The following is a 144179-nucleotide window of genomic DNA, read 5'->3' on the forward strand; positions in this document are numbered from 1 at the left end:
AGAACTAAGAAAACATATTACTCCAGTTTTGGCTTCACTGCACTGGCTTCCGGTTGTTTTTAGGATTTATTTTAAAATTATTTTACTTGTGTATAAAGCTCTCAATGGTCTCGCACCTTCCTACCTACATGACTGCCTTGCCTAAATATGTCCCAAACTGCCCCCTAAGGTTCCACTGCTGGCCTGCTCGCTTTGCCTAAAAAAATGGCAACTAAAAAAATACGGGGAAGCAGCTTTTTGCGTCTACGGGCCGTCTGCATGGAACAAGCTCCCACTGTACCTTCGACAGGCAGCCTCTGTAGACATTTTTAAAGCACAGCTCAAGACCCACTTCTACAACATTGCTTTTAATTGATCTTTTATTTTTTGTTATTCATGTCCTCACTGTACTGCTTGTTTTTTAATGTCGTTGCCTTCCTTTTCTTTTCTCCATTGCTCTGTAAAGCACATTGAGCTGCATTTCATGTCATGATAGGTGCGATACAAATAAAGTTTTATTATTATTATTATTTATGATGGACAGGCAAAGTGCACCATCTTTTGTCTGTCACATCACATGCAAAAGTAGCGGTCTACTCTGTGGCAACCAAGGTGCACTTTTTACCTGCCCACATGTGCGTTCCTCGGCAATGTTAGATTAATTAATTAGGGGGGGGGGGGGGGGCACTGGGAACTATCTGTCCTCATTCGTATTATAGTGCAGTACTCAGCAAGGCTCTCTAGTGCCTGCCTGCCTGCCTGCCTTCCTTCCGTCCTTCACATTGCAGTATACTCACCAGGGCTCTCTCTTAAGTGAGAGCTATACAGTCCAGGGACAGCTCTCTGCATTATTGATGGCTCTTCTTCTGTTGCTTGATCATCAGCGTCAAGACGTCATCCACCCATCATCGTCTGCACCAGCGCTGGAGAGTATAGAGCGTCGCAGTCCCGCCCCCTTTCATGACGGCACCAGGCCCAGGAAATAATTCCCAATGCATTTTTCCTAAAGACATTTCAGAAAGTAGGGGCACGGTGGCACAGTTGGTAGTGCTGTAGCCTCACAGCTAGAAGGTCCTGGGTTCGATTCCCACTCGGGGCACTGTGGGTGCTGGCGGCGTGTTTCCTCCTCCGCGTCATCAGTGCCCATACCCGAAGGCGGGGTTGGCGAAGGGGCCTTTCTGTGTGGAGTTTGCATGTTCTCCCCGTGTCCCCTAGGGTAGGTACCCTCACAAAAACATGCAGTAATCCTAGTCTCTAAACTGCCTCCCCCTGGCCGGCCGGGGCGCCTGATGGAGGGGAAACTCCCCCCTGTCGGGTGTAAAGGAGCAACTTGGACACTCAAGCATGAGTTAAGTCCGTTGCTCTCCCCAGGTTGGCGGAGGGTGTGTAGAGCCCAGGATCACAGTAGATGATTGACACAGGGGTGAAAAATGGGTTACAAAATCGTGGGATAAAAAATAAATATAAAAAATAAAATAAAAGTATTTATTTAAAGACCGTACAAAGCCAACTCAAGTTGTGACAAATCATGACAATATTTTGGACCAAACAAATAATTACAAAGAACAAAAACAAGGTTGGTCAGGTTGTCTATGTTGCAGTGCATTCTGGTTAGTGTAGTGCCGTGTGTCTATGTTGCAATGCATTCTGGTCAGTGTAGTGCAGTGTGTCTCTGTTGCAATGCATTCTGGTTAGTGTAGTGCCGTGTTGGTGCAGTGCATTCTGGTTAGTGTAGTGCCGTGTCTCTATGTTGCAATGCATTCTGGTCATTGTAATGCCGTGTGTCTCTGAATACCATACTAAGCTCCTTGCAGCCAGACCAAACTGCTAGTTCACAAGCTGCTAATGATCTTAATCGGTGTCCAATCCAAAGTTGTACTTTAATATCGTTATACTGTCTTATGTAAAGTTACAACTCTGACTGGTTCAGCTTATATCACGAGTTAAATGAATTAACTCTGACTGGTTCAGCTTATATCATGAGTTAAATTAATGAACTCTGACTGGTTCAGCTTATATCATGAGTTAAATTAATTAACTCTGATTGGTTCAGCTTATATCATGAGTTAATGTATGTTACATTCATTACAATGTACTTCTGAAATAAACTATTATAACAAGTTGTTTCCTCTATTTGTTTCAAATGCCTTAAAAGGATAATTCAGATTTTTTTTAACTCAAGCTGTATGAAAAACTCTGCTCTGGTTTTGGTGAAATATTAAGTTGTTCCGGTCATTTTGTGGGGGGCACATGGGGCCACGCATTAAAAGTAAATTACCGGTAATCCACAAAACTAACGTAATTTGTATTGTTGACCTATTTCTAAAATATTAGTGCAACTTCAGTTCATTTTTTACCCCTCTATCACACGGAACTATATTTTTTGTGTCCATATCACTACGCCCGAAAAATAGTTCCATGTGATAGAGGGGTCAAAGTTGAACGAAAGTTGCAACCACTATATTAATGGCAAGTATTTCATACAGCTTAAGTTAAAAAAAATCTGAAACCCCCTCCCCCCCTCATGTGTTGCCTAGAACTGGAGCGTTGATTGTTGAGGACAAGGTCATGTGATCAGTGACTAACTGTGACATAGTTAAAGGACCACTTCACCATTTTCAACTTCTCTTCATTATAATCTGTCCTCCCTAACGATCATGATCAAAATCTAGGAGGGCTGTGCGGGCAGTTCAGAAACCTGTTCACCAGTGACATTATTGTTATGCAGATTTTTATTTATTATTATTTTTAAACAAGATTTGTTTTTAAATATATTTACCGTTTCCGCACAGCAACTTTTCAGGAATAGAAAGCCTGCCGTTTCTATTAGCTTGGATTCCCCATCGACGATGTCACTGGAGGGCGGGTTTCTGAACTGCCCACACAGCCCTCCTATGAGACACAGACAGAGTAGGTACATTGAAAAGTGGTGAAGTGGTCCTTTTAAAATGCCTTTAAACGCCTAGCTGCAGCTGGTGAGTGACTTCAATGTGTTGCATTGCTGCCACCCAGTGGTTCAATGACAGGACATCAGTGTTTGGTAGTTCACTTAATTCACTTTAGACATATGGTAAATGGTGCATTTATATAGCACCTTTATCAAAGTTGGCGAAGGCGCTTTACAGAAAATGCGCATTACTGTACATTCATACACCTTTACATAGATTGTGAATCTTTTCGTTTTAGTCATAGTCTCTTGAATAGTTAGGGTGTGAATGGAGTTTCTAGGTGAAAGTGATTTTTTGTGCCAAAATCTGCCATTGAGCCCCATTATAAAAGTCTCAAATTTGAAAGCACTATATTTCTAAAACTATGACACCTTTCAAAGATTCCTTTTCATGCAAACAACATGTCCACCCTAAGATGAACCTTGATGCCGCAAGGGGAGTTATTTTAAAAGTTGACCCCAGGAGTGACCCCCAGCTATTCAAGGACCTCGATCACCCCCCCCCCCCCCCCCCCCTCTAAGCCTTCCAGGATCTGTGACATTCTCTTTTGGAAGTGCTCGGGCGCTGATGAGATTCCAAAGCACAGCCGATTAAAGCAGAACCTGCCAAATGGTGTTATAAATGTCGTGACTCGTGAGCAGTGCAGACTCCTTAGCTAAGGGAATTTGCCAAAACCCAGAATTTGCGTCGAGTTTGGAAAATACTTTTGCCCCCTCCAACTGTCCCAGTGTGTGTTCAACTGCGGGAAGCATATGTCTCTCCCTCTTCACTGAGTCATTCAGTTTTGTCAAGTCGACACAGATATGCACCTCCTGCTGGTTAGGTTTAGGAACGGTGACCATACCAGCACACCAATCAGTAGGTTGTTCGATCCTGGTGATCACCCCCATCTCTTCCATCCGTGCTAGCTCTTGCTTCACTTTGGGCATGAGTGGTAATGGGACTCTCCTTGGTGTTGTCAGAGCAAACGGTTTAGCATCAGGCTTGAGCTCGATTTTATACTCTCCCTCTATTTTGCCTAAACCTGTAAAAGCTTAGGGAACTGTTCTTTCACTGTTTTGGTGGAGTCCAGTGATATGGTGTCCACCCTGGCCACCAGTCCAAGCGCCACACTTGCTGTGCGCCCCAGTAGGCCAGACTTCAGGGTTGTGACCACGTAGATATCTTGTACAGAGCTCTTGCTATGTATTTTCAGCGTAGCTGTGAACTTCCCTCTCACAGGTAGATGGTTCCTCCCAGCTCCATAAAGGGCCCTGTCTGATTTAATCAGCTCTGGAAACTGTCCATGTGCTTGGTACACAGATTCTGGTATAGCGGCTACATCAGCATCGATTCTGAATTCTGACTCATGGTCATTTACCTTCACTTTCACTCTCCATGCTTCCTCCGTGTCCTGTGCACTGACCGATCTCAAGAAAGCAATCTCTGTGTAATCTTCATCTTCACTGCAGGTGGCATGGACCTCTCTGACTGCCCCAGACCAACACATTTCTGCGGACTACAAAGTGTGAATCCAGTTTTTCTCTCACTGTTTTGTACTCATTTATCTCCGCATCTGTCATGTGAAGTGAAATTATCACGTCCTCTGCGTCGTCACCCATTGTATAGATGACAGTATTCACCTGATTTCCCTGTGATTGTAGCTCCAAACCAGATGAAATCCTGAACCTCTCAAATCTTCTTATCCTGTGACTTGTACTTTGCTGATACTGTGTATTGTCTTTTGTGTATTGTCTGTCTGTTTTAAAAAGCGTTGATGTACTCCGTATCTTGACATGAACACAGAGAGAGAATACATGTATTCATAGACCAAGTGTAACCATATGGAACGGAAAAGTAGCAGTAATTTAATCAGATTGATGGAATACTTTATTAACACTTTGTAGAGAAAAGCACAGTAAAGTCCAGTTCAATACAAGGTCTGTTAATAGGATTTATAAATAAAGCACCATGGCTTGTTGTTTCCATTGTGGTACATCATAATATTCAATTCAACAGAACATTTTAACGCCATACAAATGTAGTGCTAGTATTTGGATGCACTTCTCGTTGTGTCCAGCAGATGGAGTCAGTGAGTTGTGAACATAGTTATAATATTGTCCCGTGGTTCAGGAGGCTTAATTTAGACCAAACATCTGAACTACAACAATATCAATTAGTTTTTGTTGACTACTACAATACTAATAGTAAAATACTAATAGTAAAGACTAAAAGACTAGATATTTAGTCGTCTTAGACTAGACTAAGACTAAACATTTTCAGAAGACGACGTAGGACTATAAGACTAAATGGTTTGTTATTAAAAAGACTAAAACTAAATCTGAACAAAAATCTGCTGAAAAAATCACACCCATGTGAAGTGAGGGGCGCTCTTATGATCTTACAACATCGAGGAAGGAATTCGGTATAGCTTATGATGTAATGATGACGATATAAAACAAACAGTGTCAAAACAAACATTAAATTATCTTTATTGTCAATTGACTAAAAACAAACATTAAACCTGTATATAGAAATGTAACACTGGGTCTGATAAGAGATTGAGTTTTGATTGATTGATATATTTATTAACAGTTTGCAGAATTACAGTACATTTCAAGCACAACTCAATACAAAGACTGTTAACTGTGAGTGGACGTCACCATTAAGCATTACACTGGTTTACAAGAGGGTCCACCATGTTCAATTCATCATAACATTTAGAACTTTCTATATAGTAAAAGAACAGAACAGGAATTCATCATAAAGGAGGTAAAAATGTAAAAGAAACATATAGTAAGGGGGGGGGGGGGGCTGTGGGGGGGATTCAGGGGGAATTGCAGCCGTCCATATGGTGCCCTTTGCGAGCGGTTTTGAAGGAGTCAAGGGATTCACATGGTCACATGGTCACAACTAACTTAACTCTGTCTTCCTCTTTGGCCCTGGGCTAAGGAGTGGTCACTCTGTGTGTGTGCGTGCGTGCGTGCGTGCGTGCGCGTGCGTGCGTGCGTCTTTACAGTGGGGATTCTGAGCGGGGGGGGGGGGGGTTGGCTTGAGGCTGTGCTGCGGTGGGATCCATAATAACGCACGTGCATGTATTTAAGTCATCAGGTCGTGCGCGCCACCTCTTGGTCACACCACCACCACACACAGTCACTGACACGCCCAAACAAGTACGCTGCTAGTGTTTGTTACAAGACGTTTGTTTTAATATTAAACACCTCGGAATGTAACTTTTATTGACATGAACATGGAGTTAAAGAGAGTCGACAGTGTTTTTTACCAGCTGGCGGAAAACTAAAACAAAGAAGCACTATATAGTCTACAAGAAGCTGATCAAAGACGTAGGCCTTCATATCATCCCATCTCCTCAACAGGTGCAGTGTTTGTTGCAGGTGTTAGCCTACTGTTATAGCTTTAAGATCAGTGCTGCCTTTACTTTACTTTTACACATCGGGCCGTTGTTTATTTATTCAGCATTTGAGCCACGGACCACCGTTTGATGACATTTAGACTCTCAGACCCAAAACTAGATAAGAGTTTGTCGTCCACACTCCCATGCTGTGTTGATGTTGGTACCATTAGGAGAGATAACAGGCAAACGTTGATCAAAATGCTATCTAGACTTATGGTAAATTAATTAGCCTAATGCAGGCATTAAACATTATTTTTTTTTTAACTGTTGACTGTTCCATTTGGTTTCATTCTATCTCAAGAGTTAATGATCTAATAAGGGTCCATTTGGTTAAATCTGCATGCGGACCACCTGGAACCACCCTCAAGGACCACTGGTGGACTGGCTTATTTTAGCTGCTTAATTACCTTTAAAGGAGTTGATAATTTCACTTTGATGCAAATAGTAAATAGTTAGTTAAGTGGTTCCCAAACTTTGTCATGTCAAGGACCCCCAAATTGACACTATATAATTAGCCCGCGGACCCCCATTTGAAGAGATATGCCAGGGACCCCCATAAGAGAAGATTTATAAGGCTCTCTAGCAGTGACTCTCAACCAGTTTATAATTTCAAGGACCCCCAGTTTGACATGCATATAGTCTACAGACCTCCATTTAATGGCATCTCTATCTCTGAGACCCCCAATTTATATTGTAAAATCAATGTTTATTTAATTCTGAGAGTATATAAATGGGTCCATTTGGTTCCAAACTATCATTTAGCTGGGGACCCCCTGGAACTCCCTCGAGGACCCCTGGGGGTCCCCGCACCCCACTTTGGGAACCACTGAGTTATAGAAGTATTGTTGTTTTGTGTGATGCTATTTTTTGGTGTGTGTGTGTGTGTGTGTGTGTGTGTGTGTGTGTGTGTGTGTGTGTGTGTGTGTGTGTGTGTGTGTGTGTGTGTGTGTGTGTGTGTGTGTGTGTGTGTGCGCGCGCGCGCTTCGCTGTTTGGACATGTTGTGAGCTTGTAGATCTGCTATTTGTATACATTTCATACAAATCGTCCCCCTGGGTCCACAGTTGATATAGCTTAATGTGCAACATTGTGATTTGGATTGCACACGCACACACACACCCCTCTGAGTCAAGTGACTATAATTGACATCACCAGCTGGATTGGTAGTGACTGTTCAGTCGTGTTGTGTTGCCTATCTGTATGGTGTTTTGTCTTTTTAAGTACTATAGACCGATTCACAGAGGGTTTCCTGGGTGAGGCCATTACTGAGGTGTAGGCCTACCATTAAGCGCAACAGCACTGATTAGCTACACCTGGCCTACGGAGCACCTGCTCCATGGATTACACCTCAGTAATGGGCCCAGGGCACCCCTCTGTGAATCACGGAAATACATAGCGTTTGTTCACCACCAGGTGTCACTGTTGCCCAGCCTAACACACAGACACAGACAGACCAGGGAGGAGGGCTATAGTACAGTACAGTACAGTACAGTACAGTACAGTACAGTACAGTACAGTACAGTACAGTACAGTACAGTACAGTACAGTACAGTACAGTACAGTACAGTACAGTACAGTACCACTCACTTCAGACGGGTCTGATGTTTTGAAGCACTCGTTGTTGTTAACTGGCCGTCCTGCTGCCTCCTGCATTATGTGCAAATTCAACCAGGTGGTGTGCTGGGGCCGTTCAGTGACTTCAACGAGCGCTTCCAACACTTTAGGAAAAATAATAATACCTGCACAAAAAGAAATTATGACGCTGGCTTTACCCATTCTGTACGGGAACCCCTTTTGGTGTTTTAAGCATTAGGTTATATGCTTTAGCTATATTGAAAAAAGAGCAGATCTACAAGCTCATAGCGCGGCACCGAGTGCCGCACTACGAGCTTGCTATGTTTGAAAGATCTTGAAAATGTGGTGCAAATTTGGAATATATTTTCTTTCCGAGCGAACGTTTTTAACTCAAATCTTTGCTTCTGGAGGAGGGGGTCCCTGGAACGACATATTCTCAGATGGGGGTCGGCAGCCAGTTACATGATTTTTGGGGGTCCTTGACATGAAATGGTTAGAGAACCACGGCTATAGAAACATAGGGTTATCCAGAAAACTGTCAGGATTTAGAAGGCATTTGTAGAATCGTCGTCGGGTCTAAATGGCTTAATTCTCAGGGCTTCTGGGTAATGGAGTCCCAATGCAATGCCCATATATGGCTTTTGTTTGGTTGAGCACATGCCACTGTTGGCCATATTGTTCATTTGTGCACTTTAGTCTGTTTCCATGTTGTCTTGTTTGACCTTAATAATCAAATGTTCCCTAGGAGAGCTTTATTATCTTAGTATCTTGCCTCACTGATTATTGCCCTAATGTTTTATTTATAAAATATATATTTACAATATATTTACTTTACTATGTGAATTTGGTTTGGCATATTTATCTTATTTTGATTTGTTTATTTGCTGTGTGCTGGCTGGGGGCAAACTATCTCAAAATCTAAATCTAATGGCCTAATGTGCAATGATTGGGCTGAGGACATGGGTGCATACTGGGCCATTATTAATATTGATTGATGTGGTTTAGATGTTGCTGCTATATGTACTTTATTTGCTTTTGGTATGGTGTATTTAACCCTAACCCTAACCCTAACCCTTATTTTGATGTTTAATCTGCTGTGTACGGTTAGTTTAGAGGCCACAGTAGGCGCGTGGGAACACACTGGAAAGACTTGTGGACAAGCTATGCCTCATCTGTGAGACCTGACACTTGCATTTATTGTTTTCATGATACATTTTATTTATTGGCTCAATGTCTCCATTTGATGTTTAGCTGTAACCCTAATCCTTCTGTTGGGAATGATAGTCCCTTGTATAGATAGCAGGTAAAAGCGGTAGTGACTGAGTCAATTCACATTTCCGTCTTCTGCGGATCAGCTTCCACCACCTCCTCTACCATTTCCTTCTACCACCACCTCCTAATACCACCTCCTTACACCACCTCCTTCTAACATCACCTCCTAACACCACCTCCTTCCATGATGTGGTGGAAGCTGATCTGCAGAAGACATGTGAAATTTAGAAAATATAGGGATGTGCCGATGAGACATTTTGGCCGATATCGAGATCCGATATAATTAATTGCTGTTATGGCCGATAACCGATATTACCGATGTCGATATGATCTCATTCTGTATTGAAAAATTATAATAATTTTGTCCATTCTGAAAAATACATGTAACGGGGTAACTGCACTGCAGGCTTAGGCAAGTCAGATTTAACTTAAATACTTTTATAATTAATATTGTAGCATTTTTTTTGTCATGGTATATAAATTATGTCAGATAATATTTGTATTCACAATTATATCATTATATTGTAATGTATTTGCCTGTAAAATTGCTTGCTCTGGCTAGTATCTGTCGGTCCTTTTAGCTACATGTAAAGTGTCTTGGGGACTGATCGGTATGATGCTGGTTGTGTTTCCCATCAGTGTGGCTGTTATTAACACAGTACAGACTCACGGTCCAGTAAGGCCTGCCACTAACTCATCGTCCGGGGAGACACTCCCCGGAGTTTATGTCTCCCCCTCTGCAGGTCCATGGACTTCTATTATGGACCCCCAGCTGCCTCAAGAGTGTGACCGTGGACCAGGCCTCTTCATGGAGCCAGCAACAGAGTGTCTGCCTGCCTGGGAATAGTCATCAAGTATCATATGTAAGTGAAGAACCTAACCGTTAAAATTTCTATATAATAAACTATGCATCGATACTATAGTGCTACTGGAGCAGTATCTCTCCATTTAATGATGTTAGCTGTAACCCGGAATGATAGTCCCTTGTATAGATAGAACGTGCAGGTAAAAGCGGTAGTGAGTGAATTCACATTTCCGTGTCTTCTGCAGATCAGCTGCCACCACCTCCTCTACAATTTCCTTCTAACACCACCTCCTAATACCACCTTACACCACCTCCTTCTAACACTACCTCCTAACACCACCTCCTTCCATGATGTGGTGGAAGCTGATCTGCAGAAGACATGTGAAATTTAGAAAATATATGTAAAAGTAATTAGGGATGTGCCGATGAGACATTTTGGCCGATATCCGATATAATTAATTGCTGTTATGGCCGATAACCGATATTACCGATGTTGATATGTCATTCTGTATTGAAATGTTTTAATGATTTTGTCCATTTTGAAAAATACATGTAACAGGGTAACTGCACTACAGGCTTAGGCAAGTCAGATTTAACTTAAATACCTTTATATTTAATATTGTGAGCTTGTAGATCTGTTCAAGCTGTTATTTTGGGCTTGTTTATCTGTGAAGACAGACCGATTAATCGGACAGATGAATTATTCGGTCTAATTGATTAATCGAACCGATGCCGATTGATCTAAAAACAACAAAAATTGGACGATACCGATGTGTTTGCCGATTAATCTCCCATCACTAAAAACATGGAAAAGAAAGACACCTTCAAACCATATAAGTGTCAAATAAACTTTATCATGAAAACCTTTTGTTATGGTATATCAATGTCAGATATTATTGTGAATATAATAATTATATAATATTATATTGTAATGTATTTTCCTGTAAAATTGCTTGCTCTGGCTAGTATCTCTGTCGGTCCTTTGCTCTACATGTAAAGTGTCGGTATGATGCAGAATAGGGAGGTTATTAAAGTTTATTTTTAGCCTGGGGGCGGCATTTTATATTCCCTGCCCCCTCCTCCCTTTCCTCCCCCCCCTGTGTTTCCCATCAGTGTGGCTGTTATTAACACAGTACAGACTCATGGTCCAGTAAGGCCTGCCACTAACTTATCGCCCGGGGAGACACTCCCCGGAGTTTTTCGTCTCCCACTCTGCAGGTCGATGGACTTCTACTATGGACCCCCAGCTGCCTCAAGAGTGTGACCGTGGACCAGGCCTCTTCATGGAGCCAGCAACAGAGTGTCTGCCTGCCTGGGAATAGTCATCAAGTATCATATGTAAGTGAAGAACCTAACCGTTAAAACATTTCTATATAATAAACTATGCATCGATACTATAGTGCTACTGTATGTCTAGACTCACACAGATGATACAGTACCTGAGGAAAGGAGCTGGTCATTTGTGTGCAGGCCAAGGCACACTGGAAAGACCTGTGGACAAGTTATGCCTCATCTGTCAGACGGAAACTAACATTTAATGTTTTCATGAAAAAGTTTATTTATTGGATCAGTGTCTCTCCATTTGATGTTTAGCTGTAACAGCTAATCCTTGTGTTGGGAATTATATTTGAGTGTTGTATAGATAGCACGTGCAGGTAAAAGCGGTAGTGAGTGAATTCACATTTTCTTGTCCAGATCAGCTTCCACCACCTCCTCTACTATTTCCTTCTAATACCAACTCCTAACACCACCTCCTTCTAACACCACCTAACACCACCTCCTTGAATTATGTGGTGGAAGCTGATCTGCAGAAGTCATGTGAAATTTAGAAAATATGTAGTAAAGCAGACACGTTCATCGTTAACCCATACCCTGTACCATTTATTTTCATTTTTATTGTTTCAAATAAACTTTACCATGACAACCTCTTGTTATGGTATATCAATGTGGTCAGATAATATATAATTGTATTCACAAATATATCATTATATTGTAATGTATTTGCCTGTAAAATTGCTTGCTCTGGGTAGTATCTCCTTTGCTCTATATACAGTTCATGTAAAAAAAAATATTTTTCCCCCTAACTTTTCTCCTCTCCTAAGTCCTAACCCCTTGGTTGTGTGGGATAATTTCCAATAAGTTAACACTTGTTTGTTTAACACTTATTGTATGTGTTTTTGTATGGATAGTTTTATCATCGTTTTTAAGAGCCTACTTAGGGACTACAGATGTAAACTAGCTTTTGGCTAACTCTGGCCCATTTACATGGATGTGAAAACTGACATGTTGATTAATGAGCATTTTCCCTGTCAAATAAATAAATAAACATTGTACAGACTCACTGTCCAGTAAGGCCTGCCACTAACTCATCATCCGGGGAGCCACTCCCTGGTGTTTATTTTTGTCTCACACTCTGCAGTTCCATGGACTTGTAATATGGACCCCCAGCTGCCTATCAAGAGTGTGACTGTGGACCAGGCTTCTTCACAGAGCCTTCACTCAGCCTATGAAGAGTGTGACTGTGGACCCGGCCTCCTCACAGAGCACGACCATGGACTGCTACCATATCATAGTACATCACAACGCTGCATTTTATCTTAAAAGTAATACTTCATATGATCTGACATCATTGTGGCAAAAATGATGTCAGAAATCATGTCAAAAAGGGCGAAAAAAAAGGACAGTCGCTTGTAGCAGGCATTATGTGGGAACAAGTGGGTGAATGTTATTGCTTGTAGTGGCTTAGGTATGCGACTCTTCCCTTTGCATCAGGTATCATCTGCTTGACTCTTCCCGACACACCCACAACCTCTCTGGCACTGAATCGTCTATAATCATAACGTCTGCCATTGCCATGTTCTTCTTAATCCGAGTGCATTTTTGTGGCTCTTGAAGCAGAGACAGGTATTCGCCCATCCCTTCCAAAACAAGTCAACAAGCTCAAGTGGCATGACTGAGGTGCTGATAATTATATTTCCATTGCTGACCCACGAGAAAGAAGCTTGGGGGCTCTTTTTGGTCAAACAGTAGTGTGTTAGAGGCCCATTAGCTCTGTGTATCTTCATTTGATGTTTGACTGTAACCCCAAACCTTGTGTTGGGAATTGAAGTCCCCTGTATACTGTATATGGCAGGTGCAAGTAGATCAGCTTCCACCAACTTCTAACACCACCTCCTTCTAACACATCCTAACACCACCTAACACCACCTCCTTCCATATTGGTGGAAGCTGATCTGCAGAAGATATATGATGTGAATTCACTCACTCCCACTGGTAGCAACCCAGACCTGGCAATTGCCGTGTGTCGGCAATGGAAATGCATCAGTACCTCAGTCATGCCACTTGAACTGTTCACAAAAGACTTGTAAAGACTTTGCTGAAGGGTGAAAAAGTGCAGTATCTCGTTGACTTGTTTTGGAAGAGATGGGTGAGTACCTCTCTCTGCTTCAACTGCCACAAAAGTGGACTCAGATAAAGAAGGGCTTCTTTATCTGAGTCCACTTTTGTGTTGTCCCCATCCTGGGCCTATCACTTATTTATGTTGCCAGATTAACCCCCTGGTCTCTGTCCCTACTATATTAAGTTGTAAAACTGTGGAATAATGTTGTGATTCAGTCATGGAATAACGCTATGTCAAGCCTGGATCTGTAACATCATTTCACTGAGAATCAATTTATATAAATTCCCCTAAACTTTATAATTCGGTGTGGTCTGAATTCCTTCGTCTTCCAATTACTTTTTAAAGGTCTTTTAACAAGGTGTTTTATCCATTGCCTGGATTGTGTTCAAAGGGTTTTTCTAGGATTGGTTAAGGTGACGAAAGGATTTTATTCAAAGGGTATTTCACTCATTTGCAAAAGGTAATGTATACCGATTAATTTGGTTCCATTCAAAGTTCTCTCAAAGGTTTATCCATTGTGCTATCTTAAATTGACAGCGCACTATATAAGGTTTTTGAAAATGTTTCTTACTGTCTTAAACTGACAGTCCTATATTCCTATATTAGGATAATTTATTTGGGGTTTTTCCATTACATTTTTATGGTGGTCTGGACATATTTTAATTTAAGGTCCTGGTTCAGACTTACATTATTCACTTATAAATATAAAATAAAAACATTCTCATCATAATGGTAAAATTAGAACCATCACTGTCTCTCCATTTGATGTTTTGCTGTAACCCTCTTCACAGAGCCTATGTGACTATGGACTCTGCCTCCTCACAGATCACAACCATGCACTGCTACCATGTTATATTACACCACTACACTGTACACTACACTTAACATTATTATTCCACTATATACTGTATTTCTCTCCCCCGACATAGTCGGGTTCTGCTTGATGTTTCTTCTAAATTCCAATACCCCAAATCTCGGCCACTTGCTCACTCACACTCGGTCAGTCCAGCATGGTGGTGTTACGGTGATATTGGTGACCTGCTGACATATGTGACCATCAATCTCACACAACTTTATGGAGATCTTTAAATACAAGGCCTAAATACCACTAGGTTTTTTACTCAATGCAAATTGTTACGTTTCATTTATCAGCAGACACTGACATTGTGATTGTCTACACGATTTTCACATATTTCAGCAGGTCACCAACCACCATGCTGGAGTGACCGAGTGTGAGTGAGGGAGTGGCCGAGATTTTGAGGTATTGGAATACAGGTTTTTATATGTGAAATGTGGACAATTTTGTGAGCGTATTGGACTATGTTCAAAAGGACATTTGAGGTTTTGGTGGTATGGGATAATAAAGTTGTTTTTATTTTTGTTGCTTCCTCTTGCCTCATGTAAAGCATCTTTGGGTACTCAGAAAGGCGCTATATAAGTGTGAGATATTGTTGCTACCATAGGCTGCATTTACTATGAAAACCTGCATCTCCCGTCCGTCCGTCCCACGCCTCCATACTGTACTGTATATGCATGTCGGGAGCGACGGTGTTGTCGGGCTAATGCTTGTCGGACTGATAGTATGTCTAACAAATGTATGCACCCCATATATCACACTCGCATTGCACAATTTGGAGATGTTTTGCTTACAGTGTAAGCACCTGTCCACAGGAGACTTTTCTATTGAGGATGGGTTTGAGGGGAAAAAAAAAACTGGAGCAGCATTCAATGTGTTGGAGGGTGAGGTTGGGTGAGGTTGAGCTCTGTCCAGCACAGGAGCGGCCGGGACAGAAACCAGCTTGGTCTTTAGTCAGCTTGGTGTCTGAGTGGCAACGAGGCATTGGAGTAGCAGCCTCTCATAGAGCCTTCCTTCTGTTATTTGTCATGTTGGTGTTCTCTATATCTTTTCGTCCTGGGCATGACGTTAAACTGTTCCGTTCGAGAGGACCGACGACCCTCGAATGTAAACAGCCACGAAAGGAAACTATGTGTGTGTGAGGTGTTCTCTATCATTTAATTCCAGACTTTCCTTCGTTCATCCCCAACTTCACTGTCTATCTTCTGTGTTCTCCATTCATCTTGAGCGATACACAGTCGTCTGATGTGCGAGGGGAGGTGCCGGCTAGCGCATAAAGGCACGGGACAGGTGTTGTCTTGATGCATCCCGTGATGATGCGACAGGTGTCATTTAGGGCTGTGTCGACCAATTTGGTGTGACATGATCGTCTCCAGCTTGAGCAGGCATACTCTGCTGTAGAGAAAGACAGGGCCATGGCAGTTGCACGGATTGTTTGTGGGTCTGCGCCCCACTTGGAGTTCACAAGTTTTCACAGGAGGTTATTGTGGGTGTTGACCGTGGCTTTTGTGTTCTCCAGGTGTTTTTTGAAGGAGAGTGTCCTGTCCAGTGTAACTCCAAGATACATGGGGTGGGTATGGTTGGAGAGTTTGTGACCATCCCAAGTGACGCTCAGTTATATTTTTGCGTCTCGGTTCCTCAGGTGGAAGCTGCATAGTTGGGTTTGTGTGTGTCTTTCTTTTTCTGTCTTTCTTTATTAGGACGGAGATCAAGGTAGACGCCGTTGGAAGGCTCAACACAAGCCGATGCCCCTAGAGATCCATCCCAAAGCTTCCCTCAGGGAGCCCAGCAAGCCAGCTAGCCAGCAAGCCTGCCCAGTCAGCTCCGCCAGTCAGCCAGTGTAGAAAGTCAGGCTGCCAAGCCAGAGCACATCAGCCCTTGCAGTCAGCCATTGCAGTCAGCCATTCCAGCCTTGCTCAGTCAGCTCAGCCAGGCCTCTCTCGAGGCCTGGCTCTCTGTCAACCTGGCCCGGTCTGCTCTGCCTTGCAGCAACAGAACCAGCCGGATTTGAAAAAAATGATAAAATGAAAAAAACGATGGGTTATAGCCCATGTTTTTTGAAATTTTGAAAAAAAAGGTTATCCTCGTTTCTCATCATTTTGGACCATGGGCTATAGCCCATATCGTATGGCATACTATAGCACGCCGTTTTTCATCATTTTTGAGGATTTGAAAAAAATGAAAAAATGAAAAAAACGATGGGTTATAGCCCATGTTTTTTGAAATTTTGGAAAAAAAAGTTATCCTCGTTTCTCATCATTTTGGACCATGGGCTATAGCCCATATCGTACGGCATACTATAGCACACCATTTTTCATCATTTTTGAGGATTTTGAAAAAATGAAAAAAACGTTGGGTTATAACCCATGTTTTTTGAAATTTTGAAAAAAAAAGTTATCCTCTTTTTTCATAATTTTGGACCATGGGCTATAGCCCATATCGTACGGCATACTATAGCACGCCGTTTTTCATCATTTTTGAGGATTTGAAAAAAAAAAAAAATTGAAAAAAATGATGGGTTATAGCCCATGTTTTTGAAATTTTGAAAAAAAAAGTTATCCTCGTTTCTCATCATTTTGGACCATGGGCTATAGCCCATATCGTATGGCATACTATAGCACGCCGTTTTTATCATTTTTGAGGATTTGAAAAAAAAAAAAAATTGAAAAAAATGATGGGTTATAGCCCATGTTTTTTGAAATTTTGAAAAATAAAGTTATCCTCGTTTCTCATCATTTTGGACCATGGGCTATAGCCCATATCGTACAGCATACTATAGCACGCCGTTTTTCATCATTTTTGAGCATTTGAAAAAAATGAAAAAAAACGATGGGTTATAGCCCATGTTTTTAGAAATTTTGAAAAAAGAAGTTATCCTCTTTTCTCATCATTTTGAACCATGGGCTATAGCCCATATCGTACGGCATACTATAGCACGCCGTTTTTCATCATTTTTGAGCATTTGAAAAAAATGAAAAAATGAAAAAAACGATGGGTTATAGCCCATGTTTTTTGAAATTTTGGAAAAAAAAGTTATCCTCGTTTCTCATCATTTTGGACCATGGGCTATAGCCCATATCGTACGGCATACTATAGCACACCATTTTTCATCATTTTTGAGGATTTGAAAAAAATGAAAAAAACGATGGGTTATAGCCCATGTTTTTTTAAATTTTGAAAAAAAAAAGTTATCCTCTTTTTTTCATCATTTTGGACCATGGGCTATAGCCCATATCGTACGGCATACTATAGCACGCCGTTTTTCATCATTTTTGACGATTTGACAAAAATGAAAAAAAACGATGGGTTATAGCCCATGTTTAAAAAAAAAGAAAAAAAAAAAGTTATCCTCATTTCTCATCATTTTGGACCATGGGCTATAGCCTATATCGTACGGCATACTATAGCACGCAGTTTTTCATCTTTTTTGACGATTTGACAAAAAAGAAAAAAACGTTGGGTTATAGCCCATGTTTTTTGAAATTTTGAAAAAAAAAGTTATCCTCGTTTCTCATCATTTTCGACCATGGGCTATAGCCCATATCGTACGGCATACTATAGCACGCCGTTTTTCATCATTTTTGAGGATTTGAAAAAAATGGAAAAAACGATGGGTTATAGCCCATGTTTTTTGAAATTTTGAAAAAAAAAAGTTATCCTCGTTTCTCATCAGTTTGGACCATGGGCTATAGCCCATATCGTATCTTTACGTTCAAGACCGATTTCAGAAGAAGAAAACAAACAAAAAAGCTTTGTAGTAGTATCCAGAAGTTAGCTCACTGTGATGAGAGGCTGTGTTTGAGAGCCACAGGTCCAGGGTTCAAATCCTGGTCAAAACTGTGACACTTTGCTTTACACACTGATTTCCAGAAGGACAACTTTAAAGCAGCCCAGAAATTCACCATGTTTGTGTGCCTCAATGGCCCAGTGGATAAGTCAAATGATATCCGTAGTATACCTAGTAGAAGTGTGCCGGTTCAAACCTGACTCATATCTTTACGTTCAAGACCGATTTCAGAAGAAGAAAACAAACAAAAAAGCTTTGTAGTAGTATCCAGCAGTTAGCTCACTGTGATGAGAGGCTGTGTTTGAGAGCCACAGGTCCAGGGTTCAAATCCTGGTCAAAACTGTGACACTTTGCTTTACACACTGATTTCCAGAAGGACAACTTTAAAGCAGCCCAGAAATTCACCATGTTTGTGTGCCTCAATGGCCCAGTGGATAAGTCAAATGTATACCAAAAGTATACCTAGTAGAAGTGTGCCGGTTCGAACCTGACTCATATCTTTACGTTCAAGACCGATTTCAGAAGAAGAAAACAAACAAAAAAGATTTGTATTAGTATCCAGCAGTTAGCTCACTGTGATGAGAGGCTGTCATTGAGAGCCACAGGTCCAGGGTTCAAATCCTGGTCAAAACTGTGACACTTTGCTTTACACACTGATTTCCAGAAGGACAACTTTAAAGCAGCCCAGAAATTCACCATGTTTGTGTGCCTCAATGGCCCAGTGGATAAGTCAAATGTATACCAAAAGTATACCTAGTAGAAGTGTGCCGGTTCGAACCTGACTCATATCTTTACGTTCAAGACCGATTTAAGAAGAAGAAAACAAACAAAAAAGCTTTGTATTAGTATCCAGCAGTTAGCTCACTGTGATGAGAGGCTGTCATTGAGAGCCACAGGTCCAGGGTTCAAATCCTGGTCAAAACTGTGACACTTTGCTTTACACACTGATTTCCAGAAGGACAACTTTAAAGCAGCTCAGAAATTCACCATGTTTGTGTGCCTCAATGGCCCAGTGGATAAGTCAAATGTATACCAAAAGTATACCTAGTAGAAGTGTGCCGGTTCGAACCTGACTCATATCTTTACGTTCAAGACCGATTTCAGAAGAAGAAAACAAACAAAAAAGCTTTGTATTAGTATCCAGCAGTTAGCTCACTGTGATGAGAGGCTGTCATTGAGAGCCACAGGTCCAGGGTTCAAATCCTGGTCAAAACTGTGACACTTTGCTTTACACACTGATTTCCAGAAGGACAACTTTAAAGCAGCCCAGAAATTCACCATGTTTGTGTGCCTCAATGGCCCAGTGGATAAGTCAAATGTATACCAAAAGTATACCTAGTAGAAGTGTGCCGGTTCGAACCTGACTCATCTTTACGTTCAAGACCGATTTCAGAAGAAGAAAACAAACAAAAAAGCTTTGTATTAGTATCCAGCAGTTAGCTCACTGTGATGAGAGGCTGTCATTGAGAGCCACAGGTCCAGGGTTCAAATCCTGGTCAAAACTGTGACACTTTGCTTTACACACTGATTTCCAGAAGGACAACTTTAAAGCAGCCCAGAAATTCACCATGTTTGTGTGCCTCAATGGCCCAGTGGATAAGTCAAATGTATACCAAAAGTATACCTAGTAGAAGTGTGCCGGTTCGAACCTGACTCATATCTTTACGTTCAAGACCGATTTCAGAAGAAGAAAACAAACAAAAAAGCTTTGTATTAGTATCCAGCAGTTAGCTCACTGTGATGAGAGGCTGTCATTGAGAGCCACAGGTCCAGGGTTCAAATCCTGGTCAAAACTGTGACACTTTGCTTTACACACTGATTTCCAGAAGGACAACTTTAAAGCAGCCCAGAAATTCACCATGTTTGTGTGCCTCAATGGCCCAGTGGATAAGTCAAATGTATACCAAAAGTATACCTATTAGAAGTGTGCCGGTTCGAACCTGACTCATATCTTTACGTTCAAGACCGATTTCAGAAGAAGAAAACAAACAAAAAAGCTTTGTATTAGTATCCAGCAGTTAGCTCACTGTGATGAGAGGCTGTCATTGAGAGCCACAGGTCCAGGGTTCAAATCCTGGTCAAAACTGTGACACTTTGCTTTACACACTGATTTCCAGAAGGACAACTTTAAAGCAGCCCAGAAATTCACCATGTTTGTGTGCCTCAATGGCCCAGTGGATAAGTCAAATGTATACCAAAAGTATACCTAGTAGAAGTGTGCCGGTTCGAACCTGACTCATATCTTTACGTTCAAGACCGATTTCAGAAGAAGAAAACAAACAAAAAAGCTTTGTATTAGTATCCAGCAGTTAGCTCACTGTGATGAGAGGCTGTCATTGAGAGCCACAGGTCCAGGGTTCAAATCCTGGTCAAAACTGTGACACTTTGCTTTACACACTGATTTCCAGAAGGACAACTTTAAAGCAGCCCAGAAATTCACCATGTTTGTGTGCCTCAATGGCCCAGTGGATAAGTCAAATGTATACCAAAAGTATACCTAGTAGAAGTGTGCCGGTTCGAACCTGACTCATATCTTTACGTTCAAGACCGATTTCAGAAGAAGAAAACAAACAAAAAAGCTTTGTATTAGTATCCAGCAGTTAGCTCACTGTGATGAGAGGCTGTCATTGAGAGCCACAGGTCCAGGGTTCAAATCCTGGTCAAAACTGTGACACTTTGCTTTACACACTGATTTCCAGAAGGACAACTTTAAAGCAGCCCAGAAATTCACCATGTTTGTGTGCCTCAATGGCCCAGTGGATAACTCAAATGTATACCAAAAGTATACCTAGTAGAAGTGTGCCGGTTCGAACCTGACTCATATCTTTACGTTCAAGACCGATTTCAGAAGAAGAAAACAAACAAAAAAGCTTTGTATTAGTATCCAGCAGTTAGCTCACTGTGATGAGAGGCTGTCATTGAGAGCCACAGGTCCAGGGTTCAAATCCTGGTCAAAACTGTGACACTTTGCTTTACACACTGATTTCCAGAAGGACAACTTTAAAGCAGCCCAGAAATTCACCATGTTTGTGTGCCTCAATGGCCCAGTGGATAAGTCAAATGTATACCAAAAGTATACCTAGTAGAAGTGTGCCGGTTCGAACCTGACTCATATCTTTACGTTCAAGACCGATTCCAGAAGAAGAAAACAAACAAAAAAGCTTTGTATTAGTATCCAGCAGTTAGCTCACTGTGATGAGAGGCTGTCATTGAGAGCCACAGGTCCAGGGTTCAAATCCTGGTCAAAACTGTGACACTTTGCTTTACACACTGATTTCCAGAAGGACAACTTTAAAGCAGCCCAGAAATTCACCATGTTTGTGTGCCTCAATGGCCCAGTGGATAAGTCAAATGTATACCAAAAGTATACCTAGTAGAAGTGTGCCGGTTCGAACCTGACTCATATCTTTACGTTCAAGACCGATTTCAGAAGAAGAAAACAAACAAAAAAGCTTTGTATTAGTATCCAGCAGTTAGCTCACTGTGATGAGAGGCTGTCATTGAGAGCCACAGGTCCAGGGTTCAAATCCTGGTCAAAACTGTGACACTTTGCTTTACACACTGATTTCCAGAAGGACAACTTTAAAGCAGCCCAGAAATTCACCATGTTTGTGTGCCTCAATGGCCCAGTGGATAAGTCAAATGTATACCAAAAGTATACCTAGTAGAAGTGTGCCGGTTCAAACCTGACTCATATCTTTACGTTCAAGACCGATTTCAGAAGAAGAAAACAAACAAAAAAGATTTGTATTAGTATCCAGCAGTTAGCTCACTGTGATGAGAGGCTGTCATTGAGAGCCACAGGTCCAGGGTTCAAATCCTGGTCAAAACTGTGACACTTTGCTTTACACACTGATTTCCAGAAGGACAACTTTAAAGCAGCCCAGAAATTCACCATGTTTGTGTGCCTCAATGGCCCAGTGGATAAGTCAAATGTATACCAAAAGTATACCTAGTAGAAGTGTGCCGGTTCGAACCTGACTCATATCTTTACGTTCAAGACCGATTTCAGAAGAAGAAAACAAACAAAAAAGCTTTGTATTAGTATCCAGCAGTTAGCTCACTGTGATGAGAGGCTGTCATTGAGAGCCACAGGTCCAGGGTTCAAATCCTGGTCAAAACTGTGACACTTTGCTTTACACACTGATTTCCAGAAGGACAACTTTAAAGCAGCCCAGAAATTCACCATGTTTGTGTGCCTCAATGGCCCAGTGGATAAGTCAAATGTATACCAAAAGTATACCTAGTAGAAGTGTGCCGGTTCGAACCTGACTCATATCTTTACGTTCAAGACCGATTTCAGAAGAAGAAAACAAACAAAAAAGCTTTGTATTAGTATCCAGCAGTTAGCTCACTGTGATGAGAGGCTGTCATTGAGAGCCACAGGTCCAGGGTTCAAATCCTGGTCAAAACTGTGACACTTTGCTTTACACACTGATTTCCAGAAGGACAACTTTAAAGCAGCCCAGAAATTCACCATGTTTGTGTGCCTCAATGGCCCAGTGGATAAGTCAAATGTATACCAAAAGTATACCTAGTAGAAGTGTGCCGGTTCGAACCTGACTCATATCTTTACGTTCAAGACCGATTTCAGAAGAAGAAAACAAACAAAAAAGCTTTGTATTAGTATCCAGCAGTTAGCTCACTGTGATGAGAGGCTGTCATTGAGAGCCACAGGTCCAGGGTTCAAATCCTGGTCAAAACTGTGACACTTTGCTTTACACACTGATTTCCAGAAGGACAACTTTAAAGCAGCCCAGAAATTCACCATGTTTGTGTGCCTCAATGGCCCAGTGGATAAGTCAAATGTATACCAAAAGTATACCTAGTAGAAGTGTGCCGGTTCGAACCTGACTCATATCTTTACGTTCAAGACCGATTTCAGAAGAAGAAAACAAACAAAAAAGCTTTGTATTAGTATCCAGCAGTTAGCTCACTGTGATGAGAGGCTGTCATTGAGAGCCACAGGTCCAGGGTTCAAATCCTGGTCAAAACTGTGACACTTTGCTTTACACACTGATTTCCAGAAGGACAACTTTAAAGCAGCCCAGAAATTCACCATGTTTGTGTGCCTCAATGGCCCAGTGGATAAGTCAAATGTATACCAAAAGTATACCTAGTAGAAGTGTGCCGGTTCGAACCTGACTCATATCTTTACGTTCAAGACCGATTTCAGAAGAAGAAAACAAACAAAAAAGCTTTGTATTAGTATCCAGCAGTTAGCTCACTGTGATGAGAGGCTGTCATTGAGAGCCACAGGTCCAGGGTTCAAATCCTGGTCAAAACTGTGACACTTTGCTTTACACACTGATTTCCAGAAGGACAACTTTAAAGCAGCCCAGAAATTCACCATGTTTGTGTGCCTCAATGGCCCAGTGGATAAGTCAAATGTATACCAAAAGTATACCTAGTAGAAGTGTGCCGGTTCGAACCTGACTCATATCTTTACGTTCAAGACCGATTTCAGAAGAAGAAAACAAACAAAAAAGCTTTGTATTAGTATCCAGCAGTTAGCTCACTGTGATGAGAGGCTGTCATTGAGAGCCACAGGTCCAGGGTTCAAATCCTGGTCAAAACTGTGACACTTTGCTTTACACACTGATTTCCAGAAGGACAACTTTAAAGCAGCCCAGAAATTCACCATGTTTGTGTGCCTCAATGGCCCAATGGATAAGTCAAATGATATCCGTAGTATACCTAGTAGAAGTGTGCCGGTTCGAACCCGACTCACTCCTAGTAGGCGGTGATGGTTCAAATCACTGACACCTAGAGTTGGAGTGGCCCAGTGGATAAATCAGATGATATCCATAGAATACCTAGTACAAGTATGCTGGTTCAAATCACCAACACCTAGAGTAGGAGGAGAGTAGGGGGCAGGTAGGAGGAGAGTAGGGGTCAGGTAGGAGGAGAGTAGGGTTCCGTTAGGAGGAGAGCAGGGTGGTCAGGTAGGAGGAGAGTAGAGGTCAGGCAGGAGGAGAGTATGGGTGAGGTAGGAGGAGAGTAAGGTTCAGGTAGGAGGAGAGCAGGGTGGTCAGGTAGGAGGAGAGTAGGAAGACAGTAGGGGTCAGGTAGGAAGAGAGTAGGGGTCAGGTAGGAAGGGGAGGGGCCAGGCAGGGAGAGAGTAGGAAGGAGAGGGGTCAGGCAGGAGTAGAGTCGGAAGGGGAGGGGTCAGGCAGGAGGATAGTAGGAAGGGGAGGGGCCAGGCAGGAGGAGAGTATGAAGGGGAGGGGCCAGGCAGGGGAATAGTAGGAAGGGGAGGGGCCAGGCAGGAGGAGAGTAGGAAGGGGACGGGCCAGGCAGGGGGACAGTAGGAAGGGGAGGGGCCAGGCAGGAGGAGAGTAGGAAGGGGAGGGGCCAGGCAGGGGGAGAGTAGGAAGGGGAGGGGCCAGGCAGGGGGAGAGTGGGGAGGACCCAGGCAGGAGTATGGGGAGGGGCCAGGCAGGGGGAGAGTAGGAAGGGGACGGGCCAGGCAGGGGGAGAGTAGGAAGGGGACGGGCCAGGCAGGGGGACAGTAGGAAGGGGAGGGGCCAGGCAGGAGGAGAGTAGGAAGGGGAGGGGCCAGGCAGGAGGAGAGTAGGAAGGGGAGGGGCCAGGCAGGAGGAGAGTAGGAAGTGGAGGGGCCAGGCAGAGGGAGAGTAGGAAGTGGAGGGGCCAGGCAGGGGGAGAGTAGGAAGGGGAGGGGCCAGGCAGGGGGAGAGTGGGGAGGACCCAGGCAGGAGTATGGGGAGGGGCCAGGCAGGGGGAGAGTAGGAAGGGGAGGGGCCAGGCAGGGGGAGAGTAGGAAGGGGAGGGGCCAGGCGGGGGGAGAGTAGGAAGGGGAGGGGCCAGGCGGGGGGAGAGTAGGAAGGGGAGGGGCCAGGCGGGGGGAGAGTAGGAAGGGGAGGGGCCAGGCGGGGGGAGAGTAGGAAGGGGAGGGGCCAGGCAGGGGGAGAGTAGGAAGGGGAGGGGCCAGGCAGGGGGAGAGAAGCCAAAGGGGGTCTTCCTGATTTTTTTTATAATTTTTAAATTGTAAGTATTAGTAGTAGTAGTAGTAGTAGTGGGGAGAGTAGGAAAACTACTCTCCTACTACTACTACTACTATTTCTACTTGAAATTTGAAAATTATAAAAAAAATCAGGAAGACCCCTTTGGCTTCTCTCCCCCTGCCTGGCCCCTCCCCTTCCTACTCTCCCCCTGCCTGGCCCCTCCCCTTCCTACTCTCCCCCTGCCTGGCCCCTCCCCTTCCTACTCTCCCCCTGCCTGGCCCCTCCCCTTCCTACTCTCCCCCTACCTGGCCCCTCCCCTTCCTACTCTCCCCCTGCCTGGCCCCTCCCCTTCCTACTCTCCCCCTGCCTGGCCCCTCCCCTTCCTACTCTCCCCCTGCCTGGCCCCTCCCCTTCCTACTCTCCCCCTGCCTGGCCCCTCCCCATACTCCTGCCTGGGTCCTCCCCACTCTCCCCCTGCCTGGCCCCTCCCCTTCCTACTCTCCCCCTGCCTGGCCCCTCCACTTCCTACTCTCCCTCTGCCTGGCCCCTCCACTTCCTACTCTCCTCCTGCCTGGCCCCTCCCCTTCCTACTCTCCTCCTGCCTGGCCCCTCCCCTTCCTACTGTCCCCCTGCCTGGCCCGTCCCCTTCCTACTCTCCCCCTGCCTGGCCCCTCCCCTTCCTACTCTCCCCCTGCCTGGCCCCTCCCCATACTCCTGCCTGGGTCCTCCCCACTCTCCCCCTGCCTGGCCCCTCCCCTTCCTACTCTCCCCCTGCCTGGCCCCTCCACTTCCTACTCTCCCTCTGCCTGGCCCCTCCACTTCCTACTCTCCTCCTGCCTGGCCCCTCCCCTTCCTACTCTCCTCCTGCCTGGCCCCTCCCCTTCCTACTGTCCCCCTGCCTGGCCCGTCCCCTTCCTACTCTCCTCCTGCCTGGCCCCTCCCCTTCCTACTATTCCCCTGCCTGGCCCCTCCCCTTCATACTCTCCTCCTGCCTGGCCCCTCCCCTTCCTACTATCCTCCTGCCTGACCCCTCCCCTTCCGACTCTACTCCTGCCTGACCCCTCTCCTTCCTACTCTCTCCCTGCCTGGCCCCTCCCCTTCCTACCTGACCCCTACTCTCTTCCTACCTGACCCCTACTGTCTTCCTACTCTCCTCCTACCTGACCACCCTGCTCTCCTCCTACCTGAACCTTACTCTCCTCCTACCTCACCCATACTCTCCTCCTGCCTGACCTCTACTCTCCTCCTACCTGACCACCCTGCTCTCCTCCTAACGGAACCCTACTCTCCTCCTACCTGACCCCTACTCTCCTCCTACCTGCCCCCTACTCTCCTCCTACTCTAGGTGTTGGTGATTTAAACCAGCATACTTGTACTAGGTATTCTATGGATATCATCTGATTTATCCACTGGGCCACTCCAACTCTAGGTGTCAGTGATTTGAACCATCACCGCCTACTAGGAGTGAGTCGGGTTCGAACCGGCACACTTCTACTAGGTATACTACGGATATCATTTGACTTATCCATTGGGCCATTGAGGCACACAAACATGGTGAATTTCTGGGCTGCTTTAAAGTTGTCCTTCTGGAAATCAGTGTGTAAAGCAAAGTGTCACAGTTTTGACCAGGATTTGAACCCTGGACCTGTGGCTCTCAATGACAGCCTCTCATCACAGTGAGCTAACTGCTGGATACTAATACAAAGCTTTTTTGTTTGTTTTCTTCTTCTGAAATCGGTCTTGAACGTAAAGATATGAGTCAGGTTCGAACCGGCACACTTCTACTAGGTATACTTTTGGTATACATTTGACTTATCCACTGGGCCATTGAGGCACACAAACATGGTGAATTTCTGGGCTGCTTTAAAGTTGTCCTTCTGGAAATCAGTGTGTAAAGCAAAGTGTCACAGTTTTGACCAGGATTTGAACCCTGGACCTGTGGCTCTCAATGACAGCCTCTCATCACAGTGAGCTAACTGCTGGATACTAATACAAAGCTTTTTTGTTTGTTTTCTTCTTCTGAAATCGGTCTTGAACGTAAAGATATGAGTCAGGTTCGAACCGGCACACTTCTACTAGGTATACTTTTGGTATACATTTGACTTATCCACTGGGCCATTGAGGCACACAAACATGGTGAATTTCTGGGCTGCTTTAAAGTTGTCCTTCTGGAAATCAGTGTGTAAAGCAAAGTGTCACAGTTTTGACCAGGATTTGAACCCTGGACCTGTGGCTCTCAATGACAGCCTCTCATCACAGTGAGCTAACTGCTGGATACTAATACAAAGCTTTTTTGTTTGTTTTCTTCTTCTGAAATCGGTCTTGAACGTAAAGATATGAGTCAGGTTCGAACCGGCACACTTCTACTAGGTATACTTTTGGTATACATTTGACTTATCCACTGGGCCATTGAGGCACACAAACATGGTGAATTTCTGGGCTGCTTTAAAGTTGTCCTTCTGGAAATCAGTGTGTAAAGCAAAGTGTCACAGTTTTGACCAGGATTTGAACCCTGGACCTGTGGCTCTCAATGACAGCCTCTCATCACAGTGAGCTAACTGCTGGATACTAATACAAAGCTTTTTTGTTTGTTTTCTTCTTCTGAAATCGGTCTTGAACGTAAAGATATGAGTCAGGTTCGAACCGGCACACTTCTACTAGGTATACTTTTGGTATACATTTGACTTATCCACTGGGCCATTGAGGCACACAAACATGGTGAATTTCTGGGCTGCTTTAAAGTTGTCCTTCTGGAAATCAGTGTGTAAAGCAAAGTGTCACAGTTTTGACCAGGATTTGAACCCTGGACCTGTGGCTCTCAATGACAGCCTCTCATCACAGTGAGCTAACTGCTGGATACTAATACAAAGCTTTTTTGTTTGTTTTCTTCTTCTGAAATCGGTCTTGAACGTAAAGATATGAGTCAGGTTCGAACCGGCACACTTCTACTAGGTATACTTTTGGTATACATTTGACTTATCCACTGGGCCATTGAGGCACACAAACATGGTGAATTTCTGGGCTGCTTTAAAGTTGTCCTTCTGGAAATCAGTGTGTAAAGCAAAGTGTCACAGTTTTGACCAGGATTTGAACCCTGGACCTGTGGCTCTCAATGACAGCCTCTCATCACAGTGAGCTAACTGCTGGATACTAATACAAAGCTTTTTTGTTTGTTTTCTTCTTCTGAAATCGGTCTTGAACGTAAATATATGAGTCAGGTTCGAACCGGCACACTTCTACTAGGTATACTTTTGGTATACATTTGACTTATCCACTGGGCCATTGAGGCACACAAACATGGTGAATTTCTGGGCTGCTTTAAAGTTGTCCTTCTGGAAATCAGTGTGTAAAGCAAAGTGTCACAGTTTTGACCAGGATTTGAACCCTGGACCTGTGGCTCTCAATGACAGCCTCTCATCACAGTGAGCTAACTGCTGGATACTAATACAAAGCTTTTTTGTTTGTTTTCTTCTTCTGAAATCGGTCTTGAACGTAAAGATATGAGTCAGGTTCGAACCGGCACACTTCTACTAGGTATACTTTTGGTATACATTTGACTTATCCACTGGGCCATTGAGGCACACGAACATGGTGAATTTCTGGGCTGCTTTAAAGTTGTCCTTCTGGAAATCAGTGTGTAAAGCAAAGTGTCACAGTTTTGACCAGGATTTGAACCCTGGACCTGTGGCTCTCAATGACAGCCTCTCATCACAGTGAGCTAACTGCTGGATACTAATACAAAGCTTTTTTGTTTGTTTTCTTCTTCTGAAATCGGTCTTGAACGTAAAGATATGAGTCAGGTTCGAACCGGCACACTTCTACTAGGTATACTTTTGGTATACATTTGACTTATCCACTGGGCCATTGAGGCACACAAACATGGTGAATTTCTGGGCTGCTTTAAAGTTGTCCTTCTGGAAATCAGTGTGTAAAGCAAAGTGTCACAGTTTTGACCAGGATTTGAACCCTGGACCTGTGGCTCTCAATGACAGCCTCTCATCACAGTGAGCTAACTGCTGGATACTAATACAAAGCTTTTTTGTTTGTTTTCTTCTTCTGGAATCGGTCTTGAACGTAAAGATATGAGTCAGGTTCGAACCTGCACACTTCTACTAGGTATACTTTTGGTATACATTTGACTTATCCACTGGGCCATTGAGGCACACAAACATGGTGAATTTCTGGGCTGCTTTAAAGTTGTCCTTCTGGAAATCAGTGTGTAAAGCAAAGTGTCACAGTTTTGACCAGGATTTGAACCCTGGACCTGTGGCTCTCAATGACAGCCTCTCATCACAGTGAGCTAACTGCTGGATACTAATACAAAGCTTTTTTGTTTGTTTTCTTCTTCTGAAATCGGTCCCTGAACGTAAAGATATGAGTCAGGTTCGAACCGGCACACTTCTACTAGGTATACTTTTGGTATACATTTGACTTATCCACTGGGCCATTGAGGCACACAAACATGGTGAATTTCTGGGCTGCTTTAAAGTTGTCCTTCTGGAAATCAGTGTGTAAAGCAAAGTGTCACAGTTTTGACCAGGATTTGAACCCTGGACCTGTGGCTCTCAATGACAGCCTCTCATCACAGTGAGCTAACTGCTGGATACTAATACAAAGCTTTTTTGTTTGTTTTCTTCTTCTGAAATCGGTCTTGAACGTAAAGATATGAGTCAGGTTCGAACCGGCACACTTCTACTAGGTATACTTTTGGTATACATTTGACTTATCCACTGGGCCATTGAGGCACACAAACATGGTGAATTTCTGGGCTGCTTTAAAGTTGTCCTTCTGGAAATCAGTGTGTAAAGCAAAGTGTCACAGTTTTGACCAGGATTTGAACCCTGGACCTGTGGATCACAAGCACTGCCACTCATCACACTGAGCTAACTGCTGGTTACTACAACACAGCTTTTCTGTGCTAGTTGATGTTAGTGTGGAATGCAAAGTGTCAGTAAAGAATGGGGTGGGATTGGCCCCTTTATTTTTTTGTTTGAACCTGAGTGGGCTTTGAACCCACCATCTCCCGATCATGTGGCAGCATTCTAACACACTGAGCCACTGGCTCCAGACAATTCACACAAATTTTTTGTTTCTTTTGTTCTTCTGTAAACTCATAAAGTTTTTCACTCCGTGAGATCAGCCAAATAGTCGAAGGGTTTTCTGTACCTCATTTGAACTGCCTAAATCCAGGATTGAAACAGGGACCGACCTTTAAATCTTCAGCAGGTTCGAACTTGATGCAGTTGAGAATGTCTGACTTAACCCACCTTTCAGAATATAGAGGTTCTTTAGGAGGTTAAAAAACAATGCACACTTTCGACACAGTAAAATGTGGGTGTTATGGCAAAATAAACTAGAACTGCACCCTATCGAGTGCCTACTTGCTTGTTGCACACAAGTAGGCCTACTAGTACGGACATTTATACAATATTTAGCTCACTCTTACATCAAGGATGTTTTTCCAAGTTTGTATGTGTATTACAAAGAGCAGGGCCTTTAGTTATTCTTTTTTCATTTTGCATCTTTGCAAGGTTGTACCTTTGTAGGTTTGTCTCTAATGTATAAGCAAAGTTGTAGCAGCGGTTAAGACACAGGCTTCGCAAACAGAAGGTTCTAGGTTCAAGCCCAGCAAGGGGCTTTTTACAACCGTTATCTTAGTCTTACCCAATATGTCACTCCTAATGAAGAGTGTGATTTGTTGTTTCAGTTTTTATATTGACTCATTTTTTAACCTACAACATTCGGTTTATACATCCTTGTCTTTATGTTTATGCCACAAAGGCATGTGAGATGCATGGTGCAGAGTTCTGTCTCCATGCGACGATGGGTTATAGCCCATGTTTTTTTAATTTTTGAGACATTTAACATGGGGAAAGTCATGAAAGTCAGCGTGCAAAGCAAAGTTTCACAGAGCCACATGACTAATGTGGGATTTGAACCATGGACCTGTGGATCACTAGCACAGCCACTCATCACACTGAGCTACCTGCTGGTTACTACAACACAGCTTTTCTGTGCTAGTTGATGTTAGTGTGGAATGCAAAGTGTCCACACTGGCATGTACAAACACTGGATTTTACTCATGAGCCACACAGGCATCTACCCCGCAGCCAGTGTAAAATACCCAGTAAGCTGGGGCCTTGAGTGGCTTATTGCTTTTCTAAAACGGTTACAAACATTATAGCAATATTAACCTAATAAAACTATTACATTCACAAAAGTATCTACGCTTTGCGCCACCAGAGCGAGCAAGCCAGAGCCACAACACTTCCTTGTTTTGCTCCGCAAGTAGCTATATGTGACGGGAGAATAGCGCTTGATGTATTTACGGGGCTGCCTGGAGCCACACATTCACAGTCATATGAGCCGGGCGGTGCTTAGACCCCCGCACGGCATGTGTTTGTAAGGCAATGAAGCGCTCCCCTTCCCCAGTTCAGCTACAAGGCTGCAGTTTGATACAAAGTGATTGAAGGAGTGGGTTATCGGTGAAATTACACCGGTCACGTGACGGTAACCAGCCAATCAGAATTTTTTTCAAATCCTCAAAAATGATGAAAAACTACATGCTATAGTATGCCGTACGATATGGGCTATAGCCCATGGTCCAAAATGATGAGAAACGAGGATAACTTTTTTTTTTCAAAATTAAAAAAAAACATGGGCTATAACCCATCGTTTTTTTATTTTTTTTTCAAATCCTCAAAAATGATGAAAAATGGCGTGCTATAGTACGCCGTACGATATGGGCTATAGCCCATGGTCTAAAATGATGAGAAACGAGGATAACTTTTTTTTCAAAATAAAAAAAAACATGGGCTATAACCCATCGTTTTTTCATTTTCTCATTTTTTTCAAATCCTCAAAAATGATGAAAAACGGCGTGCTATAGTATGCCGTATGATATGGGCTATAGCCTGTGACGGCGGACGCCGTCACTATACCTAATGCAGAGGCTAACACAATTCTATGTATAATGTATAATGTAAATAAGGACACAAATTGTAACAAATGCATTTATTGAAGTTAAGGGGGGACACTGAGTTGTCGGTGATTCTCTGAAGTGGTGGATCTCCTCATACACCTACAAATGAGCAGAGATAAGGCACATTAGTTTAGGAATAAATAGGACAGCATACTTTCTAATTGACCAGTATAAGGAGAAGACTTGTAAAGAAGGAATGTAAATCTCTGTCTAAACTTACCTCTGTTTATTCTCATTCTCCTCTCAGGGTGGTGTTCGGGCAAATGAGTTCCCTCTGGGTATAGGCACCCCTCTTATAGTTCCGGGAGGGACCAAGTGGGAAATGGAGCAGGGGGGACTGGGATGGACTATAGTCTATAATGAATGTAATCCTGTATGTGTTGTATATATATTCTATGCTAACTACTAATTGTAAATAGGTATGGAGGGTGCATAATAGGGGGAGTAAGTTTATATAAAATTGCATTGTGTGATTCTAAGAATGGGGAATATGGTTATGGTTACCCATGGGGAATGGTATGGGCTAACCAGGGAATGGACTGCACTATAAAAAGCAGTCAGTTGTATTGAACCCGAGATATGACAGGTTGTTATGCATAGGCCTGTCAAAGTGATGGAGAAATAAAGCCTTATTGAAGGTGCCCTGGACTGGTCTCTATTCATTTGTTGCCTTGGCCGCTCGACACTCTCACATAGCCCATGGTCCAAAATGATGAGAAACAAGGATAACTTTTTTTTTCAAAATTTCAAAAAACATGGGCTATAACCCATCGTTTTTTTCATTTTTTCATTTTTTTCAAATCCTCAAAAATGATGAAAAACTACGTGCTATAGTATACCGTACGATATGGGCTATAGCCCATGGTCCAAAATGATGAGAAACGAGGATAACTTTTTTTTTCAAATTTAAAAAAAAAGTCCTCCGTATTCCTCCGCAACACTCCGCAATTTGCTAATGTTTCTCATCCTCCGCAACACTCCTCCGCAACTATCTTAATATAGAACAAGGTTGGATGGTCCTCCCTGACAAGAGAGACGAGAACTACATTGGCACCTGTTCTTGTATAAAGCCATGCTTGGAGATTGTCCTAAATAAATCTCATCTTTCCTGAAAAGGGACTCTGAACCCTACCACACCCGTTCAAGTAATTCCCCCAAATTCAAGTTATCAAAAGTTAACTCTGAACTTGGTAGATCTGCTTTTAGCTTCTATGGCCCTAATACATGGAATGACCTGCAAACAACATTAAAATTTACCACATTGGTACCCTTGAGTCGTTTTAAAACCTTGGTGAGCATACAAACCCCCACAATATGTAACTGTTTTATATCGTTTTGAATAGTTTTCAAATCGTGCAATGCGAGTGTGATATCTGGCGTGCATAGTGCATACATTTGTTAGACATACTATCAGTCCGACAAGCATTAGTCCGACAACACCGTCGCTCCCGACATGCATATACAGTACAGTATGGAGGCGTGGGACGGACGGACGGGAGATGCAGGTTTTCATAGTAAATGCGACCTATGGTCGCAACAATATCTCACACTTATATAGCACCTTTCTGAGTACCCAAAGATGCTTTACATGAGGCAAGAGGAAGCAACAAAAATAAAAACAACTTTATTATCCCATGCCACCAAAACCTCAACTGTCCTTTTGAACATAGTCCAATCCCCTCACACAATAGTCCACATTTCACATAAAAAAACCTGTATTCCAATACCTCAAAATCTCGGCCACTCCCTCACACTCGGTCACTCCAGCATGGTGGTGTTACGATGAAATTGGTGACCTGCTGAAATATGTGAAAATCGTGTAGACAATCACAATGTCAATGTCTGCTGATAAATGAAACGTAACAATTTACATTCAGAGTAAAAAAACCTAGTGATATTTAGGCCTTGTATTTAAAGATCTCCATAAAGTTGTGTGAAGTCCACAAGATCGATGGTCACATATTTCAGCAGGTCACCAATATCACCGTAACACCACCATGCTGGACTGACCGAGTGGGAGTGAGCAAGTGGCCGAGATTTGGGGTATTGGAATTTAGAAGAAACATCAAGCAGAACCCGACTATGTCGGGGGAGAGAAAGAGGCAATAGTAGTAGCAATAGAAATAAACATAATAGTGATATATAGTACAACAATGTCAGATAATACGTATATAGTGGAATAAGAATGTTAAGATAAAATACAGTGTAGTGGTGTGGTGTAATATAACATGGTAGCAGTGCATGGTTGTGCTCTGTGAGGAGGCAGAGTCCATAGTCACATAGGCTCTGTGAAGAGGGTTACAGCAAAACATCAAATGGAGATGGTGATGGTTCTAATTCTACCATTATGAGAATGTTTTTATTTTATATGTGAATAATGTAAGTCTGAACCAGGACCTTAAATTAAAATATGTCCAGACCACCATGAAAATGTAAATAAAACCCAAATAAATTATCCTAATATAGGAATATAGGACTGTCAGTTTAAGACAGTAAGAAACTTTTTCAAAAACCTTAGGCCTAGTTGTCAAATATAGTGCGCTGTCAATTTAAGATAGCACAATGGATAAACCTTTGAGAGAACTTTGAATGGAACCAAATGAATCGGTATACATTTTCTTTTGCAAATGAGTGAAATACCCTTTGAATAAAATCCTTTAGTCACCTTAACCAATCCTAGAAAAACCCTTTGAACACAATCCAGGCAATGGATAAAACACCTTGTTAAAAGACCTTTAAAAAGTAATTGGAAGACGAAGGAATTCAGACCACACCTAATTATAAAGTTTAGAGGAATTTATATAAATTGATTCTCAGTGAAATTATGTTACAGATCCAGGCTTGACATAGCGTTATTCCATGACTGAATCACAACATTATTCCACAGTTTTACAACTTAATATAGTAGGGACAGAGACCAGGGGGTTAATCTGGCAACATAAATATCGTAAGTGATAGGCCCTGAAATATTTGTTATGCATAACAGGATGGGGACAACACAAAAGTGGACTCAGATAAAGAAACCCTTCTTTATCTGAGTCCACTTTTGTGGCAGTTGAAGCAGAGAGAGGTACTCACCCATCTCTTCCAAAACAAGTCAACGAGATACTGCACTTTTTCACCCTTCAGCAAAGTCTTTACAAGTCTTTTGTGAACAGTTCAAGTGGCATGACTGAGGTACTGATGCATTTCCATTGCTGACACACGGCAAAGGCCAGGTCTGGGTTGCTACCAGTGGGAGTGAGTGAATTCACATCATATATCTTCTGCAGATCAGCTTCCACCAATATGGAAGGAGGTGGTGTTAGGTGGTGTTAGGATGTGTTAGAAGGAGGTGGTGTTAGAAGTTGGTGGAAGCTGATCTGCTGATCTACTTGCACCTGTCATATACACAGGGGACTTCAATTCCCAACACAAGGTTTGGGGTTACAGTCAAACATCAAATGAAGATACACAGAGCTAATGGGCCTCTAACACACTACTGTTTGACCAAAAAGAGCCCCCAAGCTTCTTTCTCGTGGGTCAGCAATGGAAATATAATTATCAGCACCTCAGTCATGCCACTTGAGCTTGTTGACTTGTTTTGGAAGAGATGGGCGAGTACCTGCCTCTGCTTCAAGAGCCACAAAAATGCACTCGGATTAAGAAGAACCTGGCAATGGCAGACGTTAAGATTATGGACGATTCAGTGCCAGAGAGCTTGTGGGTGTGTCGGGAAGAGTCAAGCAGATGATACCTGATGCAAAGGGAAGAGTCGCATACCTAAGCCACTACAAGCAATAACATTCACCCACTTGTTCCCACATACATAATGCCTGCTACAAGCGACTGTCCTTTTATTTCGCCCTTTTTGACATGATTTCTGACATCATTGTTGCCACAATGATGTCAGATCATATGAAGTATTACTTTTAAGATAAAATGCAGCGTTGTGATGTACTATGATATGGTAGCAGTCCATGGTCGTGCTCTGTGAGGAGGCCGGGTCCACAGTCACACTCTTCATAGGCTGAGTGAAGGCTCTGTGAAGAAGCCTGGTCCACAGTCACACTCTTGATAGGCAGCTGGGGGTCCATATTACAAGTCCATGGAACTGCAGAGTGTGAGACAAAAATAAACACCAGGGAGTGGCTCCCCGGATGATGAGTTAGTGGCAGGCCTTACTGGACAGTGAGTCTGTACAATGTTTATTTATTTATTTGACAGGGAAAATGCTCATTAATCAACATGTCAGTTTTCACATCCATGTACAGTAAATGGGCCAGAGTTAGCCAAAAGCTAGTTTACATCTGTAGTCCCTGAGTAGGCTCTTAAAAACGATGATAAAACTATCCATACAAAAACACATACAATAAGTGTTAAACAAACAAGTGTTAACTGATTGGAAATGATCCCACACAACCAAGGGGTTAGGAGAGGAGAAAAGTTAGGGGGGAAAATATATATTTGTAGCTTTACTACATATTTTCTAAATTTCACATGACTTCTGCAGATCAGCTTCCACCACATAATTCAAGGAGGTGGTGTTAGGTGGTGTTAGAAGGAGGTGGTGTTAGGAGTTGGTATTAGAAGGAAATAGTAGAGGAGGTGGTGGAAGCTGATCTGGACAAGAAAATGTGAATTCACTCACTACCGCTTTTACCTGCACGTGCTATCTATACAACACTCAAATATAATTCCCAACACAAGGATTAGCTGTTACAGCTAAACATCAAATGGAGAGACACTGATCCAATAAATAAACTTTTTCATGAAAACATTAAATGTTAGTTTCCGTCTGACAGATGAGGCATAACTTGTCCACAGGTCTTTCCAGTGTGCCTTGGCCTGCACACAAATGACCAGCTCCTTTCCTCAGGTACTGTATCATCTGTGTGAGTATAGACATACAGTAGCACTATAGTATCGATGCATAGTTTATTATATAGAATTTTTTTAACGGTTAGGTTCTTCACTTACATATGATACTTGATGACTATTCCCAGGCAGGCAGACACTCTGTTGCTGGCTCCATGAAGAGGCCTGGTCCACGGTCACACTCTTGAGGCAGCTGGGGGTCCATAGTAGAAGTCCATCGACCTGCAGAGTGGGAGACGAAAAACTCCGGGGAGTGTCTCCCCGGGCGATAAGTTAGTGGCAGGCCTTACTGGACCATGAGTCTGTACTGTGTTAATAACAGCCACACTGATGGGAAACACAGGGGGGGGAGGAAAGGGAGGAGGGGGCAGGGAATATAAAATGCCGCCCCCAGGCTAAAAATAAACTTTAATAACCTCCCTATTCTGCATCATACCGACACTTTACATGTAGAGCAAAGGACCGACAGAGATACTAGCCAGAGCAAGCAATTTTACAGGAAAATACATTACAATATAATATTATATAATTATTATATTCACAATAATATCATCTGACATTGATATACCATAACAAAAGGTTTTCATGATAAAGTTTATTTGACACTTATATGGTTTGAAGGTGTCTTTCTTTTCCATGTTTTTAGTGATGGGAGATTAATCGGCAAACACATCGGTATCGGCCAATTTTTGTTGTTTTTAGATCAATCGGCATCGGTTCGATTAATCAATTAGACCGAATAATTCATCTGTCCGATTAATCGGTCTGTCTTCACAGATAAACAATACCCAAAATAACAGCTTGAACAGATCTACAAGCTCACAATATTAAATATAAAGGTATTTAAGTTAAATCTGACTTGCCTAAGCCTGTAGTGCAGTTACCCTGTTACATGTATTTTTCAAAATGGACAAAATCATAAAAAAATGTCAATACAGAATGACATATCAACATCGGTAATATCGGTTATCGGCCATAACAGCAATTAATTATATCGGATATCGGCCAAAATGTCTCATCGGCACATCCCTAATTACTTTTACATATATTTTCTAAATTTCACATGTCTTCTGCAGATCAGCTTCCACCACATCATGGAAGGAGGTGGTGTTAGGAGGTAGTGTTAGAAGGAGGTGGTGTAAGGTGGTATTAGGAGGTGGTGTTAGAAGGAAATTGTAGAGGAGGTGGTGGCAGCTGATCTGCAGAAGACACGGAAATGTGAATTCACTCACTACCGCTTTTACCTGCACGTTCTATCTATACAAGGGACTATCATTCCGGGTTACAGCTAACATCATTAAATGGAGAGATACTGCTCCAGTAGCACTATAGTATCGATGCATAGTTTATTATATAGAAATTTTAACGGTTAGGTTCTTCACTTACATATGATACTTGATGACTATTCCCAGGCAGGCAGACACTCTGTTGCTGGCTCCATGAAGAGGCCTGGTCCACGGTCACACTCTTGAGGCAGCTGGGGGTCCATAATAGAAGTCCATGGACCTGCAGAGGGGGAGACATAAACTCCGGGGAGTGTCTCCCCGGACGATGAGTTAGTGGCAGGCCTTACTGGACCGTGAGTCTGTACTGTGTTAATAACAGCCACACTGATGGGAAACACAACCAGCATCATACCGATCAGTCCCCAAGACACTTTACATGTAGCTAAAAGGACCGACAGATACTAGCCAGAGCAAGCAATTTTACAGGCAAATACATTACAATATAATGATATAATTGTGAATACAAATATTATCTGACATAATTTATATACCATGACAAAAAAAATGCTACAATATTAAATATAAAAGTATTTAAGTTAAATCTGACTTGCCTAAGCCTGCAGTGCAGTTACCCCGTTACATGTATTTTTCAGAATGGACAAAATTATTATAATTTTTCAATACAGAATGAGATCATATCGACATCGGTAATATCGGTTATCGGCCATAACAGCAATTAATTATATCGGATCTCGATATCGGCCAAAATGTCTCATCGGCACATCCCTATATTTTCTAAATTTCACATGTCTTCTGCAGATCAGCTTCCACCACATCATGGAAGGAGGTGGTGTTAGGAGGTGATGTTAGAAGGAGGTGGTGTAAGGAGGTGGTATTAGGAGGTGGTGGTAGAAGGAAATGGTAGAGGAGGTGGTGGAAGCTGATCCGCAGAAGACGGAAATGTGAATTGACTCAGTCACTACCGCTTTTACCTGCTATCTATACAAGGGACTATCATTCCCAACAGAAGGATTAGGGTTACAGCTAAACATCAAATGGAGACATTGAGCCAATAAATAAAATGTATCATGAAAACAATAAATGCAAGTGTCAGGTCTCACAGATGAGGCATAGCTTGTCCACAAGTCTTTCCAGTGTGTTCCCACGCGCCTACTGTGGCCTCTAAACTAACCGTACACAGCAGATTAAACATCAAAATAAGGGTTAGGGTTAGGGTTAGGGTTAAATACACCATACCAAAAGCAAATAAAGTACATATAGCAGCAACATCTAAACCACATCAATCAATATTAATAATGGCCCAGTATGCACCCATGTCCTCAGCCCAATCATTGCACATTAGGCCATTAGATTTAGATTTTGAGATAGTTTGCCCCCAGCCAGCACACAGCAAATAAACAAATCAAAATAAGATAAATATGCCAAACCAAATTCACATAGTAAAGTAAATATATTGTAAATATATATTTTATAAATAAAACATTAGGGCAATAATCAGTGAGGCAAGATACTAAGATAATAAAGCTCTCCTAGGGAACATTTGATTATTAAGGTCAAACAAGACAACATGGAAACAGACTAAAGTGCACAAATGAACAATATGGCCAACAGTGGCATGTGCTCAACCAAACAAAAGCCATATATGGGCATTGCATTGGGACTCCATTACCCAGAAGCCCTGAGAATTAAGCCATTTAGACCCGACGACGATTCTACAAATGCCTTCTAAATCCTGACAGTTTTCTGGATAACCCTATGTTTCTATAGCCGTGGTTCTCTAACCATTTCATGTGAAGGACCCCCAAAAATTATGTAACTGGCTGCCGACCCCCATCTGAGAATATGTCGTTCCAGGGACCCCCTCCTCCAGAAGCAAAGATTTGAGTTAAAAACGTTCGCTCGGAAAGAAAATATATTCCAAATTTGCACCACATTTTCAAGATCTTTCAAACATAGCAAGCTCGTAGTGCGGCACTCGGTGCCGCGCTATGAGCTTGTAGATCTGCTCTTTTTTCAATATAGCTAAAGCATATAACCTAATGCTTAAAACACCAAAAGGGGTTCCCGTACAGAATGGGTAAAGCCAGCGTCATAATTTCTTTTTGTGCAGGTATTATTATTTTTCCTAAAGTGTTGGAAGCGCTCGTTGAAGTCACTGAACGGCCCCAGCACACCACCTGGTTGAATTTGCACATAATGCAGGAGGCAGCAGGACGGCCAGTTAACAACAACGAGTGCTTCAAAACATCAGACCCGTCTGAAGTGAGTGGTACTGTACTGTACTGTACTGTACTGTACTGTACTGTACTGTACTGTACTGTACTGTACTGTACTGTACTGTACTGTACTGTACTGTACTGTACTGTACTATAGCCCTCCTCCCTGGTCTGTCTGTGTCTGTGTGTTAGGCTGGGCAACAGTGACACCTGGTGGTGAACAAACGCTATGTATTTCCGTGATTCACAGAGGGGTGCCCTGGGCCCATTACTGAGGTGTAATCCATGGAGCAGGTGCTCCGTAGGCCAGGTGTAGCTAATCAGTGCTGTTGCGCTTAATGGTAGGCCTACACCTCAGTAATGGCCTCACCCAGGAAACCCTCTGTGAATCGGTCTATAGTACTTAAAAAGACAAAACACCATACAGATAGGCAACACAACACGACTGAACAGTCACTACCAATCCAGCTGGTGATGTCAATTATAGTCACTTGACTCAGAGGGGTGTGTGTGTGCGTGTGCAATCCAAATCACAATGTTGCACATTAAGCTATATCAACTGTGGACCCAGGGGGACGATTTGTATGAAATGTATACAAATAGCAGATCTACAAGCTCACAACATGTCCAAACAGCCAAGCACACACACACACACACACACACACACACACACACACAAACCAAAAAATAGCATCACACAAAACAACAATACTTCTATAACTCAGTGGTTCCCAAAGTGGGGTGCGGGGACCCCCAGGGGTCCTCGAGGGAGTTCCAGGGGGTCCCCAGCTAAATGATAGTTTGGAACCAAATGGACCCATTTATATACTCTCAGAATTAAATAAACATTGATTTTACAATATAAATTGGGGGTCTCAGAGATAGAGATGCCATTAAATGGAGGTCTGTAGACTATATGCATGTCAAACTGGGGGTCCTTGAAATTATAAACTGGTTGAGAGTCACTGCTAGAGAGCCTGAAGTCCACACCCACAACACCAGAGGGAGTGCAACAAACCATGTACAACCCAGATTCGGCACAAACAAGGGACTAAATTCTTTTCGCTCCTATGCGACCAAAATGTGGAACGCCCTACCAACAGTCATTAAGACATGTGAATCCCTTGGCTCCTTCAAAACTGCTCTCAAAGGGCACCTACGGATGGCTGCAATTCGAAACTGGCCTCTGTAAAAGCTGAATTTGTATCTGGATTGTACTATGTTTTTGTATGGACGTGGTGTTGGGTGCCTGCACATATGCACACATGGCATCAACGCATGGTGTTGTGTGCAGGCGCCCTACACTCTGTCTTTGTACTATGGATTGTACTATGTTTTTGTATGGACGTGGTGTTGGGTGCCTGCACATATGCACACATGGCATCAACGCATGGTGTTGTGTGCAGGCGCCCTACACTCTGTCTTTCGTTTTCTTTTCTTTTATCCCCCTGTTCCCCTCACTGTATATATACTTTTTTTCCCTTTTCGCTTCCTATATGATGAATTCCTGTTCTGTTCTTTAACTACATAGAAGTGTCTATTTGTTTGTCTCTAAATGTTTTGATGAATTGAACAATGTGGACCCTGTTGTAAACAAGTGTAAGGCTTAATTGGGTCGTCCACTCACAGTTAACAGTCTTTGTATTGAGTTTGTGCTTGAAATGTACTGTAATTCTGCAAACTGTTAATAAAGATTTCAATCAATCAATCAATCAAAGCCTTATAAATCTTCTCTTATGGGGGTCCCTGGCATATCTCTTCAAATGGGGGTCCGCGGGCTAATTATATAGTGTCAATTTGGGGGTCCTTGACATGACAAAGTTTGGGAACCACTTAACTAACTATTTACCATTTGCATCAAAGTGAAATTATCAACTCCTTTAAAGGTAATTAAGCAGCTAAAATAAGCCAGTCCACCAGTGGTCCTTGAGGGTGGTTCCAGGTGGTCCGCATGCAGATTTAACCAAATGGACCCTTATTAGATCATTAACTCTTGAGATAGAATGAAACCAAATGGAACCGTCAACAGTTAAAAAAAGAATAATGTTTAATGCCTGCATTAGGCAAATTAATTTACCATAAGTCTAGATAGCATTTTGATCAACGTTTGCCTGTTATCTCTCCTAATGGTACCAACATCAACACAGCATGGGAGTGTGGACGACAAACTCTTATCTAGTTTTGGGTCTGAGAGTCTAAATGTCATCAAACGGTGGTCCGACGTGGCTCAAATGCTGAATAAATAAACAACGGCCCGATGTGTAAAAGTAAAGTAAAGGCAGCACTGATCTTAAAGCTATAACAGTAGGCTAACACCTGCAACAAACACTGCACCTGTTGAGGAGATGGGATGATATGAAGGCCTACGTCTTTCATCAGCTTCTTGTAGACTATATAGTGCTTCTTTGTTTTAGTTTTCCGCCAGCTGGTAAAAAACACTGTCGACTCTCTTTAACTCCATGTTCATGTCAATAAAAGTTACATTCCGAGGTGTTTAATATTAAAACAAACGTCTTGTAACAAACACTAGCAGCGTGCTTGTTTGGGCGTGTCAGTGACTGTGTGTGGTGGTGGTGGTGGTGTGACCAAGAGGTGGCGCGCACGACCTGATCACTTAAATACATGCACGTGCGTTATTATGGATCCCACCGCAGCACAGCCTCAAGCCAACCCCCCCCCCCCCCCCCCCGCTCAGAATCCCCACTGTAAAGACGCACGCACGCACGCACACAGAGTGACCACTCCTTAGCCCAGGGCCAAAGAGGAAGACAGAGTTAAGTTAGTTGTGACCATGTGACCATGTGAATCCCTTGACTCCTTCAAAACCGCTTGCAAAGGGCACCTATATACGGACGGCTGCAATTCCCCCTGAATCCCCCCCACAGCCCCCCCCCCCCCTTACTATATGTTTCTTTTACATTTTTACCTCCTTTATGATGAATTCCTGTTCTGTTCTTTTACTATATAGAAAGTTCTAAATGTTATGATGAATTGAACATGGTGGACCCTCTTGTAAACCAGTGTAATGCTTAATGGTGACGTCCACTCACAGTTAACAGTCTTTGTATTGATTTGTGCTTGAAATGTACTGTAATTCTGCAAACTGTTAATAAATATATCAATCAATCAAAACTCAATCTCTTATCAGACCCAGTGTTACATTTCTATATACAGGTTTAATGTTTGTTTTTAGTCAATTGACAATAAAGATAATTTAATGTTTGTTTTGACACCGTTTGTTTTATATCGTCATCATTACATCATAAGCTATACCGAATTCCTTCCTCGATGTTGTAAGATCATAAGAGCGCCCCTCACTTCACATGGGTGTGATTTTTTCAGCAGATTTTTGTTCAGATTTAGTTTTAGTCTTTTTAATAACAAACCATTTAGTCTTATAGTCCTACGTCGTCTTCTGAAAATGTTTAGTCTTAGTCTAGTCTAAGACGACTAAATATCTAGTCTTTTAGTCTTTACTATTAGTATTTTACTATTAGTATTGTAGTAGTCAACAAAAACGAATTGATATTGTTGTAGTTCAGATGTTTGGTCTAAATTAAGCCTCCTGAACCACGGGACAATATTATAACTATGTTCACAACTCACTGACTCCATCTGTTGGACACAACGAGAAGTGCATCCAAATACTAGCACTACATTTGTATGGCGTTAAAATGTTCTGTTGAATTGAATATTATGATGTACCACAATGGAAACAACAAGCCATGGTGCTTTATTTATAAATCCTCTTAACAGACCTTGTATTGAACTGGACTTTACTGTGCTTTTCTCTACAAAGTGTTAATAAAGTATTCCATCAATCTGATTAAATTACTGCTACTTTTCCGTTCCATATGGTTACACTTGGTCTATGAATTCATGTATTCTCTCTCTGTGTTCATGTCAAGATACGGAGTACATCAACGCTTTTTAAAACAGACAGACAATACACAAAAGACAATACACAGTATCAGCAAAGTACAAGTCACAGGATAAGAAGATTTGAGAGGTTCAGGATTTCATCTGGTTTGGAGCTACAATCACAGGGAAATCAGGTGAATACTGTCATCTATACAATGGGTGACGACGCAGAGGACGTGATAATTTCACTTCACATGACAGATGCGGAGATAAATGAGTACAAAACAGTGAGAGAAAAACTGGATTCACACTTTGTAGTCCGCAGAAATGTGTTGGTCTGGGGCAGTCAGAGAGGTCCATGCCACCTGCAGTGAAGATGAAGATTACACAGAGATTGCTTTCTTGAGATCGGTCAGTGCACAGGACACGGAGGAAGCATGGAGAGTGAAAGTGAAGGTAAATGACCATGAGTCAGAATTCAGAATCGATGCTGATGTAGCCGCTATACCAGAATCTGTGTACCAAGCACATGGACAGTTTCCAGAGCTGATTAAATCAGACAGGGCCCTTTATGGAGCTGGGAGGAACCATCTACCTGTGAGAGGGAAGTTCACAGCTACGCTGAAAATACATAGCAAGAGCTCTGTACAAGATATCTACGTGGTCACAACCCTGAAGTCTGGCCTACTGGGGCGCACAGCAAGTGTGGCGCTTGGACTGGTGGCCAGGGTGGACACCATATCACTGGACTCCACCAAAACAGTGAAAGAACAGTTCCCTAAGCTTTTACAGGTTTAGGCAAAATAGAGGGAGAGTATAAAATCGAGCTCAAGCCTGATGCTAAACCGTTTGCTCTGACAACACCAAGGAGAGTCCCATTACCACTCATGCCCAAAGTGAAGCAAGAGCTAGCACGGATGGAAGAGATGGGGGTGATCACCAGGATCGAACAACCTACTGATTGGTGTGCTGGTATGGTCACCGTTCCTAAACCTAACCAGCAGGAGGTGCATATCTGTGTCGACTTGACAAAACTGAATGACTCAGTGAAGAGGGAGAGACATATGCTTCCCGCAGTTGAACACACACTGGGACAGTTGGAGGGGGCAAAAGTATTTTCCAAACTCGACGCAAATTCTGGGTTTTGGCAAATTCCCTTAGCTAAGGAGTCTGCACTGCTCACGAGTCACGACATTTATAACACCATTTGGCAGGTTCTGCTTTAATCGGCTGTGCTTTGGAATCTCATCAGCGCCCGAGCACTTCCAAAAGAGAATGTCACAGATCCTGGAAGGCTTAGAGGGGGGGGGGGGTGATCGAGGTCCTTGAATAGCTGGGGGTCACTCCTGGGGTCAACTTTTAAAATAACTCCCCTTGCGGCATCAAGGTTCATCTTAGGGTGGACATGTTTGCATGAAAAGGAATCTTTGAAAGGTGTCATAGTTTTAGAAATATAGTGCTTTCAAATTTGAGACTTTTATAATGGGGCTCAATGGCAGATTTTGGCACAAAAAATCACTTTCACCTAGAAACTCCATTCACACCCTAACTATTCAAGAGACTATGACTAAAACGAAAAGATTCACAATCTATGTAAAGGTGTATGAATGTACAGTAATGCGCATTTTCTGTAAAGCGCCTTCGCCAACTTTGATGAAGGTGCAATATAAATGCACCATTTACCATATGTCTAATGTGAATTAAGTGAACTACCAAACACTGATGTCCTGTCATTGAACCACTGGGTGGCAGCAATGCAACACATTGAAGTCACTCACCAGCTGCAGCTAGGCGTTTAAAGGCATTTTAAAAGGACCACTTCACCACTTTTCAATGTACCTACTCTGTCTGTGTCTCTTAGGAGGGCTGTGTGGGCAGTTCAGAAACCCGCCCTCCAGTGACATCGTCGATGGGGAATCCAAGCTAATAGAAACTGCAGGCTTTCTATTCCTGAAAAGTTGCTGTGCGAAAACGTAAATATATTTAAAAACAAATCTTGTTTAAAAATAATAATAAATAAAAATCTGCATAACAATGATGTCACTGGTGGACAGGTTTCTGAACTGCCCGCACAGCCCTCCTAGATTTTTTTTATCATGATCGTTAGGGAGGACAGATTATAATGAAGAGACGTTGAAAAATGGTGAAGTGGTCCTTTAACTATGTCACAGTTAGTCACTGATCACATGACCTTGTCCTCAACAATCAGCTCCAGTTCTAGGCAACACATAAGGAGGGGGGGGGGGGGGGGGTTCAGATTTGTTTTAACTTAAAGTGTATGAAATACTTGCATTAATATAGTGGTTGCAACTTTCGTTCAACTTTGACCCCTCTATCACTATTTTTCGGGCGTAGTGATATGGACACAAAAAATATAGTTCCGTGTGATAGAGGGGTAAAAAATGAACTGAAGTTGCACTAATATTTTAGAAATAGGTCAACAATACAAATTACGTTAGTTTTGTGGATTACCGGTAATTTACTTTTAATGCGTGGCCCCATGTGCCCCCCACAAAATGACCGGAACAACTTAATATTTCACCAAAACCAGAGCAGAGTTTTTCATACAGCTTGAGTTAAAAAAAATCTGAATTATCCTTTTAAGGCAATGGAAACAAATAGAGGAAACAACTTGTTATAATAGTTTATTTCAGAAGTACATTGTAATGAATGTAACATACATTAACTCATGATATAAGCTGAACCAATCAGAGTTAATTAATTTAACTCATGATATAAGCTGAACCAGTCGGAGTTAATTAATTTAACTCATGATATAAGCTGAACCAGTCAGAGTTAATTCATTTAACTCATGAAATAAGCTGAACCAGTCAGAGTTAATTAATTTAACTCGTGATATAAGCTGAACCAGTCAGAGTTGTAACTTTACATAAGACAGTATAACGATATTAAAGTACAACTTTGGATTGGACACCGATTAAGATCATTAGCAGCTTGTGAACTAGCAGTTTGGTCTGGCTGCAAGGAGCTTAGTATGGTATGCAGAGACACACGGCACTACAATGACCAGAATGCATTGCAACATAGAGAAACACGGCACTACAATGACCCATAATGCATTTCAAAATAGATACACACGGCACTACAATGACCAGAATGCATTGCAACATAGAGACACACGGCACTACACTAACCAGAATGCACTGCAACATAGATACACACGGCACTACACTAACCAGAATGCATTGCAACAGAGACACACTGCACTACACTGACCAGAATGCATTGCAACATAGACACACGGCACTACACTAACCAGAATGCACTGCAACATAGACACGGCACTACACTGACCAGAATGCTTTGCAACACAGAACATTTATTTTAGAAAGCAGTGTAAAATCCACGGAGACACGACACCATAAATGTGTATTCTAAAACAATAAATTATGACATCCATAACAACTTACATAATATAAATAATATTTGAGTTGATAGAATCATGTCTTTGCAATGTATTATACTCTATATTACAAAACTGCCGTCACTACATTATATGACAATCATCTTATTAAAGATGTGCCATGACCACCCAAAAAACAAAACAAAAACAAAACAAAAAAATATCATTATGATTATACGAGGAGGAAGATTGTTTTTCAAAAAGTACAGGCCTACATAGTGTTAAAATTATGTTTTATGTGGCCACGCCCACCAATTCATTAAAGGGATATTTTACTTTCAAAGTCCAGTTTTTATATAGAATAGAATAGAAAACACCTGTTCTTTTACTGAGATTGTCCTTCCGACACGTGAGGCGGCAGTGGTTTTTCATTTACTGATTTAGTTTATTTTACTGGAAAGGCTCCTCCTCCTTGACTCCACGCAGGAGAACAAAAAAAAATCTAAAATAATTATTAAATTGTTCCACCACTGATGTAGCATATATCTGAACAGTATACTATTTATGCTTATGTACTGTAGGCATATATATATGTTTATTAATAGTATATAGCTTATATATTTTATTGTCCTTTTCACCAGTTTTTCTATCTCACGTTGTCTGAAAACAAAGCGCTTCTTCACCTGTAAACCTGCTACGGGACAAGAATATAAAGTTGGTTCTGATTGTAATCACACACCGTGGTCAGGTGTATTAGATTAAAATCCTGACCACTGAATTTCGGTGTTGAAACGGGTCCTGCATTGGTTGCGGTAAGTCGTCCGGGAAGTACTGGGAGCTGATGGTAGGTGTGGCGCTCCACCTCAGCAATCCATCTTCCAGGAGTCTAGAGCCTTGTAACGGGGACAGTCTACTCCATCTCCCAGGGGTCTAGCGTATTGTAACGGGGACAGACTCCATCTCCCAGGGGTCTATAGCGCATTGTAACGGGGACAGACTCCATCTCCCAGGGGTCTAGCGTATTGTAACGGGGACAGACTCCATCTCCCAGGGGCCTAGCGCATTGTAACGGGAATAAGACTATGTATGTATGAATGAATGAACCATTGTAAAGCGCTTTGAGCACTTGGAAAAGCGCTATAAAAATGCAATTCATTATAAGACTAGATCTCCCAGGGGTCTAGCGCATTGTAACGGGGACAGACTCCATCTCCCAGGTGTCTATAGTGCATTGTAACGGGGACAGACTCCATCTCCCATGGGTCTAGCTTATTGTAACGAGGACAGACTCCATCTCCCATGGGTCTAGCGTATTGTAACGGGGACAGACTCCATCTCCCAGGGGTCTAGCGTATTGTAACGGGGACAGACTCCATCTCCCATGGGTCTAGCGCATTGTAACGGGGATAGACTCCATCTCCCAGAGGTCTATAGCTCATTGTAACGGGGATAGACTCCATCTCCCAGGGGTCTAGTTTATTGTAACAGGGACAGACTCCATCTCGGTAGATCTAATTTGGGGTGAAGGTAAAGCAGATGGGTGGTGGTGGGACGTCTCAGTAGGTTTTGAGTTTGAACACCTTGCTGAGCCTGGAGGTGGCGCTAGAATAGAGGAGGAAGGAGCCCTCGCTGGTGGTGAAGTGTTCCCAGTCTCTGCAGCCCAGCGTAGGGAGACTGTGGGCGGGGACAAAGCCCTCATAGCCCCTCCACCTGGGAGACACACGCGCACACACACAGACAACTAAATGTCAGGGAGGGACTAGTGGAGAAGAGATCCAGTAGAACTAAATGTTAGCGAGGGACTAGTGGAGAAGAAATCCAGTAGAACTAAATGTTAGGGAGGGACTAGTGGAGAAGAGATCCAGTAGAACTAAATGTTAGGGAGGAACTAGTGGAGAAGAGATCCAGTAGAACTATATATCATCATGACTGATCTCACATGTACACCACACTAATCATCTCACCTGTACACCACGCTGTTCAGAGAGTAGGATCGTCCGTCGTGAGAGTTCGCTACGACCAGGAACTTCTCCTCACCGACCGTGAAGAACTCCCAGTCCACAGCACTGTGCACACGCATCGGCACACACACACACACACACACACACACACACACACACACACACACGTTAAAAATGTCATATGAGTGACTTGAACTCAATTGGAAGGCACCCATGGGTGGAATGGAGCACTATTGGGTGATTCTTCAAAGGTTAGTGAAAATCACCAGCAGTCAAGGGGAGGTTAAAGATGAATTAATCACGCAGTCAATAGAGCACCGAAGTCCTGACGTCACTGTCAGTAGAGGGCGTCAGTCCACAGGTTTGTGTACTTTTTATTTGCATCTCCATGGTGGGATTTTAGATCGCCTCATATAAAAACTGTGTTTGAAAAATACACCGATCAGGAACGCAATGTGTTGACAGCTGGGCGTGACGTATATTAGCAGCGACATTGCCTTCATATGTAGTTTCAAGGCATTTGCGGCCACATTAATTCAATTTTTTCCAGAAACTGGCTGTATCAAATATGAATGGACATCATTAACAACGCACAGCCACTCCCCTGACATAAAGGCCGGGGTGGTCGATTTACTTTTCAAACACAGTTCTTATATGAAGCGACCTAAAATCGCCCTATGGAAATTTCACTGCAAATAGAAAAATGCATGAACCTGTGTATTGGCGCCCTTTACTGAAAGACTTCGGTGCTCTGTGTGTTCATTAATTAGTTAGTTAATTGTGTTAATGAAAAATGAAGTCCCATGCATTCAGTCCTGCACCATCGTTTAGTCCCGCTAAACGCGCAATATTTCTAGAGATTTCTAGAGATCGAAAAGCATTACCTTTACCCAAAGAGTCGCTGAGACTGAGCTGGATGTCTTTTATTTTTAATTAACTCACCTGTGTGTCAGAATGTCTGGTAGATGTAGTTTTAATTAACTCACCTGTATGTCAGAATGTCTGGTAGATGTAGTTTTACTTAACTCACCTGTGTGTCAGGATGTCTGGTAGATGTAGTTTTAATTAACTCACCTGTGCGTCAGGATGTCTAGTTGTAGTTGTAATTAACTCACCTGTGCGTCAGAATGTCTTGTAGTTGTAATTAACTCACCTGTGCGTCAGGATGTCTAGTTGTAGTTGTAATTAACTCACCTGTGCGTCAGGATGTCCTGGAAGCGTATGAAGTTCTGGGTGAGGGCGTTCAGCTCGTAGATGGTGGAGTTGATGGCGTAGACGCTGGGGCCTCGCTCCATGATCCGCTGGCTGTTGGCCACCACCAGGAAATACCTCTCTCCGATCTGGAACATCTCCCAGTCCGTGGCTCCCACCGTCTGCAAGGAGGGGGAGGTGGCCGGTAAGAACCGGAACCGAACACAGCGGAATGGAACGTTACGGCAGACAGAGTGGTCGGGTCACGATGGACACTCAGTCAATGACACACACACAGGTGTTGACTTAATATGCTTAGCGCGACCTCGAATTATTGTTTCATTAACCCATTTAGACCTGAGGCAGATTCTAAAAAAAAATTGCTTTTAAATCCTATAATTTTCGGAAAAACCTGTTTCTAGTATCAGTGGTGCTCAACCTTTTTCATGTCAAGGACCCCCAGAATTATCTGTATTTGCCCCATCTGAAAATATGTAGTTCCAGGGACCTCCCCAGAAGCAAAGATTTGAGTCAAAAACATTTGCTCTGAAATAATATATATTCAAAGATCTGCACCACATCTGCACCACTTTTCAAAAATAGCAGATCTACAAAGCTTGAGCTTGTAGATCTGCTATTTTTCAATAGCTAAAGTATAACACCAAAAGGGGTTCCCGTCCTTGTGTGCACCGAGGATTACATGTAGGGTGTTTCTACCATGTGAGTACTATGGTGGGGAAAAGGATTACATGTAGGGTGTTTCTACCATGTGAGTACTATGGGGGGGGAAAAGGATTACATGTAGGGTGTTTCTACCATGTGAGTACTATGGGGGGGGGAAAGGATTACATGTAGGGTGTTTCTACCATGTGAGTACTATGGGGGGGAAAAGGATTACATGTAGGGTGTTTCTACCATGTGAGTACTATGGGGGGGGGAAAGGATTACATGTAGGGTGTTTCTACCATGTGAGTACTATGGTGGGGAAAAGGATTACATGTAGGGTGTTTCTACCATGTGAGTACTATGGGGGGGAAAAGGATTACATGTAGGGTGTTTCTACCATGTGAGTACTATGGGGGGAAAAGTATACACAATACAAAATCCCTTTACAACAGGAGCTGCTTCAAAAGTGACAGGCAGGCTCAAATCAATGCTTCTCTAGTCAGTCAGTGTGTGTGCACACACACACACAAACACACACACACACACACACACACACACAGTGATCACATACGTGACCCCGCCCTAACTGACTTGTCAAAACAGCAAGAAAGGCAGAGGTAACATTTTACTAGCAGCCGCACTGGAATTCCCCTATAGCATGCGTGCACACACACACACACACTGCACACGAACACACACATATGCATGCACGCACGCACTCACGCACGCACACACGGACGCACGCACACACACGTGCATGTACTTACACACACGTGCACATGCAGTCATGCACGCACGCGCGCAGCACCTGTGTTGGCAGGTGGCGAGTGTACTTGAGGACACATGATTTGACAGCAGCTTAATGCTTAAGCACACTTTTCACCATCATACAGCCAGGGAGTGGTTGTGTGCTCTAATGTAATCCTTTACAAATATGTCATTAAGACCTAATGTAACAGTTTGTTATCTACCCAGCTCAAAGACATGTGTTGTGTCATACAGGGACCTCCAGCCCAAAGACATGTGTTGTGTCATACAGGGACCTCCAGCCCAAAGACATGTGTTGTGTCAGGGACCCCTATTTCAAAGACATGTGTTGTGCCAGGGACCCCTATTTCAAAGACATGTGTTGTGCCAGGGACCCCTATTTCAAATAAATGTTTTTCTCCAGGGACCCCCAGCTCAAAGAAATGATTTGTGTCGTTTGACTTTGTGTTGTATTTTGCAATGGATGTAACGAACATGCTTTCTCAGAGTACCTAAAAGAGACATATTATTGCTCATTATATTACGCAATAAAAATAAGTTTTATCCATTCATGAGTTGTCCATCCAGATGTTGTATAGATCTACAGATCTACTCACCGGTATATGTTGGAAAACAGTAAAGCGTCCATCCAGATGTTTTGTAGATCTATACTCACCGGTATATTTTGGAACACAGTAAAGTGTCCATCCATCCAGATGTTTTGTAGATCTATACTCACCGGTATATTTTGGAACACGGTAAATTGCCCGTCCATCCAGATGTTTTGTAGATCTATACTCACCGGTATATTTTGGAACACAGTAAGGTGTCCATCCATCCAGATGTTTTGTAGATCTATACTCACCGGTATATGTTGGAACACAGTAAAGTGTCCGTCCATCCAGATGTTTTGTAGATCTATACTCACCAGTATATTTTGGAACACGGTAAATTGCCCGTCCATCCAGATGTTTTGTAGATCTATACTCACCGGTATATTTTGGAACACAGTAAAGTGTCCGTCCATCCAGATGTTTTGTAGATCTACTCACCAGTATATTTTGGAACACAGTAAAGTGTCCATCCATCCAGATGTTTTGTAGATCTATACTCACCGGTATATTTTGGAACACGGTAAATTGCCCGTCCATCCAGATGTTTTGTAGATCTATACTCACCGGTATATTTTGGAACACAGTAAGGTGTCCATCCATCCAGATGTTTTGTAGATCTATACTCACCGGTATATGTTGGAACACAGTAAAGTGTCCGTCCATCCAGATGTTTTGTAGATCTATACTCACCAGTATATTTTGGAACACGGTAAATTGCCCGTCCATCCAGATGTTTTGTAGATCTATACTCACCGGTATATTTTGGAACACAGTAAAGTGTCCGTCCATCCAGATGTTTTGTAGATCTACTCACCAGTATATTTTGGAACACAGTAAAGTGTCCATCCATCCAGATGTTTTGTAGATCTATACTCACCGGTATATTTTGGAACACGGTAAAGTGTCCATCCATCCAGATGTTTTGTAGATCTATACTCACCGGTATATGTTGGAACACAGTAAAGTGTCCGTCCATCCAGATGTTTTGTAGATCTATACTCACCGGTATATTTTGGAACACGGTAAAGTGTCCGTCCATCCAGATGTTTTGTAGATCTATACTCACCGGTATATTTTGGAACACAGTAAGGTGTCCATCCATCCAGATGTTTTGTAGATCTATACTCACCGGTATATTTTGGAACACAGTAAGGTGTCCATCCATCCAGATGTTTTGTAGATCTATACTCACCGGTATATGTTGGAACACAGTAAAGTGTCCGTCCATCCAGATGTTTTGTAGATCTATACTCACCGGTATATTTTGGAACACGGTGAATTGCCCATCCATCCAGATGTAGATGGTAGAGTCGATGCTGGTGGTTTGACCGTTGAAGGTGTTTGCCACGACCAGGAAGTGGTACGGTCCGACCCGGAAGAACTCCCAGTCGTACGCCCCCGAGGTCACCAGCGTCTGGTTCACCTCAAACAGCTGCAATGTCAACCAATCAAATCAAACAGCTGCAATGTCAACCAATCAAATCAAACAGCTACATTATGAACCAATCAAATCAAACAGCTGCATTGTGTACCAATCAAATCAAACAGCTGCAATGTGAACCAATCAAATCAAACAGCTCCATAATGAACCAATCAAAGGGTTAAATAGAGTCATGTGACAGGAAGAGGAAGTACCTTGGTCCCTGGGTTCCAGCAGTAAATGACACTTTCTATGTTGTGGTTGGAGTCACTTGCTGAGAAGGAAGTAGAAAGAGCAGCAATAATTATAATAATGATGATTCGTATTCTTACTATTATTAGACCGGAGGATGATTCTACAAATGTCTTCTAAATCCTGCCGGTTTTCTGAAAAACCTGCATCGTTCTCAAACATTTTCATGTCAAGGACCCCCAAAATTATAAGTAATTGATCGCCAACCCCCATCTGAAAATATGTAGTTCCAGGGACCTTCCAGAAGCAAAGATTTGAGTTAAAAGATTTGCACCGTATTTTCACGATAAAAATAAACCAACAAACTCGTAGTGCGGCACTCGGTGCCACGCTACGAGCTTGTTGGTCTGCTACATTTTTCAATGGCTAAAGTATAACATAATGCTTAAAACACAAAAAGGGGTTCCCGGCCAAAATGGGTTAAAAATAATACAAATTTTGGAAGAAATTTGAAATGAAATTTTGATGTAATTTGACATAACCTTTTTGAAAGCCCACACTGCCAACAACGTCAATTTGACGTAGCTTGTCAAATTTGACGGTCACACATTTGTGACCAGATTTGACTGAGAGCCTGCCATCGTGCAGCCTCCAGCATTTCACCAGGGGAGATAAAAACTGAATGTATTATTTTTGTATCCAAAATGAGTAAATAGCAGAAGGAGACTCTTCACAAACTAGACTAGAGCACGTCTGAATTAAATGTCAGAGCTGAAATCAACATGTAAATATGAAATAAATGCTTAAACATGTAGCTAGGTTAGAGACCACAGAAGTGAACCTTTCAAGCCTGTTTTCTCATATCGCTGTCTCTGCAAGACATAACTCTATAAGCCATATCTCCTAAACTGGAGGGTCAAACTGAACAACCAATATGTCAATGTGAAGCTATGATTCCCTGCTTTCATATGACATGAAAAAACGAGGCTTTGTGCGTGCGTGCGCGCTGGGTGTAGGATCAAACTGCGTGTTTTATGATCTAATAACCATCGTTAAAAAAAAGAAAAAACTCTACACTTGTAGCATCTGGCTGAGTGCCACGCATGCACACACACACACACACACACACACACACACACACACACACACACACACACACACACACACACACACACACACACACACACACTTTCAGAAGGTACATCATACAGCAGGCAGTTCTTTATAAGTTCCTTTCAGTTCAGATCAATGCGACCCCACTTCACTGTGTGCGTGTGTGTTTGTGTGCGTGTGCGCGCGAGTGTGTGCGTGTGCGCGCGAGTGTGTGCGTATGCAAACAAACTATTGTGTACAACACAGAGTTTCATGTACGATTGATGATTGAATGGAAGAACGTGCAGTCAAATAGATGGCGGATGAAAGCGCACACACATGCACGCGCGCGCCAGCAGCCCACGTGCGCGCGCCAGCCCACAAGAAACAGAGAGCAGCAGATAGCATCAGTGGAAGCTCTCAGAACTCGTTTGATGTTGTGGTAAAACCTGGCCTGTTATCTGGAGAGCGGAGCGGCTTCACACCGTCTGCCACACGCAGTGGTGGAAAGTACTGTAGGCTAAGTACAATTTTGAGGTGTTTGTACTTTACTTGAGTATTTTCAATTTCCAGTACTTTTACTCCACTACATCTCGGAGCCAATTTTTTTAACTTTTACTCCACTACAATTGAAAAAACAAACAAAAACAAAACCAGTTTGTAGAATCTGTTCTCAGTCCTAAAAAAAAGAATGTACCTCGTCTGTGATTGGCCACGGCCAGGAAGGTGTGGTTGTGTATGTGGAAGGCCTCCCAGTCCAGAGCCGAGTGCGTCTGGAGTCTCTGGTACGGAGCGAAGCGACGGCGTCTGGAGCTCCACCGATAGATCACAGACGTCTCCCTACCCGAGGTAGACTCCTGGGAGTTAGCCACCACCAAGTACACCTGATGGTAGAGAGACACAGACACAGAGAGAGAGTAGAGAGAGAGAGAAATATAACTGACTGAAGTTTAGATCAGTTGTTCCCAAAGTGGGGGTCCGGGCGGGGGTCCCCCAGCTAAATGATAGTTATAGGAATCAAATGGACCCTCATGGGTCTGAAACTCAGAGTGTATATAAATGGAACCAAATGACACCTGTTAGGGTCCATTTGTACACTCCCAGAGTTAAATTAACAGTGATTTTACGATTTATATTGGGGGTCCCACCGTCCCAGAGGCAAATGCCCTTACATAAGCGGGACTGTAACCTAATTCAGGTCAAACTGATTGAGCCGTAACAATCTTCTCTTACGGGGGTCCCTCTGCATATCTTTTCAAATGGCGGTCCGCAGGCTAATGAGAATCATTTTGGGGGTCCTTGACATGAAAAGGTTTGGGAGCCACTACAGTTTGGATTACTCTATAGAGCGTCGCAGTCCCGCCCCCTTTCAGAACAACGAGTGGCCCAGGAAATGAATCGCAATGCATTTTTCCCATAGACATTTCAAAAGGTATTTATTTAAAGAACTTTTAAGCGTCGGAGGGGCCGGGGGTGACTGACCGATCGGTGAGATCCAATCAGGGCGTGCGCAAATCTCTGCCCTTGTCTAGCCCATTTAGACCTGAGGACGATTCTACAAATAAAAGTTTTCTGAAAAAACCTAATGTTTCTAAGTCAGTGGTTCTCAAACATTTTCATGTCAAGGACTCCCAAAAATATATGTAATTGGCCGCCGACCCCCATCTGAAAATATGTTGTTCCAGAAACCCCTCAGAAGCAAATTCGCTCTGAAATAATATATTGAAAGATTTAAGCCACGTTTTCAAGATTTTTCAAAAATAGCAAAACTACAAGCTCGTAGCTTGTAGATCTGCTATTTTTAAATAGTATTGAAACATCAAAAGGGTGCTAATGTGTTAGCCTGAGCTAACACGTTAGCTCAGGCCCCGATGATGACTCAGACCCTGTTGAACATCACAGAGCAGTACACAGTGTGTGTGATTAGAAGCATGCTTCAGTCAGACCACATCAAAGAACGCCCCGCTCCTCTACCTCTCTCTCTCTCTCTCTCTCTGCCTGTACGGCACACAGCTGTGCCAGTACGTGCACTTAATTGACCTATAGCTAAGCCCCTCCCCAAACTGATATGGTCCAATCACAGCTAAGCATAACATGGGTTAGACAAACCTCTCCACCAATAGTTTTCCTATAATGATAAAACATTGTTTTAAAAAAAAAGATACATATTTTTCCAGTGCATACGGCAGGCCTTGTTTGATGGATTTGGAAGAGATTTGAAAGGTCTGGTTCCAAAAATGAACCAGTATTTAATGTGTAAAATCCATGATATTTCCTTCTGAATGAATGAGCACGGTTGGAAATTGTCTAAGTGGGAATGTCTAAGTGGGAGAGGGCGGGGCTTAGCTAAAGGTGAATTGACCCACGCTGGAAATGCAGCGTTTATAGCGTCAGGGTCGTGGGGGGGTGATTTTATCGCCCTGAATGGATTCGTGACATTAACATATATGCCAATATATGGCAAGTATCTGCAGAATATATGCCGCGTATACATGCTCATATATTCTGCGCATACATGTGCATATATGCTGTGCATACATGCACAAAATAAATGATGCGCATACATTATATATTCAGTTCATCAGACACGCCCCCTTCCTACACAAACCCATTGTTAGTTTATCAGACACGCCCCCTTCTTACACAAACACATTGTTAGCAGTTTATCAGACACGCCCCCTTCCTACACAAACCCATTGTTAGCAGTTTATCAGACACGCCCCCTTCCTACACAAACCTATTGTTAACTTCAAACGTCATCTTAACCATTCATCTATAACACCCATCCTTGGTTCTGGTGACTGATACTGCCCTCATAATATGTGAGGGGACGTGCTTTTTAATACGGTTTTCCATATACATTTTATTGTATTCTTTATTATAATAATTTATGTGTCCATTACATTTTTGTCCATCTTCGAACATTGTCTTAATTTCATGCCATTGACAATGAATGCTTTGAGTGCAAACATTGTGTAAACAAAAAACATTGAAGACAAAAGGTGAGGACGCAAACTGTGATTGTAGAGCCTAACCCTAACCCGTGCCGAAACGATGAGTCCGCGATGCCGAGCCCAATCCACGATTTTGGATTATACTGCATAACAGATAAGCGACGGCCGACGTTGTCACAAACAGTCAAACATGATTTACTGCCCCTGTGACCAGCGACACTTTAGGTATGAGCCGTGAGGTGATAAAGAATGGTCGAGCCATAGTTTCGACCGAGCCACAGTCTCGAAGCAATTCACACAGTAACGGGTTGTTTCACCGTTTACTCTGTCGACCTATAGCAACCCAGATCTATTCAGACGGTGGTGAGGAGTGTGACGTCACAAAAAAAGAAACAAAAACCTAAAAATAAACCTCATCTAACTCGTTCTTGGCAGTCAAAGAGTTTAAGAAGACCTCAAGGCCATTGTCCTCTGTATAGTGCCCAATGACAAACTTTACAGTTGGAGTTAAAGTACTGGCCTTATCGTTGATGGTGAAGCTCTTCCAGGCCTTGGCCTCCTGTGTGCTGATATTCTGGTAGAGATGGAACCTCCCCGACGTCCATTTATAGACGCCAGAGCCCGGCCGTGAGTCCCTGAAACAATGACATCATCAATGACATCATCAGAGATGGAACCTCCCAGACGTCCATTTATAGACGCCAGAGCCCGGCCGTGAGTCCCTGAAACAATGACATCATCAATGACATCATCAGAGATGGAACCTCCCAGACGTCCATTTATAGACGCCAGAGCCCGGCCGCGAGTCCCTGAAACAATGACATCATCAATGACATCATCAGAGATGGAACCTCCCAGACGTCCATTTATAGATGCCTGAACCCGGCCGTGAGTCCCTGAAACAATGACATCATCAATGCAGTGTTGATTTCGTCGACTGAAACGAAGACGAAAAATGTTCGTCGACTGCCTTTTTCCACTGACTAAAACTAAATGGAAACTAAATAAAGCCTACGCTATGATGACTAAAACTAAGACTAAATATTCTGACAATTTCGTCAACAAATAAAAGCTAGACTAAAATGTTAGGAAGGGACTAGTGGACAAGAGATCCAGTATAAGACATTTTACAATGACTTATACTGCATGCCGAAAATAGACGATCTACAAGCTCACAACGCCTCGTGCTGCGACGCGTTGTGAGCTTGTAGATCGTCTATTTTCAGCAAGTGAAAAAAAACACAGTCGTTACGACGGCATCAAGGCGCGCCAAAATACATTTTAGTCGACTAAATCAACTGTAGATTTAGTCGACTAAAACTAGACAAACACTAAAACAGTCCAGGTGACTAAAATGTGACTAAAACTAAATGAAAACTCTTCAAGAGACTATGACTACAACTAAAATGAAAATCTGTAATTAATTATAGGCTATACCTGTTGGCCGTGGCCATGAAGAGGCCCTCGGAGGGGATGGAGAAGACTTCGACGTCGAAGGTCTCTGAGTTGGTATAAAGATCCTGGTAGTCCTCCACATAGTCTAGACGCTGTTTCTCTGGAGAGGAGAGGAGAGGAGAGGAGAGGAGAGGAGAGGAGAGGAGAGGAGAGGAGAGGAGAGGAGAGGAGAGGAGAGGAGATTGCATAAGTTATAGCGCCACCATGAGGCCGAGTTGATTAATGTTCAAGTGGCATTTCTTCCTCGGCCTAGTGGGAATGTGCGTGCAAAATTTCACAGGAACCACACAATGTGTTCATGATTTGTGGCATTTTTTTAAACTGAGCACCCCTGCGAACTTTGGAAGCCAATCTTAGCCAATTAGGATGGAGTGTGAAAAATCCGTTTCGTTGAATGGCTTCTAGAGAGTACCAATTTGCGTGATGTTTGGACAAAATCTGTAGTTGTACTACTGTCCAAAAAAGTGTTTTGCACAAAGAGGCCTCCTGGTGGCGCTATAAGAGGCCAATGTGAACACCTTGGGGCAGAGGTTTAGCTGTGGCATTCAGGGAGTGTGTGTGGAGAGTGCGGCTGCGATCAAGCCAACGGTGCCAGAGATTATAGCCCACACACGGACGGACGGAAGGAGTGCAAAACATACTCTCTCCCCATGCCTTGCTGGTGGAGACAATAATGGACATGACAGCAGTGAGCTAAATGATGATGGGGCTCACCGTGGAGCAGGGGGATCCAGGCCTGTCCGTCACAGACCAGCAGGCCTCTGTTCTGGGCATCGAACCACAGCTGACCCTGCTCTCCTCTGGAGCACGGAGGAATGGAACCCGACGTGACACGCACCTCTGCTTCTGTAGAGGAGAGGAGAGGAGAGGAGAGGAGAGGAGAGGAGAGGAGAGGAGAGGAGAGGAGAGGAGCTCAGATGAAAAAAATGTCTATTTTGTTAAAAAATAAAAATCTGAGTCTGTCAACAAGAGCCGTGACCTCATCCTGTTGTCATGGAAACATGTATGAAGGTGGTCATACACCCCTGTCAATCACATGTGCATGCACACACCTTGCATCAGTCACTTCACAGCTAGAGTTACAGAGTTGCTGTAACCATCACAGGCGCTTGTTTGTAGCCTAAACACACACACGCACATGCATGGGGACGCATGCGCGCGCACACACACACACACACACACACACAGGCCGACACCTGGATGTTCCTTCCCATACAGTGCTAAAAACACTGTATGGCTATATCTTGCGCCACCCGCGGCTCACCCCTTATGCCTGAACTTATTACTTATGTAAAGCATTTTGAAACATTTTTAAATTGTTCAAATAGCTGATCTACAAGCTCACAACGTGTAGATTGGCTAGTTGAAGTCATTTTATTTTAAAATGTTTTAAAATAGTAATAAATGGCAAAAAGTGAATGTGTTAAAAGACGTATATGAACAGGCACGATGTTCGCCAATGGTGAAAAACCACTTTCCCTTCATTATGTAAGTGGTGTTGGTTGTCGTAGCGCGGTGTCACGTTGCCATGGTTACACGGGTCTGTATATCATGTTGTGTTTGTGCTGTGGTGTCGCAACCAAAGCTAATACCCCCATGGGAACGACACAATACAGCACATACAATAGCATACAATACAGCAGAGCACAATACAATATACGATAGAGGATATAATACAGTACAATACAATACAGCACAATACAGCTCGAATGCTGCACTTTCAAGAAAAGCCATATCCAGCTGCAGTGATTAGCCCTGCAGTCACCTTGGTAAAAGTGACGGCCTTAAAAGCGCCAACCTTATGAAAGCGACGGCTTTAAAAGCGACGGCCTTAAAAGCGACGGCCTTAAAAGCAACTGCCTTAAAAGCGCCAACCTTATGAAAGCAACTGCCTTAAAAGCGCCAACCTTATGAAAGCGACGGCCTTTAAAGCGAAGGCCTTAAAAGCGACGGCCTTAAAAGCGCCAACCTTATGAAAGCGACGGCCTTAAAAGCGACGGCATTAAAAACGCCGGCCTTAAAAGCGACAACCTTACAAAAGCGACAACCTTCTTAAAGCGACGGCCTTGAAAGAGACGGCCTTGAAAGAGACGGCCTTGAAAGAGACGGCCTTGAAAGCAATGGCCTTGAAAGCGAGGGCCTTGAAAGAGACGGCCTTAAAAGAGACGGCCTTAAAAGAGATGGCCTTAATAGCTAAAGAATAACATGAAGCTTAAAACACCAAAAGGGGTTCCCGTCCTGAATGGGTTGATGGAGAAGACGTGTCTCTCACCGTAGGGGTAGAGGGGCTGGCTGCCGGTGGGCTGCAGAGGCATGGAGGTGAGGACGTGAGGGACAGACAGCTCGGCCAATCGCGGCTCGGAGGAGGAGGGGCAGAGTCTCAGTGTGGCGTCCGAGCCGGGAAGCAGGACCAGCTGGCGCAGCAGACCCTGTGGGGGGGCCGAGGGTTAAAGAGCTCGTCAAATGTGGCCAAATTTGACTGAGGGACTGCCATTGGAATTCTTTTGAATTTTCGTTTTTTCAATCATAGCTTCAAATTGACATAATGGGTTGTTCAGTTTGACCCACCAGTTTTGGAGATATGGCTTATAGAGTAACGAGGAGTTGAGAAAACAGACTTGAAAGTTTCACTTCTGTGGTCTCTAACATTACACCTAGCTACATGTTTGGCATTTATTTCATATTTAAACGTCGATTTCAGCTCTGACACCTATTTCAGACATGCTCTAGTATGTGAAGAGTTTCGTCCAGTATATACCTATAGCCTTCGTCAGGTATACTGAAACGTCGCGGCAAAGTGCTGCTATATATATATATATATATATATATATATATATAGGGCACTGTCAAGTGGTGTCGCTCACGTCACCTTGAATGGAGAATGGAGACAAGAACCCAGGGCCCTAATTTGGGGTTGGACTTGACGATATATTGACCACCTGGTATGTGTCAGAATCAGCCAAATATTCAGATTTAACGAGGCCGTGATGAAAATAAGTACATACAAAATATAGACCCACATGACATGACTGCAGACAGAAATAGTCCACAAAAAATGCCACAATCAGATATTGTATTTTTTTTTTTTTTTTTAAATAACGGAATAAAATGGCATAAAAAGACAAGACATGTTACAAGGATGGTTTCGGCTCGAATTCCTTGTTTAACCCACGAGGAGCCATTGTGTTGAGATAATACATGCATTACAATATTAATGTATTTATTGCTGACTTCACCAGGTGACAGTGAAAAAAAAACAAAAAAACTTTCAAACAACATTGACTAAAACTAAATCAAATTGTGCTCACAGAGAAGCGTCCTTTCTGGCTCTTCCTGCTTCCTACGAACACTCTGGAGTTCCTGGTGCTCAGAGTGCTGGGAAACCACGTGTCCTGAACCCTGTGCACACACGCATGCACACACACACGCACACACACACGCACACACACGCACACACGCACACGCACGCACACACGCACACGCACGCACACACACGCACGCCGCACACAAGAACAACACATGGCGTTACATCGAGGGTGAGTGTAGCAGAGTGGCTCAGAGCCTCTTTGGCTTAGTGGTTAAAACACCAAAAGGGGTTCCCGTCCTGAATGGGTGAAACTATACTCACAGCTCCAGCGCCAGGCCGCAGTCCAGGGTGAGCGTGGCGTGGCGCCCGCTGACCGCCAGCACCAGGGTGTGCCAGGCGTTGTCCGCCAGCCGCACGCCCTTGAAGCTCAGCCTCCTCTTCACGCCCCGCCCCCCGCCGCCGCCTCCTCCGGCCACCAGGTGGAGGCGCTCACGAGACACGCGCAGCCCCAGCAGCAGCCTATCGGAGTCCTCCGACACCAGGGAGAAGATGTACTCGTTCCTCTGGCAAGGAAGGACACAATGAATGAAACAGGGAAGGAGACAAGGACAACAGGGATAAGGAGTCAAGGAGACAGGGAAGGAGACAAGGACACAGGGAAGGAGACAAGGACGCAGTGAAGGAGACAAGGACACAGGGAAGGAGACAAGGACACAGGGATAAGGAGTCAAGGACACACGAGGAGACAGGGAAGGAGACAATGACACAGGGAAGGAGACAAGGACACAGGGAAGGAGACAAGGGAACAGTGAAGGAGACAAGGACACAGGGAAGGAGACACTGGAACCAGTAATACTACGTATAGAGCGTCGCAGTCCCGCCCCCTTTCATGGCTCGGAAGATCATTTATCATACATTTTTCAGAAAGCAAACGGCAACACTAAAAATGCGACCAGTGTGCAGCAAAACCAAATCGGATCCTGACAAATCATGACAATAAACACAATCGTTGTCTCCACCAGGCCGAAGGCATGCGGAGAGTATGTTTTGCACTCCGTCCGTGTGTCCGTCCGTCGTTCCGTCTGTGAACAGCTAATCTCCGGCACCGTTAACCATTTACCTTCTGAATGAGGTTGAGTATTTAACCCATGTAGAACCGATTCTAAAAACATTTATCAATCCCAACAGTTTGCTGAAATGTTTTTCTATGTCAGTGGTGCTCAACCTTTTTCATGTCAATGACCCCCCCCCCCCCCCCCGGACCACGGACGGACCCCCGTCTGAAAATATGTAAAATGTAAATTTGTGCGACATTTTCCCACGCTACGAGCTTGTAGATCTTCTATTTTTCAAAAGCTAAAGTATAACATAATGCTTAAAACACCAAAAGGAGTTCCCGTCCTGAATGGGTCAGCTCTTTACCTTCTGAATGAGGTTGGGTATTTTAACGGTGGCGACCAATGAAAACTCTCCTGGGAAGTAGTCACAGTTGGTGAAGATTTGAGAGGCGGGAAAACTCAAGGTGGTCGCCATGGCAGCAGCTAGATGGAAACCCCGGGAACCTTTGGACTGAACCATCCGCACCTGATTGGGTGATTCATTTATTATTATTATTAGTAGTAGTAGTTATTGATTCATTCACACACACACACACACACACACACACACACACACACACACACACGCACATACACTTATTAACTCAAATGCACACACATAAAAGACTGTAAAAATAAAAAATAAAAAAACAATATATTGTAATATATATAAAATAACAATTTTGTATGCACAGAGTGCCTACTCAAAGTCCATTACAATGGTCCATTCATTCATACATTGGGAGGTGAAGCGGTGAACAAGTCGACGCCAGCGTCCTCACTTCCCACATTAACACACAGACGATGGAGAGCTCACACCGACCGACTCATTGGAGGCAGTGTAAGGTTCAGTGTCTTGCCCCAAAGGACACTTCGACATGTGGACAGGAGGAGGAGGAGCCGGGATTCTAACTGCCGACCCCAGGGATCATTGGACGACCTGCTCTACCTCCTGAGCCACAGCCGCCCCAGAGGTGTTAATAGTTTAATCATCTCACCTGGTGTAGAGCTGCTTCTCCAGGATGTGGTAGAGCTCTGGACAGCAGGTCTAGAGGAAGCAGATCTGAGGAAACAAACCAATAAAAAAAACACATGAAGTCCCAAATTATTTTTCACCGATAATACCTCTGTGGCCGATAACGGCGACAGAGGCGTGCCTGTGGCCAGTGTTGTTTTTGGCAACAAAATTTTAAATTCAGTTTTAGTCATAGTCTTTTGAATAGTTTTCATTTAGTTTTAGTCACATTTTAGTCACCTGGAATGTTTTAGTGATAGTCTAGTTTTAGTCGACTAAATGTCATAAGATTTTAGTCCACTAAATCTACAGTTGGTTTAGTTGACTAAAATGTAATTTTAGCAGGCCTTGATGCCGTCGTAATGGCTGATTTAACACAAAGTAGCCGATCCACAAGCTCACAACGCGTCACAGCGCAACGCGTTGTGAGCTTGTAGATCGGCTATTTGTGTAAGTGTAAAATGACTTATATTGGATCTCTTGACCACTAGTCCCATCCCACATTTTTTGTCTAGTTTTTCCATTTAGTTTTCGTCAGTGAAGAAAGGTAGTCGACGAACATTTTTCGTCTTAGTTTTAGTCGACAAAAACAACACTGCCTGTGGCACTGGCGAGCTCAGGCGAGGGAGTCCACGATAGAGACAAGATGATGAGTCATGATTTGGGCACCCTGGGCAAGACCCCGACTGAAAAGACTATCACTGGAAGTGCTGGATTTTAGCGGAAGTATCGCCGAAGGAAATTACGTTGATGCTTTACAAATCAGTTTACATTCTCCGCGAATGAAACAAGTGTTGCGATTGGTCGGGAAATATTATATCTATATATATATATATCGTATCCGGGGGAAATACATCTGACGGATATTCCGGAGGATACAACCGCCGATAGCTTCTCAGCCTTAGGTTGTGACCAGGCTTTTCTTTTCGCAGATAAGTAAGCCTGGGACCGAGGCTATGATTTGGGGGTAAGCGCACGGCACAGTTGCCAATCAAAGTGACGACTGGCCAATCAAAGCACAGCTTTTCCGGGACTTGGCAAACCATGCCGTATATTGTATAGCCTATGCGCGTCGCTGGGGGTCGCTGGAGGGGATCCTCAGGGTCCCTGGGGGTCCCCGACACAACATATCTGACATTTTGGCGTTCGACATGAAGACGATTCAGGAAACGGTGAGTTAGGGTTAGAAGGCATTCCTCACGAGAACAAGAGGAGAAAAGAGAGGAAAGGAAACGCAGGTAAACAAGACTTGTGTAAATAAACAAACAGGATGTGACATGTCCGTTTACAGATCCTAAATATCTCATCTACGATTACACTGCCTTCCTGTTCCGTCCCTCCGTTGTGTGAGTGTGCGGGTCGAGCGTGTGTGTGTGTGTGTGTGTGTGTGTGTGTGTGTGTACTGCAGCAATGCAAATGTGGATGATGTCTGGAAAAAGTACAAGTAAAAAAGTATGCATACTGAAATAAAAGAAATACTAGAGTAGTACAAAAGTATTGGCATCAACATACTCGGGGCAATGTAACACTGTTACTGTCTGAACAAACACTCTATAGCAATGATTACTGTCACAATATAGAGCTATTTACACTGTTACTGAACACACACTCTATAGCAATGATTACTGTCACAATATAGAGCTATTTACACTGTTACTGAACACACACTCTATAGCAATGATTACTGTCACAATATAGAGCTATTTAACACTGTTACTGAACAAACACTCTATAGCAATGATTACTGTCACAATATAGAGCTATTTACACTGTTACTCAACACATTGTATTTGTAGCAATGATTACTGTCACAATATAGAGCTATTTACACTGTTACTCAACACATTGTAGCAATGATTACTGTCACAATATAGAGCTATTTACACTGTTACTCAACACACTGTAGCAATGATTACTGTCACAATATAGAGCTATTTAACACTGTTACTCAACACACTGTAGCAATGATTACTGTCACAATATAGAGCTATTTAACACCGTTACTGAACACTATACTAGCAATGGATACTATTTGAACACTTTTAATTGATTCACGTTTAGAATAGAATGATGTCTGGACTGACAGACGGACGTGTGATAAGAACACCTGCAGCCTCTATCTAATCTGCTGTGACCACAGCTATCTCACAGGAAGTGTGCGTGCATGTGTGTGTGTGTGCACGCGCTCTCATGTGTGTGCGCATTTGAGTGTGTGTGTGTGTGCGTGCGTGCATGCATGTGTGCGTCCATGTTCCTATGGGTCCTGCAGCAGGACTGCTGTAGACTACAGATATTTGTTAGTCGACTAAACAGTCTCATGGGAATTTGTTAGAGAATCTATGAGTTGATTTAAAGCAGCAAAGTAACGGTGAAATTCGGTGAGTTTTAATGTGACATAAGATGCTATGAAGTCAGTGTAATTCAGTGATTGAGAGTTTGAGAAACCTCACACCGTCACAAAACGCGTGCGCGCACGCGCACACACACACACACACACACACACACACACCGTGTAAGTATATACCTGTGCACGGTCTCCAGCTTTGCGCCTGGGCTCCAGAGGGGCCGAGGAGGACCCAGCAGCACAGCAGGGCCTGCAGGCGCACCCCCGTCAGAGCTCTCTGTCTGGGGGGGACGAGACCCCCGGACCGCCCCCCTGCTCCAGCCCTGTTCAACATGACCCAGTCCGCTGCATGGCATCCCCCCCTCTCTCTATGTCTCTCTATCTCACTCTCTCTCTCTGGGTCAGTCTTTGGATAGTACGGGACAACGCATAATGATCTAAAAAGTACCCGTGAAAAGTGTATGATTTTTAAAACGTGTTTTTTCCGCGTGCGTGTGTGTGCGTGAGACCTTAACTAAGCTCCGAGGGCATCCGGAGGTCCTGGTTGCAGGTTCGATTCCAGGTTGGGCCAGCGATGTGTCGATGTGTGTGTCCCTGAGCAAGACTCTTAAAGGTCCCTGCACATCACTGGACGCGTTTTCGGATTTTTAGCTGCGTTTCTCCCGGCGGTTTTCCGAAAAACGCGGTCCAGCGTGCAACCACCTTTAACCCGCAACTTCTACCCCGAGAGCTTACACTACTCCTAGTTGTTATATAGGATGGGGAAAATGGAGCGCCGAAGTCCTGACGTCACTCGCTCATCCCCTGGTTCCAAGGGGTTCACGGAAGTTTCGCTCTATGGAGAATAACATGGGCTCATCTTGAAATAGTCTCATATAAGCATCGTGGTCCAAAAATAAACAAACTCGTCTCTGCGATATTCAGAAGGGAGTTCCAACCGCGCCTCTATAGCCTATTATGGCATTAGGACAGTCTGGTGCATCTCAGAGGCAGGACAGGTTACATGAGATGAAGGAGGCACTGGAGCTCTGCCATATTGTCGGGGAGGTGTCCCTGTATCGTTTGCGACAGTCAGTCACTCATATATGATACAGTCTGTTTCTAGCAAAAATGTAACTAATTCTGTAGCAGCAGTAGCAATAGTGTTTTCTCTCCGTCAGTTGATTCTTCATATCCATATGAGTGCCGGGATGATTTGTTTATTTTTCAAACAGTTCTTATATGAGGCGATCTAAAATTCCACTATGGGAATTATAATAGAAATAAAAAGTACATGAACCCGTGGACTTAGTGCCCTCTACCGATATTGACGTCAGTGCTCTCATATGGGAATATATTGTATATTATGGACATACTGTATGCAGTGACTACATTATAATTCATATATCCCACCGACGTTCAAGCGAAGACCTCAGATCTGGACTCTCCGGCTCCACCTGAGCTAGAGAACTGTTCACTCTGCCTCCTTCTTTAGCCTCCTGATGTCTAGAGAAACAAGACCACTGTCTCCTTTAGAGAAACAAGACCACTGTTCTCCTTTAGAGAAACAAGACCACTGTCTCCTTTAGAGAAACAAGACCACTGTTCTCCTTTAGAGAAACAAGACCACTGTTCTCCTTTAGAGAAACAAGACCACTGTCTCCTTTAGAGAAACAAGACCACTGTTCTCCTTTAGAGAAACAAGACCACTGTTCTCCTTTAGAGAAACAAGACCACTGTTCTCCTTTAGAGAAACAAAACCTCTGTCTCCTTTAGAGAAACAAGACCACTGTCTCCTTTAGAGAAACAAGACCACCGTTCTCCTTTAGAGAAACAAAACCTCTGTCTCCTTTAGAGAAACAAGACCACTGTCTCCTTTAGAGAAACAAGACCACCATTCTCCTTTAGAGAAACAAGACCACTGTCTCCTTTAGAGAAACAAGACCACTGTCTCCTTTAGAGAAACAAAACCTCTGTCTCCTTTAGAGAAACAAGACCACTGTCTCCTTTAGAGAAACAAGACCTCTCCTTCTAGTCTCCTGGCGTCTAGAGAAACAGGACGTCCAACACCTTTAGTGCTTTTAGTCGATAGAATTCCCCCAAAAAGAAATGCGGATGCTCCGAGCTTCCGAGTCGTGGAGTCTGTGGAGGTGAGAGTCTTCTGGTCTGATGCTGGCCTCAGATCAGCAGAAGTACTTCATCTGTCTGTCCTGTGTTTCTATTGACAAGACAAATAATAGAAAAGTATATATTCCAATTAAAAGTTCCAACGCCTCTTTGAAAGTAACCTTGGAAAAAGAAAGAAGTAAAAAATAAATCTTCAATGTTCTCCCAGCTGTGTCAAGCTCCAGTGTTCACTGTGTGTGTGTGTGTGTGTGCTGTCAGGTGTGTGAGTCAGAGCATTGTGACAGACGCTACCTGCAGTGCACACAGTCAGACTCCCTCCACTCTGTGTGCGTGTGTGTGTGTGTGTGTGTGTGTGTGTGTGTGTGTGTGTGTGTGTGTGTGTGTGTGTGTGCACGCACGCGTGCCAGACTCTTCACTGGTATTTAAATAAGAATGGATGTCAGGTGCTAGAGGGAGGGGCTACAGCTGGAGAGAGAGAGAGAGAGAGAGAGAGAGAGAGAGAGAGAGAATGGAGGGATGAAAGGAGGGGTAGAAAGACTATTAAAGTGACTGATCTGTGAGTGTCAGGTGTGATGATGACTGGAGGAATTCCCCACTGTGGAGAGGGGCTGTCCCTAAACCCCCCCCCCCCCCCCCTTCTCATCCTCCCTTCTCCTCATTTCATCTCTCTCTCTCATAATGATGATGGGAGCAATCAAAGGTCCTGAGAGGTTTTAAACGCCAAGTATAAAAGTTATTTTCAGTCCGTCCTATAATGGAAACAAATATTATCTCAGTTTTCCTCTGTGACATGAACTGTATCTTTGGAGGAAAGATTTACACATTTACGTAGCATTAATGTAACATAAGGTCCTAATAAGTACAGACTAAAATGTCAGGGAGAGACTATACAGGACTAGAGATCTAAGAACTAAGACTAGTCATGATGACAGACTACTGGACTAGTGATCCTGTAGAACTAAGACTAGTCATCATGACAGACTACTGGACTAGTGATCCTGTAGAACTAAGACTAGTCATCATGACAGACTACTGGACTAGTGATCCTGTAGAACTAAGACTAGTCATCATGACAGACTATACTGGACTAGTGATCCTGTAGAACTAAGACTAGTCATCATGACAGACTACTGGACTAGAGATCCTGTAGAACTAAGACTAGTCATCATGACAGACTACTGGACTAGTGATCCTGTAGAACTAAGACTAGTCATCATGACAGACTACTGGACTAGTGATCCTGTAGAACTAAGACTAGTCATCATGACAGACTACTGGACTAGTGATCCTGTAGAACTAAGACTAGTCATCATGACAGACTACTGGACTAGTGATCCTGTAGAACTATGACAAGTCATCATGACAGACTACTGGACTAGTGATCCTGTAGAACTAAGACTAGTCATCATGACAGACTACTGGACTAGTGATCCTGTAGAACTAAGACTAGTCATCATGACAGACTACTGGACTAGTGATCCTGTAGAACTAAGACTAGTCATCATGACAGACTACTGGACTAGTGATCCTGTAGAACTAAGACTAGTCACCATGACAGACTACTGGACTAGTGATCCTGTAGAACTAAGACTAGTCATCATGACAGACTACTGGACTAGTGATCCTGTAGAACTAAGACTAGTCATGATGACAGACTACTGGACTAGGGATCCTGTAGAACTATGACTAGTCATCATGACAGACTACTGGACTAGTGATCCTGTAGAACTAAGACTAGTCATCATGACAGACTACTGGACTAGTGATCCTGTAGAACTAAGACTAGTCACCATGACAGACTACTGGACTAGTGATCCTGTAGAACTAAGACTAGTCATCATGACAGACTACTGGACTAGTGATCCTGTAGAACTAAGACTAGTCATGATGACAGACTACTGGACTAGTGATCCTGTAGAACTATGACTAGTCATCATGACAGACTACTGGACTAGTGATCCTGTAGAACTAAGACTAGTCATCATGACAGACTACTGGACTAGTGATCCTGTAGAACTAAGACTAGTCATCATGACAGACTACTGGACTAGTGATCCTGTAGAACTAAGACTAGTCATCATGACAGACTACTGGACTAATGATCCTGTAGAACTAAGACTAGTCATCATGACAGACTACTGGACTAGTGATCCTGTAGAACTATGACTAGTCATGATGACAGACTACTGGACTAGAGATCCAGTAGAACAAAGACTACTCATTCCATGCTTCCAGAAAATGCACAGAAGAGCTACGAGCTTGTAGATCTGCTATTTTAACAGAGGCGCTGCGAGCTTGTAGATCTGCCATTTTCAGCACACAACGAGGTATAGATCAGGACTAAATCAACTGAAGATTCAGATGTCCTCACAACTATAGTCATACAAACCTGCGCACGTGCACACACGCCTGTGTGTGTGCGCGCACGTATGTGTGTGCAGAGGAATGTAAACAGTGCTTTAAGGTGAGAGACCTTCAGAGGGACAGATCCTCTGATAAGACCTAAGTGTTTCACTGTGTGTGTGTGTGTGTGTGTGTGTGTGTGTGTGTGGGGGTTGGTGTGTGTGTGTATATAGAGAAATAACAGACTGCTGAACACGGCAATTGACCAATCAGAATCAAGCGTTCTGCTGAACAATAAACTAATAATGAACACATTAACTGTTATATCATAGATTAATAATGACATGAACACATTAACTGTCATATCATAGATTAATAATTACATGAACACATTAACTGTCATATCATTCATGCAGCCTGGAGAGAGACAAGCTGGAATTTGAAATACATTGTTTTCAACGAGGGCTGCGCAAATATCAGCAATGTTATACTGTTTTAAAGCATTGCGACTAAAGTCTCTGTAATGTTTACGTTGTACTATTACTAAACTGAAATATAAAAAAAATAAAAGGTGGGCTGTTGCCCAGAGTTCAGTGCATTCTGCCAACTTAGTTCCGGTCCAGGACTTTAGAACGGACTGGCCCCCGGTGAAGTGAACGGAGTTGTCGCAAAACAAAAATATAATGAATATAAAATATGATATAAAATATAATAAATATATAAAGTGTACACTTTAAGAACATACATCCACACGTAGATGTGTATGAAAGATTTGCACAAACAGCCAAAACCATAAAGGCACTAACGGTTTAAGACAGAGCTGCTGTCGAGACATGGACCCTCTTTGATATGTGATATGTTGTTCCGACATGTCAGGACCTGTAGCACCAACCTGGCAACCACGCTGTACTGTACCAACCTGCCAACCCTACTGTACTGAACTGGTGCACCCCAAGGTACTGTACATACAGTATGAGACTCATTATCCCCGCGACTAAGCTGCGAACCAAAGGAGATATAGAGCTCATGCAGTTGTTGCTCCTAAGCTGCGGAATGACTTACCACTCTACTTGAGAAATGCTGTGTCTGTTGAGAACTTTAAGAAGCTATACTAAAAACTCACTTGTACCACGAACATTTTGGTTTGCTTCAGTGATTATTTCAATGTTTTGTTGATTTCTATGTACTGTTCTGTTTTCATCTATTTCTAGGTACCGTCTTTGCTGCTCTGTTTCTTATTTCTTTGTTGGTTTATCTTTGATTGTGATGTTCTTGTTTTATTCATATTATGTTATTGTATACAGCACCTTGTAACAACTGTTTTGAAAGGCGCTTTATAAATAAAATTACCTTACCTACCATACCTTACTGTACTGTACAGCTGCAGTAGGTTGGCAGGGTGGTACAGGTCCTGATTCGACCCTGGGTGAAAAAGCCAACATCTTAACCACTAAGGTGGCATTCACACCACAATGCTTTTTACTGCCATTAAAAGGAATCCTGCTGCATATTGTCAGAAAGGCAGCATTTCCTGTCTGAGAGCTTGCAAATTTAAGTCATCCAGTTGCGGATCAAACAATCGCGTTCTGGTTGAATTTTTTTTTTTAAATAAACAGGGGTTTCGCTTCGCTTCAAAGCGCACATAACTTTGATTTAGTGCAGGTGTGAATGCAATCCACAGCAAATACAGTATGAGGAGTAAACACAGTTAGACACGGAGAGGGTATATTTTACGCAGCTCAAAGATACCACGTTACCGTGGCTAGAATGTGGTTGAATGAGGATAAACGTTGGATAATTTTGTACTTCTGTCTCTGCAATGTGACTCACACAAAGAAATGTCTGCATATTTTGTAACTCTCCGCATGTTTCACAACTAAATCTTAGGATCTTAGGCCGTGCGCGTGTGGCCAGCCCGGGCATGACCAAATTTAACTGAGGGACTGCCATTGGATTTTTTTTTTGTCATATGAAAGCACGGAATCATAGCTTCAAATTGACATATTGGTTGTTCAGTTTGACCCACCAGTTTTGGAGATATTACTTACTTACGCCTACTGCCCCTTCTGAGGCATATAGGCCGTCATCAAACGATCTCCAGGCATCTCTGTCTTGAGCTGTTCTCTCCAGCTGGTTCCAGGTCGTCTTCATGGTCTTGATGTCTGCCTCCAGGTCTCTGGAGATATGGTTTATAGAATAATGTATTGCAGAAAACAGCAAGTTGAGAAAACAGGCTTGAAAGGTTCACTTCTGTGGTCTCTAACATTACACCTAGCTACATATTTAAGCATTTATTTCATATTTAGCATACATGTCGATTTCAGCTCTGACAATTATTTCAGACATGCTCTAGTATGTGAAGAGTCTGCCAGTTCTATTAACTAATAAAAAAAAAAAGAAAAAAAGTTTTTCTCCTCTGCCGCAAAGCTGGAATTTGCGCAATGGCAGGCTTTCAGTCAAATCTGGTCATTATGGCCCCGATAACAACAGGCCTAATAGCTGGCCTGAACAACAGGCGCATGGCGCTAATAGAGCCAAACGACAGGCGCTGTCACAGCTGCAGTCTATAATCAGCCCAGGTGATTACCACAGGTGTGTCTGTCACACTGTAGCAACTAATCCAAGTGCTGTCAAACAGGCATCCAGCTCCGAGCACAGCACTGTGCCATTTGTCTTGTGTCGACTATGGGCTGGACCATAGCATTAGAAGGACTTCTCCTTAACGCTGGTCCACAGTGTTCTCCTTAAAGTTTATGGGACTTTCAACTTCCTGCGCTCGCTTCACAGGCTGCACTGCCCGTCGACTGCTGAGGGCAGTATCAGTCACCAGAACCAAGAACGGTGTTTTCCATGAATCTAACTGGGTTCCGGCTTGATTCGCTGCGTTCCTCAGACCTGAAAATGTCATTACTCATTCTGGACAGAGGCTGCTTGACTCACATTTCATAACGTCACCCGTTACGAATAGCCACGTTGTTCCATGCTTCTCACTGTTCGCGCCGTTCAAGACTTGAGTAAAAACCTGCTGAAAAAAGTAAACGATTCAGTACTACAAAAAAATATATACGGCTGTGTGGTGTGAGTTTAGTGAATGACAAGGGGACGTCGCAGGACAACAGCAGTAGCTGTGTGGGGTGAGTTTAGTGAATGATAAGGGGACGTTGCAGGACAACAGCAGTAGCTGTGTGGGGGTGAGTTTAGTGAATGATAAGGGGACGTTGCAGGACAACAGCAGTAGCTGTGTGGGGTGAGTTTAGTGAATGATAAGGGGACGTCGCAGGACAACAGCAGTAGCTGTGTGGGGGTGAGTTTAGTGAATGATAAGGGGACGTTGCAGGACAACAGCAGTAGCTGTGTGGGGTGAGTTTAGTGAATGATAAGGGGACGTTGCAGGACAACAGCAGTAGCTGTGCAGTGCGCATTGATACGTCAAACTGGTGTTTTTCCTCAACCCCCACCACAGACCAATCAGAAGACCCGGCTCCATTTCAACCTTCATATGTCCCGCCTACGTGTGGAGAACAGGAGACTCTCCAGACCGAGTAGCACAGTGACATTTTCAGATCCGTGGAACACAACGAATCAGGCTGGAACCCAGGCTAGAATCTAACACAGTAAGTACACAGTTGAACAAGTTTGGAAATATTCTATTTTCTTTTATTCAATCAACCACTCCTCAAATCAACAGCAGACATTGAAACGCTACTGTACAACATGTAGCTGTGTCGCCGGTTTAATGGCATTTCTATTTCTGGGTCGTTAATTTAACTCTGAGAGTGTACAAAAACTCGCTGAGTTACAGACCCATAGGAGTCCATTTTGTTCCTAACTATCATTAGGAACTGTTCCTAAAAATCCATTAGTGAATCATAGTAATCAGCAAACTGTTCTATACAAAGAAATTGTTAAATAAATATAGTTCACATGTGATTATTTTGGGGGTCCCATAGGATTATACTGTAACCCAATTTTTCACCCGGTGCCAATTTCCTAAACTGTAATCCTGAGCACCACTCTCCCTCTGCCAACCTGGGGAGAGCCCCGAACTGAGCTCATGCTTCCTTCCAACGCATGAGGAGTGAACACCTGACACCTGACAGGGGGGAGTTTCCCAGGTTGGACGTAGTGTGTGGAAGGAACACGTTATTCCGAGCAGTTCCTTCCCCTCGAACAGGTGCCCCGGCTAGCCAGGGGGAGACAGTTTAGAGACCAGGATTACTGCATGTTTTTTGTGAGGGTACCTACCCTAGGGGACACGGGGAGAACATGTGAGGGTACCTAACCTAGGGGACACGGGGAGAACATGTGAGGGTACCTACCCTAGGGGACAAGGGGAGAACATGTGAGGGTACCTACCCTAGGGGAGAACATGTGAGGGTACCTATCCTAGGGGACATGGGGAGAACATGCAAACTCCACACAGAAAGGCCCTTTCGCTAACCCCACCTAGGGTATGGCCACTGATGGCGCGGAGGAGCAAGAGTCAAACCTGGGGTGGGGGGGAAGGGTTTCTGCCAAGGCTTGATGGCGTCGTAATTTAAATTTAGCTGTGTTTGTCGAAAATAGAGGATCTACAGGCTTGCAGAACGGCTATTTTCAGCGCTTGACACCAAGCATTAAAACAAAAGTATTTTAGTTATACTGGAACTTTTTTATTTAGTTTTATATCTCCCAGTCCTTTGGGATGAACAGTGATTGATTGACTGAGAAAGAAGAGGAAACACGAGTGGCGTGGCTTTAAACATTTTAAACGTTAATAAACATTCATGAACATTATTACACCGCTTGGTTTAGTGTGTTACTTCTGGATGATGAGTAGGGATGGAACTCGATACCCGAGCTCATTACAAACTTATTGAATACTTGCTTATCAATAAGCTTTGGGCTTATCGAGTACCCAGTATCAATAAGCTTTGGGCTTATCGAGTACCTGGACGCTATCAATAAGCTTTGGGCTTATCAAGTACCTGGTATTAATAAGCTTTGGGCTTATCGAGTACCCGGTATCAATAAGCTTTGGGCTTATAGAGTACCAGATATCAATAAGCTTTGGCCTTATCAAGCCTGTCATCGAGCATAGCGGCCCATGACGTCATGTTTTAACAATCAAGACAAGAGGCGATCAAGAACTAAATGTAATCATCCACACTGGCACAAACATGTCTGTCTAAAAGTGTATCGATAACCTGCCAACCTGCGCTGCCCGGGGAAACTACGGTAAACTAAACTTTTAAATTGGCTGTACACAATAGTATTAATAGTATTTTCCAAAAGTAAAAATGTCACTTGCCTTCTTTCTGTCCGTTACAAAACTACTGTATTTGAAGTAAAATGTAGTGATATTTTTGGGGGGTTAAATAAATATACATTTTCGGTTTATAAAGAACTGAAGAAGCATGGAGGTTTTATCGTAATTATTACAGCACTGTTCATAATATAAAGGCTTTCAACACTTGGTACGAACACTTGGTACGATTTAACAAGTCGCGCTTGATAAAAGCCCGGATCAAGGATCGCTAAAGTGCTCGGGTCACTAGCAATACAAATTAACGAGCTATGTGTTTATTAACCCATTCTGGGAGGGAACGCCTTTTGGTGTTTAAAGCATTACGTTATACTTTAGCTGATTTAGCAGATCTACAAGCTCATAGCGCGGCAGTGTCGCGCTACGAGCTTGTAGGTCTATTTTTGAAAAACCGTGAAAATGTGGAGCAAATCTTTGAATATATATTCTATATAAGTTTTTAACTCAAATCTTTGCTTCTGAGGAGGGAGGGTCCCTGGAACTACATATTTTCAGATGGGGGGGGGGGGGTCGTCGGCCAATTACATATAATCTTGGGGGTCCTCGACAATAAAAATGTTTGAAAACCACTGACATAGAAACATGGGGTTTTTCAGAAAACTGTCAGGATTTAGAAGACATTAGTCAAATCGTTCCCAGATCAAAATGGGTTAACAGCCCGCTCGCCGTCTAACAGCATTTATGTCGTATCCAACGTGACAGCCACGTAAACAAGCACAAAATGTTCATCATTCACAGCTAAACGTTGCTCTCCAGAATTGCTTTTTGAAAACATTTGAAGCCAGAAATAGACGATGCAGTAAAACTGCTTGATCTGGACGGACGGACGGCCAGCGAGACACTGACGGAATACTTTCATTACCGTAAGCAAGGAAACGTTGCGTTTCGTTTAGAGATGCTCCAATATTCACTCCACATGACTCGGATCGGTGATCTGCAATTCACCCGATCTGGAGAAACCGTCTTATACCATTTAAGTGGTATAATAGTTAATCAGATATATAGCCTTCCTCCACACACACACACACGCACGGGAACAGTTTTGACATATAATAATTTTGTAAATATTCAAATTTTCACCCATACGCACAAGATCGGTATCGGCCAATCATGGAGAAAAAAAGAAAACGGTGATCGGCCCCAAAAAAACCTGATCCCTAGTTTTGTTACTTTAGGGTCAATGTATTGATTTACGTTAGCGTGAAATCAGCTGGATAATGTACCGTGCACCGGTCCTTGTTTAGAAATAACCCCTTTCAGGATGACTAGACCAGTCGAGTGGGGTCCGGGGACCCCCAGGGGTCCTTGAGGGAGTTCCAGGAGGTCCCCATGGCCATTTGTACACTCTCAAGAGTTAAATTAGCATTGATTTCACAATATGAATTGGTGTCCCAGAGATAGAAATGCCAATTAAATGGGGGGGGGGGGGGGGGGGGGGGGGGTCCGTGGGCTAATTTGTGTCATATCAATTTGGGGGTCCCCGACATGAAAAGGTTTGGGAACCACTGGGTTAATTAAGACATCCTGCCGGGTATTATTTCATAGAATAAATCTAAATAAAATGTCATGACTGAAAACTGTTGTTTCTTTCTAGACAGTATTATTGCCATGATATGTTCAGCAGCCGAGTTGTCCTTGTCCCGAGGCTTTAAGGTCCTTAAATAAATACTTTATGAAACGTCTGTGGGGAAAAAAATGAATGGGAAATTCTCTTCCGGTGCCCTCGCCGTTTTTAAAGGGGGTGGGACTGTGATATAGGCTGAGGGACTTGGGGGTGTGACCAGGGTTCTGGGGGGGTCTTCATAGGCTGAAGGCCTTCGGGGTTTGACCAGTGTCCTATGCTGAGGGACTTGGGGGTACGGTCATGATTTTTTGGGGTGGGTCCTCATAGGCTCAGGGTCTTGGGGGTGTGGTCAGCATCCTCATAGGCTGAGGGACTTGGGGGTGTGGCCATGGTTTTTTTTTGGGGGGGTGTACTCATAGGCTGAGGGTCTTGGGGGGTGTGGTCAGTGTCCTCATAGGCTGAGGGACTTGCGTACGATCTGCGTGGCCAGCTGGTAGAACTGTTCTCTGTCCTCACGCCACATCTTACTGGCATCCACGTTGGCACCACTCTCATCATTAGGCTCTGGAGAGAGAGACATTAGGAATAAGAGAGAGAGAGAGAGAGAGAGAGAGAGAGAGAGAGACAGTAGGAATGAATGTGAGAGAGAGAGAGAGACAGACAGACATTAGAAATGAATGAGAGAGAAAGAGACAGACATTAGGAATGGAGAGAGAGAGAGAGAGAGAGAGAGAGAGAGAGAGAGAGAGAGAGAGAGAGACATCTACAGTGGTTAACAGTGAGTGTCACACTGACCTGCCAGCATGCTGACCACCGACAGGAGGATCTTCTCCACACTCTGGACGGGACTCCAGCGCTCAGCGCTGCTCTCGTAGCCCATGGGGTCGTCTCCTGGAGCGTGGAGGATGGAGATGCACACCCTGCCGTCCGGATAGACTGGAGAGGAGGGGGAGATCATTAGATCAGTAGAAACCGGGAAACCCTTCTGGTGTTTTAAGCATTAGGTTATACTTTGGCTATTGAAAAATAGCAGATGAAAATAATCGTGAAAATGTGGCGCAAATCTTTGAATATATATTCTTTCATGGCGAATGTTTTTGAACTCTAATCTTTGCTTCTGGGGGGGGGGGGGATACCTGGAACTACATTAGGGATGCTCCGATCACGTTTTTGGGGGCCGATCCCGATCACCGATCTTTTTTAAAAAGATCGGCCGATTCCGATCCCGATTCCGATCTTTTTTAATATTAATATTAATATTTTTTAATATTTTTTTTTTTTTACTTATAAAAAAAAAACCTGGCAACCCGCGCTCCGCGGTCATTTTAATATACCGCTGAGCTGATTTGATTGATTGAATTGAAGTATTTATTAAGTTTGCAGAATTACAGTACATTTCAGATTACAGTACTAGTATCATGTCTTGTTTAATCTTTCTTAACCATACCATGACGAGACTCATTTGTAGCTTAGTTTGCCCTTTATTAAACAATCAACTGTTTCAACCACGTTTGATGCAAAGTCTAGCTAAATCCACCTCCTTTGCCAGGGATCATTTTATTTACCTTATAGATCAATTGATCCCGCGCTGTTGGCGTGCGATTCTTCCTCACGTGTTTTCCCTCCGTCCACTTCCATTATAAGCGGCAAGCGCGATTTTTTAGTAGTGTTTTTATTGGAATTGAAGCTCAGATTGAGGTGATAGGGTTATGGAGGTGATGTTTAGTGAATAGTTAGCTCAATAAATCAACGCTGATACTAGATGTGATGTTGTTTTGTTGACAACATGACCAGAAGTGGAGCGGAAATGGCAGACTACTTCCGGTTACTAGAATTTCTAATCAAACAAAGAGATGTCGGTCGCCCGTCTAATGCCGTGGCTAAATCCCTGGCAAGGGAGGCGTAGCGGCGCCATCTAGTGACACTGGCATGTAATTAATCTCCAAAAATATTCAGTACAATATAGACCACCTGAGACTCTGAGAGACGGTAGTAAAATAAAAAATTGGCCTGGGACATTCCATATTATGATGGCAGCCAGTGGGCCACACATTGCTACATTATGTAGCAATGTGTGGCTGCCAAATGCTTCCATTATCATATAGATAATATGGAATGTCCCAAGCCAATTTTTTCTTTTCTTTTTTACAAGGTGCATCAATCAAAATGAAATGTGTGACTCACAGTCACTGAACAGAGTTGAATTAACAGACAGTCTACTGTCTCCTTATGGATTCAAGTTTTGTCATGAGGTATATCAATGTAAAAAAATGAAACAAATACCTGAAATATTTCAAACTCTAAGCTAAGCTTAAATGAGGTAGGACTCTATAACAAACAATATCAGAACTGAACTCCTTCCAATCTTACAGTAAAAGAGTAAAAGCAAACGGTCAGTGTAATAAACATCTCAACTGCATTACAGTCCCAAAATCAATTACCGGTAAATAATAATAATGTCATAATAAGGTGCATTAAGAGAAAAAATAAAATCAGTTGCAACTTCAATCAAAAATAAATTTGCAATGACATTCTCATTTACGAAATAAAATATACTTCTTGACCTAAGGTGCATTAAAAGAAAATATCAGTTGCACTTGCAATCAAAATTTAAATGACATTCAAAATTTCAAATAGTGCAAACAAATAAAATAAATGAATAGTGCAATGTGCAAACAATTTAACAAATAAAATAAATGAATGGCAGGTAGTCGGTAGACTACTCTAGACTACTCTACTTAAAGCCTTGAGCTTGGCTTTCCAGGAACATGGGCAAATTCACCTTGGTGAATATGAGCATCTCCGCATTCTTGGAGGTCAACCTATTTCTTTTTTCGTCAATAATTTGTGCTGCTGTGCTAAACAGACGCTCACTATTAACACTGGTGCATGGTGCCCCAAGGTACACCCGGGCTGCTCTAGCAAGCGCTGGAAAACGCTTCTCTCTCTGCCAATAAGTGAAGGGGGATTGGTTTAGACTGATCATTTTCTCGCTTAGATACATATTCATCTGAAATGCTACGGACTCGCCATCATTGTCAGTGGCCTGTTCCTGACTTCCTAAAATGGCAGAATACATCTCATACAAGGCTGATCGTCGCTGGACTTTGGGGATGGGCTCTGCTGCTGTCTCGTCTTCGTCAATGTCGTCTGGGGCTTCCAAGATGTCATCTGGCACTGGCACGACTGGCTCTGCTGGCACTGGCTCTAGATCTGGCTGTGGTGGTTCTGGTCTATCCGGGTTTGAAGCAAGCTTAGTGAGAACTTGGGAAAGCAACTGCCGTGCATGGCCTTTGCGATCCTCTGTGAAGAACCCATCCTTAAACCTTTCATTGAGAAAAAATAAAACATTACATTAGTGAGTGTCATATATTATTGATTACCTAACCACTAGAGGGCGATGCAAACAGTGAATGAATAAACAACCATATATGTTGCATCCAGAATGCTCATGTCCTGATATTGTTGTTATTAACCAACATACAACAATTAGGCTAGCCTGGCTTACACTTACATTAACGAAAATGTTACACTAGTCTAGACTTCATAGGCTAGACTATATAATAACTGTGCACTATAGTCTATTAGGTTTTATTTCAATGAAGCAAATTATATTTGGCTTTTTCCTTATTCCATAAACAAATAAATAAAACAATGATGAATGAAACTTGTGGCCGCCCACCACGGCAAACATTTATTTATTAACGGGATGTCAGCTGAGCAAATAAATAATATATAAGCATATATAATTAAAATGTTGTCCATTAATCATTTTTAATAGATTGTTTTGTTACTGTTAGGCTCACCTGGGATCAAGCATTGTAGCCAGGATGTAGAGGGGTTCTGTCACAATGTCTCTGAATCTCTTTTTGACGGCGTTGCACAGCGTTTCTTTGGCTGTTTGGACTCCTCTGTCGGCGTCATCTGGTGTCTCGAGCAGAAGCGTCAGTGCTGCGATGGCTGGGATAACATCAGCTGCTGTGGCTCTTGCTTTGCAGATGTCATTTGTAGTCTCCTCGAAAGGTTTGAGGAGAACCGCTAGATTGTCCAACAGCTTCCACTGGTGTGTGGTGAATTCACAGGGCAAAGTGTAGTCTGATGCATAGGACAGCAATGCCCGTTTTTGTTCGAGTAGACTCTGTGCCATGTATAAAGAACTGTTCCAGCGGGTTTCTACGTCTTGTTGCAATCTCTTCGGCACTTGGCCCATCTCTCTCTGGATGTCTTGAAGACGTCCATACGCCAAAGGGGAGTGTTTGAAATGGCCAACAATGCGTCTCCCTATAGCCAGTATGTCAATGATGGCGCGCTGTGACAGAAGTCCATCTTTTATAGCAAGCTGTAGGGTGTGTGCCATACAGGGTAAGCTGGGGAGATTCCCATCTTTCATGGCCTTTTCCATATTTTTGGCATTATCCCGAAGGATCACATGCACTTTCTCCTTCGGTATGCTCCAAGCTTCAAGCATGGTCTTGTATGTCTCTGCCAAAGCAAGAGCTGTGTGTGAGCCACCAAACTCTTGTGAGTGGAGAACGGCGCTCTGCAGTACAAAGTTTTCATCCACCCACTGTGCGGTGAGACTTAGCATTGACATGGGCGATACACTAGAACTCCAAATATCTGAAGTAAAACTGATGGCTGTGGCACCGTGTTTCATAAGCCTGTCAATGTGGCTGTAAATGGCATCGTACAACTCGGGCAAAGCCTTGTCGGTGAAATACTTGCGTCCTGGTATAGTGTACCGTGGCTCCAAGTGTGATAAAAGCCGTATGAAACCTGCAACATCCACGACTGACAATGGCTGCTGATCCAGCGCAATGAATTGCATCACCTTTTTATTTATGGCCGTTGCTTTCTTGCTGTCATGAGAGAACGGTTCGACGGCTTTAAATGCTGCTTTAACAGTCATCTGTGACTGTGTGTTCTTCTTTTCTCCTTCTTTTTCTGATGTTGCTTCTGATGCTAGCCTGATGTATTCGGCATGCGCGTCGCTGTGCTTATTTGTCAAATGGCGTTTCAAATTGCTTGTTGTAAAATTTTTTGGTTGATTTCCCCCACGGGGGACATCTTCTTTGCAAGTATTGCAAACAGCATATTTTGGGTCTCTTTCCGACACAACGAAAAAGTTCCAAACGAGAGACATTTTTACGAGAGACTATTGCTGTGTTTGTTGCTGTTGCTTTCTGCATTCTGTTTACTTCCTCTTTGAAAGCGCGCCTGTGGAATGGAATCTAGAAGACGCTACTAGTGGCTCACAGAGCGCCAGATCGATGCCTTTAGTAAAATGGCTGCAGGCACATTTTACACATTTTTTTTTATATAAACGGCGCGGCTTCTTGCTTTGGCGATCGGTTTCGGGGATCGGTGGATTTTGCACGGCCGATCCGATCCGATCGATCGGTGATCGGCCACCGATCGATCGGCAACCGATTGATCGGCGCATCCCTAAACTACATCTTTTCAGATCGGGGTCGGTGGGCAATTACATAACATTTTGGGGGTCCTTGCCTTAGAGTATATATGAATAGAGAAGACACCCGAGTTCTCCTACCATCCACTCTCATTAAGTTGCTCAAAAGCGCATGAACGAGCGAACGCGAACGAGCGTGCTGCCGTCGTGAACGTGCACAATGATAGTCAACGGACCAGCGCGTTCATGTGTTTGGGGCCAGGCTGCAATACCTTCATTCGGCCACTATGTCCATTTCGCCTCAGGGTTTACTCTGGGTGCCGTCTCTATTCATATATACTCTATGGTCCTTGCCATGAAATAGTTTGAAAACCACTGACATAGAAACAGGATTTTTCAGAAAACTGTTTTAGAAGGCATTTTTAGAATTGGCCTCAGGTCTAAAAATGGGTTAATAAACGGATAAATAGGCCAGTACATTGGATTCATTGCAAACAGACCACAAGGGGGCGAGCACAACTTTTATTTTCATGTTTTATCGTTTCATGATGATTGTTTTATAACCCGTCTGTAAAGCACTACAGTATGTAACTATATGTTTGAAAAGGTGCTATACAAATAAAATGCATTCATTCCTAACATCATGCCACTTGTCACCAAGGGCATGATACAGTAACAGTACATGTTGTGAATTGTTTAAGGTGCGTTCGTTCAGACTTGGATAGTTAGATCTATAAACCATATGCCCATAAGCAACACCATGCCAAAGATCTATAAACCTTATGCCCATACGATTGGAATGAACTCTCTCAGCTATATGGAGATACAAAAATCACACCTGTGTGAAGTGAGGGGCGCTAATATATTAAAGTCAAACTCATGTTGATTAGGTGATGTAAAACAAATGGTGCCAACACAAACATTAAACGCCATTAGCAAAAGAGACAATATGACGTAATGAGGCACATTATAAGAAGTGTTCCCTTCATTGTCAATGGCGTTTACAAAACAAACATTGAAGTAAAGACAAACATTAAACCTGTATATAGGAGGGGCCCCTCAAGAATAAGAGTGAATGAATATCTCAAATAATTATGTAAAAAGTAAAAATGGTGACATAACACAGAGAAGTTTGTGTGCCAAAAAGCTGTGTGAAACACACATGTAACTGGACACACACACACACACACACGGAACTGGAACAGTGTTGCCTTACATAACTCTGTCAGCGATCTAAACTTGCAACGCATATCTTATATCTGTGTGTGTGTGTGTGTGTGTGTGTGTGTGTGTGTGTGTGTGTGTGTGTGTGTGTGTCTCTCGCTCTCTCTCTCTCTCCAGGAAGGATACACACATGATATCAGTGAGATCTACAGTAGCCTGGCCTTCCTTGCCATCAAAGCTTTGAGCTAGTGTGTGTGTGTGTGTGTGTGTGTGTGTGTGCTTGTGACGTGTGTGTATGCACGTGCGTGTGTATCCACAGTGGTATCTCCATCCAGGCAGAAAGCGTTTTGAACCACGTGAACCCATAAGACAAAATAACAGCGCATTCCGTCGTAGACTCCGTAATCCACATTATTCTTTACCATCATGGACATACAGTGTGTGGTTTTACCCATGGTGCTTTGCAGTTTCACCTTTGGTGCCGTCTTTGTTGTGGGTGGCTTCAAAAGTGGAGTGTTCTCTCCCTCTCCGTGTGTGTGTGTGTGTGTGTGTGTGTGTGTGTTAAATGCAGTATGCTGTGGGTATGAGGGCCACACTGTTACTGTTACAGACTAAACCACAACAGTGCTAGCGGTACTGCTGGTAGATAGTGTTGGGCAGATCGTGTGTGTGTGTGTGTGTGTGTGTGTGTGTGTGTGTGTGTCACACACTGCCCTGAGAGGTTGTCTACAGTGTGTCTGTTGGGCATAGCCTACTCTGTGTCAAAAAAGTATTTATTTAAAGACGGTTACGCCGCGGACAAAGCCAACTCGAGTTGTGACGACTCATGACAACAAACACAATATTTCGGACCAAACAAATAATTACAAAGAAGAAAAACCTGCCGTTTGTTTTTCCTTAGAATTATTTGTTCGGCCCAAAAAAAAAAGGTTTGTTGTCAAGATTTGTCACGACAAGAGTTGGCTTTGTACGATGCTTAAAAGGTCTTTAAATAAATACTTTTTGAAATGTCTATGAGGAAAATTGAATGGGGAATCATTTCCTGGGCCCTGGTAGGCGGGAATGTGACACTCTATAGTGGCACGTTAACTGTCCAATAGCTCTCTGTGGTGAACGCCGTCCAACCGTCGAGCCACATGCGGAACTTCAGTAGCCACTAGCCACCATGCGCGCAATCATAAATAGTTGTTGTTATAAATGGCCCTACACATACAGGGTTAATACTATAAATAGCCTACATACAGGCATATTATTATAAACAGCCTACATACATGCATACAGAGATGCAATGGCAGTCGAGTTGACCAAAGTTCAGGCACGTAAACAGGCCCGGGGTGGAAGAAAAGTGTCCCACCGCCCTTCACTGGTTTTTAGGGTTGCCAAACTCATTGCGTGATCCGTTTCATTCATTAGCCCCAAATCTAAGTGTCATCCAAAGTCCAAGAAAACACACACAGATACCCCTAACAGTGAGGTAGCAAAATATAGCCATATTATATCTAGTCTACAAACTCAAACCCCCGCCCCCCCCATGCACTGATTACAGGTTGTATAATAATAGCCTACAATAACGTGTGTTTGGTTACAATAGGCGTTCTATTGTAGGAACCTTGCTTATACGGGTGCGTGATGCACGGCTCCTGTTGTTGGTTGCACCATACCAGGTTTTGATTGATTGAATGAAATATTTATTAAAAGTTTGCAGAATTACAGTACAATTCAAGCATAACTCAATACAAAGACTGTTAACTGTGAGTGGACGACCCAAGAGGGTCCACCTTGTTCAATTCATCAGAACATTTTCGAGATGTACAAAATATACACTTCTATAAAGCCAATTCAGATTTTACAGGGCCAGTTTCGAATTGCAGCCGTCTGTAGGTGCCCTTGGTGGCAGCGGTTGTGAAATAAAACAGAACAAGTTTGGACAAAGAAACTGCAGTAATTCTCACGGAGGCGAGAGAGACCCGTTTGTCATACTGAGATTGTGCACCTCTTCTTAAGTTTGTGTGTCGACAATTGCAGATCTACAAGCTCACAACACTTCACGGACGCGATGTGGGGTGCACTTGAGGAAACTATAGCACTGCGCTCTTTGTGTGCGTGTGTGTGTGTGCGCGAGCGTGCGTGTAAATTGTAGAGTAGGGACACAAGGCGTGCATAGGTGAAGTCAGAGTGGTGACACAATCTGAGCACTCTGTGCAGATTACAGACCACACGCTCTCGCACGCACACACGCACAGATTACAGACCACACTCTCCCCATCATCATCATCATCATCATCGACGACAACAACACGGTGTGTGTTGTTACACACGCGTACAAATATGCACACACACATACACACACACACACACGAAGTTTGACCAGATATAGAGCCTTGGCTCGAAATGTCGTCAATACAGCATATGAGTGTTCCCTGTTCCTATGTCACATTTTGGACCCAGCACCTCCATGAAGTGATGTGCGTATTTCACTATAGTTTCTGTATGTGGAAGAGCCCGCCATTGGGCTGAAGCCCCGTGAAGTGAACGGAGTGGTCGTAACTGGTGGTCACTTCTTCACCCAAAACTCACCTATGAATAGGCCATAAGGCATTGCCTAGCAACCGGGCCATTGGGAGATTTCTCGTAGTTGGCAGGGAAATAATTAGGACTAAGGCGCACGTACAGTACACACACACGCACACAGTTTCACTGCTAGGCTTGTAGTGAAGTAGTAAAAATGTGTTCTACATCTGAGAGGAAGCAGGTGTGTCTGTGGTGTGACCTTTAATGTTTCTATATACGATGTGTGTGTGTGTGTGTGTGTGTGTGTGTGTGTGTCCTATAATGTGTGTGTGATCTATAATGTGTGTGGGTGTGCGACCTGTGATTATGTGTGAAAGATGCTTGACCTGCATGTGTGTATTGCACGCGTGTGTGTTTGTGTGTGCACATGTGCACGTGTGTGCACATCAACACCTGCAGGATGGATCCTATTGCACTGCTATCAAGATGAAGAGAGAGAGAGAGAGAATGAAGGGAGGCATGGAGGATGAAGGGAGAGAGAGGGGGGCGGAAGTGTAGCAGATGAAAAGACCGGGCGATGAGATTGAAGATAATTAGAGTCCCGAGTCTTTATTTAATGTCTAAAGATGAGAGCTTTTATTCTGAAACTACCGCCGTCAGCTTTGATCGAGACACTCCAGTCAAGTCGTCTAAAGAGAGCTTTTATTGTGACATTCCAGACGTCGAAAGACGAGAGCCTTTATTGTGACACTCCAGTCGTGTAAAAACGAGAACTTATAATCCACGTAAACTGACGTAAACTTATTTCCTGACTACAGACCAGTGACTACAACGTGACATAAACATATTTCCTGACTACAAACCAGTGACTACAACATGACAAACTTATTTCCTGACTACAAACCAGTGACTACAAGTAACATGACAAACTTATTTCCTGACTACAAACCAGTGACTACAACATGACGTAAACTTATTTCCCCTCCCGAACCGGATCAGAAACCTGAAAACGGTATCGATCCCAGACTATATAGACCTACACGTTTGTATTTGTGGTATCGTCACTATATTTCAATTGATTTATTTACCTATTGCGCGTGTGTTCGTGTGTGTTCTTACTGTTAGGGTGGAACATGTCGCAGGTGAACCTCATCTTGGGGGGACTCAGGGGGTAATCTGAGGGGAAGCTCAGCAGGGCAGGGAACACCCCCCCCTCAAAACATGTGTCCTCAGGACCCCTGAGAGAGAGAGAGAGAGAGAGAGAGAGAGAGAGAGAGAGAGAGAGAGATGTTAATGTGTACCGTTCACTGCTCAATTTGACAGACACACCCACACACGTCAAATTGAAAGGCAGTCCGTTAGGCCAGTGGTTTCCAAACTTTTTCATGTCAAGGACCCCCTAAATTGATACTTATTAGTCCACCGACCCCTATTTGAAAAGATATGCCAGGGACCCCCATGAGAGAAGGTTTTCACGGCTCTAGCAGTGATTCTCAACCATTTTAATTTCTAGGACCCCCAGTTTGACATGCATTAGACCCCCAATTTGACCCCCCATTTAACACAATCAGCGGCGGGATTTCTTTCAAAATAGCAGCTCGGGGGGATAGGGACAAAAATTATATATTCAAAAATTAACATAATGCTTGAAACACCAAAAGGGGTTCCTGGCAAGAATGGGATAATGACAAAGTATTACAGGACTTACATGATCAGTGCTTCCCATTCAAAGAAGTTCTCCTCGTTAGCAGGTCCTGTAGTTAAACACAGACACGCCATGGGTCAGTTTGGCAAAACTACAAATCAATTAAAGCCATCAGTCTGATGAAACTACAAATCAATTAAAGCCATTAGTCTGATGAAACTACAAATACATTAAACCAATTAGCCTGTTAAAACTACAAATAAATTAAAATAATTAGTCTGATGAAACTAGAAATCAATTAAATGCATTTATCCTTAAGACTACAAAGTACTTTGACTCAGGTACATTTTGAACACATACTTTAGTACTTTTACTTAGGTACATGTTGAACACCAGACAGAATATTTTGTACAACAGGGTATTGATACTTTTACTGTAGCACTGTATGTCATAACATAATAATGCATCAGCATTTGTGTGATTACACTGACATCTGCTGGTGTCATGAAGTAACACCCTGTAATAGAAGTGTATAACTGTTTAACTGTAAAAAGGTGTGATATAATCCCAGGAGGGATGGGCCATAAGGTGGCGTGACACTTAAATGAATAAAATAATTAATTCAAAAAAATAATGAATTAATGAAAATTAGCAACTGTGCTATATCCGGTGTATTTACGTCCATTAATATGCATTGTTCTGTCCAAATAAACAAATAAAGTAAAAGTCTCTCAGCTAAGGGGTCCCTGCTTCATCCGTCTCTCAGCTAAGGGGTCCCTGCTTCATCCGTCTCTCAGCTAAGGGGTCCCTGCTTCATCTATCTCAGCTAAGGGGTCCCTGCTTCATCTGTCTCTCAGCTAAGGGGTCCTTGCTTCATCTGTCTCTCAGCTAAGGGGTCCTTGCTTCATCTGTCTCTCAGCTAAGGGGTCCTTGCTTCATCTGTCTCTCAGCTAAGGGGTCCTTGCTTCAACTGTCTCTCAGCTAAGGGGTCCTTGCTTCATCTGTCTCTCAGCTAAGGGGTCCCTGCTTCATCTGTCTCTCAGCTAAGGGGTCCTTGCTTCATCTGTCTCTCAGCTAAGGGGTCCCTGCTTCATCTGTCTCTCAGCTAAGGGGTCCTTGCTTCATCTGTCTCTCAGCTAAGGGGTCCCTGCTTCATCTGTCTCTCAGCTAAGGGGTCCTTGCTTCATCTGTCTCTCAGCTAAGGGGTCCTTGCTTCATCTGTCTCTCAGCTAAGGGGTCCCTGCTTCATCTGTCTCTCAGCTAAGGGGTCCCTGGTGTTCAGAAGGTCCTCACCTGCCACGATGCCTTCCGGTGGGTTCAGGGTGAGCTCTGGAATACAAAACACGTGTCAAACAGTGTTGAATTCGTCGACTTAGGGCCGATTCATACTCCTATTTATTTTACCGCTGTTTCGGCACTGTAGTGCCTAAATGATTTCGGCTCGTCAGAAATTTTCAGTAGCACCGAAGAGTCGACTTTAAGACGGTACCCTACCCACCCCCCGAACCTCAAATGACGTCACATTGTAGGCTCTATAGAGCCGAACCGACTTTTATTATGTATGAATAGGCCCTAATACTATGACAAAGAAAATTCCGCCGACTACCTTTTTTCACTGACGAAAACTAAGCTATGATGACTAAAACTAAGACTAAATATATTGACAATTTCGTCAAATAAAAACTAAAATGTTAGGAAGGGACTAGTGGACAAGAGATCCAGTATAATTTATTTTACACAAGCTCACTGTGAACTATCTTCAGCAAGTGTAAAATCAGCCATTATGACGGCACCAAGGCCCGCAAAAACACATTTTAGTCGACTAAATCAACTGTACATTTAGTCGACTAAAATCTTATGACAGTTAGTCAACTAAGACTAGAGTAACACTAAAACATCCCAGGTAAATAGATGTGACAAAAACTATTCAAAAGACTATGACTAAAACTAAAATCAAAACTTGCTGTCAAAATCAACACTGGTGTCAAAACGTTATCACAGTGTTCAGTCGAATTATAAAACTATATGACGGACCAAAACTACATAAAAACGCCAAATGTGATGACCTCATCATATTTGCGATGACACAGACACACGTCTCTGGACGTTTTTTGTCGTGCCAAATGCTTGGAATGGATTCAGAATCATGAAAACTCCCTAGTTTGACACGTCACATGCTACTTAGAGCATAATGAAATTTAGAACTGTTTGCCTTTATATAGGTTGTTAATGGTGGCCGCTGTGGAGACCCCAAAGGTCGCCAGCTCGGGCGCCCTATCATTTGAGCAGGCCCTGGGCTACATATGTGCACAATTTGGCAAAAGTCAAAATCATGGGAACGGAACCACTCCCTAGGGCATGGGTTTTCAACAGGTGGTCCGTGGACCACTGGTGGTCCGTGAAGGTGTTGCATGTGGTCCCTGACCATGCATTTAGTAATGTAGGAAAGTGAAGATTCGTATTTGAATTTATTGTATTGACCACAAGTGGAGAAACAATGCAGTAAATGACAAATTATGTCGATGTCATCAGTTACTGGGAAGTCTACTCTGAATTTCCACAGAAAAGTGAGTTAGAATCTCAAGGGAAACCATACCGGATTGCCTGGTTGAGTCACCATTATAAAGAAATGTGCCCATAATCAACCGCAAGTGTCTGCTTACTCATAAGTTACAATGAACAGGGATTGTGACATTAAAAAAAAAGTTTTTGTAATTTTTACAGGTTTTCTGAGATCAATTGCACCCATAAAACATGAACTTTTAACATTTGTTTTCTGATTTTCTGTGGTCTGGGGATTTCTGGCTCAAACAAGTGCTCTGATTTTCCTGCCGACTGTGAAAAATAAACCCAGACCACAGAAGAAAAAAAAAACAGGCCACAGAAAAACCAACTGAATTTTCAAAGTTCAGGTTGTGAGGGTGTAATTGAGGTCATAAAACCTGAAAGAAATTTTTAAAATTAAAAGAAAATGAATGTCATGAAACCTTTAAAGAAACATTGATGTCAAAATGTTAATAAATAAATCATATCTAATGTGGGGCCTGAAAGTAAACAGCTGGGCCAACCCACTGACACAGCAGCCCCTTTTAGCACAACAAGTGTTACACGGACATCGCTGACTCGTGGAATACGGTTCCTGCTAGAGGTCACGGTTCACTTGACATCAATGAACAGCGTCCCCCTGCGGTCACGTTATTCCACGAGTCACCGGCTGCAGCATAACACTGCGGCTGGTGGAATAAAGTTACATATAACGTCACTTGATTTGTTTATTTAGAAGACGGGACAATGCATATTAATAGACATTACATAAATTCAATGAAAATACACCGGATTTAGCAAACAAAAAAATGCTAATTTTCACCTGCAGTCACCAAACATAAAAGGCAAACAGTACCTTACAACAGTGGTTCCCAAAGTGGGGCCCGGGGACCCCCAGGGGTCCTTGAGGGAGTTCCAGGGGGACCCCCAGCTAAATATAAATTGGAGGTCCCAGAGATAGAAATGCCATTAAATGGGGGTCCAAGGTCCATAGACTAATGCATGTTGAAATGAAACAGGTTGAGAATCCATGCTAGAGCTGTAAAAATCTTCTCTATATGGGGGTTCATTGGCGTATATTTTCTAATGGGTGTCCGCAGGCTAATGACTGTCAATGTGGGGGTCCTTGGCTAAGCTTGACATGCAAAAGTTGCCTTTACAATACATGATTAGAGACAATAAAGCATTAAACACATACATACACAAAAATAAAGTACCAAGGTGTAAAGCTAAATCTATGTGATTTAGCAGCGTTCTTTAACGGCGATAGATAACTAATTAAGTAACTTGTACTTGTATTGCTTTCAAATATAATTAATACATGCTTTAATACACTGGTTCCCAAACTTGTTCATGTCAAGGGCCCCCAAAGTGACACCAATTAGCCCGCGGACCCCCATTTGAAGAGATAATGCCAAGGACCCACAAACGAGAAGAGTTTTACGGCTCTAGCAGTGATTCTCAACCAGTTTAATTTCAAGGAACCCCCAGTTTGACATGCATTAGTTTACGGACTAATGCATCTCTGAGACCCCCAATTTATATTGTAAAACCAATGTTAATTGAACTCTGAGAGTGTACAAAATGTAACCAGAGTTACAGACCCATGAGGGTTCAATTGGTTCCTAACTATCATTTAGCTGGGGGACCACCTGGCTGGAACTCCCTCCTCAAGGACCCCTGGACGGGGATATATAATAACAATAATATATAATAATAATCTGCTGCCAGCCGTTAGCCGCTTAGCTGTAAAAATGCTAACAGACAGAATGTAGTTTCAACTCACGTTTGTACTCCGCCATGAGTCTCTTCAGCGCGGTGCCGGCCATGACGTCACTATGTTAGGACGATACAAACTATAGTCAACAAATATGAACTAAACAATAAATAGATAAAGTAATAAACACTGTTTCTGTTCTGTTTGTTTCTCTCTCTCTCTGCCCCTGATGACGCAGCCACCACAGCAGCACCAGTGCGCATGCTCAGACACGCTCCGCCCTATGGTATTCTCCCAGTCAGTGGTATTGCCAGATTTTGTGAGAGAAACAAGCAGCCAAAGTCTATGAAAACCAGCTCCAAATAAACAACTACACTTTAGAAACAAGCACAAATAAACAACTACACTTTAGAAACATGACCAAATAAACAACTATAATTTAGAATCATGACCAAATAAACAACTACACTTTGGAAAAAAGCACAAATAAACAACTACACTTTAGAAACATGACCAAATAAACAACTACACTTTAGAAAAAAGCCCAAATAATCAACTACACTTTAGAAAAAAGCCAAAATAAGGCAACTACACTTTAGAAACAAGGCCAAATAAACAACTCCACTTTAGAAACAAGCCCAAATAAACAATTACACATTAGAAACAAGGACAAAAAACTGCAACCATCAAACTACTAATACATTTACGAGTGAATTCATTTACAGAAAAAGAAGCCCAAATTCGCTTATAATTAGTAGACGTGGAAACACTGCTCGTCCTTCCTTTGGGGCCGGTGAACGAATGTCGCCCTCTTCTGGAGGAGAAGCGATATGAATACTTGCTTATTTTTTAGTGCATATTAGGTTTAGGTTACTTACAGCCTTTCTGGCAGAGGTGGAAAGTAACTACTAACTATCAAATTACATTTGAATATAACTTTCTATAATTTTACTTATACTCCACTACATCTCAGAGGCAAATCATATCCTTCCATTTTCTATAACTTCTACTCCACTATATAGTGATACTTACACACTATTCAATTTTTTTCCCCTACGTTTTTCAAATGGCTCTGCCTCAACTTGAGGCAGAGCCATTTGAAAAACGTAGGGTTCCTCAGGTCCAGACAGAGTTGGACAAGACAGGTTAGGGACAGCCCCTCTCCGCAGTGGGGAATTCCTCCAGTCATCATCACACCTGACACTCACAGATCAGTCACTTTAATAGTCTCTCTCTCTCTCTCTCTCTCTCTCTCTCTCTCTCTCTCTCTCTCCAGCTGTAACCCCTCCCCCTCGCACCTGAGGTTTGTCCTGATATATCAGTGCCAGAATGACACACCATTGATAAGATAAGCCAGTATTGAGTATTACAGGGGCAAATTCAGGGTAAGTCAACAACAATTTGCAGGGCTGCCTAAATGTCAACCGACTCAACCCACTTTATATAAAAGAGAGAGAGCTTGTACGGATCCCAGAAAGTGATCACATCATCTTGCAATCCAAATTGCAAGATGAATCCTTCATTCTATCTCATCGCGCTGCTGTCTTGTGGACTAACTTTGGTGCGACCCGTAGGTGCAGTGGGTGACGGAGAGGATGGAGGATCGTCTGTTGAAGAAGACCAAACAGCGTTAACCAAACAACAAATACTGGACAGGAACGCGGCGTGGAAGGTGTCGATCGACGAACTGCTGGACACATTTTTCAAACTGATTGAAAAAAAAACCTGGAAAAAATGGTGGAGAAGTTAATGACGCGAGGTGAGGTGTTGTTTGAAACAACAATCTAATATTTACATATAATATTAAAGAAATATAATATAACATTAAATAAACTATCTCTACTGGTTAATATGTGTACCGTCACTTTAACCCATTTAGGCCTGACCTCGAAATTAAAAAAAAATCTTCTAAATCCTCCAGTTTTCTGAAATACCGGTAGATATTTTTATGATTTTTCAAAAATAGCAGACCTACAAGCTCATAGCGTGCTATGAGCTTGTAGATCTGCTATTTTTCAATAGTTAAATTATAACATAATGTTAAACACCGAATATTGTAGGCCTATACAAAAAGGCTAGGCCTATATACCAAATGTCCCACTTCGGCTGCCGGACTAAAGTGGCAAAATTCATACAGCAAAAGTAAGAGCACGATACTTGTGACGCATGTGTGTGGACGTTTCATTGCCGACGGTCAAACGGTTCATGAGCTATGCATGTTCAAAGTTTGTATTTTCAATTGAGTGCTATAGCGCCACCCTTTGGCCAATGGCTGTGGGCTTCGCATCCTCACCGTTTGGCATGGCACTCTACCATATTTCCGAGTTTCACGAAAACCGAGTGCACGGTTCAGCCAGAACTGCTATTTCTGGAGGAAGGAGAAGAAAAAACAAAACAAAAACAATAAAGGGTCCTTTCAGGACTGCTTGGTCCTTTAATACAAATTGTCCTTTTGGATTTGGGGAGAAGTGGTTCCATGATAACCCGACTCCGCCAGATGAGGGCGGTGTTGATTCACAACACAGCCTCCATCTGGGCTCTCAGGGGCCTGCGATGAACCGACCCGGGCCGGGTTCGGACCAATCAGCGCAGCTTCGGGCGGTCACCTGCTTGGAAAAAAGGGAGGGCTTTCTTCAGCGAGCTACAGTGATCCCCGGATGGATGCTTGGTTGCGAAACAAAATGTGAGGCAGGCGTCTTTCATCTGGCACAGTCGGGTTAGTTCTGTGAGGCGTTTACTAGGATCATATAGGATGTACGGGCAGCAGTGGTTCAGCGATAGAGTGGCCACTATGGGGCAGCAGTGGCTCAGCGATAGAGTGGCCACTATGGGGCAGCAGTGGCTCAGCGATATGGGGCAGCAGTGGCTCGTCCGTGCACAGTGGCTCCCGACATCTGTTTCCGGTAAGACACATGCATGGCTGGTTAAAACTCACCCAGGGGCTTCCCTGTGAGGTTAGGGTTTGAGGTATAGGGCGTTGAAGATGCACTCACTCTCTTCAAAACATGGAGGGGAGCCGGGAATGAAACCGGGAACCTTCGGCTTCTCGAGCGGCCATCGGCTCCACCTCCCGGGCCGCGGCGGTGGTGGCCATCAACTGCTCCGGAGAGATCATCTTCTCCCAGCCCTCCGCCAGCAGCGCCTCCTGTTCTCCTTTCTCCTCCTCCTCCGTCCTCTGCTCCTCACGGCGCAGCGGCACCTCCTCCTGGAGTGATGGCACCTCCCCCTGTTCGAATCGCTCCTTCATCTCCTCCTTCTCAGGCAGACCTCCCCCCACCACCTCCTCCTCCCCCGCCTCGCTCTTCTCATCTCCTCCGCTCCTCCTCCTCCTCCTGGTCTCCTCCTCCACGAGGAGGCTCCTAGTCCTCCTGGTGGAGGCGTACTTCTCCCGGATGCGCTGCAGTCGCTCCTCCTTCCACCTCTTCTCCTCCTCCTCCGAGCGGACCACCACCTCCACCTCCTCGGCCTGGTTGCTCCTCCTCCTCCTTGTGAACTCCCGGTGCCAGTGGTGGTTCAGCTGCGTCTCCACCTCCAGCAGCCGGAGCTCCCTGTCCCTCAGCCGCCGCTCCGCGTCTCGCGTACGAGCGTAGAAGTATCCCGCCGTCAGCACGGCGAAGACGAACGACACGTAGGAGAATCCGAGCAGCGGTGTGGCGGCGGCGAGCGACACAGCGCCGACGCCCAGCAACGTCGTGCCGGGGGCGCGAAATGCGAGCTTAACCATCGTCGGTCGTTGCAGCTGTACCCTAGTAGAAGCGGAAGCTCTCGCTAAAGGGGGGAGCAGGTGCACGTTATTTATGCCGGGGCCGGCGGAGAGTTGACACCTTTATTTGCGTCCCTGAAAAACATGGCGTCACGGTTGCTACGGCAGCACCAGAGTAATCGAGTATGTTTGGAACTATAGCCCATGGGCCATATTCAGACCGCAGTCATGTTGCCAGCAAGGTGCTACATAGGTGATCTTCCCATAGACAACCCATTCATCCAAACAGAACAGTCCTATCTAATTATATTAAAGCTCGTAGATCTGCTGTTTTTCAACAGCTAAAGCATAACATAATGCTTAAAACACCAAAAGGGGTCCCCGTTCAGAATGGGCCAATAGGATGATTCACCACTGATTGATATAGTACTTTATTAACAGTTTGCATGGACGTACAGGACCGTACAAAACAATGTCTGCTAAAAGGATGAAACCAAAGAGAGCCTTTTGGCTTGTTTCCACTGATGTCCTCACGCTCAATAAGGGCCTTTCTCGGCCCCACCCCTCTCCCACTGTTTATATTGTGTTTAGTTTCCAAGATGGCCGCAGCACCAGGAGGGGGTGGGGCGGAGGTGACATATGCCCTTACTGAGCTGCATTCAAAACACCTGACTTGTGTCTGAACACAGCTTTGATGGATGTGTTCTTCCCCCTCCCCCCATCAAACAAAACGTTTGGTCAAACCATATGGGCTTCCATTGGAAATGCATTGGAGTGGCTATTAAACACACAAGACAGGTGACTTGAATGTGTGAACGCAGCACAGTAAGGGCATATGTCAACCCCACCCGCTCACCTCCGCCCCACCCCGTCCTGGTGCTGCGGCCATCTTGGAAACTAAACACAATACAAACAATTGGAGAGGGGTGGGGCCCTTATTAATGGAAAACATTAAAGACAGACAGATACACTGTACACACTACTACGGGTATGTCGCGAACCAGTACAGATTACAGGACATTTATTCACAGAACCTTTCAAAAGACACCAAATTAAATCACTATGAATCTGAGACAAACAACGAGATGTCCATTAATTAATCCTGTTACCTAATGTGTTCATCCATTCATTCATCCCGATACTTAAATTACTTATACATTATATTATAAGTCATAATACTTCATGAACCTTGTTACAAGTTGTTAATATGCATAATTAAACATGTATAACACCATAATGCTTTATAAACTATTATATGCATTAACAATGTGGTTATAACACAATATAGACCCAACCTTAATATAAAGTCTTACCAGGCACGACGGCTAACATTGGGAAGAGATTAAAATTGCAGACTAATTAAAAAAAAAAACGTATAAATCAAATAAAAGAACAGGTTTCAACAGCACCTTCCTGTACAACAATTCCGTAACCGTACTGAAATATTGAACGATACATAATATATACTTTCACTCCAACAATGCATTTCATGTTTTACTAATAACTTACGTACATTTAAGGGGAGGGGGTGCTTCTCAACGGTGGGTCTGGGGGAAAAGCGGACCCTCGGTACCTATGACCAAATGGACCCTTATCCCAGAGCAGTGTTCCTTTCGACAGCAAATTGATTCATTTTTAGTCATAGTCTTTTGACTAACATTTAATTTACCGCTAGTTTTTGTAACATTATAAATCACCTGGAATGTTTTGGTTTTAGTCCGGCGTTTTTACACAAGATGGCGCTGTTCTGCTGACATTTCAAAACACACGCAAAAAAAGGCCATGAAAGTCGTCCTTTGAAGTCAAGGACTGCAAAGGACGACGTTAACGTATGTATTAATGTATGTTTTCTAATCAAAATTAAAATCACCAAAGTAACTATAACTAAGGTTTTCAAATAATTGTAGTGAAGTAAAAGTAAAAAAATTGGCTCCGAGATGTAGTGTAGAAGTACTGGACATTGGAAATACTCAAGTAAAGTACAAATACCTCAGAATTGTAAAAAGTACAGTACTTAACTAAGTGTACTTAGTTACTTTCCTCCACTGGTTTTGATCCAGAAACAAGATTCTATAAAAAGGCCACACGTAGAGAAACTGACATTTACAAACTAACGTTACGCTACAATACCGGGAAGAAGTCTGAGTCCGTCAGAGAGACGCCGGCCTGCGATAGGCCGAGCTGCACGTCCGTCAGAGAGATGCCGGGCTGCGATAGGCCGAGCTGCGCGTGGGAGGCGGGGTTTGATGACGACGACGTCACGGCGTGCTGATTGTTGGCCTGCTGCTCGGGGGGAGGAGCCGAGGAGGACAGGGAGGCGGGGAATGCGTTGGACGACATCATGCTGTTGAACTGAGGCGACGCGGGGCTGATCCGCCGCTGCTGGCCACTGGAGGGCGCTGCTGCATCACAAAACCCTGAATGGTCACTCTTTATAGATTGCATGTATTTATTTATAACTTTATTTCAGTATTAATTTTGTCGACTAAAGAAAAACTATGGCGAGAAATGTTGGTCTAAAACTAAGCTATGGTGACTAAAACCAATACTAAATATATTGACGCAACGCAACTAATAAAGACTAATAAATAAAAACTAAGCAACGACATTTGCTAGTAAACTAAAAAGCGTGGCACTCGGTGCCGCGCTATGAGCTTGTAGATCTGCTATTTTTCAATAGCTAAAGCATAACATAATGCTTAAAACACAGAAAGGGGGTTCCCGCCCAGAATGGATTAAGAAGGCTTTGATGCATTCTGGGTGTTCTTACCTCTGAGCTGCTGCTGCTGTTGTTGCTGATGATGAAGATGATGAAGATGTGGCGCGAAGCTCTGGGCCCCCGCCCCTCCCCCCACCTGAGACAGAGGAGAGACACGGTTACCACGGTGACAGAACCCCTCACCCCTCCCGAGACATGACCCCTCCCCCCACCTGAGACAGAGGAGAGACACGGTTACCACGGTGACAGAACCCCTCCCCCACCTGAGACAGAGGAGAGACATGTTATACCATGTGGGTTGGATGTATGTTGGATGTGGTTGGACGTATAACGAATTGCATTTTCATAGCGCTTTTCCAAGTGCTCAAAGCGCTTTACAATGGTTCATTCATTCATACATTGGGAGGTGAAGCGGCGAACAGTCGACACCAGCGTTCTCACTTCCCACATTCACACACCGATGGTGGCGAGCTCACACCGACTGACTCATTGGAGGCAGTGTAGGGTTCAGTGTCTTGCCCAAGGACACTTCGACATGTGGACAGGAGGAGGAGCCGGGATTCTAACCGCCGACCGCAGGGATCATTGGACGACCTGCTCTACCTCCTGAGCCACAGCCGCATGCAGATTTGCCGTGTTTGCAGTGTTGATTTCGTCGACAAAAACTAAATAGAAACTAAATGAAAACGAAGCTATAACGACTAAAACCAATACTAAATATACTGACTATTTCGTCAACAAATAAAAACTAGACTAAAATGTTACGAAGGGACTAGTGGACAAAAGATCCAGTATAAGTCATTTTACGCGACGCGTTGTGAGCTTATACGACCATTACGACGGCATCAAGGCCCGCCAAAACACATTTTAGTCGACTAAATCAACTGTAGGAACCTAGTGAAACCTATTCAAGAGACTATGACTAAAACTAAAATCAAAATTTGCTGCCAAAAACAACACTGCGTTGGATGTACCTGTTGTTGCAGCTTCCTCTTGGCCCTCCAGCGTGCGACCCTCAGCCTGGTCTTCTCGCGGCGCTCTCGAACCTGCGACACAAGTCGTAAAGTGGTCCTTAGCAGGAGATGAGTTAACCAAACACATGCCTATACCTTGCCAGGGATTTCAGCCCTTTTTAGTGTCATTTTGTAGAACAAGAAATTCCCGGAAGCAGTAATCCGCCATTTCGTGCCTCCAGCTGGTCCCCTTCGCTAGCGTCAGAAGCGCTAATATGGTAAAAAGCGATGTAGCGCAGATTTATTTTATTTTATTGAGATACTACTCCTAATATCGCCACCATAATCTCATATAACCTCAATCTGAGCTTTTCAAGCGCTGCTAAAGATCGCTCATTTGAGTCGCCCACCATAGTGGAAGCAAGCATGACCTAGCGACTGTGGATCAACTATAAGGTAAATTAGTATTCATTATTTGTGAATCAGTAATGATCAATAAATCTCGTCTTCTCGTCCCCGGCATAGGAGGGTTTAAATACGAGAAATCTCGAACTTGGAATCAAATGTGTTAAAGAGCCTGGGTGGCTTGATTCTCGGCTTAAAATAATTGATATCAATATTTTGTATCTCCAAGGGGAAAAGAATGAATGGAGTGAATTTAACTGGAATCACAACATGGCTGCTATTATGCCTTATACCAGTGGTTTTCAACCAGTGATCCTTGAGGGGGTTTTAGGTGGTTCCCAGCTAAATGATTGTGAGTTGGTAACCAAATGGACCCCTTAGAGATCTTTAACTCTTGAGAGCGGAAAGGAAAGCTGCCCAGGCTAAGTGAATGTGCTACAATACAGTCGAGGGTTGCAGTGTACCAGGTCGGCCAGCAGGGGCTGAGGCAGCGCTTTCTCCATCTCCCGCCGTCGGTTGATGCTGCGCCGTCGCAGCTCGTTGCGCCGCAGCTTGTACTCCTCGTACAGACTGAGGTCTTTGGACCAGCTGGTTCTGCTGGGGGGCCGTGGGGGCCCCCCTGCCAGCACCCCCGACGACGGGCCCCCACGGGGCCGCGAGGGGCCCGCCAGCATCGCCGGACCGCCCCGGAAACCGCCACCACCCATCGCGGGGGCTGCCGCCTGGTGGGCCATGAAATCTGGAGAGAGGAGAGGACGGGTTCAGCCATTTTGACCTGGGAACGATTCTACAAAATGTCTTCTACATTTTTCTGAAAAACCCCATGTTTTTGTTCTCAAACATTTTCATGTCAAGGACAAATAGGCCGCCGACCCCCATCTGAAAATATGTTGTTCCAGGGACCCCCCCAGAAGCAAAGATTTGAGTTAAAAATGTTCACTCCGAAAGAATATATTCAATGATTTGAAGTACTTGTGCAGCCTTGTGTTCATAAAACAGAAAGATTGGGTATTGGGTAAGACTGGCGTTATGTATCTTTCAGGACCTTTCACTGCTTTGTCTCAAATGGCTCTGGTCTCAGCCACCGCGGTAGATATTTTGACATTCCGTTTTTTGTTTTTTTTAATGTTGCCACTACTGTTGGAGCAGCCATAAACTACACAGGTTCATCCCGATGTTCTGGTAATCTTTGTAATGTTAGTGTTAGTAAAAAGCAGGTAAAAGAGCAACGTTTGAGGCAGACTAACATCAGTCACTTTTCCATTCACTGTAGTAGAAGAGGTGCGTAGATATGTCGTCTCCGCCTACAGGAAATACGTTGCCTGCGACCATGAGACACGTTTCTGAATCGGTCTATAGTGGCCCTCTGGAGTGAGTGTGGAACTATAGTGGCCCTCTGGAGTGAGTGTGGAACTATAGTGGCCCTCTGCAGTGAGTGTGGAACTATAGTGGCCCTCTGCAGTGAGTGTGGAACTATAGTGGCCCTCTGGAGTGAGTGTGGAACTATAGTGGCCCTCTGGAGTGAGTGTGGAAATATAGTGGCCCTCTGGAGTGAGTGTGGAACTATAGTGGCCCTCTGGAGTGAGTGTGGAAATATAGTGGTCCGCTGGAGTGAGTGTGGAAATAGTGGAAAACAGGCCCAGTGGCTATTTGATAATAACAGATCTACAAGCTCACAAAGCATTGGCACACACGTGCCTGTGTGTGTGTGTGTGTGTGTGTGTGTGTGTGTGTGTGTGTGTTTTTCTTGATGGTCATGTGACTTACAGCTGTGTGCTGCACTGCTGAAGGTCACACGTTGACCCATGTGACTCCGCTGCTGGCCAGCAGAGGGTGCTGATGTCCACTGAGATCTAGCCTCCTAAACAAAGACAGACGTTGAATGTCAAAAGCTGTCCTACCTCTTGTTTTTGTGTCAATTTATATACAGATATTTATATTTATATACAGATATTTATATAAATATGCATCAAAATATAAGAATATCGTGAAAACATTTTTTTCATTTTCTTGAATTTCTTCCATAATATAATTAAAGTGAAACTTTGATATATTCTAGATTAACACCCCAATCGCCCAGGACGAAGTTCACCATCCTTTGTATTAGTAACACCCAGCGCCCAGGACGAAGTTTTATCCAAAAGACTAAGTTTAATGATATGAAAACCGATCGCATCGCTCCACAGCATAGGATCGCCTGCGCAATACTCAATGTTGCGTATCGGGACGTCATCGTGTTTAGCTGTTTAGCCGACGAGAACGAAAATCTTAAAAGACAGAGAGAAAAGCCTGGTCACAACCTAAGGCAGAGAGAAAAGCCTGGTCACAGCCTAAGGCAGAGACAAAAGCCTGGTTACAACCTAAGGCAGAGAGAAAAGCCTGGTCACAACCTAAGGCAGAGAGAAAAGCCTGGTCACAACCTAAGGCAGAGAGAAAAGCCTCATCACAACCTAAGGCAGAGAGTGCATAGCCGGAAGTGTCGGACCAGAACATCCGTCAGATGTAGTTCCCCCGGATACAATATTTTCCGACCAATCACAACACTTGTTTCATACACGGAGAATGAAAACAGATTTGTAAAGCGCCAACGTCATTTCCCTGAGCGGAACTTCCGCCATATTCCAGCAGTGGACTCTACAGCGTAGGTCGTGCCCAGCGTGACCAAACGGATAGTAGGGGCAGACAGTGAGACACTGTGTGACCTTTGACACTGACCTCCGACCCAGGAAGTTGTCCTGGTAGATGGAAGTCGGGCAGCAGAGTCGCCAGCACCTCCTGCGGCTCCTCGACCTCCTCCTTGATGCAAATCACCTCCTCTTCCTGTTGAAACTCCTCATCTTCCTGTTGAAACTCCTCCTCTTCCTGTTGAAACTCCTGCTTCACCTGAGAACAAACACCTTAGTGTAATATAGTAATAGTAATAGTAAGAGTAATAATCAGAATCAGAATAAGAATAATAAATATAGCTGAAAGCAGCGATAATATGGAGTCAAGCCATGAAAGCTTAAATAGCTGCTTGGAGACTGGAGATGATGTCCCTTTTTATTACACTGTTTGGCTGAAGGGGTTGTCTGTCTGTACAAGCAGGGTCCAGACTACACACAAATTAATGGAAATGCAAGGGTGGTTTCAAGGGTGGTTAACCTGGCTACGAAAACCGGCCTCATGGTGGCGCTCCAATGGGAAAATCTGAGAAACTCAGGGCAGAGGTTCTGCTCTGCCATGCAGGGAGTGTGTGTGTGTGTGTGTGTGTGTGTGTGTACCTGTGGGGTCATGGTGGAGCTGTCAGCCTGGGGTCGGAGGTCAGGAGACGGCAGGGGGGCGGAGGAGGGTCCGGGGGCAGGGCCGGGGAGGTCCATGGTGATTGGCTGCAGGCCGGAGGCAGGCCCGAGGAGGTCCATGGTGATTGGCTGCAGGCTAAGCTCCGCCCATACACACTCATCAGACTCCTCCCCTTCCTCCTTCCTGGCCACGCCCTCTGTGAACAGACCAGGTCAGAGGGGTTAAGGGTCATCATACAAGAGTGCAGGGTTGCCAGATTCAAGCAACCAGGTCCACGAAAGCAACTACCTATTACTGTGAGCATTTCTACGTTGTGACCTTGCAGATCTGCTATAAAAAAATAATCACACCGTGTGAAGTGAGGGAAGATCTTATCATCATACATCATCTCATTCCGGCAAATCACAATTTGCTTTTGTCTTCAATGTTTGTGTGTACACAAACACTCAAAGCTGGACGTCAATGGCATTCAATGTTTGTGTTGGGACAATGCTACCCTCAAAGCTGGACATAGGAGGTGCCCCTCAAAAATATGGAATATTTGGAAGATTTCGCACAAATCTGGAAAAGGGGTCCCTGGCACAAAACATCAGAATTCAGATGGCACCTTCTATCTTAATCTGGGGGCGTTCGTCAGGGACAAGCCCAAGATCAATACCTTTAAATTCAGGGATAGGGATAGGCTGGGATCAAGCCCAAATAAACAACTACACTTTATAAACAAGCCCAAATAAACAACTACGCTTTAGAAACAAGCCCAAATAAACAACTACACTTTATAAACAAGCCCAAATAAACAACTACACTTTATAAACAAGGCCAAAGAAACAACTACACTTTATAAACAAGGCCAAAGAAACAACTACACTTTAGAAACAAGCCCAAATAAACAACTACACTTTATAAACAAGCCCAAATAAACAACTACACTTTATAAACAAGCCCAAATAAACAACTACACTTTATAAACAAGCCCAAATAAACAACTACACTTTAGAAACAAGCCCAAATAAACAACTACACTTTATAAACAAGCCCAAATAAACAACTACACTTTAGAAACCAGCCCAAATAAACAACTACACTTTAGAAACCAGCCCAAATAATCAACTACACTTTAGAAACAAGCCCAAATATACATTACACTTTAGAAATAAGCCCAAATAAACAACTGCCGAAGAAACGGCAGTGCTCAAATAGCAATTATGTACAAGAGACTTCACAGAAAAAAAGCCCAACATCGCTTACAGTAAGCAGACGTGGCAACACACCTTTCAGAGTGAGCGGTGGGGGGGGTGTGTCCATGTGATCCTCTGAGGGGGCAGAGCCTGGCGTCTCCACCGTGACCAGGGAGGAGGAGGAGCTAAGTCTGGTGGGAGGTGGTCTGCTCCGGCTCGCTAAAACACCACAACACATCAGGCGCTCAGACATGAGGGTTGTGAGCTTGTAGATCGGCTATTTTAACTTTGACAAAATTGTCAGTGTATTAGTTTTAGTCCTCATAGCTTAGCTTTTATTTCGTTTGTCTTTGGAAAAGGTAGTCTATGAACATTTTTCATCATGGTTTTAGTCACACACACACACACACACACACACACACACACACGCACACACTTTTCCTCACCGTGGCCGCTGATCCTTGGCGGTAGTTCTGCCCCCTGGCCGTGGCCTCTCTGTTGCAGCATCTCCTCCTCCACGCCCTGACGATAATACTTCAGCTTCAGCTCCGCATACCTGCAGTACCACACAACACCACTAGGGTATGAATTGTCTCCACCAGGCCTACCTGAGCATAGCTCTGGTGGTGAAACTCTGCCCCCCGCAGGCCTACCTGAGCATCGCTCTGGTGGTGAAACACTGCCCCCCGCAGGCCTACCCGAGCATAGCTCTGGTGGTGGAACTCTGCCCCCCGCAGGCCTACCTGAGCATAGCTCTGGTGGTGAAACACTGCCCCCCGCAGGCCTACCTGAGCATAGCTCTGGTGGTGAAACACTGCCCCCCGCAGGCCTACCTGAGCATAGCTCTGGTGGTGAAACACTGCCCCCCGCAGGCCTACCTGAGCATAGCTCTGGTCTTGTCGTTGTCCTTCTCCCTCAGGATCTTCTCTCTCTGCAGCGCCGTCAGCTCCTTCTTCAGGCTGGACACCTGGTGGACAGTGGAGGAACTGCGTCACTGTCCATTCTCACAGCAAACGTTCATTTAGTTTGTAGTCATAGTCAGCTTACAATAGATGCGCCACATCTCTGTACGCGAGTGTGTGTGTGTGTGTGTGTGTGTGTGTGTGTGTGTGCGTGCGTGCGTGCGTGATTGAGCCTGACCAACCATGTGTGTTTTTATGCTAAACTAATGCTTTGAATGGATTCAGCATCATGAACACACCCTAGTTTGACATGTCACATGCTACTTGTGGCCATAATGTACACAGTGTACAGGCCATTTTCAACATTTTCCCCTCAGACAATTCCAGGCAACTCCTTTTTTGTTGTTGCAATTAGTAGTACATTATTATTGGACTATTAAGACTGAGGCAGATAAATAGCTACAACTCAATGTAACATTATCACTATTGACTGAGGCAGAGAAATACCTACAACTCAATGTAACATTATCACTATTGACTGAGGCAGAGAAATACCTACAACTCAATGTAACATTATCACTATTGACTGAGGCAGAGAAATACCTACAACTCAATGTAACATTATCACTATTGACTGAGGCAGAGAAATACCTACAACTCAATGTAACATTATCACTATTGACTGAAGCAGAGAAATACCTACAACTCAATGTAACATTATCACTATTGACTGAGGCAGAGAAATACCTACAACTCAATGTAACATTATCACTATTGACTGAGGCAGAGAAATACCTACAACTCAATGTAACATTATCACTATTGACTGAGGCAGATAAATACCTACAACTCAATGTAACATTATCACTATTGACTGAGGCAGAGAAATACCTAGAACTCAATGTAACATTATCACTATTGACTGAGGCAGAGAAATACCTACAACTCAATGTAACATTATCACTATTGACTGAGGCAGATAAATACCTACAACTCAATGTAACATTATCACTATTGACTGAGGCAGAGAAACACCTACAACTCAACCCCCCCCCCCCCCCCTTTACCTGGGACTTGAGCTCCTCGAACTTGACCCCTACGACCTTCAGCATCTCGGCCAGGACGGTCTCCACGGCCCCGTTGACCGCCCGCTCGACCACCGTCCCCATCTGACCCCGGATCAGCGACACCGCGATGCTCACGTCCATCACAGCAGATCTGACCTGCAAGACCACACAGAGCTCAGAGACACGTCCATCACAACAACAGATCTGACCTGCAAGACCACACAGAGGGGGTTTAGATCTACAAGCTCACGTTGTGACTGTGAGCTTGCAGATCTGCTATAGTATAGAGTCAGTCGGTCCGTCCTCTGAGTCGCGGACGTCATTTCTCTGTTGATTTGGGAGCAAATTTAGATTTTAGTTTTAGTCATAGTCTTTTGAATAGTTTTCATTTTGTTTTTAGTCACATTTTAGTCACCCGAGTTAGTCTAGTTTTAGTCGACTAATGTCATGAGATTTTAGTCGACCAAATCTACAGTTGATTTAGTCGACTAAAATGTATTTTGGCAGGCCTTGATGCCGTCGAAATGACAGATTTTACACTCGCTGAAAATAGCCGATCTACAAGCTCACGCGACGCGTTGTGAGCTTGTAGATTGGCTATTTTCAGCATGCAACAAAGTGTAAAATGACTTATACTGGATCTCTTGTCCATTAGTCCCTTCCTAAAAATATTTTAGGTGGCGAGGTGACCACCGCTCCGGTGGTGAGGTGACCACCGGAGCTGAAATAACGTGAGAGAAGGGCTGGGGCGGTGGCGGTGGTTTGCTCTTCACCGCGGCTCGTGACATCATGTTGTAGTTCGGTGGTCACCTCAGCACCGAAAATCCATACTATGAATAACGCTTAAGACAGCCCTCCCCCTATGCACAAGGAGGAGCAGTGCACCAAAGCAATATGGGAACTGTAGTCCAGGAAGGAAGTGAGCCCACTGTCGATGGCATCGGAGATGCTACATACTAATTACTACACAGGTTGTGTTTATAACCACGCCCCAAGTTAAGTTTACGGAGGTTAGGGTTAGGCTGTCAATCACAGCGACTGGCCAATCACAGCACGTCGACTGCACAACCCGTGTAGGCTTTGTGTATGTCGCATCGGAGACACTGAGCTCACTGCTAAAATCTAAAATGTCTAAAACCACAATTTACACACATAAAGACCCCCAGGAAAGTGTTCTAAATCTTCTAAACATCATTAACAAAAAGGGTGAAGTGTCCCTTTAAGGAGCTGCAGTTGTTTAACAATAATTTAAGACGTGAACAAAACCATGCATGGGTCCATTTGGTTTCATTTCACACTCAAAAGAGTTAAAGGTCTATAAGGGTCCATTTGGTTACCTACAATACTCTCTATCATTTAGCTGGGGACCATCTGGAACCTCCTCAAGACAGACAGACAGACACATAATCTATAGAGTACAGACAGTGTTGACAGCTTGTATAGCTGCTATTTTCAACCCAGACAGCAGTCCAATTGGTTCTCAATGCACTTTGTGAACCATCATATTATTAAATGATGTCACCATCAAAGTGCATATGGCATCGGCTGTGTAGACTGCAGATCTACAAGCTAACAACGCGTTGTGAGCTTGTAGATCTGCCGGGTTTTTTTCTTTTTTCAAACGGTTAAATACAGCATTGAAAAAATAATAATAATAAAACGTCAGAAATGATATGTTTGCGTCAAACGATAGATCGATAAAGTGATCTATTGATGGTCTATTAGATCTAATCGTCTCGATGTGATTAGCCACAGTACCTTTGAAGTCCTTCTGTTGAGTTATACAATGTTGAGTTATACACTAGATGTTTGTTTGTGTTTAAAAACACCAAACATTTAAAACAACAACAACCCTCTCACGGTTAGAGGAAAAAATAATAATAACGCTAACTACTTCCGGGACGATGTGACGTCATCTCTGCAGTGTTGCCAGAACGTGTGAGAAAAACAAGCAGCCATGGGCTGTTTGGAAAAAGCAGATCTATCAAATCAAATCATGCAGCCGCCAGGTGACAGTCTAAGGAAACAAGAGAATACTGGGCTGTTTTGAAATGGCAGATCTACAAGCTCACTGTGGACTCTCTGTGGGCTTTGTGGGCTAACAACATAATGGGATGGGGGGTCCCTGGCACAACATATGTTTAGATGTAGGCTATTGTAGGGGTCCTTGACATGATGAAGAAACAACAGGACACAAACATAAATCCTGGGGGAGTCAGTATAGGATACAGAAGCATGTCCTCCCAGTGGGGGCTCCTCTACTCACTTGCAGATGAGTGAGTCAGTAGGATAAACAACTATACACTTTAGAAACAAGCCCAAATAATCAACTACACGTTAGAAACAAGCCCAAATAATCAACTACACGTTAGAAACAAGCCCAAATAATCAACTTACTACACGTTAGAAACAAGCCCATATAGAAACAATAAAGGAAAAATAATAATAACCAGCAATACTACCAATATTTACAGTACAAAGCAACTGTACATAAGAAATAAGCCCAATGTCGCTTATAATGAACAGACATGGCAACACTGCCTTTCTGCAGCGCAGCGTTTTGAGGCCGACGGCGACCCCAGGTGGACGCTGTGAGAACTGCATGAATAGAATGTGGTCCCAGGTCACCCCAAAAGTACTTAATTGTTCTTCTTCACTCAAGTAAAAGTATCAATACTGCAATGTAGAAATACTCTGTTGCAAGTTGAAGTCCTGTATTAAACATTTACTTGAGTAAAAGTACAAAAGTATCGGCAAAATATACCTCCCGGTGGGGGCTCCTCACTAGCTGGTGAGTCAGTAGGATACAACAGTACGTCCTCCCGGTGGGGGCTCCTCACTGGCAGGTGAGTCAGTAGGATACAACAGTACGTCCTCCCGGTGGGGGCTCCTCACTGGCAGGTGAGTCAGTAGGATACAACAGTACGTCCTCCCGGTGGGGGCTCCTCACTGGCAGGTGAGTCAGTAGGATACAACAGTACTGTAGTCCTCCCGGTGGGGGCTCCTCACTGGCAGGTGAGTCAGTAGGATACAACAGTACTGTAGTCCTCCCGGTGGGGGCTCCTCACTGGCAGGTGAGTCAGTAGGATACAACAGTACTGTAGTCCTCCCGGTGGGGGCTCCTCACTGGCAGGTGAGTCAGTAGGATACAACAGTATGTCCTCCCGGTGGGGGCTCCTCACTGGCAGGTGAGTCAGTAGGATACAACATTACGTCCTCCCGGTGGGGGCTCCTCACAGGCAGGTGAGTCACTATAGGATACAACAGTACTGTAGTCCTCCCGGTGGGGGCTCCTCACTGGCAGGTGAGTCAGTAGGATACAACATTACGTCCTCCCGGTGGGGGCTCCTCACAGGCAGGTGAGTCACTATAGGATACAACAGTACTGTAGTCCTCCCGGTGGGGGCTCCTCACTGGCAGGTGAGTCAGTAGGATACAACATTACGTCCTCCCGGTGGGGGCTCCTCACAGGCAGGTGAGTCACTATAGGATACAACAGTACTGTAGTCCTCCCGGTGGGGGCTCCTCACTGGCAGGTGAGTCAGTAGGATACAACAGTACTGTAGTCCTCCCGGTGGGGGCTCCTCACTGGCAGGTTGAGTCAGTATAGGAATAAATTGGCATGCAGACTGAATTGGGGAGAAAAATGCGGTATAGCCTAGTGGTTCTCAAAGTGTTCACGTCAAACAACCCCCAAATTAGTATGTAGCTATCTGTCCACCACGGACCCCCAGTATTTGTGTTGTTAAGGAGAGAGAGAGAGAGAGAGAGAGAGAGAGAGAGAGAGAGAGAGAGAGAGAGAGAGAGAGAGAGAGAGAGAGAGAGAGAGAGAGAGAGAGAGAGAGAGAGAGAGAGGGAGAGGGAGGGGGAGAGAGAGTGAGCGAGAAAGAGGCAGAGAGAGAGAGGCAAAGAGAGAGGCAAAGAGAGAGAGGCAGAGAGAGAGAGGGGGGGGGGAGAGAGAGGCAGAGAGAGAGGGGGGAGAGGGAGAGAGAGATAGGGAGAGGGAGGGGGAGAGAGTGAGCAAGAAAGAGAAAGAGGCAGAGAGAGAGGGGAAAAGAGAGAGAGAGGCAGAGAGAGAGAGAGAGAGAGAGAGAGAGAGAGAGAGAGAGAGAGAAGGAGGGAGAGGCAAAGAAAGAGAGAGAGGCAGAGAGAGAGAGAGAGAGAGAGAGAGAGAGAGGTTCACTCCATACAGCCCAGAGTAACGGAACAGAGCACACGGCAGGACAAGGACTTGTCTTAAGGTATATGTGTTGAATAGTTACTTTATTAACTCTATGATTTCTATCACTGTGTTAGACTGATGATCCTATAGTATATTTCTATGTTTATATATTCTACTGTTAGACTGATGATCCTATAGTCTATTTCTATGTTTTTATATTCTACTGTTAGACTGATGATATGGTGCTTGTATGTATTTGATGCATTACCTTATGCTGTTCTTACTGTAAATCACTGTGGATTAAGAGTGTCTGATAAATGCTTCCATGATATATTAGCCTATATAATATATTGTAATATATGTGGTATATTATTGTAATATATTATAGATTGTAAACTGTCAGTGTGATGTAGTTAACAGTAAATATAAGTAAATATCCAAGTTTTCACATTTGTCCAGCCTTCACATCGTCAACGTTTACTCTCTTTACCCTTTATGTCATTATTACAATGGAATGATCCTTCCTTCCTTCCTTCCTTCTCCGTCCAGATCTACGATGCGTCTCTCCTCAGTCTCTGTCAGCCGCGTCACATTCCTCCTGGCGTGGATCCATCTGCTCCTCTGGCCCTGCAGTGACGGCAGCAGGGCTCACGGCCTACCCAGCGGCCCACCCAGCGATGGGAGCAAGGCCCACGGCCCACCCAGCGATGGGAGCAAGGCCCACGGCCCACCCAGCGATGGGAGCAAGGCTCACGGTCCACCCAGCGGTCCACCCATCGATGGGAGCAAGGCTCACGGTCCACCCAGCGGTCAACCCAGCGATGGGAGCAAGGCCCATGGTCCACCCATCGGTCCACCCAGCGATGTGAGCAAGGCCCATGGTCCACCCAGCGATGGAAGCAAGGACAACAGTCCACCCAGAGGTCAACCCAGCGATGGGAGCAAGGCCCACGGTCCACCCAGCGGTCCACCCAGCGATGGGAGCAAGGCCCACGGTCCACCCAGAGATCCACCCAATGGGTCTTCTCCTCCTGGTCAGTGGTGTAAAGTAACTCATTACATTTAGTAGGGCAGCTGAGAGGCTCCGACAGCACCCGAGTGGCATGTTTTCGTAACATGGTTTGTTGGGACCCTTATGGTGTCTAGTTACGTTTTCTTCTTGTTGCCCGGATCAAATAATGTCCCATGGGGGGTATTTTTTAACCCTTTCTTACACCTAACCCCAAAATTAACCATACAATGGAGCTAAAACAAAATACCATAACTCTTGAACTAAACAACATGCAGAGACAAATGGACTTTGGATTTTTCTATATGATTTGGACCCAGGCAATTCAGTAAAGTGGTTATTATTAAGATTCAAGCACATCTTGACTCCATTACAGGACAAAAACCACCAAAGATTACCAGAAAACGTTCAAATCACATATACTTCTCTTTGTACAAAATGTTTGAGGTGTATTCTTTTTTACCACATGCTTTTTAGGACCCTTATGGTGTCTAATTAAGATGTCTTCTTGTTGCCCAGGTCAAATAATGTCATAAGGGATTTGTGAACCCTTTCTTACACCTATCGCCAAAACGAACCATAAGATGGAGATAATAGAAATGTCATAACTCTATGACAGTGAACAAACAAAATACAGACACAAATAGCCACATTTTTCTATATAATTTGGACCCAAGGAATTTGTTAACGTGGTTATTATTAAGATTCAATCACATCTTGACTCTATTTCAAGACAGAAACAACTAAACACGATCAGAAAACGTTTAGAAGAGCCCCTAGGAAGGGGTCCATGTGCACCCCTCCTTTTTTCTTCTAGTTTGGATTTTTGGCATCCATATGGGACCTCTAATATACAGATTTTGATGATCCCAAGAAAACAAAAAGGTCCAAAGTGTGTTTTGTTATGTTTTATTACCTGCATAATTGCTGGATGGAAGTAACACCGGTGAGACTGTCTTTCAGAGAATGTGTGAACATTTAGAGATAGACCATTTGATTCTAGACAACCTCAGGTTTCCAATGGGACCAACCTTGTCATGCCACCTTGTTGGGAAGGGGGTGAATACTAAAGCATCAATTGAGCATCCAGGCCCGCCCCCTTTCAGAACGACGAATGGCCCAGGAAATTATTCTCCATTGATTTTCTCCATAGGCTTTTCAAAAAGTATTTATATAAAGACGGTTACGCCGCAGACAAAGCCAACTCGGATCGTGACAAACACAATATTTTGTGCCGATCAAATAATTTGAAAGAAGAAAATAAAGGCAGGATACAACATTTCTTCCATATTATACATTCACATACAACACTCATCCAACACAACAATACAACCCAAAACAACTCATGATCCGTCTACTACAGATAGCTAGCTCCACAGTACAATCAAATCTTCCACATTGATAATAAAGTAAATATACATTATAATGGGATATATAGCTCATAGCCTCATATGCATCTCCTTCACATCTCTTGAGTGAACAAAAACAACTTCAGCTTCTTCTTAATACTCATATAGTTATCCTCATAAACAAAAAACATAGGTAAAAAGTTCCATGCCACCATTGCTATGCAATGGACTGTTCTTTGTTTAACATTAGTTCTACATGAAGGCAGCAGGAAACGACCCTCTGATGACCGCCGTCCGCCGAGTAAAATAATGAGAACAATGATAAATTATTATAAAGTAATGCTGGGGTTTTAGTTGTGATGATGTTTTTCACAAAACACAGTAATTAATAATCCAACCTTTTAACACTTAACCACACTAGATCATTGTTCATTGTACTTACTTGGGCATTGAAGCACTACACGAGCTGCTTTGTTTTGGGCCACATGTAATCTGTTCAAGTTACTTTCTTTTGTATTGGACCAAATTACTGCACAGTAATCTAATCTCTGGGATAACACTAATGCTTGTACTAATTGTTTGGTTAAGTATTTAGGCAAGTATTTCCTACAATGTTTTATAGCACCCATACCTCTGCCCATTTCTTTCACCATCTGATTACTCCAGGACATTTTATTTTCGACAGTACTAACAGTTTTACTTGGTATCCCCTATGGTTAAAGGGCCACTTCACCCCTTTTACAACCAGATCTTGTTTTAATTATGTTTTGGAGACAAGAACCACTTTCCTAGGGTTTTTACGTGGGTAATTTGTGTTTTTAGATATTTTAGTATTTCAAAATGGCCATGGGCTCCATGATGTCATGGACACTGGGCTCACTTCCTTCCTGGACTACAATTCCCATAATGCTTTGGTGCACTGCTCCTCCTTGTGGATAGGGGGGAGGGCTGTCTTACTGAGACAACATGTAGTCCAGGAAATAAGTGAACCCAGTGTCCATGACATCATGGAGCCCATGGACACTTTGAAATACTGAAATATCTAAAAACACAAATTACCCACGTAAAAACCCTAGGAAAGTGGTTCTTGTCTCACAAACATCATTAAAATAAGATCTGGTTGCAAAAGGGGTGAAGTGGCCCTTCAAGTGTAAAGTTAGTGCAGCTTTTAATGAGTGATTTGAACCCAATACTATACATTTTGTCTTTTCTTTATTCAGAACCAGTTTATTCATTCCCTTCCATTTCTCTATTTGTTTTAATTCATAATTTAAAACTCTTGTAAGTTCACTAGATGTGTTAGAGGACGTATATATTATAGTCGTCCGTGTACATCGCAACGGTGGCATGTTTTAAAATGAAAGGCAGATCATTCACAAAAATAGAAAATAAAAGCGGACACAAAGAACTTCCCTGAGGCACACCACAACTCACTAGCCTAGAACTCACCTATGCTTTTTATGGCATAGGCAGCCCCCGACAGGATCCGCCGGGAGAAACTATGCACAGCTGCGCGACATGAGACTAATTACTTAGAGCAACAGAGAGAGAGAGGAGTGTGTGTGTGTGTGTGTGTGTGTGTGTGTGTGTGTCAATTTAACAAAGGTGCAGACGATCAGAAATCAGCAGAGAGTGAGCAATGTTTCCGCTACTTGAAGTGGACTCAGAGTCTCAGACCCAGACTTTTTTTTTTCTCCCTGGAAATAAAAACGTCTGGGTTTCCGAGGCTACAACTCACTGGCTTCAACCCAGAATAACTTCCATTAAAGTATACAGTATATTTCCAAGTGCTTCGAATCCATAACATCTCAATTTATTCAGTAAAAGTGTGTGATCTATAGATTAGAACATTGAAATGCTGCACTTAAATCTAACAGTACAGCACCGACAATTTTTTTATCATATATTTCAGTCATCCAATCATCTGCCATCCGAGTTCATGCCGTGGTTGTGGAGTGCCCCTTCCTATATGCATGCTGGTATACTGTATTTAGATCATTTTTACAGAAGTATTCTTTAATTTGTTGATACACTATTCTCTCCATAATTTTACTGAAGGCTGGTGATAGATTTATTGTTCTGCTATTTTTTACCTGAGAAAGGTTCTTTACTACATGGGGTAAAAAAAGAATACACCTCAAACATTTTGTACAAAGAGAAGTATAGATTTGAAAATGTTCTGGTCGTTTTTGTCCTGAAATGGAGTCAAGATGAGCTTGAATCTTAATAATAACCACTTTACTGAATCCCCTGGGTCAAAGTTATATAGAAAAATGTGTTCATTTGTCTCTGTATGTTGTTTAGTTCAAGAGTTATTAAATTATTCTCTGCTGGTTGTGTTTAGTTGGATTATGAGCTGACCACCCAAGTATCCCCGGTCAGAGAGATTGTGACACCAAAGTAACATATCAACAATGTGGCAGTTTATTTCCATGTTACGCACCTTCGTCTAGGGTGAAGGTAAACATTACGTTTATTTGTCATGGACACACGGCTGCAGAGAAGTGAGTGGTGTCAGTTAGGTCGCATTCTCACCTAATACTTCGGTAGACTCGAATGCGTATGGGAGGAGAAATGGGATTCTTGCATATTTAATTGGCTACGGTTTGCCTTCACACTGTCATGATCCGCAGCAATTGGAAACGCAGCAGGGGGGACCTTTATCAATGTGTTACATTCATAAACTAGCCTACACAGTGAAATGATAAATCTATGGTGATAATTATACTCATAACGTGCATTATGTGTCGTGCCGACGGTCTGGGACTGCCCCCCCCTCTCTCGCTCTCTCACTATAAGCACGCAGCCACGCACGCACTGTTATTTTGGGCATGGAGGCACAGCGCTGAGCGCACTGATATAACAGACAGCAGCGCAAAATGTTTACAAGTTTATCGAGATGAAAGTTCCTACTCCCCACTAGTCCCCACGCAGTGACAGCACTCCATGTTTACGGCACGCACAGACAGACAGAATATTCTGTAGGCTATAATACTATTACACTGCACTGCAGTGTTTGTGTTTTCTTAAGCAATTGATTAATGTACTCGTCCTCATTTCGATCAGGGCTTCAGTCTCCACTCTCCTCATTCGACCACGTCTATCCACGGTAACGGGACATCTTTGCGCTGCGTAAAATATGCCTTCTCCGTCTCCAACTGTGTTCAGCTCCTCACCCGCCTGACGTATGTTTGCTTCATTTCCTGTATTTGCTGCGGATTGCATTCACACCTGCACCGAATCGTAGTCAAGCGCGATTGGAAGCGAAGCGAAACCCCCGTTTTTGCTCGGAGTAAAATGCGGTTCTTTGTTGCGCATTAGGATTCGAAAGAGCCTTCACACCTGCCAAACGAAGCGCACTTTCTGAAAATGCGCAGCAGGATTCGTTTTAATCGCAGCAAAGCTCTCTGGTGAGAATGCGACCTTAGACTCAGTCAGAGCTGCAGGTTCTGCGTGTAGCCTGTGTGAAGGCTGGAAACTGAGTGAGGAGTGTGGGGTGAGTTGCTGTTATATGTGGCACACCTAAACTGTGATTGGCTAATGAGTTAAGTGGTGAGATGGAAAACAGGTGTCTCATTATGGATGCAGGGAATGGGGAATGTCCACCAGAGGCTGCCATTCAGACAGCATGCAGATAATTACAGTTATTGTATTTTGTGTTAGCTCTATTGTAATGATACATTTTGGGGGTAGGTGTAAGAAAGGGTTAAAAATTACCCCCATGGGACATTAGTTGATCCGGGGAACAAGAAGAAAACTAGACAGCATAAGGGTCCCCAAAAAATGTTAGTCCCATACAGACAGTTTTGGTCATTATATTATTTAAGTAGTATCATCTTTAAGTTCTGTAACATACGGCTCGAGCAGAGTGCTCAGCCCAGCTTATTAATTTGGTTGGAAACCCACTAAACTATCATACAAGTATAGTGCGTCGTGGTTGTCTAGAAGAATATAGATATATTTATATAGCCTACTCCCATATTTATATACCTTTGTCATTTATTGCATTGCATTCTTCTATTGAATATAAGCTTGTTAAATTATGGTGAATAAACTACAGTTCACTTTCCAGCCTTGTTGCATCCTTTAATAACACCTAGACCCAAGGGAATGTATTAGCTTGTAGGTCTGCTATTTTATTTTAATCGTCAAAATGTGGCGCAAATCTTTGAACATAGATTCTTTCAGAGCCAAAGTTTTTAACTCATATCTTTGAGGGTCCCTGCAACAACATATTTTCAGATGGGGGTCAGCGGCCAATTACATATAATCTTGGGGGTCCTTGACATGAAAATGTTTGAGAACGACTGACATAGAAACATGTTTTTCTTTCAGAAAACTGTCAGGATTTAGAAGATATTTGTAGAATCGTTCCCAGGTAAAAATGGGTTAAAAGAGTCATGTCATTTTCTACCAACACACACACCTGCATGAAGCCTTGAATTAATTTATTACACACCAAGAAGCCCCTAATTGTCATATCGTCCCATCCCCAGTGAGGACAACGAGCTTCCAGGGTCCGCTGGAGAGCTGGGTCCGGACAGGCTTTCAGTACCTGAGGCTGACGCTCTGCCACGGGGCCCCCCGCTCCCTGCCAGAGGGGTGGTGCCGCGGCGGGGCCCCCCGCTCCTCCCTGCCGGACGGGTGGTGCCGCGGGCTCTCCTCCTCCCTGTCGGAGGGCGAGTGTCGGCGGCTGGCCCAGCTGCACATGTCCGGGGTGGCAGTCTACGTCTCAGACCCCGGTACTCGTATACTCCATTTGTTGATGACCCGTCCTGTTTGTGTCTGGTGTTTTAATGCTGTTCTCTGTTCATGTGCAGGAGGACGGGACCAGCCTGCAGGGGTGTGCCTATAGACGAGGAGGCACATCCTGACTCCAGTTAAGCAGGCTGGTCAATTAAGGCCATTTTCCCTCTCTCCCCTGCCCAGGAAACATTGTTTGTTCTTTACTCCTTTGAGTTTAGTTTTGACCTAAGTTACTGCACTTGCACATACACTACACATCCACACATGCACGACACTGCTGATCCAGCTGATGACTCACACCCCACTTTAACAGTAAAGTATATACTTTGTTTGATTAGTTTAAAATAAATACATGTTTTTGGCATTTACTCCTGTGAGTCATCTCCCATATTATTTGTCATGATTGAGTCAGTTCATGGCAAGATGCGGGGGCTCATCACTCTAGTCAAGTTTTTTTTGGTAGATTTGGTTGTTACTTCCTTTTGGAGGTCTTTTTTTACTCATTTATCGTAGAGATCACCTTTTGACGCATCCTGGTCCAAAATGCCATCCCCGCCGAGATCGCGTTTCGATGCTTATTTTCACAACTGTGTTAATCTCCATATAACAATTAAATGTAATTATTGTAGTGGAGTCGGACAAAGTGGTGGCCATCCTGCCAAACTCCTACCCCCCCAGCCCCGGGACGCTAGGCGGCGCCACGGCTCATGTCCTGGACACGCCCAGCCCCGGGCATGATGGCGTTCTGGTCCTGGACCCCAGCCCGGGGCACAACTTCGGTCACCCGCTGATGGTTCTGTATGTGGACAACAACGTCACCAAGAAGAGATGCTCGCACATGGACGGCATTTATGTAGGTAAGGACAGATGGGGCTGCTTGATCTATTGTCCACACCTATCCACCTATTGTATACAAAGGCGATTGAAAGTAATCAATAAAAACATGCGCTAAACGTAGATATAGCCGTGTCCCGCATCAGACCGTCGGGATTCGAACCATAGAAAACCGATTCCCGCAATCAATGTGTTAAAAAACAGCTGACGGCTGACCAAAGTGCTTTACACCAAGAGAAAACAAATAACTAGACATTGCACAAATATATAAACTTGTTGTGCAAAAACATCACATAATTACACAACACATCACGAGTATAAAAAAACCCCACAAAGAGTAGGGTAGTAAAACAGACAATAAAAATTAAGGCATCGGATATATATATATTTTTTTTTAAAGGTAAAAAAGAGTCCAACCAATTTCCAGGTGAGGATTTAAAAGGCCTGGGAGGACTTTTCCCTGCAGGTGAAGGAGTTTAAGGACTTTTCCTTGCAGGTGAAGGAGTTTATAAGTTTCTCGGGGTCTTGTTGTTCACGAGTGAGGGGAGGACGGAGTGAGGAGATCAGCCGGATACTGTCGTGACAAAAAGAGAGCTGAGCCTGCAGAAGGCAAAGCTCTCCGCATACCGAGCAACTCTAATTCCTACTCTCACTATATATGGTCATGGAGCGTGGATCATGATCCAAAGATTATGATCTCTCTCTCTCTCTCTCTCTCTCTCTCTCTCTCTCTCTCTCTCTCTCTCTCGCGCTCAGGTGAGCAGTGCGTGACCGTGGCTTTGAAAGGTCGCTGCCGGAACCACCTGAAGCGCTGCCCCCTGGGGGCGGGGCGCCTGGGGGTAGGGGCGGGACATCTGGGGGGCGGAGCCATGCGGGGCCTCGTGTGTGAGGTCCACTTCCTGCCGCTGGTTGTGGGCGTGGCCGACAAGAACCACACCCAGAGGCTGAGATGTGTGGGTGAGAAACGTTTCATATTAAACATCTATACTATAGATGTTCAATGCACATTACACATACTATAGATTCTATAGTATGTGTAATGTGTATAGCATTGAATGCCATTGACAGTGAATGGAAAGTTTTTAGTGTTGCAAACACTGCGTTAAAAAAACACAAACATTGATATTGAAGGTGAGGACGCAAATTTGTCATTGGCCGAAATGAGATGACGCGCAATGATGATTGGAGCGCCCGGCCCTCACTTCGCTTCCCGCTTCCAATCGTATCAACCCATAATTCCCAGTAGGTTACTTATCAAGCCCATCTTATCGACCTACAACTGGCTGGGCAACTTTGACGATGTAGAGGCCACTATATATTTCCACACCCACTCCAAGAGGGGCCACATTGCATAATACTGTTGTAGCAAAACATTGCCGATCTACAAGCTCAACACGCTGTGACGAATTATTTTTTGTTGCTATTTTTGAATTGGAATCCTGAAAAGTGTCATTTGCACATGCATGTTTTTCCCCTCAGGACACGCCCCCCCTCATCTAGACTGAGTGGCAAAACATTGAGCAGCATGGAGTGTTGGAGTTTGGAAGCGCTCATTGGAAATCACTCAACCGTCCTGCCGTACCACCTGTTTCTAGATGTCACATAATGCAGGAGGCAGCTAAATGTTGTGTTATTGAAAACAAGCACACAAAAATAATCAAATGCAGGGCATTCCTTGACAGAAATGAGCTCATAACGTTTCTATGGTGGATTTTCATGAAGCAAAGACTTCGCAGATAAATAGGTTAATTCAAGCTTTTCGTACAGCTGCAATGTTGGTGAGTTTAACATTGTTTAATGCAATCAGAGAGGACTTTTGGAAAATACAAGGCCCATAATTGCCCGTTACCTCCTCTTTTCACGCAGTGTCAGTAGGTCGATGAGATCGGCTTGATAAGTATAACCTACTGGGAATTATCGGTTGATTTTCCGTTGTCACTTCTCACGAATGTGATTATTTATTTATGGCATTTGGTCAATTTAAGGGCGCGGCCTGCACTTTGCCTGTGGTGTTGTGCATCTTGTAAGGCGAAATGCAGTGCAGCAAGGCCATGAAATAAAACAAGACTGAGTCCATGGTTGTGTCCGTGTTGACTGTCTACAGTGAAATATTAAATTCTCTCTCTCTCTCCGTCTCTCTCTCTCTCTCTCTCTCTCTCTCTCTCGTCCAGACCACCCAGGGTTCTCTCGCTGCCCGCGGCCCCTCCCCCCCATGGCTCCTCCCACTCCCAGCATGCACCAGGCCTCCAGCTGTGAGCTCAGCGAGAACACGCGGCGGTGTCACGTGACGCGGCCCGTGGCCACGCCCCCATCTTGCCGACTGTACCAGACATGTGACCGCGCTGTGTTACTGGCAGGTGTGTGCGTGCGTGTGCGTGTGTGTGTGTGTGTGTGTGTGTGTAGGGGGCTGGCAGCATCACATGACCTCTCCTCACCATGTTTACATGTGTGTGTGCTTGTGCATGCGTGCGTGTTTGTGGGTGCGCGTGCGTGTGTGTGTGTGTGCAGGGACCTGGCAGCATCACCATGTTGACAAGCTGCAAAGCTTCTCCAGGATGTTGATGAGCAACGGTCTGAACGCTGGACACGTCACCACCTTCACAGGTGACCTTTCACCTCTGACCTTTACACGCTGGACACGTCACCACCTTCACAGGTGACCTTTCACCTCTGACCTTTACACGCTGGACACGTCACCACCTTCATAGGTGACCTTTCACCTCTGACCTTTACACGCTGGACACGTCGCCACCTTCACAGGTGACCTTTCACATCTGACCTTTACATTCTGGACACATCACCAAATTCACAGGTGACCTTTCACCTCTGACCTTTACACACTGCGCACATCACCACCGTCACAGGTGACCTTTCAACCCTGACCTTTACACGCTGGACACATCACCACCGTCACAGGTGACCTTTCAACCCTGACCTTTACACGTGGGACACATCACCACCGTCACAGGTGACATTTCAACCCTGACCTTTACACGTGGGACACATCACCACCTTCACATGTGACCTTTCACCCCTGACCTTTACACGCTGAACACATCACCACCATCACATGTGACCTTTCACCTCTGACCTTTACGAGTCCAGGCAGCACTTCAGGTCAATTATTTTAGAGAGAGACGCGAGTCCAGACAACACACTTCCCTGCCAACGATTTTGTCCAAAGTAACTAAAAGAACAGACACAGAACGTATATATAGTATACACCACTCACCATGAAAACATTATACGCGTGTAAAATATGAATGTTATCCATAACTGTCCAGCAATATGAAAACATCAGTGACAAATAATATAAAATAACATAAGTACCGTAATGTCAAACCTGTGCGTGTGTGTGCGTGCGTGTGTGTGTGTGTGTGTGTGTGTGTGTGTGTGTGTGTGTGTGTGTGTGTGTGTGTGTGTGTGTGTGTGTGCGTTGCGTGCGTTGCGTGCATGCCTCAGAGGCTGAAGGGCGGTACCCGGCCGTGCAGGATAAAGCTGCGGTCCGTAACCACATCTCGTACGTGTGTCGTAAGCAGCACTGTGCCGACTCCCTGGTGCTCTACCTCAACTGTCCCACACGCTGCGACGGGGCCATGCTGCTCTGGGACCACAACCTCAACGGGATAGTAAGACTCATACGTGTGTGTGTGTGACTGTGTGACTGTGTGTGTGTGTGTGTGTGTGCCAGTCTTGTTCTTGGCAGCACATTTGCATTTTTAGTTTTAATCATAGTCTCCTCAAGAGTTTCAGTCAAGACATTTCAGTCACCCGGAATGTTTTAGTGTCAGTCTAGTTTTAGTTGACTAAATCTACGGTTGATTTTAGTCGACTAAAATGTATTTTGGCGGGCCTTGATGCCGTCGTAATGGCTGTTTTTTCCACTTGCTGAAAATATCCGATCTATACAAGCTCGTAGCTCGGAGCTTATAGATCGGCTATTTTCAGCATGCAACCAAGTGTAAAATGACTTATACTGGATCTCTTGGCCACTATAGTCCCCTCCTAACATTTTGGTCTAGTTTCTATTTGTTGACGAAATTGCCTGTATATTTAGTCTTAGTTTTAGTCAACATAGCGTAGTTTTCGTTTAGTTTTCTGCAGTGAAAAAAGGTAGTCGACAAAAACAAATGATAAATGCACAGAGGCTCGAGTGGACCCGTGAAAGTTTGGTCTTTTTCCGACTTTCATTCTTTTCTTAAAACAGTTTAGCTGCATAACCCGCTTTCCCACGCTATTTAATCCATGTTTCTCCCCTGCGTAATACGCCAAACCCGCGAATTTGTTTTGTGTTTCATTTGCCGTTTTTTTATAATTAAAAAGTGGAAAAGACAAGTCACGGCTAAACTGAAATTGACAAATAATAAGGGAATGAATCAATCAATCAAATGAAAACGAATGAAGAAATGCCCTTTATAAACTAATATAATACTAACCGTGGTATCTGGCGCCCCCTACAGGCGGAGCCGCAGGAGCGCTACTCGGTCAGTGAGCTGCTGGCGGACCTGGCGGGCTGCCAGGCCTCCAGGGTCCTAGTGTTCGTGGACCAGAGCTACAGCGCCATTCTGGACAAGAGGCTGAGAGGCTCGCGAAAACACCGCAACGTGGCCCTGATCCACCGGGGGCAGCACCGAGCGCCATGGGTAAGATGCATTATCTCTGTACTGCAACACACGCCATGGGTAGAATACAATATCTCTCTGATCCACCGGGGGCAGCACCACCCGCCAGTGGTGGAAAAAGTACTCAGTTGTTTTACTTAAGTAAAAGTACCAATACTGCAATTTAGAACTACTTGGTTACAAGTAAAAGTACGGAATTGAAAATGTACTTATAAAAGTACAGTAGTAGGCCTACACATATTGCAGAATGTCCCATTTCACAAGTTTCACAAATGTGTACAAAATCTTTTGAAAATAGCAGATCTACAAGCTCACAATGCGTCGCCAAAGTAACTAGAAACTAAAGTTTTCAAATAATTCTACTGAAGTTAAAGTAAAGAATTTGACTCTGAGATGTAGTGGCGTATAGAAGTAAAAGTACTGGAAATTGGAAATACTCAATTAAAGTACAAATACCTAAAAAGTGTACTTAAGTATACTTAAGTAGAATGACTTAGTTACTTTCCACCACTGCCACCCGCCATGGGTAAAATACATTACTATCTTTTTGATGTATTACCTAATATGTTGTTCTTGCTGACTGTATAAATCGCTCTGGATTAAGAACATCTGATAAATGCCTGCATAACAAATTGTAACAAAGTATTCAATCAATCAAACCAGCAGCACCACCACCAGAACCCCACCTGGAAGGAGGGAAGCTGGGACTCCATCAGGCCAGGCACCTGTCTCCTAGACCACCTGGGGAAGGTAAGGAACTCTGGTGGTTAGGGGTGCATACTTAGCTTAGACGACTCATTGGTTAGACCTATGGTTGGTGACGGGTGCGTTAAAACGACCGGATTAAGGTTGGTGAGGGGTTCGTTAAGACGACCGGATTAAGGTTGGTGTGGGGTTCGTTAAAACGACCGGATTAAGGTTGGTGAGGGGTGCGTTAAGACGACCGGAATAAGGTTGGCGAGGGATGCGTTAAAACGACCGGATTAAGGTTGGTGAGGGGTACGTTAAAACGACCGGATTAAGGTTGGTGAGGGGTGCGTTAAAATGACCGGATTAAGGTTGGTGAGGGGTGCGTTAAGACGACCGGAATAAGGTTGGCGAGGGATGCGTTAAAACGACCGGATTAAGGTTGGCGAGGGGTGCATTAAGGGTTGGGAGAGGGTTAAGGTTAGGTGTAGTCTACTGGAAATTTCATGAACCCAGAAATGGTGATTAGTATAAACTTTTATGATAGAAATGTTATCTATGGATGAAATTCAGCTTGGTTGCTAAAAGTTGCACGTTGAGCAATTTGAGTAATTATAGCATTAACAACCTATAGGCAAACAATTCTAAATGTCATCATTCTTTGTGTGTGTGACGTGTCAAACTAGGGGGTTTTCAAGATTCTGAATCCATTCCAAGCATTAGTTTAGCACAAAAAAACACTCCTTGGGCTAAAAACGGCACTAACCATGCACTTCACCATGACCTCATCACATTTGTGGTGACGGCTATGGCCGTTTTTAGCCCAACGAGTGTTTTTTGTGCAAAACTAATGCTTGGAATGGATTCAGAATCATGAAAACAGAACAGAATATCAATACAAAGCAACAAAAAAAAACATGATTTTTCAATGGTAGTGGATGGAGAGAAAGGATTTTTGTGCAACCAATGGGTGCGAAGAGGGGCAGAACCACGGGCGGGACTTTGACAAAGGGTGAATTGTTCACGACAAACTTGTCACTTACTATCCCCCCCAACTCACCAAGCGCCTCCCTCTCTCGCCATGTCCTCCAATCACCACCCAGAGCCCGGGGATGTCCCGCCTCCTGGAGCCGTGGGCGGGCCTGCTGAAGGTGACCCTGGCGGGCGCGCCCTGCGATACCACGCCCCCTCTGACGGACGGCGAGACAAGGAGAGAGTACCAGGGCTGTCAGAACCTGCCCACCGCCCTCTGGCGCCGGGACCCCTCCCCAGAGCCCCGCCACCCCTCCCCCAAGCGCCACTACTACCCCTCGCCTCAGCGCCGGTACTACTACTACCCCTCGCCTCACCGCAAACACTACTGATGGAGACCATTCTACAAACACTACTGATGGAGCAGGGGGGGGACCATTCTACAAACACTACTGATGGAGCAGGGGGGGGACCATTCTACAAACACTACTGATGGAGCAGGGGGGGGACCATTCTACAAACACTACTGATGGAGCAGGGGGGGGACCATTCTACAAACACTACTGATGGAGCAGGGGGGGGACCATTCTACAAACACTACTGATGGAGACCATTCTACAAACACTACTGATGGAGCAGGGGGGGGACCATTCTACAAACACTACTGATGGAGACCATTCTACAAACACTACTGATGGAGCAGGGGGGAGACCATTCTACAAACACTACTGATGGAGCAGGGGGGGGACCATTCTACAAACACTACTGATGGAGCAGGGGGGGGACCATTCTACAAACACTACTGATGGAGCAGGGGGGGGACCATTCTACAAACACTACTGATGGAGCAGGGGGGGGACCATTCTACAAACACTACTGATGGAGACCATTCTACAAACACTACTGATGGAGCAGGGGGGGGACCATTCTACAAACACTATACTGATGGAGCAGGGGGGGGGACCATTCTACAAACACTATACTGATGGAGCAGGGGGGGGGACCATTTTACAAACACTATACTGATGGAGCAGGGGGGGGGACCATTCTACAAACACTACTGATGGAGCAAGGGGGGACCATTCTACAAACACTACTGATGGAGACCATTCTACAAACACTACTGATGGAGACCATTCTACAAACACTACTGATGGAGACCATTCTACAAACACTACTGATGGAGACCATTCTACAAACACTACTGATGGAGCCTGTTCTGGGCTACTCAGAATAGCCAACTGGCATTGATCACGCCTCCAGGTCTTTAGTTTACTCAAGTTAGGGAATAAGACCTGGTACTTAAGACACGCAAAATACAGCCCTAGGAGTCCAACTAGTAGGCTACTCGTGGTTCTCAAATGTTCCGTTTAGAAACTCTGACAGAGTGTACTCTCAGAGTTACAGACCTGTTTTGGTCATATTCCGGCCTCGCTCTTTACGTGTTCCTGGTAGAAATGCACGGTAAAATTGAAATTATGACTATTATGACTAATCTGATCTCCGATAATTTTCAGCGTCATATCGGCCGACACCGATTCCGATACCGATATGTTACATCGTTATATCCTATTTGTATTGAACTTTTGGTATTTATTTATTTTTGCTTGTGAAAGTAAAGGGTATAGTGTAAATGGAAAATGCTAAACCATTTCTGTTGTTGGTGTCTCTTTCCGTTTTTGTTTTGAATCTGAAACGTTTTCTAAATATGAAATTAGACATATACACATCTCTGCCTTCTGAACTTCCACACCTCCAGACAACCCATTGGTAAAGTTAATGGATCATTTTACTCATTTGCATTTCACTGTCAGCTCTGAACCTGGCTGAACTTTCCATCTAAATAAAAATGTCAACGTGACATAATACTTTGTGTTTCTGTGTTTATAATTCTTCCAACCCAAACGTGTAACTGAAAGTTTCCCAGCCTGCCCTGCACGTGTGCATATTTATTTAGAGGGACACTGAGTATATATGAACATTTGACTATACCGTATGTCATTATTATACCTTACAGCTGTGATAAAAAAAAGTCCCCCCCATTCTGTATTTCAAAAAAATAGGAAACACAGAATGGGAGGACTTTTTTATTATTTCCACACAACAGCTCTAAGGTATATTAATGACATGAAAATGAGCAGAATGCCCGTTTAATGAACTAACTGGTGGGCGTGTCCACATAAAAACGACATTTTAACAAACACTCCACACTTAAAAAAATTAAATCTTCCTCCGTATATAATAATAATACCTGATGATCATGTTTTAGGGTAGACAAAAATCACGGCACTTTTAAAATGTCCTGTAGACTTATATCTGTAGACTTTCCCCCGACAATATCCCAGAGACACTTTGTTTATTTTTGGACCACGATGCTTATATGAGACGATTCTAAGAAGAGCCATATGTGACGAGTCTAAGATGAGCCAATGTTATTCTCGTACTACTACTCGTACTACGTGTGTGTGCGCGCGTGTGTGTGTATGTGTGTGTGTGTGTGTGTGTGTGTGTGTGTGTGTGTGTGTGATCCATGTCCTGTCCTTGCTATGAACCCTAGGCCTTCCCCCGACGATGACAGGCCATCCCACCGGGAGTGTGCTGAATGCCATCTAAAGTGTGTGTGCGTGTGTGTGTGTGTGTGTGTGTGTGTGTGTGAGTTCACCTAGAGGACAGCAGGCTGGTGGCTGGGTCACAGTGCGGGCGTGCGCGCGTGCGCACGTGCGTGCGCGAGCGCAGAAACACCTTCCGTGCGTGGCCACATTGGCGAGGCGGTCGGGAATTCAGTTTCTAGGCCGTGAATAGCCTATATACTGTATGTTTTTGATTGATTGAATAGTTTATTGAACACTAATGCAAACATCACGGTATAACCCTTCATTTTACGGTATACAGCAATTAACTACCAGGTGATTACGTGGTAATACTAATTACTAATACATTAGTAAGATGTTTTAATTACCTTTGGAGCATATACGCTGAAGTATTTGAGCCTTTGATCCATGACAATCCCACTGAAAATAGCTCCATGGCTTGTTGTCGAACCGAAGAATATGCCGCTGTCGCGATCCGGAAACAACAACAAGCAGTGAGAGCTGCTGGAGTCCAGTTGAAACCAACGTTCACTTGCATTGAACTCATTTTCCCAGAAGCCCTTGCAGCCCAGAGCACGGGTCGATTTCCGGTTTCGTCATCATAACGCGACGGCCTCGTCACCGGGTCCGTGATAAATCCGCTATTTCTTTTTAATTATTAAAAAACGGCGAATTGAACAGGGTTTAGCAGTATTACGCAGGGGAGAAACAAGGGTTGAAAAACGTGGAAAGCAGGTTATGCAGCTAAACTATTTACAGAGAATTCCGTCAAAAGCAGGCAACGGTTGGATTTTAAAGACGGAATATTCCACCAAAGGCACTCAATTGGTACCAGTATCAGAGACATCTTAATGCTGCACAGAGAGATGTGTATTTACAAGACTTTTTAATGATGCATAGAGATATATACTGTACACCCTCAAAGGGGATTCAGCATCACTATGGATTGTAAATGAAGTTGTACAAATAATCAATTTCTATAGTCACCAGAAGGAAAAGAAAGCAAGGGGCGCTCTTATCATCATACATAGTTTGTGGTATACAGACAGACACACAAAGATTGGGCATAGGAGGGGATAGCACCCCTCAAAAACTGTCTATGTGTCCGTCTGCCTTTTCTGCTGTTTCTGCCACATGTCTGAATAAAGACCACCCCGGTTGACCAGGTCTGCATGTCTGGAGAGAGAGAGAGAGAGAGAGAGAGAGGTGGGGGGGGGGGTTAGGGGTTAATGCCTGTGTGCAAATTCAGATCAATATCCATTCAGATCAATTGGTTGAGACGCATACATTCAATCAGATCAGAGGAGATGTGTTCCGGGGACAGAAGAAAAGGCTATAGACTGTATGACGGAAGAATTTATATTTTTACTCATGATCAGAGCTTCCGTTGCTCCAGACTGTATGACCGGAAGCGTTTATATTTTACTCATGATCAGAGCTTCCGTTGCTCCAGACTGTATGACGGAAGCGTTTATATTTTACTCATGATCAGAGCTTCCGTTGCTCCAGACTGTATGACCGGAAGCATTTGAAAATTGCGAGAGGCAACAGTCTGGCAAGGCGAGACTAGGATGACAATAACCTCTCCAATGCCGGCTGAACAACTGACCGATACATTACACACGCACACACACACACACACACACACACACACACACACACACACACACACACACACACACACACACACACACACCCACTTACCTTCCTCTCTCTGCTATTTGTCCATGATGAATCACCAGGATCTGGTCTGCCTCTATGATGGTGGATAACCTGGAAACACACACACGCACGCGCGTGCACACACACACACACACACACACACACACACACACACACACACACACACACACAAAGTGTGCATGAAGTACTGGCTATTATTTGATGTTAAACCCCACCCCAGTGTGGTTGACCAATGCGATTATTTACCGAAATAATAAAAAGAGAAATCCTGTCATTTAACATGCATCTCAATGGGCGAGAAGGACAGGACTTGGTGGTGCAATTATCTTCCGATTCTGCGATTCAACGGTTGTTGCGATTCAAATTCCATCGTTTGTTTTGTGAATGTGTTGCCTCCAAGTTTCTTTTTTATACTAGAACATGTTTAAACAGTTATACCCAATATAATAAACCATGAGGAGTAGAATCATTCGCTTCAATGCAGCCAGATAACGTCAGCCCGTTTTTCTGACATGAAAATAAATTCATAGATAAAATTTCAAAAATACGGAAGGAAGGACACACACACGGACGGAGTGCAAAACATACTCTCCCCCCATGCCTTCGGCCTGGTGGAGACAATAAACAACTATACTTTATAAACAAGGCCAAATAAACAACTAAGCCTACACTATAGAAACAAGTCCAAATAAACAACTACACTTTAGAAACAAGCCCAAATAAACTACACTTTGGAAACAAGCCCAAATAAACAACCACACTATAGAAACAAGTCCAAATAAACAACTACACTATAGAAACAAGCCCAAATAAACAACTACACTTTAGAAACAAGCTCAAAGTCTCTTAAATAATAGTTTTAACTCACTTGAGTGTAAAATTATAAACATAGAGTTAAATTATTGTTAAACATCAGCATCACTTAATTGACAAGAAGTCCACGCAATTAGAGAATGTAGAATAATTGTTATTTTGATCAACGTTTGCCTGTTATCTCTCCTAAAGGTACCGACATCAATAGAGCGTGGAATTGTGGACAAAAACATTCTACGTCTTGGGTTTCACTGCCTACGCTAAATCTAATCAAATGGTGGTCCATGTCTCACATGCCCAATAAATAATGATATGAACAGAGTGTATAGAAGTGAGATTAGTGAAAGATCAAAGAGCATCTGGCCTGTTAAAACCCATGATAGACATATGGTGTTATTGTTACTGGTGGATTAATCAACTGATTGATCAATACCTGGATTTATCTATACCAGAGAGAGAGAGAGAGAGAGAGAGGGGGGGGGGGGGTAAGAGAGAACGGCTGAAATGTCATGAAAGCGTGAAGACAAAAGGCAGATAAAGATGAAGATGAAGAGATGAAATACAAAGCTGATTATATGATGTCATAGTTACCTGTGTGCCACCACTATAGTGGTCCTGCCTCTGCACACGGAGGCCAGTGAGGCCTGGATGTTCCTCTCTGTCTCAGTGTCCAGGGACGAGGTGGCCTGTTGACCGTGACACAATTTACAATATTCACAATTTAGCCATTTATTTACCCAGAGGCCATTTACAGTAAGCAAGAGCAATGCATGTTAATACGTCAAATACATAAACATCCTGCTATATCTGCACAATGAAGCTACACTATAGAATGCTAGAAGGCTGGCTATATGCGCGAGGCTAATGGAGTGCTATATATGTCCACATAATATGCTATTCTAAATGACTTAATGTTAGCATTGGTATATGCCTGCAAGGTTGTCGAGGCTAAAGGCATGAGAGTTACCTCGACCAATAGATGCTGTGTTTTTACCTCGTCCAATAGGATGATGCGAGTGTCTTTGAGGATGGTCCTAGCGATAGCGACCCTCTGTTTCTCGCCCCCGCTCAGCTTCAAGCCTCGCTCCCCGACCTGTGTGTCATATCCTGATGACACGCCCCCACAAGTGTCATAGCATGAGGACACGCCCCCAGAGGTGTGTCATACCCTGAAGACACGCCCCCAGAGGTGTGTCATACCCTGAAGACACGCCCCCAGAGGTGTGTCATAGCATGAATGCACGCCCCCAGGGGTGTGTCATACCCTGAAGACACACCCCCAGGGGTGTGTCATACCCTGAAGACACACCCCCAGAGGTGTGTCATAGCATGAATGCACACCCCCAGGGGTGTGTCATACCCTGAAGACACACCCCCAGAGGTGGGAGAGGTGTCTCTGTGTCATTTGCGACAGTCAGTCACTTATATTTGATACAGTCTGTTTCTAGCGAAAATGTAACTAATTCAGTAGCAGTAACAATAGTGTTTTCTAGATTAGATCTAATCACACACACACACACACACACACACACACACCTTGCGGCATCTCCATTATCTTGGTGTGGATGTCGGCAGCGACAGCAGCTAGCTCCACCTCCTGGTGGCTGGCAGTAACGCGGCCGTACAGGATGTTGTTGGCCACGGTGTCGTTGAACAGGACGCTGTCCTGGGGGACCACGCCCATGTGTGACCTCACAGAGCGCCTGCACACCTGAACACACACACACACACACACACACACACACACACACACAGTCCCATGTGTGACCTCACAGACCGCCTGCACCCCTGAACAGAAAGACCTAATTCTAAATCCTGACAGTTTTCTGACAAACCCGTGCTTCTATATGTCAGTGGCTCAGTGGCTCTCAAACATTTTCATGTCAAGGACCCCCAAAATGCATATGTATAGGATAATTGGCCGGTGACCCCCATCTGAAAATATGTTGTTCCACACTTCATGACCATAGGTAAGAGTAGGAGCACTTCATGACCATAGGTGAGAGTAGGACCACTTCATGGTGAGAGTAGGACCACTTCATGACCATAGGTGAGAGTAGGACCACTTCACGACCATAGGTGAGAGTAGGACCACTTCATGACCATATAGGTGAGAGTAGGACCACTTCATGACCATAGGTGAGAGTAGGAACACTTCATGACCATAGGTGAGAGTAGGACCACTTCATGACCATAGGTGAGAGTAGGACCACTTCATGACCATAGGTGAGAGTAGGAACACTTCATGGTGAGAGTAGGACCACTTCATGACCATAGGTGAGAGTAGGACCACTTCATGACCATAGGTGAGAGTAGGACCACTTCATGGTGAGAGTAGGACCACTTCATGACCATAGGTGAGAGTAGGACCACTTCATGACCATAGGTGAGAGTAGGACCACTTCATGACCATAGGTGAGAGTAGGAACACTTCATGGTGAGAGTAGGACCACTTCATGACCATAGGTGAGAGTAGGACCACTTCATGACCATAGGTGAGAGTAGGACCACTTCATGGTGAGAGTAGGACCACTTCATGACCATAGGTGAGAGTAGGACCACTTCATGACCATAGGTGAGAGTAGGACCACTTCATGGTGAGAGTAGGACCACTTCATGACCATAGGTGAGAGTAGGACCACTTCATGGTGAGAGTAGGACCACTTCATGACCATAGGTGAGAGTAGGACCACTTCATGACCATAGGTGAGAGTAGGACCACTTCATGGTGAGAGTAGGACCACTTCATGACCATAGGTGAGAGTAGGACCACTTCATGACCATAGGTGAGAGTAGGAACACTTCATGGTGAGAGTAGGAACACTTCATGACCATAGGTGAGAGTAGGACCACTTCATGACCATATAGGTGAGAGTAGGACCACTTCATGGTGAGAGTAGGAACGAAAGATTGCTCGGTAGACAGACGTCATAGTTTCTGAGCAAATCGGCTTATTGTATATTTTCCGTCATGATGATGTACGAAGAGCGCCCCTCACTTCACTCGGGTGTGATTTTCTTTTTCTTTTATTTTTTTTTGCTATAATTTTTATCCCACGATTTTGCAACGGATTTTTTTCCACCCAGTGTCAATATTGTCTAATGTAATCCTGGGCACTACACTTCCTCTGCCAACTTTGGGAAAGCAACGCTAACATGGTTTCGTCCTTTAGGTATAGTTTTACTAAGGTTAAGGTTAAGGTTAGGGTTAGGTTTAGGTGTAGGCTGTCAATCGCAGCGACTGGCCAGTCACAGCGCACCCTCTACGTCACTCTGTACTCGAACCCGAAACCCGAAACCATGGTCGCGAGAGCAACGGACTGACCTCATGCTTCCTGCTATGCATGAGGAGTCCAAGCTGCTTCTTTCCACCTGACATGGGGAGAGTTTCCCCCGTTTGGACGTGGAAGGAACACGTTATTCCGACCAGTTCCTGTGATTTTCCTTTTACTGAATGGCTAAACTGTGCAGCAGACGTGATCAGAAGAACTTCCGGATAACAGTTCAAAATGTGAAGGAACCGATGCAGCAGTTTTCACCCATTACTGTATTATATTAAATAGCCTGCTGTACACGCACGCACGCATATATATAGGAATACAGTATACAGTGTATGGTTATAGGGCTGTGAATCACAGCGCAACACATCGCATGTGAGCTGAAGGCAAAAAGTCAAGATTTCATGGAAATTAAAAATACAAATTAATAATTAACTAGCCTGAGTGTGTACAAGGACGCACACATGCACCCACACACACAAGCACACGCACACACAAGTACATGTGCACACACACACACACACACACACACACGCAGACATCTGGAGTCTGGACCGGCGGTTTCATAATTCAGCAGCTTTTAGTATGACTTATTCACTGCTATACACACACACACACACACTCGCACACACACTGTGGCAGGCAGTCATACGTGTGTAACAGCCGATTTGCAGCATCACTTTATCCACATTGTCCACGTTGCATGCTCATTCAGGAGATAGCAGACATTCAAGCTTTTGAGCATATAAGACAACCATGTGTGTGTGCGCGGCGTGTGCGTATGTGTGTGCGTGTACCTTAGAGATGTCCTGTCCATCGATGAGAATCTGTCCACTCTGAGGGTCGTAGAACCTGAACAACAGACGCAGGACTGTGGTCTTCCCTGAACCAGAGGGTCCTACCTATGCACGCACGCACGCACGCACGCACGCACGCACGCACGCAGCCCTAGTCTGTTATAGAGCTGCATTGGTCATTATCCCAATCATGAATATTACGTTTATTATGATGACACATCATGAATATTAAGTGTATTATAATGATGTCGTGAATATTAAAGTGTTTAAACTAAACCTACCAGAGCTACAGTCTGCCCCGCCTCCACAGTGAAGGACACGCCCCTCAGAACCTCTGACCTATATGCACGCACGCACACGCACGCACGCACGCACGCACGCACACATGCACGCACGCACGCACGCAATTATAAAACATGTTGGTCAAGTCACACAACTAGGGAAGGAGCTCAAAACAAACTCGATAACAAACCCGATACCGGTACAGTACCCGGTATCAATAAGCTTTGGGCTTATCGAGTACCGGGTATCACAGACACGCACAGACACGCACGCTCAATACCTACTCAGGGACATAGCAGAAAGACACACTGTCAAACTCGACCCGACCTGAAGTCAGAACCAGGTCAACATCATCATCACCCTCTATCTGAGAGAGAGACAGAGAGAGAGAGAGAGAGAGAGAGAGAGAGAGAGAGAGAGTAATATGTTTCATATAGATCAAATTGTAAGAGAGATAATGTATGCTCTGCCATCCTTCCGGTCGTCCATTAATTAATTTATTCATTCAGTCATATAGTGTTACCTCTGTATTCATTAATTCATTCATTCATTCATTCATTCATTCATTCATTCATTCATTCATCCATCAATCCATCCATCCATCCATCCATAGTGTTACCTCTGTATCCATCCATCCATCCATCCATCCATCCATAGTGTTACCTCTGTATCCATCCATCCATCCATCCATAGTGTTACCTCTGTATCCATCCATCCATCCATCCATCCATCCATAGTGTTACCTCTGTATCCATCCATCCATCCATCCATCCATCCATCCATCCATCCATCCATAGTGTTACCTCTGTATCCATCCATCCATCCATCCATCCATCCATCCATCCATAGTGTTACCTCTGTATCCATCCATCCATCCATCCATCCATCCATCCATAGTGTTACCTCTGTATCCATCCATCCATCCATCCATCCATCCATCCATCCATAGTGTTACCTCTGTATCCATCCATCCATCCATCCATCCATAGTGTTACCTCTGTATCCATCCATCCATCCATCCATCCATCCATCCATCCATCCATCCATCCATCCATAGTGTTACCTCTGTATCCATCCATCCATCCATCCATCCATCCATAGTGTTACCTCTGTATCCATCCATCCATCCATCCATCCATCCATCCATCCATCCATCCATCCATCCATCCATAGTGTTACCTCTGTATCCATCCATCCATCCATCCATCCATCCATCCATCCATCCATCCATCCATAGTGTTACCTCTGTATCCATCCATCCATCCATCCATCCATCCATCCATAGTGTTACCTCTGTATTCTCTGTCATCACATTGAGCAGGTTTTCCATGTCCACAAATGAACTCTGGATGAGTCTGAATACACACAAACTCATTCCGTCAATAATCATAATATTAATACTCATAATAATTATTCATGCTGATTATAGAGTACCTGCAGTAATAGTATGTAGTATTTGTGTGTACCTGCAGCATGTAGTAGTGTTTGTTGTTATGCAGTGTACTACCAGTAGTAAGATATTTAGTATGTATGTGTAGTCCAGTAGTAATATATGTAGTATTTATGTGTACTCCAGTAGTAATATATGTAGTATTTATGTGTACTAAAGTGTACTAACCTGTAGTACGTGCCAAACCAGTTCAGAGGAGTGTACAGCTGGATAATGTAGGTCCCAAACAGAACATAATCTCCAACCTGGAACACAACATAATCATATTATTGTTTACATTACAACATAACATAGCAAGATTATGATTGTCCGTAGCAGGGAAGACAGACATTTAACCTTTCCTGACTTTTATCTCTCTGGCTCTATCCATAGTGTCTGCAGTGAGATTAAATATTTGGGCCACATCATCTCGAATGACCTCTCTGATGACAAGGATATATTTAGACAGCGTCGGATGTTGTATGCGCAAGGAAACATGCTGTGTAGAAAATGTTGCATGTGCTCAGTACCAGTGAAGATCTCACTTTTTAAATCCTTTTGTACACCCCTGTACACCGCCCACTTGTGGTGCCGCTACAAGCAGGCCAGTATCATACATTTGACAGTGGCCTACAATGACTGTATGAGGCTGCTTCTGAGAGCTCCAAGAAGCTCCAGTGCAAGTCAAATGTTTGTCAGTGTTGGGGTTCCCACCTGCTCTGCTGTGCTACGCAATCTTATGTACAAATTCATGTGTAGGGTATCTGAGTCAGTAAATGACATCATTAATGTCATCACTAACATGGTACGTAGTTCTGTCAGGTTCTCCTCCAGACTGTGGAACCATTGGCGAACTTGTCTGTATGTTCGAAACTGAATATGGTGGAACTCTTTTTATTGTATATTTCTCTCTATATTATTATTCTTTTTATCTATTGTGTTGTTCTGTACTGTGATATGGATTCCCCTGAGTCTGCAATAAAGAATCAATCAATCATCATAACATAATCATGTTATTGTTTACATTACAACACAACATTACCATATTATTGTTTACATTACAACACAACATAATCATATTATTGTTTACATTACAACACAACATAATCATATTATTGTTTACATTACAACACAACATTATCATATTATTGTTTACATTACAACACAACATTATCATATTATTGTTTACATTACAACACAACAGTGATAGTCAACGAGCACTTCCGTGTGCATATAATCCATATCGTCAATACCTATGTGTCCCTCAGTGGCGTGCACAGATACACTATAGGGGGTGCTAGAGCTTGCGCTCTGGACAGCAATGTGCCCTTTTGAAAGAAAAATAATAATATAGTATGTAGTATGTGGACCATGGTGACATTGATCAATTCTTGATTAAAAAAAAGCTTCTAAAATATTATTTATGCCTCAAAATCTATAAATCTCACACTATTAAGGCAACCGGACGGTTCCACGCGCTGCACACAAGGTGCCCTTTTTTCACTTGAGCACTTTTCACTTGAGCATCACCATGTATTGTGTCCTATACCTGAAAGTGTCCCCTGTGTTACACCATGTATTGTGTCGTATACCTGAAAGTGTCCCCTGTGTTACACCATGTATTGTGTCGTATACCTGAAAGTGTCCCCTGTGTTACACCATGTATTGTGTCCTATACCTGGAAGTGTCCCCTGTGTTACACCATGTATTGTGTCCTATACCTGGAAGTGTGCCCTGCATGTGTTACACCATGTATTGTGTCCTATACCTGGAACTGTCCCTGCATCACCATGTAGGCACAGAGCAGCGATCCGGCCAGCAGGCCTGAGCCGATGATCAGCGCCTGGGTTTGGTTCAGCAGCGCCAGAGAAGCATTGCTTTTCCATTCACTGTCCTGAAAACACACACGCACGCACGCACGGATACACACGCACACATGCACGGATACACACGCACGCACGGATACACACGCACGCATGCACGGATACACACGCACGCACGCACGGATACACACGCACGCATGCACGGATACACACGCACGCACGCACGGATACACACGCACGCATGCACGGATACACACGCACGCACGCGCACACACACACACACACACACACACACACACACACACACACACACAGGAAAAATAGATGGACAGCTTACTTCTGCGTTTAGGTGATGTATTAATTAACACATAGCATAGCACATGATCAAGCTCGCGGCGAAACGCACCGTGATGATAAATCACTTAATGCCGTCAGTATAGAAGACACAGAATCTTCTCATAGGAACACCTACTAATTGCTCCCCATGTGCAGGTTGGTGCCTTGCATATAGTTTCCTCCACCATTGGTGTGTGAATGTAATGCACAGTCTCTGTAAAGCTCTATGAATGTGTGCGCGTGTGCGTGTGTGTGTGTGTGTGTGTGTGTGTGTGTGTGTGTGTGTGTGTGTGTGTGTGTAATGCACAATCGATTGATTGATTGATTGATTGATTGATTGATTGATTGATTGATTGATTGATTGATTGATCGATTGAACAGATTGGAGAACTGTGGACGACACCATAAAAGGCATAAAGCATTACACTTGTTTACAATAGGGTCCACCATGTTCAATTGTAAAGGTGTGTGAATGTGAGGTTGCTGATTAACTGTTACTCTTTCTTTCTTCACACTGACATCCACAGCAGAAGAAAAATAAAGAGTTAACAGTACATCAGCATCCCACAACGAAAACATGAAGAGCATTATCGCCATCTGGTGGCCGTGAATGAACACAAACTGCTGCACAGACATTATGAAGATCTCTGTTAGCCGATGTAGGCCTGACATCGAAATAAAAATAAAGAAGTCTTCTGAAAGAATATATATTCAAAGATGTGTGTCGCATTTTCACAAATCTTCAAAAATAGCAGACCTACAAGCTGGCGCGCTATGAGCTTGTAGATCTGCTATTTTTCCAATAGCTAAAGTATAACATAATGCTTGGTTAAAACACATGGGCAGTCAGATCTACAAGCTGCAGGTGAGGATCTATACATCTATCTATAAATCTATATGCATAGATTTATAGATGTTTAGATCCTCACCTGGTAGATGCCCTATGACCTCACCTGGTACTTGAGGATCTGCTTCTCAAAGCAGCGAGCTTCGTACTCCTCTGTGCCGTAATATTTCACCTGGAAGAGGAAACACCAGACGTCTTAAAGGGACAGTACCTCAAGTATTCGTCATATTCACACGGCGGCCATTTTGCTCTTTTGGTCATACTTGAGCGCCCCCGGTGGCAGGGTGGAGTTACTACCACTATACCACCATGAGCGTAAACGCCGTTGTGAATGACAGGTCCTCTTACCGTCTCAAAGTTGAGCAGAGAGTCCAGAGCCCTGGCCTTGGCCTGGTTGTCCTCGTCGTTCATCTGTCTTCTGAACCTGGACCTCCACTCCGTCAGCAGGATGGTGCTCACTGGGGACAGAGAGACAGACTGTCTTTCAGCCGTGTCTTATTAATGCTGCACGTTTTATCGTTCCCGATCCGATCCCGATTTCCACAATTTCTGTGTTAGCCGATACCGCATACCAAATACCGATACCAGTGCTGTGATCTCGTGTTGTGTCCGATCCCGATTTCCACAATTTCTGTGTTAGCCGATACCGCATACCAAATACCGATACAATTTACAATTTACAATTTAGGCATTTAGCAGACGCTCTTAATCCAGAGCGACTTACATTAAGCAAGAACAAAAGCATGGGAATACATCACATAAAGACATTTATCATGAAACATGCGTAGCTAAGAAAGTAACAGTGGAATATCTATAATGAAACTATACATATAAGCTATACATCTATACTACTATGCTACACATATGTACTATGACGTGCTATGACTACTAGAATTGCTATCTAAGGGGGTGGGGTAAGTGCTATGGGCCATGATGGAGTCTGAAAAGGTGGGTTTTCAGACTACGGCGGAAGATTGGGAGTGATGCTGCAGTTCTGACTGCAATGGGAAGTGCATTCCACAGTTTTGGAGCCAGAAGGGAGAAGAGTTTGGGACGTGTGGAGCGTTGTCCCGGCGTTTTTAGTGAGGGTACTTCCAGCTTCCCTGCGTTGGCTGATCTGAGTGAGCGGGAGGGTTTGTAGGGTTCGATCATACTTGCAAGATATGGGGGAGCCATACCTTTGGTTGCTTTGAATGCCAGCATCAGGGTTTTGTATTCTGTGCGGGCAGCGACCGGGAGCCAGTGGAGGGAGCGGAGCAGGGGGGAGACATGTGAGAATTTTGGCTGGTTGAAGACCAAGCGAGCTGCAGCATTTTGGATCAGCTGGAGAGGCTTAAGTGCACATGCTGGTAGGCCAGTAAGGAGGGAGTTACAATAGTCAAGTTTTGACAAGACTGTTGTCTGGATTAGGAGCTGGGCTGATTCCTGGGTGAGGAACGGTCTAATTCGTCGTATGTTATAGAGTGTGAACCTACAGGATCGAGTGACAGCTGTGATGTGAGTTTTGAACGAGAGCTGACTGTCCAGGACAACACCAAGATTCCTGGCTGTTGGGACAGACGTTACCAGGGCGTTGTCTATGGAGATAGTTAGCTCCCGCATAGGGCAGGACTTAGCTGGGAAGAAGAGAAGCTCAGTCTTGTCTGGGTTCAGTGCTGGATACCAGTGCTGTGATCTCGTGTTGTGTTTATAGCTATCTAGCTATATATCTCGTGTTGTGTTTATACTAGCTATCTAGCTATATATCTCCTGTTGTGTTTATAGCTATCTAGCTATATATCTCGTGTTGTGTTTATAGCTATCTAGCTATATATCTCGTGTTGTGTTTATAGCTATCTAGCTATATATCTCCTGTTGTGTTTATGGCTATCTAGCTATATATCTCGTGTTGTGTTTATGGCTATCTAGCTATATATCTCGTGTTGTGTTTATAGCTATCTAGCTATATATCTCGTGTTGTGTTTATAGCTATCTAGCTATATATCTCGTGTTGTGTTTATAGCTATCTAGCTATATATCTCGTGTTGTGTTTATAGCTATCTAGCTATATATCTCGTGTTGTGTTTATAGCTATCTAGCTATATATCTCGTGTTGTGTTTATAGCAGACTCCTCGCTCAAAATGTCTCCAAATGTTCGGGGACAGCCTTAGTGGTTAGACTGGCATATTCGCCGATACCGACATGACCCGATATGACAAATAAGTGCCGATACTGATACTTTTCCGATACCGATACAGTATCAGCACATCTCTAGTTAATAATAATCAGTCGATCAATCAATCAACCAATTAATCAATCATAATAAATGAACTCACGGAGGTAGAGCGTCATGCAGAGCAGAATGATGAGACCAAACCAGACGTTGAAGTAGGAGACAAAGTAGATGATGGAGATGATGATGTCCACGATGGTAGGACAGATACTGAACACCACGTAGCTGGGGGAGAGAGAGAGACATCTACTGAACACTACATAACTAGAGAGAGAGAGAGAGAGAGAGAGAGAGAGAGAGACCTCTTGCTTCAATAGACAAACACTGTGTGAACCACAGTGGCCAATGAGGTGAATTGTCTCCCGAACAAAGAAATAGATAAAAGACAAAGACATATTTTCACTTGCATTCCAAAACGGGTCCAGAGCACTGCAGCCAATAGGGGCTAGGGAGGAGTGTGTCCTGCCTTACCTGAGCAGGTTGCTGATGGAGGAGGTATATAAGGCCTCGATCACACCTAAAAAACATTTGTCTTGTCCGTGTGTTGTGCATGTCTTGTCCGTGTCTAATGGCCGCTCCAATGCATTTCCAATGGAAGTCACATGGTTTGACCAAACATTTTTGTTTGATGCGGGGGAGGGGGAGGGGGGCACAAACCATGTGACTTCCATTGGATTAAGGCATTAATGCATTACCATTAAACACGGACAAGACACAAGACGGGTGTTTTTTAGGTGTGAGTGAGGCCTTTTTACCTGAGGAGGTTATGCTGGTGGAGGAGGTTATACCTGCAGCAGGTTGCTGGTGGAGGAGGTTATACCTGCAGCAGGTTGCTGGTGGAGGAGGTTACACATGCAGCAGGTTGCTGGTGGAGGAGGTTATACCTGCAGCAGGTTGCTGGTGGAGGAGGTTATACCTGCAGCAGGTTGCTGGTGGAGGAGGTTATACCTGCAGCAGGTTGCTGGTGGAGGAGGTTGTATTTACCTGAGCAGGTTGTTGATAGAGGAGGTTCCCCGGTCGACGCTCCTCAGCACCTCTCCGGTGCTGCGGTCCAGGTGCCACTGCAGGGACAGCAGGTGGAGGTGGGACAGGAGGCGCACCTGTTTGGTACATGAAATACACGAGGGTATAGTCTGAATATAATGAGAATTTCCGTAGAGTCACTTAGTAGAATAGTGGTAGATTTTCTTTTTGTGTAGTAGTGTAGTTTATTGGTGATTTTTATATGTAGTTGTATATTTGGGGCTAGATTCTAGTGTATATATGCTCTCCGCAAAACTCCCAACCTAACCCAACAAATTCTCCTACAGATTTCAGGTGCAGAGAAAATCTCTCGCCAGCACAGTATTTAGGCTATACTATTCTCTGCCTATCTGATCGCGACTTGAATGGCCCTGGGTCGGCTAAGCGAACTTTGCAACGTTCGGCACGCCTCCGTCGCAATCTAGTCCACATAGTTATATATTTAGGTCTAGTCCGCAGTTGTTGTTTGTAGGCGAGAGGCTCTACCGTGTTGGCCACGGAAGCAGGGCGTGTAGGATTTAGAATGTCACATATGGTGAACTGTTGAACTGTGTGTACCTGAACGCCCCTAGTGGTGAACTGCTGCACGCGTGTCCACAGGAAGT

General features: G+C 43.8%; 4 protein-coding genes and 1 long non-coding RNA gene across 8 annotated transcripts in view; 1 reads left to right on the forward strand and 4 right to left on the reverse strand.

Moving 5' to 3' along the window:
• Positions 1–48685: 48685 nt before the first annotated feature.
• On the reverse strand, positions 48686–74698 carry LOC308330267 (thrombospondin-type laminin G domain and EAR repeat-containing protein-like). Of its 2 annotated transcripts, XM_080785086.1 has the most exons (16): positions 74059–74698; positions 67742–67998; positions 65201–65265; positions 64528–64689; positions 63427–63668; positions 63107–63197; positions 62071–62227; positions 60513–60644; positions 59781–59898; positions 58864–58978; positions 56087–56273; positions 54321–54379; positions 53941–54117; positions 50662–50840; positions 49471–49572; positions 48686–49216 (listed from the first exon to the last, which is right to left on the reverse strand). In XM_080785086.1, the coding sequence occupies exons 2-16, from the start codon at positions 67893–67895 to the stop codon at positions 49063–49065; spliced, it is 2094 nt and encodes a 697-aa protein (XP_080641212.1). In that variant the 5' UTR covers positions 67896–67998; positions 74059–74698; the 3' UTR covers positions 48686–49062. The 2 variants fall into 2 exon arrangements, with proteins under 2 accessions (XP_080641212.1, XP_080641211.1); XM_080785085.1 differs by lacking the exon at positions 74059–74698 and having other exon boundaries at positions 67742–68241.
• A 954-nt stretch (positions 74699–75652) lies between these two features.
• Positions 75653–78854, forward strand: LOC308330270. The gene is made up of 2 exons (XR_013965482.1): positions 75653–76910; positions 77047–78854. It is a non-coding gene; the product is annotated as an uncharacterized lncRNA (long non-coding RNA).
• ube2g2 (ubiquitin-conjugating enzyme E2G 2) lies at positions 77267–94113 on the reverse strand. The gene is made up of 6 exons (XM_080785087.1): positions 93940–94113; positions 90903–90938; positions 89673–89718; positions 89084–89202; positions 79675–79815; positions 77267–79443 (listed from the first exon to the last, which is right to left on the reverse strand). Exons 1-6 carry the CDS (start codon positions 93980–93982, stop codon positions 79331–79333), a joined length of 498 nt encoding a protein of 165 aa, XP_080641213.1. The 5' UTR covers positions 93983–94113; the 3' UTR covers positions 77267–79330.
• A 3933-nt stretch (positions 94114–98046) lies between these two features.
• LOC308330756 (uncharacterized protein) lies at positions 98047–109967 on the reverse strand. 3 transcript variants are annotated; one of them, XM_080785754.1, is made up of 12 exons: positions 109838–109967; positions 108080–108235; positions 106989–107077; positions 106557–106666; positions 106204–106329; positions 104914–105128; positions 104366–104533; positions 103418–103511; positions 102115–102389; positions 101267–101338; positions 100344–100428; positions 98047–99972 (listed from the first exon to the last, which is right to left on the reverse strand). In XM_080785754.1, exons 2-12 carry the CDS (start codon positions 108218–108220, stop codon positions 99695–99697), a joined length of 1653 nt encoding a protein of 550 aa, XP_080641880.1. In that variant the 5' UTR covers positions 108221–108235; positions 109838–109967; the 3' UTR covers positions 98047–99694. The 3 variants fall into 3 exon arrangements, with proteins under 3 accessions (XP_080641880.1, XP_080641879.1, XP_080641878.1); XM_080785753.1 differs by having other exon boundaries at positions 98047–99975; XM_080785752.1 differs by having other exon boundaries at positions 98047–99990.
• Positions 109968–130123: 20156 nt separating this feature from the next.
• Positions 130124–144179, reverse strand: part of LOC308330946 (ATP-binding cassette sub-family B member 6-like) — a gene marked incomplete at its 5' end in the record, with an annotated part of 15108 nt that continues 1052 nt past the window's right edge. Inside the window, 16 exons of the mRNA XM_080786013.1 lie at positions 130124–130227; positions 130756–130824; positions 132139–132233; positions 132542–132654; positions 133084–133258; positions 135622–135726; positions 135903–135960; positions 136188–136270; positions 137195–137258; positions 137522–137598; positions 139101–139226; positions 140445–140510; positions 140687–140796; positions 142655–142776; positions 143536–143651; positions 144133–144179. The exon at positions 144133–144179 is cut by the window's right edge and continues 30 nt beyond it. Of these exons, the coding sequence (XP_080642139.1) occupies positions 130149–130227; positions 130756–130824; positions 132139–132233; positions 132542–132654; positions 133084–133258; positions 135622–135726; positions 135903–135960; positions 136188–136270; positions 137195–137258; positions 137522–137598; positions 139101–139226; positions 140445–140510; positions 140687–140796; positions 142655–142776; positions 143536–143651; positions 144133–144179 (1505 nt within the window). The 3' untranslated portion in view covers positions 130124–130148. The remainder of the gene's footprint in view (positions 130228–130755; positions 130825–132138; positions 132234–132541; positions 132655–133083; positions 133259–135621; positions 135727–135902; positions 135961–136187; positions 136271–137194; positions 137259–137521; positions 137599–139100; positions 139227–140444; positions 140511–140686; positions 140797–142654; positions 142777–143535; positions 143652–144132) is intronic.

Source organism: Protomyctophum bolini (genome assembly GCF_963924005.1).
Source record: "Protomyctophum bolini genome assembly, chromosome: 16".
Taxonomy (NCBI): domain Eukaryota; kingdom Metazoa; phylum Chordata; class Actinopteri; order Myctophiformes; family Myctophidae; genus Protomyctophum; species Protomyctophum bolini.

What these genes read in the sequence shown, in the direction of transcription:
- ube2g2 (XM_080785087.1), bottom strand. Translation starts at nt 93,982, where the DNA reads ATGGCCGGCACCGCGCTGAAGAGACTCATGGCGGAGTACAAAC. An exon ending in GAATGGGAAGCACTGATCAT is followed by an intron (nt 89,203 to 89,672) that starts GTAAGTCCTGTA and finishes TCTCTCTCTCAG; the next exon opens with GGGTCCTGAGGACACATGTT. An exon ending in GGTGGTCAGCATGCTGGCAG is followed by an intron (nt 79,444 to 79,674) that starts GTCAGTGTGACA and finishes CTCTCTCTCCAG; the next exon opens with AGCCTAATGATGAGAGTGGT.
- LOC308330267 (XM_080785086.1), bottom strand. Translation starts at nt 67,895, where the DNA reads ATGTTGAACAGGGCTGGAGCAGGGGGGCGGTCCGGGGGTCTCGTCCCC. An exon ending in CCAGCCCCTCTACCCCTACG is followed by an intron (nt 60,645 to 62,070) that starts GTGAGAGACACG and finishes TCTCCTCTACAG; the next exon opens with AAGCAGAGGTGCGTGTCACG. An exon ending in CAGGACATCCTGACGCACAG is followed by an intron (nt 49,573 to 50,661) that starts GTGAGTTAATTA and finishes GCGTGTGCACAG; the next exon opens with TGCTGTGGACTGGGAGTTCT.
- LOC308330756 (XM_080785752.1), bottom strand. Translation starts at nt 108,220, where the DNA reads ATGGACGTGAGCATCGCGGTGTCGCTGATCCGGGGTCAGATGGGGACG. An exon ending in CCCACCGCTCACTCTGAAAG is followed by an intron (nt 105,129 to 106,203) that starts GTGTGTTGCCAC and finishes GTCTGTTCACAG; the next exon opens with AGGGCGTGGCCAGGAAGGAG. An exon ending in GACAACTTCCTGGGTCGGAG is followed by an intron (nt 103,512 to 104,365) that starts GTCAGTGTCAAA and finishes GTCTTTGTTTAG; the next exon opens with GAGGCTAGATCTCAGTGGAC.